This window comes from Lithobates pipiens, unplaced genomic scaffold, assembly GCF_037356315.1.
Source record: "Lithobates pipiens isolate NorthernLeopardFrog02 unplaced genomic scaffold, aLitPip1_a1.2 Scaffold_13, whole genome shotgun sequence".
Taxonomy (NCBI): domain Eukaryota; kingdom Metazoa; phylum Chordata; class Amphibia; order Anura; family Ranidae; genus Lithobates; species Lithobates pipiens.
The window spans coordinates 424,899,901-425,044,079 of NW_027507718.1; the positions used below are offsets into that span (position 1 = coordinate 424,899,901).

The 144,179-nt window shown below is 42.6% G+C and overlaps 1 protein-coding gene and 1 long non-coding RNA gene across 4 annotated transcripts; one reads left to right on the forward strand and one right to left on the reverse strand.

The window, feature by feature from the left end:
* Window positions 1–1,679: 1,679 nt before the first annotated feature.
* Window positions 1,680–120,397, reverse strand: PGCKA1 (PDCD10 and GCKIII kinases associated 1). Of its 3 annotated transcripts, none has more exons than XM_077477658.1 (5): window positions 120,232–120,397; window positions 12,898–12,946; window positions 12,489–12,541; window positions 7,694–8,523; window positions 1,680–2,293 (listed from the first exon to the last, which is right to left on the reverse strand). In XM_077477658.1, exons 3-4 carry the CDS (start codon window positions 12,518–12,520, stop codon window positions 7,725–7,727), a joined length of 831 nt encoding a protein of 276 aa, XP_077333784.1. In that variant the 5' UTR covers window positions 12,521–12,541; window positions 12,898–12,946; window positions 120,232–120,397; the 3' UTR covers window positions 1,680–2,293; window positions 7,694–7,724. The 3 variants fall into 3 exon arrangements, with proteins under 3 accessions (XP_077333784.1, XP_077333785.1, XP_077333783.1); XM_077477659.1 differs by lacking the exon at window positions 1,680–2,293 and adding an exon at window positions 31,406–31,478 and having other exon boundaries at window positions 7,201–8,523; window positions 120,232–120,396; XM_077477657.1 differs by lacking the exon at window positions 1,680–2,293 and having other exon boundaries at window positions 7,201–8,523; window positions 120,232–120,396.
* LOC143975339 (uncharacterized) lies at window positions 43,432–47,960 on the forward strand. Its single transcript, XR_013272351.1, has 2 exons — window positions 43,432–44,035; window positions 47,122–47,960. It is a non-coding gene; the product is annotated as an uncharacterized LOC143975339 (long non-coding RNA).
* Window positions 120,398–144,179: the final 23,782 nt, after the last annotated feature.

The following is a 144,179-nucleotide window of genomic DNA, read 5'->3' on the forward strand; positions in this document are numbered from 1 at the left end:
TTATTAATGTTAAGTTTCCCAAGTCTAATTCTAATTATGTCCTCTGTTAGCCATGAGGGTGCTTCCTATGATGTGTCATGAGGATAAACACTGCAGTTTTGGTTACTAAAGTACCCTGATTCCCTCGTGAAGACTGAGGAGAAGAATGAATTTAATACCTTTGCCATCTCCCCATCCTTTGTAACCAGATGTCCTTACTCATTCTTTATGGGGCCAATATGGTCTGTCCTCCCTTTTTTATTGTTTACATACTTAAAGAATTCCTTGGGATTTTTTTTGCTCTCTGCTATGTGTCTTTTGTGTTCTATCTTAGCCGCCCTAATTGCACACTTACATTTCTTTTTGCATTCTTTATAAAGTCTGAATGCTGATGATGATCCCTCAACCTTGTATTTTTTGAAGGCCTTCTCCTCTGCTTTATATGCATTTTTAAATTCTTAAAATGTTTTCCCATTGAAAACATCCGATTAGTGACTAAACGAATCTGGGAGGGTACACAGTGATGTCACCAGGCTGTTTGTTCAAGGAGGACAGGCTCTGTTCGTTTATGCCGGCCGGCAATATTGTTTACATGCGTTTTATGCTTTACGGAATTGTAAGTGCAACTTTTAACTAAATTTATTAGTTATTATCTAATGTACTATACTATGGCAGCCATTTTCTTCTTTTTGAGCGAATTGTAAGAATGTATGGATTCCGCATGGATCTAGTGTATGCTGTTTCCTGGTGTGGACATCTGCGAGTGTGAAGGCCCTAGGTTGGATTTAGCCAACCGCCCTGAATGCTTGCTATCTGGTGAGCATAACTTACATTTATGGTGATAGGACACTGTTTGGAGTTCATGCATGCACACTGTGGTGTCTGGAATTAGCGATCTCAGTAATCCTTTTCCCTATAAATATTCGAACAATGTTTCCTTCCTTGGGACTTGAAATTAAATTTGGACTTTATTTTAAGATTTGGATAAGCGCAGTTTGTTTTTATTTATTGTATTTTGGTGTCGTCGCACTATATACTGCTGCTGTTCTGTGCATGTTTATTTTAATATTTTTTACTTTAGCGCTGTTACATTCCCTTTTGCTCTACATATATTTTCATGGAACTATTCAAAAAGAGGGGGTATCATTCCAGAAGAGCATTCCCTCCTTCCAACAGGGAAGATGAATTAAGTTACATCATCCATTTGAGAGTTAAATTTAAGAGACAAAAAAACCTATGTTGAAACCAAGCAAACATGAATCGGATATGAAACCATATCACCAGAGTATGATCAAAATGTGTGTTTTCAGACCGAAGTTACAAAACCTTTAATTAAAGAAAAAAACTTGGGTGAATAACTCCATTGTTTCAAAGGATGAAAATGCCTCCTTAGTCAAACCCCAATGTTGACTCAAGCTTTCCCTCAGATAATGACTGAGACGCAAAGTTAATGTTAGACTAAATGACACACAGGCACAAATCTCTGAACAGTCAATAATCAATATGTGCCTAAATTGTCTGACAGAAGAAATGGTTTGGACATTTAAAACTTGTATACATGTAATATGATAAATTTATGTCATCATAAGTAACTCAAAATGCTATATTGGACTCTAGGTGACAGATACGACCATAATTTTAATATCCACTGACCCCATGAGTAATCTGCCATAAATTTTGAGATAGAACAAATGAAGAACTGTGTTTAGATACCATCATTGTTGTAAAGACATAGAAACTGTGACCGCATCTACATGAAAATATCCATATAACATGTGTTGTTCCAAGGCAAATAGGTTTTCATTGGATATGCAGAAGTCATGTATTTATCCATATAAACATCCATTTCGTGTGATATTAATTAACCAAATGTATACTAAGTTTAATGTATTTTGTAACAATTGCTGGGGTCCCTGAACAATATAGATACATATTAATAAGTCCAATATATGGATAGATGCCCATTATGTAAGAGAACATGTTTTCTTTTAATATATAATCCAGAACACATTTTCTGTCCTCAGACACACCTAGTGGCTGAAGAGAATTCATCAGGTAAATCATTAGAATTTCCAACCATTGGAGAATAAGCCAAACCTTCTGGGCTGAGCTTATGATCATTTTATGAGCTTATTGTCCCAGATGGTATAAAGAATGTGAGGGCCTTACAGAGAGGATCACAGACCAGCACGCCGGATACACTCCTAGAGGATCAAGAAGTCTGCAGATATTAGGCCACTCCCCATCTTGCTGGACCTTGTGACTGGAACCACTCAATGTACTTAGATATTGGTGGACATCTTTCCCTTTTAAACTGTTGGTGAGATACAGAACATACAAATATTAATTACCTTTTTCTCTCAAAATTCTAGGGATTATATTTTATAGTTTATGTATTGACATTATCATATGCTGTATGTAGGGTAATTTATCATTATCATCTGCCCATAATGATTGTCTATTTGGGGGAATTCAGACAAGCTTGTATTACATCAATTTAAATTTCTGTGGTCACAGGAAGAGTATTGCCCCATTCAAAAAAAAAAAAAAAAAAAGTCAGCAGCTACAAATACTGCAGCTGCTGACTTTTAATAATTGAATACTTACCTGTCCCAGGGTCCAGCGATGCAGGGGAACGAAGCCCCCCCTTGTTCCCCACTCCGCTCACGGCACCGTCATGCGTACTGTGCGAACCCGGCTGTGGCTTCACAGGCGGGCACCCACTGCGCATGCGCGAGCGGCGCAGGGCGCTGTGATATGCCGTGCAGTCACCTGGGATACGTGACGGGTCCCAGGTGAATGTGCGGCACGAGGGGAAGTGATGTCACCAGCCCGGGCAAGGAAGAAGACAACTACGAGGGACCCCCTAGCAACAGGTATTTAGAGGTGAGTAAAACATTTTTTTTTTTGCCAATAATTTTTTTTTTTTTTTAACAAATTTTAAGCAGCTTTTTATTTTTTGGTGGCAACACCACTTTAATACTTAGTTCAAATTGCAAATATTTTCAAATTGGCAATATTTTTCTGTTGACTCAGTGAGACATACTTTGGCTTCCTTCCGGCCGGAGAAATTCAGAGGACTGTTTCCCCAAGCGACAAGGGATATTGTGTTCTTGAAAAACTGTTGGTGAGATACAGAACATACAAATATTAATTACCTTTTTCTCTCAAAATTCTAGGGATTATATTTTATAGTTTATGTATTGACATTATCATATGCTGTATGTAGGGTAATTTATCATTATCATCTGCCCATAATGATTGTCTATTTGGGGGAATTCAGACAAGCTTGTATTACATCAATTTAAATTTCTGTGGTCACAGGAAGAGTATTGCCCCATTCAAAAAAAAAAAAAAAAAAAGTCAGCAGCTACAAATACTGCAGCTGCTGACTTTTAATAATTGAATACTTACCTGTCCCAGGGTCCAGCGATGCAGGGGAACGAAGCCCCCCCTTGTTCCCCACTCCGCTCACGGCACCGTCATGCGTACTGTGCGAACCCGGCTGTGGCTTCACAGGCGGGCACCCACTGCGCATGCGCGAGCGGCGCAGGGCGCTGTGATATGCCGTGCAGTCACCTGGGATACGTGACGGGTCCCAGGTGAATGTGCGGCACGAGGGGAAGTGATGTCACCAGCCCGGGCAAGGAAGAAGACAACTACGAGGGACCCCCTAGCAACAGGTATTTAGAGGTGAGTAAAACATTTTTTTTTTCGCCAATAATTTTTTTTTTTTTTTAACAAATTTTAAGCAGCTTTTTATTTTTTGGTGGCAACACCACTTTAATACTTAGTTCAAATTGCAAATATTTTCAAATTGGCAATATTTTTCTGTTGACTCAGTGAGACATACTTTGGCTTCCTTCCGGCCGGAGAAATTCAGAGGACTGTTTCCCCAAGCGACAAGGGATATTGTGTTCTTGAACATAAAGCGTGATTACCACACATATTTTTCTAACAGAACAATTTTGGACTCCCCTGAGTTATTTGTATATATTAAGAGATATTGTTTCATTGCCGTGTTGATGTTTTGATAATGTGTGTGTGACATATCAATCACCAGAAATTCCAGTTCTGTTTGAAATTGTATAACTATACTTTAATCAATAAAGTCAAAGTATTTACTTAATAATTTTGTTGGGAGATATTTATACATTGGTAAGAAATCCCCATAAATTACGAACTCAGGAAAGGATTGTGGTATTTACTGATTATCTGAACTAAGTTCTCAAATTTACCGTAAGGTTGGAGGTACTGAAAAACAAAACACTGAGATCTTAATTAAGATTCTGTACCACACTCACAACAGGATGCACTGGCTAATGCCTTTAAAGAGGGATTCCACCAAAAAAAAAAAATACTACAGCTGCTGACTTTTAATAAATGGACACTCACCTGTCCCGGGTTCCAGCGATGCCGGCAGCCGAGGCCGATCGATCGCTCGGCTCTCGGCTGCTGCAGTCACCATTCTAGGTGAGGGAATCAGGAAGTGAAGCGAATCGGCTTCACTTCCCGGTTCCCTACTGCGCATGCGCGAGCCGCGCCGCGCAATAGGAAATCTCCGCGCTGTCACTGGGACCCGTGTGTGTCCCAGCAGACAGCGCGGCAGGGCAGGAAATGGCGTAGACTCCCACGGGAGCCTATGCCCGGAAGTGGGTGAAAATACCTGTCTTTGACAGGTATCTCCACCCCCCTCCCCCCTGAAAGGTGTCAATTGTGACACCGGAGGGGGGGGGGATCCGATCAGCGGAGGTTCCACTTTAGGGTGGAATCCCGCTTTAATATGCTCTTAAAGCGAACCCATTTCTCCTCCGTGTTCTTTGTTCCTAAGATTTTATCCCAATTTATGCTTCTAGCAAGGTTCGTAGTTTAGGGAAATTGGCTCTTTTGAAATTCAGTGTCTTTGTATTCCCCTTATGTTTCCTATTTGTGTAATTTATACTGAAACCAATGGACCTATGATCACTGTTTCCTAAATTTCCCCATATTTCCACATCCATGATCAGGTCTGTATTGTTGGTAATCAGTAGATCTATTAACGCTTTATTTCTAGTTGGTGCTTCTACCATCTGAAATTGTTCTGCAAGACATTTAGGAACTGGCGAGCTGTGGTTCCCTCCGTCCAGTCTGGATAATTAAAATCCCCCATTATGATAGCACTTCCCATCCTTGCTGCTAATCCAAATTGTGACAGGAGGTCCGCCTCCCTCCCCTCCCTCAGGTTAGGGGACCTATAGCATACTCCCAGTATAATTTTCTCCTTAGCTTCATCCTTTGGAGCTCTACCCATAAGGATTCTACCTCCTACCTAGCTCCCTTAGTGATGTCATCTCTCACATTCACTTGTACATTATTCTTGATATATAGACATACCCCTCCCCTTTTTTACCCTCTCCAACCCTGCGATAAAGGGTATACTCTTGAATGGTTGCCAGCCAATCATGAGAGCTGTTGAACCAGGTCTCTGAAATTTCCACAAATTACAAATCCTCTTCGTACAACAGTATCTTTAGTTTACCCATCTTGTCAACCATGCTCCTGGCATTGGTGAACATGCCACATAGTTTAGACCGATTGCATACTATTCTCTTATTGGGTGTTCCGAGATTGCAACTAGGACTTGTTAGTATACTTGTTTTTTTTAAAACCCCTCTAACTTTTTGGCCATCTTTACTCCCAGCAGATCTGTACCCTTCTCATTTAGGTGCAGCCCACCCCTTCTATAGTACTGGTGACCGATTGAGAAGTCAGCCCAGTCCTCCAGGAACCCAAACCTCTCCTTACTACAACAACTCCTCAGCCACTTGTTCACTTCCCTAATCTCCCTCTGCCTTTCTGGTGTAGCTCGAGGTACCGGTAGTATTCCTGAGAATACTACCTTGGAGGTCCTTTTCCTCAATTTAGCTTCCAAGTTCCTAAAATTGTTCTTTAGGACACTATTTGCCTCTGACTTTTTCATTGGTGCCAACATGCACCCTGACAGCCGGGTCTTCCCCAGCCCCTCCCAATAATCTGTCCATCAGATCCGTGATGTGTCAAACCCAGAGTGCCTGGTAGACAGCATACGGTGCTTCAGATCTTTGTCACAGATTGCCCTCTCTGTCCTTCTAAGAATTGAGTCCCCTACCACCAGAATCTGTCTATCATTTCCCTTCGCTTCCCCCCCCTCACTGTAGGAGTTCTTCCCCTGGTAGCTAGGAGAGTCCCTCAGCTCCATCAGTGCTGGCCCCTGTCTGGTTTCATCAATGTCACTAAATGGAGTGTACTTATTGGGATGCTCCACCCCTGGATCAGCCTCCTTGACACTTCCCCCCCTATCCTTCCTGACTGCCACCCTACTACACTTTTCTAGTGCCTGCACCTCTTTGTCTCCACTTGCCTCTGTTCTGGCCCCTGCTGGCATCTGCCGGGTACGTTCCCGGCTCTCCTTTGGTATGGAGGATCTTCTCAGTGCTGACAGTTGCTTCCCTAAATTCAGAACCTGGGCTTCCAGGGGAACAATGTGCTTGCATTTTGCACAGCAGTATTTGCCTTCAATCAGATAATCAAGAAACACATACATGCTTCAAGATGTACACCGAGTCGCATCGCCACACCCGCAGGGGATCATACCTACCAATTTAATGAGGGTTGGGATTATACCCTGTCCAAATTACCTAACAACTAGCTTCCTGACACTAATACTCAACAATACACTACACAGGTACTCAACAAGACAATACATAGGTACTTGTAGACCATGCGCACTTGCAGACCTGCTTGCACTCGCAGACCCGCATGCACCCGCAGACCCACGTGTACTCGCAGACCCACGTGCACTTGTAGACCACGTGCACTCGCAGACCCACATGCACTCGCAGACCCACATGCATCTACAGACCATGTGCACTCGCAGACCCATGTGCACTCACAGACCCACATACACTCACAGACCATGTGCACTCACAGACCCCGTGCACTCGCAGACCACATGCACTCACTGCCCACATGCACTTACACTACACAGGCACTCACAATACACAGGTACACACAAGACACAAGTATACACAATACACAGGTGCTAACGATCCCCACCACTACTCAGACAACACTCAGGTACTCACAATACACAGACACTCCTGACACTCAGGTACACACAATACTCAGGTACGCCCAATACTCAGGTACACACAATACTCAGGAATTTATGCTTTCTAAAGGTAAAACTCCAAAATCCAGCCCTGGTTTCTACTAAGTGGTTATATTATTAGAGGTTTTACAAGGATATATTTAAAGGCATTTCAAAAAATGCAATAAAAGGAAATATATAGCCAATAACTATTAACATTTGACTGTCTTTCAGACCTAACACACTGTTACACAATAAAAATGGGCAAGTAAATGACATATTTAAAATCATTACATCAAATAATTACATCAGCTTTAAAAATTTAAATTAAATCAAAGGAGGACTGTGTCTACCAACCAGTGGTTTTCAATATTTCATATTAAGACATTGATAAGTTAAAATATTGAACAAGGCATCAATAGTGCTTCCAAAAATAAATTTACACTTTTTTCTTTCAATCAAACATTTTTCCGTTGTCTCTTTTTTTACTTCATTTAAAAAAATATTAGTATTTTTTGCAAAAAGACAACCAACATTCAATGTCTCCTGAGATACTGTACCATAAGTGGTTTAAGGCAATCTTCACAAAACTCTAAAAGTGCATACCCATATAAGAAGAGAATGTTCGATTTGCAATTTAAATGCCTTCAAATTCTTCACCAGCAATTGCAGCTGCCAAAGCTGCAAGTGCCTCAGCAACATCTGGATCCAAGTCGTCTTCTGTGTGGATCCCATTTACAATGATTGAATCTTTCTTTGAACCCCTGGCTGAACTTCTCTCTATCATTTGGGAAATCAAAAAAGGTTCATTTGACCTCATGGCATAAACTGTGTCCTTTGTGTCCTCTGTAGATGAACTGTAGTCATGGCTAACTTTATTAGGTGGATTTGTATCAGCACTTTGTACAAAGTTTTCACTTTCAGGAAGCTCATTCAGACCTGAACAGTTGCTTATGGAATTTGGACTATTTAATGTAAGCTTGCTCCTTTCTGATTCAAGTGTTACACTTTCTGTAAAGGAAATGGTTTCCTGAATTGACCCACAAAGTTCATGTTGCATACATTCTGGTTCATCTGAATTGTGGCTCAGGTCAACATTTTGCTCTAAGCTGTGTGTAGAAGTCTTGGTCTGCAAGTTATCATCAGACTGTGAATAATGGGCATCTTGTTCTTTGACTTCTCCAGCAAAGTTAATATTTAAAACCATGTATGAGGAAACTGTTACTGGGTTGCTGGAATCAACTTCATTTTTGGCATTGATCTTTTCTGACACACTGTACAGATCCTGCGAGCCAGTGAACCTGTCAATTACATTGTGCCCATCATTTATTAGCTCACTGATCTTTATGGTGGGTGACTTGGAGCGGTCGTGTTCATAATTGTGGGCTTCATTCACATAGCCATTTGTGTGTGGTTCTTGGGGCTTGAACATATAACTAAGAATAAAAAAAGGTATACATGAAGTTATTTTTTTTATATTTTCTTCACGTGGACAGCTAAAATAAATGACATTTGCTTTTGGACCTGGTAAACTTTGCAGACTTACTGTATACAATGGAAAGCTATAGAATTAAGGATATGTAGTGAAAAACACAAAAGTGCATTTAAACAGTAGAAAATACAGAGCAGTAGAAGTTGCCATTGCCATAGTGAACAAAATATAGGTAAAAACATAGAAACAGGTTGCCGCGCTTTACATGATTTACCGAAGATCGTGTGATATCTTCCAATTTCCAGTGGAGACTGGGAGATATCACAGGATCTTCGGTAAATGGCTTCTATATAGATCCTTCCTGGATGAAATCTACATGCCTATTTGACTCTGTAATAGGGTCCAAAGGTTCCGGTAAGAGTCCCATTAATTGGAGGTGATGATGCACCTGGGAATTACAAGTAGTGTAATCAGCACAGCATTTATATCAGCACAGTGGTGGATTTCTTTACACAATTGAGACTGATATATTTAATATTATATTTTATTTTAATATTTTTTCACTTTATTTTTATTTTTTCACTTTATTGTCATCTAAAGTTGTTATTGCACTTTTATGAGCTTCTAAGTGTCACGTAAAGCACGGCAACTTGTATCTATTTTTATATACAGTCTATCTAAAAGTTATTTTGCCAGCAGCTAATTTTAGATCTGCCAGTGTGATTCTTATTATGTTTAATAGGTAGAAACATGCAAACTATACACCGTGTACTTGTTTCAAAATAAAATAATAAAGTTATTTTGTCTTGGTATTCAAATATTTTGAGAATGATATTTCAGAATAATATTGGTTGTCTTACTGCTTGCATCTTATGTTTCATAATGCTTTAGATAAAAATGCACATTTCTGTACTTTACTAATACTTTCCAGTTCAGAAATAGTATATTTGCCAATTTACATACGCTCAATTAACTTTTCTGAATTCACTAATGATTGGTTAGGCAGTTATAGATCATTACTATGTGGAGATTTTCACAGACTTGTGTCTTTCTGCTTGAATTTGCAATATGTATTACTAATGTTGTGACATATATAATGAACATAGTATTTTTAGATGAGCTTAAAGGACATTTGGTGCATTATAATATTCTTCCACTCCGCCAGTTGGGTGAGGGATTTTTAAGAAAAGGAGCTTCTAAAAAGCATATATACCCTTAACAACCTAACCCCTTAAAAGTGAACCCTTAAATATATTTCTGAAACTAATCCTGACCTCAAGCCTTAACCTAATCCCTAAACTGAATCTTTAACATAAACCCAGTCTTAAACATAACCTATAACTGCTAAACTTAATCTATTAACCACTTCATTCCCAGAATGATTTACCCCCTTCCTGACCGAGTCATTTTTTGCGATATGGCACTGCGGTAGGTTAACTGACAAATGAGTGGTCATGCAACGTTCTATGCAAACAAAATTGATGTCTTTTTTTCCCCCACAAATAGAGTTTTCTTTTGGGGGTATTTGATCACCTCTGTGTTTTTTATTTTTTGTGCTATAAACAAAAAAGTTGCTACAATTTTGATAAAAAACACAATATTTTTTACTTTTTGCTATAATAAATATCCCAAATTAAAAAAAAAAAATAATAATGTGTTCCTCAGTTTAGGCCGATATGTATTCTTCTACATATTTTTTGGTAAAAAAAAAATTGCAATAAGCATATATTGATTGGTTTGCGCTATAGCGTTATAGTGCCTACAAAATAGATTATTGAGTAATGGCATTTTTTATTAGAATTTTTTTTTACTAGTAATGGCGGTGATCTGGGATTTTTATTGGGACTGCGACATTGCAGCGGACAGATTGGACACTTTTGACACTTTTTTGAAACCATTGACATTCATACAGAGATCAGAGCTAAAAATAGCCACTGATTACTGTATAAATGCCACTGCCAAGGGGCGAATAAGGAGTTAAATGTGTTCTAACTGTGGGGGGGATGAAACTGACTGGGGGTAGGAGACCGATCGGTGTTCCTATATATACTAGGAACACACAATCTGTCTCCTCTCTCCTGAAAGAACATGGATTTGTGTGTTTACACACAGAGTTCACCATTCCTGCTCTGTCAGGAGCGATTGTGGGTGCACGGCGAACATCGTGGTGGGCGGGCAGCATATGGTTAACGTAACCCTTAACCTGCAAACCTAACCTATTAACCCCAAAAGCTAACCCTGAATACCCCCCCCACACACACACACACAAAAAAGAACAGGTAGAGCAGGGGTCTCCAAACTGCGACCCGAGGGCTGGATTCGGCCCTTTCATAGTCTGTATCTGGCCCTATTCTTCACAATGATATGAGGCACTACTCCTTCTACTGACCACCAACCCTGAGGCCATGTTCCTCTCACTGATGCTGGGCCTAGGACATTTTCTACCCCTGACCCCATGAATGGCAGTAAACTGGCCCTTAGTTTGAAGCGTTTGGAGACCCCTGGGCTAGAGAAGAACTTTTTCTTTGCAGAAAGTCTGCTCTGCCACTAAATGGAGCTACTCTTTCAAGCTCAATTAAGGCCATCTTGATTCAGACCACTTCCTGTGGAACTGGGCTGCCTTAGACCAATCCCCTGGCGTATTATCATATCAATCTGAGCTCTCAGTACTAATGACATGTGATTACCACTCATGTAATACTGTCAGTAAGCACTGTCCCCTGCAAATTAAGGATGTCCAAAGACTGGCCAGTAAACTGATGGAAATAGGGAAGGTATGGGCCTCATGCACACTGGGTGTTTGCCCAGCTCCTCTGAATGCCTTTGCTCCTGTCAGGAAAAAGTCAGCTGAAAAAAAGTGCCTAAAGTCATGTTGTGCATGCACATTTATGTGCATTTAGGCATTCATTCATTCCACTGACCAGAATATTATTTTATTCTGGCCTTTGGAAGCGCAAAATACATCTAGCATTCAGGCATGTTTACATGTATTTTTTTCTGCTCAAACACTTCTCTACTGAATGTGCAAGTGATTTGTTTTTTCAGCCTCTATATGCTCTTCTTCTACTATGCCTGTACATGCCTATGTGTGCATGACCACATAGGGTAACAGAGGGACATTCAGAGGCTGAAAAAAAATTAAGTGATTGTAATAGCAACATTTTTTTACATCCTAAGGTGTTTTCATTTTAATTGGTTGTTGGGTGGGGGTTAGTGGAGCGAGCAAGTCTCAAACAAATTGAGATGGGCTTTAAACCTAAAAAGTAACTCTAAAATAATAGTAGTATTAAATCTAAAGCCAAAATGTTATTTATCTGGTGATCCAACCAGCAACACACTTCCCGTTTTGGGGTATCTCCACTCCACTGGAGAAGCAGTGGAGGCACATTTGGACAGCAGCATTGTCAGCCTGGGGAGAGGGTACTGCAATATGCACTAGCAGATTTAGACTTAGGACTATGGAACAAATTAAACTTTAATTTCTGGTAAGACTTTTTTAAGGAGTTACAGCAACTTTTTTTCCTTTTGGAATAAAGGTTTTGCATACAGTAAATGAATAAAAGCACCCCTGTCAGTGTTTAATGGTTTGTCCCGACCCGCTAACTACCAATTTTGCTGGACATTTTGGTCTGTTAAAGGAAGTAGACAAATAACAGACTTTGTGGCTGGATTGCCAGGTGAATATAAAGGCAAAAACCTGTAAAAAAACAAATAACAAATTCAGCCACCACATCTAAGAATTTGTAAGCTGCAATATTTGGTTTAATACCGCTTCCAACAATATCTAATTATCCTGAAAAAGTGCAATGCACCAAATCCTCTGTACCAAAATGTTTGGTGCCCTAAGTATTGTTAGCAAATGATTTTTCATTATGTGTGATATAGTCATCCTCCATATTATATTTCTGTGTATTGGTCAATGTTGGAGATCCGCTTAAAAGATAGATTTTATAACAAGTACAATCTTACCTGTTCAGCATTCTACAGCAATTGCACCCCATCTGGGCAAGGTGTCTCAGTACCTTAAGGAAACACAAACAATGTGCCAAGTTGCATTATTCTTTTACAAAGCTTTTGATTAAAATGTGAGCCCACAGTAAAGTACAGCTTAGCACATACATTACAACATATCTCAGTGTCCATTTGTAGGAAAAAGACAGAGGACAGCAATAAACGTTTCTAAGAAATTCAAGTGGCTAGATGCATTATTTTAACTAGTGATAAATAAGAAATGGGAAAAAGGGAAAAAAAGGTAAGATGAGAAAAGGAATGTAAAGCAAACGAAGAGAGAAGAAGAAGAAATGTTCCATCCATAATACTAAACAGACCTAAAGAAGTGTGAAAAGTATAAGCAGAAGATGACTAAATTGTAGCCTACCTGCCTTGTATCCCATTAAAGATTAACACATGGGAGCCACCTGTTATGCCTGGAAAGAGAAACATGTTTAACTATCAGAACATAGAATACAATGTCAGAGTATAACTAAAGGCAATACTTTATTTGGTTTTGAATAGAGTGGAGAAGAATTAGAAGACCTGTGAGGTTTTTCTTTTTCTGCTGTCTGTGTCCCCATTATGGAGATTCACCCTCTCTTTGTCATGCTAACAGTTATTATTGAAAGTGATTTTAAAAGGAAATCTTAGGTTGACCCCAGAACAGCAATAGAGGGTAAATCTGCTGATAGGGACACTGGTTCTGGTGACCCCCGTGACAACCAGGGGTTGCCTCACCTTGGAGGAATTTCCTGTCGCTTACAGTTCTAGTTCTGGTACAGGAAGTGAGGAGAAATGCTCCCCAGTTGGACAGAGATGCCTGAAAATAAAACTTGACAATGGTTTCTAATTCTCTGAAATATTCTAATGTTAATTCTACTTTAATGGAACTCTATAGTCATGCAACGGTGATAAAAATTAATCAAACCCATTGCTATCTCTCTCTACTGCAATGCAGCTGGTTATGGAAATTGCAGATTGCATAACCTGCAATATTATTCATTTTGGGGCCAAAAAAAAATATCATTAAAGCAATAAAACACACAAATGCATTTTATCACAGTACACCAATCTATGTGTCTGTAAAGGTTTAATGTATACAGGCATTAGTATAGCTAGTAGTAGTTAATCTTAGCATTTTTTAAATACTTGTAATATATTTTTTTTAAATCATATGTGTATTACATGATAGGGGGTGGCTTTACATCTTTCTACAATTGCACTTGATTTATTGTATTGTATAGTGTAGTTTAGGGGATCTTTTTGAATCACGATCTTGACTAGGATCGATCCCACTTGTTTACTATTTACATAGCACAAATGCACCCATCACCACCCCCTTATCTTTAAATAAGGACACCAAATCCCCATTAGAGTTAAATGTCCGGTAAATGCCTGGTTCGGCCTTTTATTAAACAAAAATCATAAATAACAGAAAACATAAAACAGTCATAAACAATCCAGATCAAAGAATGGTTGCAGATCCTTGACAACACTATCTCCCAGAACTTTGGAGTCTGACTCGAGGACTATCTCCTTCGAGCACTATCCTAACTGACCACATACCCCTACCACCGTACACTACACGGTCAGTCTAAACTGAACAAGACCAACCAGAGGACTCCACACCTGAGATGGGTCCCACCGTTTTATCACTAGACACCATGTTTACACCCTCCTCAAGGTCCCCGACCACCAATGTCCACCCTCATCAGCCAAAAAAAATGTCAAAACAACATCACCAGGGTGAGAGGGAGGGGTGTTCCTCCTACAATTTCCAATCTGCAAATGAAACCCCTTCACTTCTGCCCTCCACCCATTATCTCTTCTGCTCCTCACAATCACCCTGTCTGCTCGGCCAATAGGGTAAGAGTCCTGACTTTTCATACCCTAACCACTAATTTAACCCACTACTGGTTTTCCTTCCACCCTGTCATGTATGCCCTTCGCTTATTCACTTCATTCAAGCTTTGGGCATGTCTAGATACTTGATGTTTTATATATTTTTAAGATGTTCTGATAACGGATTGTTTTAACCTATCATGAGCTCACTTTTTTGCTTTAACTTGAGGAACATATTTATATGTTTGAGAAGGGCCTAATAATATCAGAGATTTTGCATAAATGGTCTTTAATAAGTTTATAGGTTAAGGTTTTCTTATACAATTTAATAGAGTTTGTATTTTTATTTGCGATTCAGTTCTTTATTTAGGATTGTGGTGCTTTAAAAAGAGTGATTTTCTTTGCCAGTTACATTTAAAGGCCCAGGGCTACCCCCTGCCTTGTAGCTCTTTGTCACTTTTCTCGTTAAAGCAGAAGTCATGCAGTTTGAGGTGAAGGCTGTTACTTTTTTCAGTAGCCTGTTACCACGTTCTGCTGATCTACTGTATTGTACAATACTGACTAGAAATACATCTATTATTTAGTGAATGCATGCTTGGACAAGAGTTTTTTGTTAAGTGTAAATATACATAAAACTTCACTAGCTACAAGTATAACTGCCAGAAAAAAACATTTTCAGAACCAATAATTACTGTTCAGTAAAAATTAGTTTGTCAGAAAACAGAAGGCTAGATTAGAGCTTTTGGGATTTAATAAGAAGCCTTAAATGTGTGGACTGACAGCAAAGGTTACATAGCTCTTTAAAGTGGTTGTATACCCCTTTAGCACATTTTTACCTACAAGTAAGCCAATAATAAGGCTTACTTGTAGGTTAAATGAATATCTCCTAAACCTGTACGGTTTAGGAGATACTCACCTTGCATGCAGCCCCTGACATCAGCTGTGCATGTGCTCTGAAGGTCCGGTGGATGCCACCAGAAAATCAGAGCTCCTTGCCGGAAATTAGACCCCATGCGTATGCGTGGGAGTAATGTCATTTCTGGAAGAAACACAGAGGCGAAAATGTCAGCTCCCTCGACGGTGACCGGGATGCGATGCCGACACTTAGTTCTAAGGTAAGTATATTAGGTCATTATGCCTTTGCCTTACAGTTCTTTTTTTTTTGTGGGTATACAACTGCTTTAATAACAGGCATGAAAACTAGAGAGGAAAAAGCTTAATTTTAGAGTGTGGATGTATGCAACATAAACAGTAACATGAATCAGTAATGATAAAAAAGTGCAGCGCTAAAAATTTTATATTGAATATAAACATATCAACGTAATATAGTGTACAGTGTGAATTTTGACTTCCATGGACAACCAAATGACCTAAACAAATGACCTAAACATCATCAACTGATTAGTGACAAAAGTAAAATAATGTACAGTGTGCAAAAAATATGAAACCAACATTAGTTGTATTAGCCCATTAGTGATTCAAACACCAATTTGTTCACATATGCTTGTAAAACGATACCCAGGGGTGTTGACTTAAGGAGTCACCACAATGTGTGCATCCACCACCCAGGAAAGAGAGAGATTAAATACAAGCGTGCTGATGAAAACATGCCGTGTTCACTCAGATGAAAACGTGCTTCACAAACATGTGGAACAATCCACCTTCAGTGCTCCACCAGTGCACCCCCCGTTTCCCCCAGCCTTTCACCTCAATGATAGACCCCGCAGGGTCAAATTCACATGTAGGGGAAATAGATGATATGGCTCCTTCTCAATAATTCCACCTCACAAAGTATTCCAATGCCAGTGATCATAAGGGAAGAAAGGGGACTCTCATGTGTAAAACCGCATCATTTATTAAAGATAACAAAAATATCCACTCACATATAATTTCGAATTCCGCGCTTGTAAACAAAGGAACTTCCAGTTTTGGCCGCGGCCGGAAGTGACGATCGTAACACCTGGCTCCTCCCTGACGCTTTGCGTCACAGACACGTGACTTTTTCAAAGGGTCCATGGAAGTCAAAATTTCTGGGGACTCTGATGTAAGGGGAGGCTCTCTGGGGACCCTAATGTAGGGGAAGGCTCTCTGGGGACCCTGATGTAAGTAGGGAGACTCTCTGGGGACTCTGATGTAGGGAGGGGGTCTCTGAGAACACTGATGTAAGGGGGGCTCTCTGGGGACCCTGATGTAAGGAGAGGCTTTCTGGGGACCCTGATGTAAGGGGAGGCTCTCTGGGGACCCTAATGTAGGGGGCAGCTCTCTGGGGGCCCCGATGTAAGGGGGGGGCTCTCTGGGGACCCTGATGTAAGTGTCAGGTGTGACTGTATGGCAATGCTTTACATAGCTCATGGCATCACAGGTCAGGTAGAGGGCCCCTTAGCAGAATTTTGCTTAGGGCCCCAGGGAGGTTCGGATCAGCACTGGTGTCCCATCAATCAATGTGTCTCCCTTCTCCAACCCCTGTGTCACAGTAAAGCATCTGAGGATGTGACAATGGTGCACAGCAGGGCACACAGGCATCTTACATAGGAAGTGTTAAAGTGGTTGTATAGTTACATTTTTAACTTTGACATACAGCTAAGCCTATAATAAGGCTTACCTGTAAGTAAAAAGAATATCTCCTAAACCATACATATTCCCCTCGGATTGAGCCGCTGACTTCAGTGGCGCATGCACACTGGGGATTCTCGGCTGAAAGTCCAGCAGACACCAGGCCCTGCCGGTTAAGAAAACTCCTGCGCACATGCTCAGGAGTGACGACATTGTGGCTCTGGCCACTAACAGTGTTATATTGCGATACCCGGAAGAAATGCCGAATAAACACGTCAGCTCCCTCGGCGTGGACTGAGTGAGATGCCGGCACCTCGTTCTAAGGTAAGTATTTCATAATGAGGTAGCTCATTATGCCTTTTCCCTTCCAGGTGTAAAATAAATTTTTTTTTTAAGTTAGCGGGTTTACTCTTTACGCTTTAAATGCAGAAGACACTGAAAGACACAGCAGTGCTGCAACAGAGGGGAGGTAAGAGACACCAGCCAATGGGAAGGTAAGCCGAAAAGCTCTTTCTTTTAAATATAGGCATCCTGTATAGCAGCACTTAGACAAGAGAACAATAATCAGTTCCAGTGAGGCTTTTCTAAAGCGCAAATGTGCTGACAGTGAACATGCTGACTGGCGGAGATAATAAATAGAAGACTAATCATTTTGCTGCTGTGCCATCCTTCTCCAATCAGCAGTGCTGCTGTTGCACGTTACACTTTTTTCTTTGCTTTATTGTAAAAAAAAGAAAATGCTGAAGCTTTCACCCACAATGACCATCACTGTAAAGTTCTACTTGGCAGAAGTGGCCCAAAGGAGATATACAGTCGGACAAACAGCATTACAGAATGCTTGATTCGGGTTCACATGTGCTGCATACCTCCCAACATTTTGACATGGGAATGAGGGACACCTACTAGAAAACATATGTTGGGAAAGGGCATGCCCCCTGACACACCCCCTTAAAGGAGAATTAACAAAAAAAAGGTTAATTTAATCCACAAGGGACTTATTTTAGCACTACTATTCCTTTATATTGACTTCTAACATTTACAAATGCAGCAATTTAGAATTTGGATTAAAGGTTTAGTACTGGGAAAGACTTTTTGAAAGATAAAAAGTGTATTTTAATATACAACTATATAGATCAGACCAAAATGAGGGACAAATGAGGGGGAAAGAGGGACAGAGGGACATTGCTCCAAATCAGGGACTGTCCCTCGAAATCAGGTGCTATGGTGCTGCAATGCGACTGGGTCTTTAAGCATATTAATGAACATACAGGATGTAAATTACTTAAAGCAGAACTACACTGCATCTGAACACCACAAACCAAAAATGCTATTCAATTTATTTTTATAGTCAAAGCAAATTCACCCATCCATCCCTGTCTCCATGCTTTATTTTGCTGATAAATGACTTTGAAAAACACTCCCTAGCATTTCTGGTCATGGTCTTCTTGGGTAAGGGCAGGTGATTCATGTAACATTTACAGTATCTCCTGGAATCCATCTGCCCCTAGCTCAAGCATGCAGACAGAAGAAAACCCCTCCTAAAGACTCATGGGATCCCTAGGAAACCAGAAAGTAACTGAAAAAAAAAGTTTGAACAAGTAAATAGGATATACTTTCCTATCTATTTACTAATACTAGCAGCATAAGGATTAAAAATAGTCAATGTTGATCGAGAAAGTGTTCTGTTTTAACCACATTTTAGTTCAGCTGTTCTAGTTAGACTTTGTTCTACTGTTCTACCCAAAGTTATTTAGTATGGCATTTACAGGTCAAGATGAACATTTTCTATTTTCTGAAAATTCTAATTCATGGTTGCCTTTATTTTCTTACCAGAGAAAAGAAAAAAGCAGACATTCACAAGGAACAATTTCATGTTCTTCTTACTGCCCAACACCTATTTCAATTTGCTAACTATAATTATTTATTTGGCATAAAAGCAGTGTGCTAAGCTTATCAGTTAGTTGATAGAGATCTACTTGCATGCTCACTTTCATTTCAAACAATGCTAAAACATGTCAAACGTGTTATGTATTAATACTATGTATCATATAAGAAGGCAAAGAAATGAGTACGGAAAGTAAAGAGGAGAAGAAAAGGCAGAGACAGTCATTGGTTTGACTGTCATTGAAGGCCCTGGTTCAAAATACAGTTTTGTAATTTAAGGGGTGCCAAATTACATACATCAACATTCGTTAAGATGCCATGTTAGCACACCTTAAGTATACTTTAAGGTGCTTTCAAATGTAGTTATAAGCAAAAAAAAACAAACAAAAAATACATGCATTCTACAATCTATTACTAGCATACACTCCTTTCTCGAGACCGGCTTTGGAACGGCGCATGCGCAGTTGACATGTCAGCCCACAGCCATGTTTTTTATGGATGCCTGTAACAGGCATTTATAGGCAGCCCTAAAATAGACAGAAGAAATTTATGGGCTACCCATAAATTTACAGGCGGTTGGAAAAACTGGGCCGACAGCCGGGTGGTCGCAGCTACAGCTCAACGCAGCCCCAGAGCAGGCGGCCTACTGGGAAATTTCCAGCTATCCTGGTAGGCCAATCCAGCCCTGCCCTCAGTCCTGGACCTTAGAAACAGCTGCTATCACTGTAGTAGTGGCAACCACTACAGTGATTTGCAGCCTACACAGGGATCATCAGGTATGAAATATACATACTTACATTGGCGCAAACTGTTTGTGCAACATACAGCTCATACATACCATACATACAGCCAAAAATAAATAAATAAAAAACAAATAATTCTTACTATAAAAAAAAATCTATACAATTAAAAAGAGGTGCAGTAAACCAATACATCAATACATATATATAAAAAAAATTAATAATGCATGACAAAAATGCCATGTAAATCAATAAAGATGCAGCAAATCAATACATCAATAATCCACCCAACGAGCGATGTGGTAAAAGAAAAAAAATTGAATTATGCAGAATCATTCCAACTGTATATAATAAATCAAGTCCATAAACCATGCAGTGTTTAAACAAACATCATCCACAAGGTGTGAAATGTGCTAGCAAATCTTCAGTGTGATAAAATGCCTTTGCTTCACACCCTTCACGATGAACACCAGTGGTATAACTCAATCACCAGATTTTATTGACCTCTTGATACAAAATGGTCAAACAGCACAGGGTAACATTGCTCAGCAATCAATCCCTTGGTTCCTACAATCCTTATAACACTCATGAAAAGAAGGTCCCATTCAAAAAAGTACAAAAAGAGTAAAAAGCTGATAGCATAAAACAATTTCTTTATAAGATCATATTAAAAACAAATGAGCGGTGCTCACAGAGTGCTTAGCTCAGCACTAAGGATCTGACTGCTAAAGCCTTGTACACACGGTCGGAATTTCCGACCACAAAATCCATCAGATTTCTTCTGATGGATTTTGTCCGAAACTTGTGCTGCATAAATGCGGTCGGACAAAGTTGTCGGAAAATCTGATAGTTCGGAACTACGTAGAGGCTAGTAGCCAATAGCTTTGGTCTCGTAATTTGATCTGAGCATGCTTGGCACTTTGTCTGTCAGAATTCTCTACAAACGATCAGAAAAAGTCAGATCGGATTTTTTTGTCGGAAAAGTCCGATAGAGCCCACACATGATTGGATTTGATGACAATATAATCCGACCGGACCTTTTCCGTGGGAATTTCCGACTGTTCGTACAGGGCATAACACTTGAATCGAGCACCACACCAGTGCACATTAAAGGTTTGCTATCTCATTTATCACCTTGTGGAAGATGTTATGTTTTTGTTATGGTCTGAATTATAAATTGTTTATATATTTATTTTTGAGCAGCGCTGTATGTTACAAATACACCTTTAAAATATCATCCATATATTTATACAGCAGCTTGGATTGAGGGGAATTTAGCTCAGAAATATTTGTATTTGTTTTCTGAACTGGTCCAAGCTGGACTACTGTAACTATACAATAAAGATCATACCTAAACTTCAGCTTTACAACTTCTTTCCAAAATAAAAAACAACTGTTGCTGTAAGTAAAAAAAAAAAAAAAATGCTAGCTGCAGTTAAGCCTAAGTTTAATATTTTTTTTTTTATAAAAAAAAAGCTCCTCTCCCCTGAAGATGCATTCTAACACGAAACATGTAGGGCAAAGCTTATTCATGATGTCATCATGTATGCAATAGTCAGGGCTGGATCGAGATTTGGCTCAGGTAAGTGTGTAAAGTAGAATTTCACCTTAATGCTAAAATCCTGCATCTACACACATCCACAATCTAACACTAACCTATCTAATCCTGTAAAGAAGAAATCCGTATGCATACCTGTTTTGAAGCCAATCCGACCAGATCCTATGCTGAGCTGTCAGCTGCGGCTTTACTGTGAAGGCAGGTGCAGAGGACACAACGGATGCCCCATAGTAACTCTATGGGTGACGTCACTTCCCATTCATTTCCCAGCCATTGTCAGCTGTATCCTCTGCAAAGCTTCTGCCGCTGGAGACTGGATCAGATCGGCTTCAAAAAAAGCATGTATACTGATTTCTTCTTTATAGGGCTAGGTTAGTATTAGATCCTGGGTGTCTGTAGATGCAGGGATTTTAGTGTTAGGGTGGACTTACGCTTTATGGAGGGGGCTGGGGGGTCAACTTTTGAAAGGTTTTTTACCTTAAAGTGGTTGTAAACCTCAGACATGAAATATGAACGAAGAATATCCCTCTAGTGTGTACTTGTCTGAATGAGGGGCACTAAGTGCCATTTTTGTCTGCTGCTTCATTCCTCTGCTATAAGCATGAATCACTTCTGACAAGATTTCCTGACACCAAGAGAAAAAAGGTGACAGGGGAGGGACCTCCAGTTGATGGACAACTTCAAATCTGTTCCTGCATGCTGTGTGAGGGGGTATGTATCCCTTTCCTCCAATCAACTCTCAGAGCTCTCCTCATTGAACTCTGCAAAGTGTAACTTCAGCTCTCTGCTCTGTTTTTCTGACAGCTCATACAAGATTTATAACTTCTGGACTTTAAACGGCTGTAGAGAAGACTGCTGATAACTGGGTACAACTTATATAGGTGGATTTGTTTCATCTTTGTGTATAACCTGAGATCAGCACTTCACTGGTTATATGTAAGGGTTTATAACCACTTTGATGCAAAGAATGAATTAAGGTTAAAAATTATTTTACCTTTATATCCACTTTATAAACACTTTTTAAAACACTTTACCATTTACCAGCAAATTAGTAAATATTTGATGTGCTATAATGGATATCTCTAACAATTTAAAGTCTAAAGTCTGATAAATATGCTTAAGTTGGTGTATCACTTGCAATAATTGGGTTGTTTATAGCCAGGGCTTTTTTTCTCAGAGAATAGGTGCAGGAGCTCCCCCTTTCCGAGTCCCCCCTTGTCTCCACCCCTACCCACCTCCGAGCCCTATTCCTTGGTTCCACCCGCTACCACCCTGTGGTGCTCAGTAATTTGTATGGAATTTGGTAATGATAGCAAGAAAAGCAGTAAAATGGATCCCCTGCAGCCAGAAAAAATAGGCCCCCACACCAGCAACAATAGATCCCCTTAACAATAATGGACCATATGCAACAATTTCCTCTCTACTAACAATAGACTATTGGCAGCAACAACAGATCTCCCCTCAGCCAACATCAATAGACTCTCCGTCAGCCAACAACATTAGATCCCTCCCTCAACAGTAGATCTCTCCCAGCAACATCTGCCCCCCCCCAGCAATTTAAGACCAACCCTCAGCAACAATAGGTCCCCCACCAGCAACATTAGACCTCCTCAGCAACAATAGACTCCCCTGCAAAAATAGACCCCCTCCAACCAGAATAGATCCCCCAATCAATAGACCCAGCAGCACACCCCAGTTTTTCTTTCCATTACATACAGTCAGTGCTGGAGGTGCCGGAACTGCGTTCCCCCGCGTTCCCGCTGAAAAAAAGCCCTGTTTATAGCCAACCCAAAAATGTTCATGGTTTTCCAGTGCCAAGGATATGAGCTATAAGGTTGCCATTAGTAAAAGTGAGCTGATCACTTCCTGTATAGTCCGTCTCTCCTGCACTGTTATCAGTTATTACAGTTCTCCTGTAAGCTACTAAGCACCTATGTTAGTCTCGGTTCACATATATGCGAATCAGATGAGTTTTGAACTGCATCACATGTGAACCTGACCGGCTTTCAATGGAGCCGGTTCACACATATGCGGGCTGATTGCGGTGCGAATTTTAAAAGGGTCCTGTGCATTTTTCAGTCTGATTCAGGTGTGATTTCAGTGTCAAATTTGCACCTGAATTGCACCTGAACCGATGAATGGAAAACGTATCGGACTTTGCAGAGAAACTGGTGCTGCATATATGTAAACTGAGCCTTATGGAGATAAGGAGAGGGAGAGGTGCACTGTTATCCTTATCCTTGCCATCTTCTAAAGGTGACCTCAAAAAATACAATACAATGAATGTGTGCTGTCACTGTAGAAAAGGAAGCATGTTACTGGCAGGATCACCAGGTGAAAATAAAGGAAAAAAGAAAACAAATGCAGCCACCACATCTAAGGACTGTTAAGCTGCAATATATAACATCTTTAATCTTGGGTTTAGATCCAAGAACTTTTTTTTCATAATTTTAGACAGAGTGGAGTAGGATGGGCACTCCTGTTGGGATTTTCCTCTATTTGAGCTCCACTAGACTAGAGAGACTTTCCTCTTCTTTCTGTTATGCTGACAATGATTTCACCAGACAATCAACAGGAACAAATACAGATATAATCATTTTACAAGGTTTCTAGCCTTAGCCTATTACACTGAAGACAAAGTATTCAATTTTTGTTTCTGGGTGTTGGAGAGTTCCTTTTGTAGAACTTTGTCAGCAGTTACAGGATGTGAGTAAATCTCTCAGAGACCCAACAGAGACCCAGATAGCGCGAAGAACCTGATAGGGGTTCTAATCCTTTCCAACACTATCCATAACTAAGAAAAGAAAGTTTTGATGAACACATAAATAATGTTTCAGTTCTACCACATACGAAGACGTAATTCCTTAATTCCTCCAATGTGCCTCTAGAAACCGTGCGATAATCCGGTGTAAAGCTGTAGGGCTTTGGACTACCTCACTAGGCATTCTAATTCTTTTCTGTACTTTGAACCACAGTAAGCTTCTGCATTAGATTGAACAATTTGGTCAGTAGAATGTATTCTACTAAAATGTATTCTATTTTTTCCGTGTATATATGTAGAAACTGCAAAGTGACCATGTCTACAAGGACCCTGGAAATAAGTGACATTACAAGCTCAGGGGACTACTAGGAGTTCTTTCAAAGGTATTAGAACTCAATGGGATTGATTTACTGAAGGCAAATAGAATGGGCACTTTGCAAGTGAAGCTGCGCTCTGCAAGAGAATTTTCTCCAGAGCTTAGAAAATGAGGGGAAGCTCTGCTGACTTCCATCATTCAATCATGTGCAAGCAAATATGCTGTGTTTTGTATTTTCCTTGCATGTAATTGGATACTCTTTTACTAAGCTCTGGAGCAAATTCCTTTGCAGAGTGCAACTGTACTTGCAAAGTGCACATTCTATTTGCCTTTAGTAAATTAACTCCAGTATCACCTCCAGATGGAAATTATATAAAAGAGCTGCCAAAGCGAAGACGCGTCATATGGGAGACGGGTCGAATGGCTCTTTTTTTTTTTTTTTTTCGGTCCGTCGGAGTGAGAGAAGAAGAAGATGAATGGACTTTGTGGGACAATTACATTTATTTATTTTTTAATAAAGTACTTGTCGTACTTGTCAAGTACAAGCCATGTCTTGTGTTTTTTTTACCATTTTCACACTTTTTTTCTGAAATGGTAGGGGTACCCCGTTACCATTTCACACAGGGGGAGGCCTGGGGGTCCCCTTGTTAAAGGGGGCTTCCAGATTCCGTTAAGCCCCCCGCCCCAGACCCCCACAACCTCTGGGCAAGGGTTGTGGGGATGAGACCCTTGTCCCCATCAACATGGGGACAAGGTGTTTTGGGGGGGTACCCCAAAGTACCCTCCCCATGTTGAGGGCATGTGGCCTGGTACAGTTCAGGAGGGGGAGTGCTCTCTCACCCACCCCTCTTTTCCTGCGGCCTGCCAGGTTGCGTGCTCAGATAAGAGTTTAGTATGGATTTTTGGGGGGACTCCCTCACCATTTTTTTTATTTTGCCGCGGGGTTCCCCTTAAAATCTATACCATAGAATTTTCCCCAGAGCTTAATAAATGTTGTGAGATTTTACTCTTCAAGGCTACACAATCACATGCATGGAAAATAAAAAGACAGCCTTTTTGCTTCCTCCTGATTGTATGTTGGATGTCATTAGAGAGTCAGCTCATTCAGCTCTTGAGAAAATTATCTTGCAAATTGAAAAGTGAAATCAAAAACTATGTGTTTCCATGGATTAATATTAGGTACTATGCATTTCCATGGATGCACTAGTGATGCTTTAATGTCAATCTTCTGTGCACGCTGTGTGTGTCTTATCCTCTGTCTATGTTTAAGTGATCTGCTGTAACTGCACAGTCAATATTCCACCCTGAGCACACATTACACCACAGATGCAAAGTGCAGACACGGGTGTCTTTCTGGGAGGAGGTCCTCTCTGCAGTCACAATGACAGCTTCTGTACTTTTAATGCAAATCATTTACTTTCTGGCTGAAAAATTTCCTGGCTACTGGTGTTAGAACACACCTCACACACCCTCCTTTGTTTCTATTTAACTAGCTGTAAAGTAAATGTCAAATCCCTGAGACATGAATATTCATATGTTTCTGTAGATGTAGTATATGTAGGAATGTGTGTTACAGTTTCCCCTTATTGAGTGGTGATATACACTCACTGGTCACTTTATTAGGTACACCTTGCTAGTACCATGTTGGACCCCCTTTTGCCTTAATTCTTCATAGCATAGATTCAACAAGGAGATTTTTGTCCATATGGACATCATAGCATGATGGGCTGTTTTAGTGGCGCTGCCGTGTGAAAGGCGTCTTAGGGTCAGATGTCAACATTAAAGCTGAACTCCAGGCAAAAAGCTAAATACACAGACAAAATACATAAATGAGAGCTGTATGAGGTGCAATTCTGTTGATCCAGTTGAATTTTACACAGCTCTGCTAAACAACACAGTTCTGTCTGGTAGGGAAGGTGACCTGATTTTGCTCTGCCGCAGTTCAGTAACACTTAGAGGTCTTGTCCCTCCCCCAGCATGCGAATGGAGATGCAGCGCACTGACTTTTTTTCATGTTTCTTGCACTGCAGCATAACTATTTTGCTTCTTGTGTGACTTCTCCCTTTTTCAGCCTGAGCCATGCCTTACGGTGGCTGATACCAATTGCAACTCAGATATTTACGCTACTTGTATTAAAAATAGAAATTTACACTGCATTAACACTATACCGTTTTGTTCAAAAATATGTGTCACGTTTGTAGTGCTATTAATTACGTGGCACTTATTGGCATCCAAAACACAGCAAGCAGACTTGTTTTTCCACACAGCAAAGCCCAAAAGGTGCATGGGCTACTTTTCTTTATTTGTCACTTGTAGGGCAGCCTATGAAAACAAACAAGATGCCATATGCGGGTAGCGCAGCAGTGCGCAAAAAGAAAGCACATATGCGTACTTTCTGCTGTCATGCATCATAGTGTGAATGGGCCTAAGAATGTATTATGATTGTAGAGTTATATTAGTTTTGCCTTTATGTCTACCTGAAGTTCTGCTTTAACCCTTTTAATACAAAACCAATTTTCTTTATTTTTTATACACATGCTGAAAATCATTTTTTAAAATTTTTCATAAATTTAGAACCCCTAAATATAGATATTCATAATGCAGAGAACCTAACTAATAAGATTGTGTGCTGGCGTGATATTTGCTACAAAATATTTTCATTTAAAAAAATACACTACATTTTTTTTTCACATGGACTTGTAAAACTGCAAATAAAATCAACAAATTATGGCTATGAAATTAGCAACATCCAAAATAAATGTACTGATTTTAAAGGCACTTTAATGTATATTTGGATTAAACCGTGTGTTCAAGTCACAGCCTTAGCTAAACAAGACATTGCAAAGATTCCATTGCCATGTTGGCAGTTCCAGGACCACATTCAGTGTATGTTTAAAATGTAAATGTATCATGATAGACAAAGAAAGTAATTCTATAAAAACATAATATGGCTGTGTCTTTTGTCGTTCATGTGCAGTAGGTGACGCACCTCCTACTAAAGAACAATAGTCTGTAGAGTCATTTCCAAATGTATACAGAATTCTTGTCCATTCAATGCTACAATCACAGAGCCTTTATGAATGTATTCTTAACATAGCAACACTTTTAAATTACCAAACAATGCTGAACGATCATGACTGCTTAGGTGCAATGAGCCCATGTACCATAAGGCTGGGTTCACACTGCTGCGGCTACGAGAACCGGATGTGATTCGCACCGCACTGCAGTGCAAATTACATCCGATCTCTGTGCGATGCAAGTTCAGCCATACAGATAGTATGGCTGAATTCGCATCGCACCCGCCCCAAACTCGCACAGGACCCTTTTTTTGGTCCGCAGCAGAATCGGATCGCATGGATGTTCACACCATGCGATCCGATTCCTGTCCGAGTTTGCAGATCACACTGCGATATGCGAACTAATCTGGGGGTGTCATTAACGTTTTACTGACACTCCCAGCAGTTCGCATAGGGCAGTGTGAACTGCTGCCGGGAGGCATGCGATGCGGGAACCCGCCGCGGATTTGCGGCGTTCCCGCATCGCTGCAGTGTGAACCCAACCTTAACTGTAACATATCTGTAAGGCCGACTTTTATCCCTTGCCACTTCATCCCATTAAATAACACACTTACAACTATTAAGTTGGAAAGGGCAAGGCCGCAGCTCTATTAAATCCAACACATAACATCTAAATACTTTCAAACAGTGCCGGTCATGTGAGAACATGATTCCAAAAAGGGGAAGGAGATAAAAAGGGGCCTGTCCTTACCATAAGTGCTGGAAAGGCCGTCTGCTTCTTATTTCCGTCAAGAGCATATCCCCGTTACAGCCATTTTATGCTGGCAAGTTCAAGAAAACCGCAGCAAGCTGTGACATACCAAAGAAAAATTAGGGCGGGAGGGTGGGCAGCTCTTCCAACCATGCATCCAGAAGGATCCAGAATCCCCTGGGGCGCCACTTTTACCGAGCTCAGTCCCAGCACGTCCCCCTTCACAACCAATCCTTAGTGAACCCTCGGTCACTTCGACCCGCCCTGGTCATGCCCCCATCAGTCAAGGCTCTCTTTCCCTAAAGGACTTAAGAGGCCTTCATTTTAATTCTTATGAAAGAGCAAATATTTTATAGGTGTCTGTGATTGTCAGTGCCCATACACGCTGATGCAAGAATCTGCTTCCCATAGCCCTCTGGCCACCAACTGGTGCAAGCTGCGGAAACATTTTATATGGTATATTTAAGCCAAAGCTTCTGTTAAATTGCATTCTGGCTTATTTTATCTGCTGTAGGCCCAGGAACAACATATGTCCAACAGAATCCTCAATTCCAACTAACATCCACTCTTTACTGAGGATTCTCCATGTAGCACCCTCTTAAGTGTTAGGCAAATTTTGCTCCCTTGTAATAAAAGGAGCAGTAATTGTCTGGCCTGTTCAGGGTTTCACAGGCTGGGAGTTTGATTCCTTCCCCCTCCTCTGGATGATGCTTCCAGAGCATAGGATAGGGGATTCAAATCACCCAGCCTGAATATTTATCAGGTTCCGGCCAATCCCTGGAGGAGGAAGTTTCTAGAAGGGGACCAGTGTGTAACTAAATAGTCTGAGACACTGGAGAGCAGGGTTCCCCCAGGCAGCCCATGGACTGTGCAGCTGTTCTTGAGGCCTTAGAGATATCAGGGTTGAGGGCCTTACTGGATCTTCCAAGAAGTTGATAGCACAACCTCACCATAAGGGATCTGGTCTGGAAGTCTCACACACTGGACTGTGTCCACAGGAAGCTAGAAGATGGCAGCTGTCTTTGGGACTTGTGAGTAAAGACCCTACATTGATCCCTGTGGCTGTGTAGTGTTTTGGAAATAACATTAGCTACCAGTAGTTGCACATAGGAGCAAGGTAACTAGATGCCAAAGGAACTTGCCTCAAAATCCCCAATTGTGAGGCCTGTTTATAAATTTACCTCCCAGTCTTCAGCTGTGGAGGATTTGTAACATTCACATGTACTTAAGAAGAACATTGTCCTCTAGATGCTAAGTGCTAATTGCTTTGAAGTATCCCATGCCCTAACCTGCCTCCTGTATAAGCTTCTTCAAGCAATAAGTTTTAAAAAGACACATTACTTAAGTAATTACTGGAGCCGGTGTGAATGTAATGGTGCTTGTGGGGATGGGCAACCTCTGTACTTTTAGGGAAGAACCAGATAATACCACTGGCCCCTGCAGGGGTAGCACTACATCCATAATGTAGAATACACAAAAAACTTTAAAAAGACAATAAGAAATTCAATCAACCTAAGCCCATATAAAAGTAAAAATATCTGTATAGTATGGCCTAAATAAATGCAATCCAGCAACTGCTGCAAGCCAGTAGGATCTCCTGATGATAAAAACAGCAGAATGAGGTCTATCGGGAGAGTGTATGACAGGTTTACAACAATTGGAAGACAGGGGTTGATTTACTAGAATTGGAGCGTGCAAAATCTGGTGCAGCAGTGCAGTGTAGCCAATCAGCTTCTAACGTCAGCTTGTCCAATTAAGCTTTGACAAAAAAAATGCAGAGCTACACCAGATTTTGCACTCTCCAGTTTTAGTAAATCAACCCCCCCCCCCCACCCCCAGGACAAAGCTTTGACATTCTATTACAGGACGTTCCTACAATAAGACCTTCATTGCAGGATCACCTGAAATTATTTTAGAGAAAACTGCAGATTTCAAAATAATGTGGATTACTTTTGAAATTACTTTAACATCATAAAGCTGACACGAGCCTTAAATGACACTAAGGCCTCTTTCACACTGGGGCGGTTTTCAGGCGTTGTAGTGCCTGTGTAGCACCTGAAAAAACCGGCCCCTTTCACACTGGAGTGGTGCGCTGGCAGGACGGTGAAAAAAGTCCTGCTAGCCGCATCTTTGGGGCGGTGAAGGAGCGGTGTATTCACCGCTCCTAAACCGCTCCTACCCATTGAAATCAATGGGACAGCGCGGCAATACCGTCGGATGCTCAGATCAAATTCCTACATCAAAGCTACTGGCTACTAGCCTGAATGTAGTCCCATCGTAACGAAATTACGTCATCACGTTCTGAAAGATCTGATTTTTCGACAACTTAGTCCAACCGTGTGTATGCAACAGTTTCGGACACAATCCATCAGACTAAATCTGACGGACAAAATCCAATGGATTTGGTTGGCAGAATCTCCGACCGTGTGTACAGGGGCTTAGAGGGTGGCTACGTTCCTTATCCATGGTCCTACTCTATGTAGGAAAACAGCCTCGCTCATTCTTCCTTCCAAGATGAATTATGGGATTGGTAGTGTCTATAAAGCAGTGTACATGACCATAACATATATGCACTGCTTGTTCCAAACAAGGGGAAGTGATGGGAGAAAGGGAGAGGTCTGGGAGGTAGAAAAACACAGTTAGCAACAACTTGGTGAAAAATATATTTTCCGTATAGTGTATGGCCAGCATAGGGATATTGTTTATTATCTTTAAGTGACTGGGTTTACATCTACTTTAATTCACTGAAAAATAAATGGTTAACGCCCCCCCCCCCCAAAATAATAATACTTTTTCTGAATTGCTGTATTTGTGCCTTACATGACAGTTCACTGCCATCTGGTATTCACACTTACAGCATGAAGCGGTCAGCTGTGCATCGTAAGCACATCCCTACCCCCTTGTAATATCTAGACAAGGCATTTACCAATATTTTCCTACAGCGAACTGCTCAGTAATTTCTATCTTATTTGATGATGGGAACTGCTTTGTTCTGTATTGTTGGGCAGAAAAGAAAAGGATATTCTTCTGTTGTTTCCGCACTGCTTTAGTTAATGTTTAGCCAGCTGCAGTGTTATTCTGTTGAGTTTAATAGTTCCTTTTTATTTTAACACACAACATGCTGCTGATTTGAAGGAACTCAGATCTACATTGGATCCAACGGGTTGTGAAACCCTATAATAGTGTACAATGGAAGATGTCATTCCTGGAAATGGGACAATCAAGTGGGATAATGACACCTGCAATGGTTGTAATACATAATAAACAAAGGACAGTGGTACTCTGTACAAAATATTAGGTTAAAGTGTATATAATGGCAACACATTCTTTAAAATATTAATAGAACAGTGATTGGTTAGAACAGCTGTTGTGTTTTTAATGCTGTTTGTGTCCCTGATAGAGAGTTTTTTGTCATTTGTTTGTCCTGGTGATTGGGACTAAAATGGAAAATACAAACTTTTGAGCTCTCACCAGAACCGGAATATAGGGGAAATCTTCCAATTGCATCACTTGTTCTGGTGACAGCTTCATATCGTCCAACTTTCTAGAATGATAAATAGGGACAACTTTTAGCACACAGTGGGGCTTATTCACTAAAGAAAAATCGACTTTGCACTAGAAAGTGCACAGAAAGTGCACTGAGAAGTGCAGTCGCTGTAGATCTGATGGGGGCAAGGAAAATAAAAACAGCATTTTAGCTTGCACATGATTGGATGGTTAAATCAGCAGAGCTTCCCCTCATTTTAGATCTTCCCTTTAGATCTACAGTGGCTGCACTTCCAAGTGCACTTGTAGTACATAGTGGATTTGCCTTTAGTAAATCAACCCCAGTATGTAGGCAGAGGAAGCCTCCCTGCCACAACCGCGGTTGTGTGGTCACAAAGATCTAATATGCAGAAAATAATTGGCTAAACCACACAAGTATATTGGCTTTGCAAAATAACAAAGGCGGGAATATAGTACATATATAGAATATAGTGGGATACTCCAAAACACTGAATAGTAATGAGAGTGCACTCTTCTTTTTGCAGCTGCTTCCTAGAACAATCCCTTCAGCAGTAGGACAGGGAATGAACATCATTGTCACACCATAAGCAATGTTCCAGGCCAAGCAGGCCTTAGTATTAGTGCACCAGGGGTTAACAGCAACAGCAGTCACTGGGCTTCTCCACTCAGGCCTGTACTCACAAGTAGGGATGAGCTTCGTGTTCGAGTCGAACGTACGTTCGACTCGAACATTGGCTGTTCGTGCGTTCGGCGAATTCCGAACGTTTTGGCCGTTCGCGTCAAAATTCGAGTGACGCGCGCGCGGACCACAATGCACTGCGTTGGCGCAGTGCATTGCTGCCCGATGATTGGCCAAGCATGCACTGTGACCCCGCATGCTTGGCCAATCGCAGCGCCGGCAGCGAGGAGAGCCATGATTGGCCACAGGCATCCTGCCTGTGGCCAATCATAGCTCAGGCTGTGTAGTGCACGCCCCACACTATATAAGGCCGCCTTTAAGGCGGCCTCCTGTAGTGTGTTACTTTGCATCTGAAGCAGTGGGTGTTCTGTGTACCTTCAACACAGTACACACCAATCGTTTTTGGCTGATTTCCTATCTTGCTGCTGTGTAGTGGTTGTTGTCTGTGCCCTGACTGCAGTATACACCACTATATTCACCTCACCTATATAGCTAGTGATCTAGCTTTAACCACTTAACAACTGCCCATTGCCGATTAACGGCTTCAGGGCGGTTGTTTAACTCAGAGAGGCCGTTAATTAACGGCCTCCCAGAATTCTGCTCTCGCGTGCCCCGAGGTGTGCGCACTCGAGAGCATCCGTGACCGCCGGGTCCATAGGACCCGGCGCATCACGGTAAACGGCCGCTCATAGCGGCCGTTTACCACGTGATTGCTCCGTCAAATGACGGAGTGATCACTTGGAAACAAACCGGCGTCATGTTATGACGCCTGTTCCTCCCTCCCCTTTCTGTACCGATCGGTACAGCGGAGGGGAAAGAGATCGGTGTCAGCAGCGATGTGGGCTGCATCTGCAGTGCCCACATCGCTGCTCACCGAATTTAACCCCTCAATTCCCTGCCAATACTCTGCAATACCAGTGCATACTCTGCAGTACCCTGCCATTACTCTGCAGTACCCCGCCATTACTCTGCAGTACCCCGCCATTACTCTGCAGTACCCCGCCATTACTCTGCAGTGCAGTACCCCGCCATTACTCTGCAGTGCAGTACCCTGCCATTACTCTGCAGTGCAGTACCCTGCCATTACTCTGCAGTACCCCGCCATTACTCTGCAGTACCCCGCCATTACTCTGCAGTGCAGTACCCCGCCATTACTCTGCAGTGCAGTACCCTGCCATTACTCTGCAGTACCCCCCATTACTCTGCAGTACCCCCCAATACTCTGCAGTACCCGCCATTACTCTGCAGTACCCCCAATACTCTGCAGTACCCTGCTATTACTCTGTAGTACCCCGCCAATACCCCGCCAATACTCTGTAATACCCTGCCATAAATTGCCATACCCAGCCATACTCAGAGATACCCAGCCATACTCGGTGATACCCTGAAATACCCAGCCATAGACGCCCCCCACCCCTCACCGCCCTCCGGTGCTTCTACCAACTCACCAGTACGATCAAAGCCAGAATCTTTTTTTTATTTTTTATTTCAGGCTTCCCAGCCTAGAGGTGAGATGTGGGGTCATATTGACCCCCAGATTTCACTGTAAAGAGGACCTGTCACCCCATATTCCTATTACAAGGGATGTTTACATTTCTTGTAATAGGAATAAAAGTGATCAAAAATATATTTTTGGGAAAAAAAATGTCAAACTAAAATAAATAAAGTAAAATGAACAATAAAAAAATAAAATAAAAATTAAAGCGCCCATGTCCCCATGTGCTCGCATGTGCCACACATGTGAGGTATCGCCGAGAATGTTAGAGCGAGAGCAATAATTCTAGTCCTAGACCTCCTCTGCAACTCAAAACATGTAACCAGTAAAAAAATATTTAAAGATATGACCGGAAGCGGAAGGAGGCGGACGCATATCCGAGGAGCTCCGCCGAGGCCTTCTGACGATCGTGGGCCATCCGAGCCCGGCGAGCTTCTCAGCGGTTCCCCACCGTCCATCGGGGTTGCCGCTAGTGTGGGGCACAGTCCGATGCCCGTATCGTCCTCGGCACCCACCGCAAACGCCGTCCTCCGGGCCGTTGCTGGCCGCCACCCGGGGACGCGGCGCCGCCATCTTGGGGCCTACTAAAATCCGGAAGCCTAACGCCGGCCCGCAGCGTTCCACGGGCCCCCCTGCTTCTCCCGAAGGTCAGTCGAGGACCCCCCTCACAGCGGTCCCCCGAGAGCCACGTATCCAGGAGCGGAGGATCCAACGAACGGGCCCAGAGAACACAGGACAGGTGAGGAACACGGCGGCCATATTGGTACACCTCAGGCCCACTCTACTCTAGGCCTGTGTGGACTCTCCCTCTCCCCTATCATTTGGATACAGCCAAGCTGCCCCTGTTATCCTCACCCTGACTAACTAACTTTTCTGCTAAGTAAACCTCAGCTGCTCTGAAGCTCCCAGGCCCGAGCTCTGTTTGATATTTACCTGGGGGCCATCTTGCTTCACCCTCCCCCAGTACTGTTACACCTTACTGCTCTTTAAACGACCAGTTTGTGCTGCCCCCACCTGAAGTGTGTTTTGAGTTCCGCACCTACTATACCCCTGCATCTGGGCTATTAAAGGAGTCGCAGTTTGGTGCAGCTACACCCTCTCCTCCCCTTCACAGTTTTGAAGAAGCTTGACACCCCCCTCAGATCTACACGCCTCCCCCCAATAGCAAGATATTATAGTCCCGGCCAGTCACACAAGGCTTACAGATGTGATGGACTATTAGAGACGGGACCTGGACCCCCTGTCCTCTCTCCGTGACTCCCATCTTACGCTTATGTGATCTTTACTGACAGGGTGTCTCCTTATTGACTCATTTCAATCGGCCACACACCCCATGGGCAAAATTGGGGATCAACGTCGCACCTATTCCTATGCTATTAAATCGCAGCCCCCTGTAGCGATGGACCGCTATCTGAACAAACCCCCACAAGCTACTCCAAGGGTTTCTGACAGCTCCCAGATCCCACCGGAACAGCCTGACATTTGCACCAACATGCTCTTCAATGATACCTCCACACTCTCATCCTCCCCATCTCCCCCCCTAACGGCGGAGCTACTGGACACTAAATTACACTCCCTACTACAAGCAATCACTCATACCATTGCACAAGAGGTAGGGAAAGTGGCCAAGGAATTGAGAGGGGAGATTGATCAGCTAGGTGAACGCACAGACTCTTTGGAATATAAATTTGATGAAATGGTGCAATATGTCCAGGTTCTCGAGGACGACAACGCCACTATGAAAAACACCGTGACCCAATTACAGGCCCAGCAGGAGGATTTGGAAAACAGGGAACGTAGACAAAACCTTCGATTCAGGGGTATTCCTGAAACGGTGGAAGACAAAGACCTGCGCACCTACCTCCTAAGCCTTTTCAACTTTGTAGCCCCAAATATCCCAGACATAGATTGGCGCCTGGACAGAGCACATCGGTCACTGGCTCCAAAACCCCCTCTAGGGGCCAATCCGAGAGATGTGATTGTGCGTTTTCACTATTATGACAGCAAGGAAGCCCTGACTCTTGCATCTCGTAATCAGTCCAGAGTTGAATTTAAAGGCTCTAAGCTACAAATCTTCAGTGACCTGTCACCTATTACCCTGACAAGGAGGAGAACCCTCCGTCCACTAACTTTGCACTTACAGTCTCACAAGGTGGCCTACCGGTGGGGTTTCCCTTTCCGCCTATCCGTTTCCAAGGACGGCACCCAATATTCCCTACGCGATCTGCAAGAAAGTGACACCTTCCTGCGCAACTTGGGTCTCCCACCTCTTCCAGAAGAAGATTCACAGCCTCTTCCAGCAACGCCCAAGCCTCCGCTGGCTCCAAGCCGCATCTGGACCCCGGTGCGACAGAAGACGTCCAGATCCCACTTTACACCCCAGAAAAGTCGTGCCTCCAGACTCCCGACCTGAACTGCTTTCTCCGGATTTCCTCTGGATGCCTTATTTACCTTGACACCCCGCTGATGTTATGGGTAGTCAACACCCCATAGTGGGTTTACTTACCCCCTGGCCCGGGGGGTGGGTGGTCGAACGTATCTGACGTTGCCTCCAGTTTAACCCCAAAAATGTTATTCTTATCCCCTTAACAGGTTGTGAACTATTCATTTTTTTTAAGTTTTTTTTTTTTTTTTTTTTTTCTCTGACAGAGGTTATAATGCTAAAGGTTATTTGCCTGTGTGTACGTGTCTGCGGATATGTACATAAGTCTACATAGCTCCCCCTTCCCCCCCCCCCTTTTTTTTTTTTTTTTTTTTTTTTTTTTTTTCACGACCGGGGTCTACTGTTTACCCTGGGGGCAACCTGCTCACTTTGGAGAGAGGCTGGGGATCCTCCCACTCCCCTCCGACTTTTATTTTTTCAAGTTTTTCAAATTTTTCTATTTTTGCATGTTTTGGAGATGTACAATTCTCCACTTCAGACCCATGGCTTAGACCTGGGTTCCCTGGTGGCGCTTAGCTATCCAGGTTTTTGTTGGGTGGTCGTTAAACCCCGACCCCTTATTCCACCCCCATCCCTCCCCTCTTTCCTTTTTCTTTTTTGGTACATTTTTACCATTGTGGATGAGTCACTGGGATTAATCCCGATTTTCCACCGAACCCGCTTGCTTTTGGTACAGATTTTGTTATACGATTATATTGTTATTTGTGTCATGCACATTGCTTTATTATGTAAGGTATATTTGTTTTGGGTCCACTGTTATATTCTGCTTGTTACATATGTGAGGTTTTCTGTCATGTTCTGGCCCCTATCTGACCTATCATGGCATTGAAACTCCTGACCTATAACGTTAAGGGGTTGAATTCCATTCAGAAGAGATGGCTTGCTCTGAAGGAGTTTAGGGCCTCCGGGGCGGACGTGATAATGGTCCAAGAGACCCACTTCCGTGCTGGAGGCTCTTTTAATTTTGCTAGCAAACAGTTCCCGACCTCCTTTCTAGCGTCTGACCCGTCGGGTAAGGCAGGGGTAGCTATATTGATTGGTCGGCATTGCCCGTTACGGGTCACTTCGTCCCATTTAGACCCTCATGGAAGATTTATTATTCTGAAATGTTCCCTATTTGCTAAATCTCTCACCTTAGTTAATATCTATGCTCCCAACTCGGGTCAGCTTACCTTTTTGTCCTCAGTCTTTGACGTTCTAGACCGCTTTGCTCAACCGTTTATGATTTTAGGAGGTGATTTTAATATGACAATGTCGTCAGACAAAGATAGACACACTCTCTTCCCCTCGGCTTCCCCACCCCGAGCCACTCAATTGTCTAAATCATTTCGCAAGCTGATCAGGTCTAGAGGCTTGCTAGACATCTGGAGGATAAAACACCCTACTCACAAACAGTACACTTTTTTTTCTCATCCTCACAAGCTTTATTCAAGGCTAGATCACTTCTTTATCTCCTCGCCCTTGTTAACATCAGCAGTCTCCTCTGAAATCAACCCTATGACGTGGTCCGACCACTCTTCAGTCCACTTAGACGTCCACCTTTCATCTTCGTTTCCTAAGACCTGTCACTGGAGACTGAATGAGACATTTCTTCACTCTCCAGAAACGAAAAGTCTTTTGACAGATGGACTCACAGAATACTTCCAACTTAACACGGGCTCGGTCACGGGTCCCTCCACCCTGTGGGAGGCCCACAAGGCTGTTTTTCGCGGTCGGTGCATAGCGCTGGGATCCCGTCTTAAAAAGGACGCGGCATCCCAGCGCTTTGCCATTATGACCGATTTGCGCTTAGCAGAGAGACTGCTGTTGGCCTCCCCCACGGTGGACAGACTCCGAAAAGTCATTTCCCTGCGTAATCGGCTCAAATCCCTAGCAATGAGCAAAATAGACAAATCTCTTTTGTGGTCCAAACAGAAGTTTTATGAATTCTCAAACAAACCTCATAAGCTGCTGGTAAATAGGTTGAAACCACGCCCTTTTCAACCCTCTCCCGACTTTTTACGACAACCTGATGGTACACCTACTTATTGCCCCCTGACTATGTCACGGGTCTTCGGAGACTTCTACCATAATTTATATAACTGTCTACAGAAAGACCCAAATTATGACTTTTCACAAGGGAGATTTGATCTCTTTTTTGAACACTTGAAATTGCCTAAACTCCTCCCCGACCATCTTGCAACCCTGAATTCGGCCATTTCACCCGACGAACTTGAAGCAGTAATTACACAACTCCCCAGCCAAAAAGCCCCGGGCCCCGACGGGTTACCCTATTCCTATTACAAAACTTTCCTACCTGTCCTGAGTCCCCACATGATCTCGCTCTATACTTCCCTACTTAAAGGTTCCACTCCACACGCCCAATTCCTACACGCTCATGTTTCGGTCATACCAAAACCTGGTAAAGATCCCTCCTTACCTGACAATTATAGGCCTATAGCGCTATTAAACTCAGACTATAAAATTTTTACAAAGATCCTGGCTAATAGGCTGACCCATATAATCCCTACACTCATCCATAGAGATCAAGTTGGCTTTGTACACACTCGTCACGCAGGTGATAATACCAGACGCACAATAGACCTGATTGATTTATTGAACAAAACCTCCCGTCCAGCCCTTATTCTTAGTCTAGATGCTCAGAAGGCCTTCGACAGGCTTAGCTGGCCGTATATGTTTGCCACTCTTGCAAGATATGGTTTCACAGGCCCTTTTGTTTCAGCTCTTGAAGCCCTCTACTCCTGCCCCTCTTCCCAGGTCAAATTGGCATCCTACCTATCGTCTTCATTCCCTTTGAGCAATGGCACGAGACAGGGTTGCCCCCTGTCGCCTCTTCTTTTTATCCTCTGCCTCGAACCCCTGGCGGAGGCCATCCGCGTTCACCCAGACATTAGAGGGATATGCCTACGCCACAGGGAATATAAAATGTCCCTATTTGCAGACGACATCCTCCTGACATTGACCAATCCCCATATCTCACTTCCGAACTTGTTGTCCTTGCTGAAAGATTTTAGCTCCATATCAGGGTACAAGATTAACACCAGTAAAACTGAAGCTTTACCTTTACACATTCACTCTTCTGCTCTCACAATACTGCAAGACAACTATTCCTTTCACTGGTGCACAGACTCCATTAAGTACCTGGGGATTAACATTACTCCCTCCTATTCGACCTTATACTCGGCTAACTACCCCCCACTTTTTCGTGACATTGCTAGGCTTTTGAAGCAATGGGATTCGCTTCCCCTCTCACTTTTGGGTCGTATCAATGTCCTAAAAATGTCAGTGATGCCTAGACTCCTCTACCTTTTTGATACTCTTCCAATCCCAATCCCTATGTCCCAACTTAAGGCTGTCCAAAGAGCTTTTCTTAACTTCATTTGGCATTATCGAGCGCATAGGGTTGCAGGTTCGGTGATGTTGGCTCCTAAATGGCGTGGAGGTCTGGGAGCCCCAGATCTGATCAAATATTACTATGCTACACACCTTAAACCAGTTATTACCTGGTCATCCCGGAAAGCCCCCACAGTATGGGCTGAAATTGAGATGAGCATCACCAGGCCTGCACACATCTGTGCCATGCTTTGGGCAGACCTTAAAACCTCCATGGGTCCACTTCGTAGCATCTGTCTGGCCCCGATGCTGTTCTCCTTGGAAATCTGGAGGAAATGCCTAAAGTTGTTTCCTCTGGCTTCCCAATGCCCTCCTTTGCTAAACATACTGTTTAATCCAGATATCCCAGACAGCCTAGCATATGATAGAGTGATTCCTTGGTCTGAAGCTGGTTTGTTTCAACTCCGCAATATAGTGCATCCGCTCACCAGGAGGCTTCTATCATTCGCGGACATGCAGAAACAGCACCAAATTCCCAAACAACTCTTCCACTCCTATCTGCAAATCAGACACTACTTTGCTTCTAAATCCCCCACTCTCTGTCTTGATAAGCCAACTCCATTTGAATTTTTATGTGCTCAGGGCCCATACCAGGCCCATTTAATCACTGACATTTATAGAATACTCCATGAATCGGTGCCCCTTACGGAATCTTCTCATTCATATATGCGTAAGTGGTCGCAAGTGTTAGAACATCCCATCCTACTCCCACAATGGCAGAGAATCTGGGAGGCCGTCTCTAAGACATCCCGCTGTGTGGAACAGAAGGAAACGGCTTACAAGATTCTGCTCTTTTGGTATAGAACGCCTGAAATTTTAAATAAATATGATCCCAAGACTCCTGCGATGTGCTGGAGATGTCGGGGAGATATAGGTTCCCATTTCCATATCTTCTGGGCATGCCCATTGATCCGTCCATTTTGGATTACAATACAATCCTTCGTCCAAGACTTGTTGGAGATTTCCCTCCCATTAGACCCTCTGTATTTCTTACTAGGGTTGCCGATTCCTGGACTCTCTAGACATGCTCAGAAGCTTGCCACCTTTATTTTGTTAGCAGCTAAGAGAGCTATCCCTACACGGTGGCTATCACGTTCCCCGCCCACTCTCCCCCAGGTCTTGCAGAACCTAGAACATATCGGCCGTATGGAAAAGCTTACAGCCATAGTCCATGACACTATGCCTAAGTTCTCAATGATTTGGGATCTGTGGTATCGCTCTAAACTATATACTGCTACTTAATATAGTTTTCTGAGTTTGGACCTCCTACGCTAAGTTTAAGGCTCAAATTGCACGTTCACACTGTTCTATGCCCTTCTAAAGGAATGAAGTTTCCACATTTCCTGCTCACTGTCCTATGCCTATTTGATTGTGACGATTGCTGTTTTGTACCACAAATAATTGTTAATTAATGTGAGGATATACAGAATGTGCTGAAATATCCTACCCCCCCCCCCTCCTCTTTCTTCCCTCCCCTCTCCTCCCTCCCCTCTCCTCCCCCCCCCCCCCCCTCGCTGTTTCTGATTTGTTTTATTTGATGGACTTACTGTTTACCTGTGCATTTATGCCAACACTTTGTTATTGTTATCTTTATATTTTCAATAAAAATACAATTTAAAAAAAAAAAAAAAAAAAAAAAAATATTTAAAGCGTCGCCTATGGGGATTTTTTAAGTAGCGACGTTTGGCGCCATTCCACGGGCATGTGCAATTTTGAAGAGTGACATGTTTGATATCTATTTACTCAGCATAACTTCATCTTTCACTTTATGCAAACATTGGGCTAACAAGTGGTTAATAATAGAGCTTGCAGTCAGTAGTGTTAGGAGATAGTGCGTGCTGTCTGCGTGCTCTGTACCCAGTACATACCGCTATAATATAGGGCAGGCCCCTACTTTCAAACATCCAACTTACAAACATCTCCTACTTGCAAACGCAAGGAGACAGCAGCAAGTGAGATGAAAAAAGATGGACGACAAAACAAATTATACAGGGGTGATAACCCTTCCCTATGTTTTCCAAAAAGCTTAAAGATAGTTTTTTTGACTGGAGCTACACTTTAAAAATGTACCGGTTGAAAATGACAAACAGATTCAACTTAACACAACAAACCTACACAGTCCCTGTCTTGTTTGCACCGCCTGTATACTGCTGTTCTGAGTATATAGGGCCTGGGGGCCACACGCATTTCCTTTTTTTAATATGGGTACGGGGTTCCCCTTAATATGCGTACAAGACCCAAATAGGCTGGTAATGGGCAGGGAGGGCTACCCATGCCATGTTTCTCAATGATTTTCAACCATATTGCAGGAACCAGATATAACATTAAAACCGCAAGCAGTTTTAAATGGTGTTATTTCCGTTTAATGTCATTTTGTGCAGGGACTGTTCTAAACACGGGAAACACGTGGCACTTCACAGGCATACTACAGACACCCCGCAGGCACCATATTTAAAGGAATATTTCACTTTTTTTTTTCACTTTAATCGTCATTAAAATCAGTGCTCCCGCCAAAACGGTAGTTTTTAAAACTTTTTTTTGCAGTGACCCATGTCCCCTGAGGCAGGAGGCAGGTCGCCAAACCCTTTTTAGGACACTATCTTGCATATTAGCCGTTAAAATGAGCACTTTCCAATTCGAACGTTCGAGTCCCATAGACTTCAATGGGGTTCTAACGTTCGTACCGAACGCGGGGGTCGTTCGCAAGTTCTGGTGCGAACCGAACCGGGGGGTGTTCGGCTCATCCCTACTCACAAGTCTATGGGTATTTGGATGCCTTCCTCCAGTGTCAGGCAGACATTTAGATGGCTTTCACACTGTGCCGCCCATAGCAGCGTTTTACCATCGGATTTGCATCGCATTTCTGCCACTAGCGGGGGGCGCTTTTATCCCCCCGCTAGCGGCCGAGAAAGGGTTAAAACTGCCCGCAATACACCACAATAGCGGCGTTTTGCCGGTGGTAATGCAGCGCCGCCCCATTGATTTCAATGGGGAGCAGCGGTGGAGGAGCGGTAAACACACCGCTCCTAAGAAGCTGTTGGCAGGACTTTTCCTGGCGTCCTGCCAGCGCACAGCTCCAGTGTGAATGAAGCAGCAGTTTGAAGGCGGATTGCAGGTGCTATTTCTAACGCTATAGCGCCTGCAAAATGCCCTCGGTGTGAAAGGGGTCTTACTAAAGGAAAAAAAGACTCTGCAAGTGCAGTTGCTCCAGAGCTTAGTAAATTAGCAGAAGCTCTGCTGATTGCCATCATCCAATCATGTGCAAGCAAAAATGCTGTTTTTTACATTTTCCTTGCATGTGATTGGGTATTCTTTACAAAGTGAAGCTTTACTTAATTTATTAAGCTCTGGAGCAACTGCACTTTGCAAAGTACACAGTCAACCCCAAGAGTGTCAGAATTACAAGGATATTTCTACATTTTTTTTGTTGATTTTATATCCACTTCTTTCATTTTATGTTTCAGCAGTTTGGATAGGAAGACACTACAGAATCAATATGAGTTTAAACATATTACAAAAGAAGTTCAAGTTTTAATTAAGGAAAACGCTGATGTGGGAAGGAGTAGGCAGCATATTCCTTATCAGATGTAAACAAGGATGTTCTCAAGCAAATTCTAACACCTTCCTTATCTTCATAGGACTCATGAGGTAATGCTAATGAGTCAGAGATAAGTTTAACTTTGTTTTTGGCTTGAAATGATTATGCCTGAAATTAAAATGGACACGTGTGGGGATTAGAATACTGGCATAGCATGCTGTGATATGGGGCAGCTAGAACAATGTTACAGTATGCTATGTTAGTGGTATAATTTTGGGTACTCACACATGGTACTGATGTATGAACGTGAGATATTTTTGGCAGAAAAAAACATGAGGATGAGCTGTACAGCACATGAACATATTTGCACGTATGCACACACACATGTAAAATCTCTAGGTTTTTTTAATCAAGGGATTGTATTGTATATGTGTATGTTAGAAGTTTTTGAGGTAATTAATATCTTAAAAGATAAAAGTTTCTGAAAATATATGTAAGTTATATGTTCGGTGGTTAAGTGATGGTTTCTGAAGGTCACACAACAGCAGATCATATAGGGAGGAGTGGATTTGCTGAGTAGGTATTTATATTTTGAGTTACTAGTCAGGACAATGGGTGGAGTTATGCTACTTATCTATAGACTGAACCATATTGGGTATATATGCAAATGTGGGTGTTATTAGGATATGCTGACATAACATCTTGAAACAGTATAAGAATGGACTAAGGGTTATAGAGAAGAGAGGATCGGTGGGTAGAGAAAGGATTCTACACGTTGGAGAATGTAGATCAGATGACCCTATCCTCCTTCTGAAGCCATCACCATGCCATATGTTACCAGATGTCAATCTTGTCTTTGCTTGTCTTTCTGAAAAATAAGCCAACTATTGAACGGACGAATGATTCTTCAATTTCTACTCCTGAAAGTACGTTTGAAATGCCTTGGATGAGAAATACATATCTACGCTATACACACCCTTATATGGAGAAGGGATACTGATTCACATATTACACAAAGACTTTGCTATTCATTAAGAAACGCCCCTGTAAGTGAGTATGTAGAGTTGCTTCTACACTACATTTGAATTTTACTTCTCTACAATCACATTTTACAGTGTATATGTGTGTATTTGTGTGTATACGCATGACCAGCAACACAGGCTTTTGTATTTTTTTTATATCTATGCACAGTGCAAGTGTGTACAGGCCCATTTAAAACAATGTACTGTATGTATTTAGATCAGTTAGAAAAACAAAACGCATGAATTCTTACAAAATTGGGCAGACTATTTATAAGCATTATTAGCATTAGCACATAAATCACAGATAATCCCATAGTGTTTATAATATGTACAATGTCATTGTTGCCTTTTGCAGGGCAAATGTAACATTCCCTAATATTCAATTCTAAGAGAACATAGGGGTTGATTTACTAAAACTGGAGCCCACAAAATCTGGTGCAGCTGTGCATAGAAAGCAATCAGCTTTCAGTTTTTTTTTTTGTCAAAACTTAAAGTGATTGTAAAGGCTGTTTTTTTCTTTCTATTAAAATAACAAACATGTTATATTTACCTACGCTGTGCAGTTGGTTTTGCACAGGGCAGCCCAGATCCTCCTCTTCTTCGGTCCCTGGCTGGATCTCCTGGCCCCTACCTTCTTTTGAGTGCCCCCACAGCAAGCAGCTTACTATGGGGGCAGCTGAGTCGAGCTGCAGCTCCCTGTGTTCATTCAGACATGGAGCTGCTGTTCAGCCCCGCCCCTCTCTCTCCCGATTGGCTAATTGAGTTTTATTGACAGCAGTGGGAGCTAATGGTGCCATTGTTGTGTCTCAGCCAATCAGGAAAGAGAGTCCAGACAGCTGAGGCATTCACGGACATCGCTGGACAGAGATGAGGCTCGGGTAAGTATTAAGGGGGCCGCTACACACAGAAGGCTTTTTATCCTAATGCATAGATTTCATTATAATAAAAAAGCCTTCTGACTTTACAACCACTTTAATTAAACAAGCTGAAGTTAGAAGCTGATTGGCAACCATGCACAACTGCACAAGATTTTGCACTCTCCAATTTTAGTAAATTAACCCAATAGTCTTAGGAATATTTGACCAGAAGAGTTAAAGAGGTAGTAAACTCTTTAGGAAAAATAAAATTTCCTCTGGCAAGGCAATGTTATAATTTGCTAGAATGCATCACATACTGGCACATTATGTGAAACTTACCTTAAAACGAAGCCTTCCAGTGCTGCGCTGTGACCGCTGACAGGGCTTTCATCTTCATTCGGTCTTCCTTCCGTGTTTGCAGGATCCGGTCCTTTGAATGGATGAGCCGAAATGAGCGGCTGTTCATGGCACAGAGCTCTGAAGGAACGGCACGGGTATGCCATTCTTTCAGAACACATGCACCGATGTCATCGGTGGCTTCACAAGTAAATATCTCCTTAATGGTGCATATTTAGGAGAATTATACTGTATCTATAAGTAGGCCTTATTATAGGCTTACCTATAGGCAAAATTCAGCCAACAGAGTTTACTCCCTCTTTAACCTCTCTGGTGGTATGATTATGTCAGATTTTGATGCTGAAAGCGGAACAATACTTTGCATGGAAATTGCAAACGGACCCCCAGTAAGCTGAGCTTGTGTATTCACCAACTAGAATGTTGTGTATTGACACCAAATATGTACAGGTTAAATTTACATCTTAGCATTGCCTTTGTGTCACAATGCTCAGGCTGTTTTCAGATGCTGTTTGATAACTTCAATAAAATGTTATTTGAAAAAAAAAATGTAAGCAGGGATCCTGAGGAAGCTAAATATGCGAACGAAACATGTTGATTCTTCAGACTGACATATTATAATGACTCCTATATGAAGAATGGAATATGGTGTAACTAGATTTGATGTTTATGTCTTTTAACAAACAGATTGTGGTTTTATCTAATTCATAACAATAAAAAATATGGATTGTTTTTAACCATTGTTGTCACTTGTGTTTTTTCCTTATTTTGGCACATTTTAAAGTCCCGTATTCTATTTGGGGACTCTCCCCACCTAGGGCTGGGTGTAGAAGCCCCTAAAAAAATATTCTGAATACTAGAAATAATTTAAATACAATGTGGAAACTAATATATCATTTTACATTTTGACCATAGATACGCTTTGGATCAATAGAGAAAATGGCCTAACACTATAGGCTAAAAACATTCGATCAGAAGAGGAAATAATATCTGCACTGTACACAGGGATTCCTCTCTAGGGATGAGCTGTAGGTTTGTCTATTGTTCAGGTTAGACAAATTAATGGATGTTCAGCAGCAGCAGGAGAAGCAGCGGGGAACTTCCATCTGTTCCAGGAAGTAAAACGTTTAGCAGCAGCATTACTATCATTGCTAAATGTGACAGCTTCCTCAACTCCGGGCTCCTGGTTGTTAGAGAGCTAGCATCTGCCAGCATCCTAACAATCAAGGACTCACCTCTGCTTGTCAAGTTCAGCTGTCAACCGGGCATTCCTGGCTGACATATGAATGTAAATAAAGGGATAAGGATCTGTAAAAAAAAATGCCGTGGGGTTCCCCTTAAATTTATACCAGGTTAATCAGGTCTGGAACTGATTTTAGGGGAAACCCCACAAAAAAAAACAAGTATGCAAAGTGTGTTTTCCCCCCAAAAGACATACCAGACCCTTTTAAAGCATGCAGTCTAGCAGGTCAGAAAAGTGGCAAACATGTTCTTATCATAATAGGACACATGCCCTCATCATGGGGGGACACCACCTGGCAAAGCCACTGGGCCTATTCCCCACATCCCTGACCCAGTAGTTGTGGGGGTATGATGTGGGCAGGGAATTTACCAGACTCTATAAACCCCCTGTAACAAAAAGGGGTCCCCCACATATCGTCCCACCCATGTGAATGAGTAAGGAATACATAGAACCCTTACTCATTCCTCAAAAAATAACAATTTAAGATGTTGTTCGCAAGTCCTTTAATTTAAAAAAAAAATTCCCAGATGTAGATCCACTGTTAATCAAGTTGCCCAGTGATGCAGATCCATGTTAACAACAGTTAATAATTCTGACACATCTGATCCAATTGTTTCAATTATGCTAAATTACATCTCCCGGTTGTGTTTTTGTAGGTGACTTCATTGACCAAATATGGACATGACCTGGAAGTTTCTGATGCAGAAAAGTTGCTAAATGTCATATTCCCTGCTTTTATATGCTTTTAATATGCCCCTTAGGCCCCTTTCACTGCATTGTATTCTAATAAGTGGGGCATCAGCTCGCAGATCCCCTGCTAATCAGAGCAGAGAGGGCCGATGACACATCCTTGTTCACTCAGTTTCTGCAGAGCAAACACGGACAAAGCCTGCTCTATGGACTCTGCTGTCCATTTCCACCCCACTACCCTCCGATCTGATCTGCCTGAATGGAAGAGGGCAGATCCCTTTCCGTTTTTTTAGTGGCCTGGATTGGACCCGGAGGTAGGTGGGTGCAAATGGACCTTTCCATTTATACCAGTCTGTCCATAGGGATGAATAGACCTTTTATATCAGGTCCACCTGGAAAACTGACATGTGGACCTGATCAGAACCACCGAGTGAAAGGGGCCTAAGTCTTCACTTTACAGATATATTTTATTAGTAATCCTGCTTCACCTAAGGAAGGGTAATGTAACACAATTGTTTATTTGATGTCATTAAATTGACATAACCATTGTTATATCAATAAACTAGGCATACATGAAATACCAAAGCACAGACTATATCATACACCTATTCACAGACAAACAGAGGTCTTAGAACTAACTGCACAATCCTCCAAGCCATGTCAGGTTATTGGAAGGGCTCTGGACATGCTTTGTGCTAGCACATGGACAGCTTACATTCTTACAAACATTCATTTGGATCTCACGAGATAATAGGAATGTCTGAGACATGGACACTATTGAATATAAAATAAATAATACAGCATTTGCATGTATAATTATATTGTATGTGTAGTTTTATGATGTTTCTTTATCATAGGCGTGTGCAACCCATTGTATTAGGGTGTGCTCCCCAGGGGTAAAACACACATGCGTGTGTATATATAAATATATATATATATATATATATATATATATATATATATATATATATATATATATATATATACACATTATATTGTCAAAAGTATTGGGACACACTTGAACTTTAATGGCATCCCAGTCTTAAGCCGCGTACACACGGTCGGAGAATCCGTCGGAATGCGTCTTATCGGACCGTGTCGTCAGATAATCTGACTGTGTGTGGTATACATCGGACTGCATCGGACTGTCGAAAAATCCGATCATTCAGAACGTGATGACGTAATTTCGTTACGATGGGACTACGTTCAGGCTAGTAGCCAATAGCTTTGATGTAGGAATTTGATCTGAGCATGCGTGGCACTTGGTCCGATCAAAATTCTCTACACATGATCGGAGTATGTCCGATCGAACCAGTTGGTCGGGAAATATTTCCAACATGTTGGAAAATTGGGTCCGACTGAATCAGTCCGATGCATACCACACACAGTCGGATTATCCGACGACACGGTCCGATAGGACACATTCCAACGAATTCTCCGACCGTGTGTACAAGGGCTAAGAGTTCCTAAGACATGTAGTATGAACTACATGAGAGGCACGCTTAAATTCTATCTAACCCCTCACAAAAAATGCTAATTGCCAATGATTGTATTGGTTTCCTTCCACAGTATTTTTTTTTCTGTAAGGGTCCTCTTTCTTTTGCGGATTTCTTAGTTTTTATTTTATACTGAGCAGCATTTATTTGCTACTGACCATTGTGCTCCTACACCACCTTAAACTATATCAACCACATTTACCCCCACCCCCATCCTCATAGCAACCTGCTTGCTATGGGGGCACTTGTGTGGGCTCTATACCAAGCCGGTCTCTGTGTGTCCATTGACACAGAGCGTAGCTTAGCCCCACCTCCCTCTCTCTGTTTACTGGCTGTGATTCACAGCAGCAGGAGCCAATGGCTCCCTCTGCTGCCTCTCTGTCCAGTGGGGAAAGAGCTTTGACAGCCTCTGCTCTCGTGCACATTGCTGGATTTAGATTGGGCTAGGGGGGTTTGTTTTTTTACCTTAACACAGAATACATTAAGGGAAAAAAAAACGTTCTGCCTTTAGAACCATTATAACTATGGCATTGTGTGTGTTCACCAACCCATTATCTGGCTTTCTATGCCTTTTGATTGGCAATAGCTTGCATATTATCCCCATAAATGGCCTGAATTGAATAACAAGATTCCTTAACCATAGTTTTCTAAAGAGTTTTAATTGCCATTTGTTTATGATACCCAGAGTTTTAGCAAACTAAATGCAGTTAAGCTAGGGTTTACATGTACTTTAAAAAGGATATGGTTGGGGTTTAAATGAGATGCAGCGTACATTAGAAACAAAACTGAAAAACATAGTTCGGTCCTTTGCAGTTCTGTAGAATATGAAAAATGTTTCCTTCGTGTTAAACCCAGACTGTGTATGTCCTAAACTAAAACTCTGTATTCTCATATTCATTATTCTGTCTAGCTCATTCATTTTAGCATTTTCCTGATAGACGGCTAGTTATTTTATGGTTCTAAAATTGCCTTTTAGTCACAAACACTGATATCTGTAAAATGAGCAAATGAAAGCACAATGCAATATTATCTTGCCCAGAATGGCCATTCTGTGTATTACTATTATAGTACAGAGAGATCCCCTTTAATCTTCTAATGAGTCACTACGGGGCTGTCACAATTTCCATATTGTCCGCTACAGTGATTTAACATACCTTTCATCAAATATTTCCCCATGAAAACATTTCTAATGCCATAACTGTGAAGCGACTTCAAAAACACATCCAGAGACATTTCGATTTCCATCTGACTTAGCACATCAAACAGGAAAGCGCTGCTGTAAATTACCTTTCCTCTAAGGTACCCATTCACTTCCAAATCATTTATCTGTGGACCTTGAAATTAGCATCTAATGTTTCATCATTATTATCAACAGTGTTTCTTTATATATTAGCACAAGGCGCAATAAAAAAACACATTCAAGGAAATGTATCACCTGAATTATAAAAACCAAATATCAGACAAAGTAAATTGATAAAATACTGGCCAGGATGCCAAATGAAAATGAAAGCACTGCAAAATCTGCATTATTTTCAGTACAATATTATTGATAGGGGATAGTCTTGGTCCATAAAGTGCTTAGTATGTAAGTCTGCTTGCCCATTCTGGGATGTAAGCTTCACAGTACAGAAAGCAGCTAATCTCATTTAAAGCAGAAGTGTAGGAAAATAACTAAATTACCATTTGAAACATGTATGCCCGATGAGTCTTGATTGCCAGAAAAAATTGTAATTCTTTTCATTCAGCTTTTAAATTCAGACACCAATATTACGTTTTATTTCCATAGAATTTTATTGAAGAATTTGTGAGCTTACATGTCCCAGAATTGGGCAAAGATGAATATAGCTTACCTTCAAAAGACAAAGCAACATAGTAATGATAACAATACTAATCAGAATGTACATGCTTATCAAACTCTACACGATAAAGCATATTATTAAGAACAAAGTAGAGACTCAACCTTTATGGTAGGTTAGGATTAGTTCTAGTAACCCAGGTGAGCTTGGGAGTCCAATTTTGGTCAATTTTTAGCTAGTTGTCCTTGGCTGGATGCAAACATGCGTTCATACAAACAGTGGGTGTGTACTAATTTAACTACCTCGGATCTAGAGGGGGTTTGAGATGTTCCCCAGTGGCGTACTATTACCAGCCTAGTGGCCATTAACACATGTGTGCAGAGTTATTGGATTTCCGATGGGATGTTGTCAATTATAATATTTAGGAAGGCTAACTCAGGTGCGAGATTTATGGGCAGTAGGTGAGAGATGTCATCCCGGAGCGATGCTATTAGGCTGCATGACCATAGGAGGTTGGGTAGGTGTCCATGTTCCCCACAGTTCCTGATGTGTTGTGATGTGGTAGGGTCAATTTTGTGCAAGATAAATGGGGTGATATACTAGGGCAGATTAATCTTGATGGTAAGTTCCCAGAGGTTGGTAGAGCATGTAGCTCTAAAAGGAGCCTGGATTGTAACTGGGAATTGGTAAAAGGGTGTCCTAGTTCTGCTTCCCATTTCTGAAACTGGGGGATTTTAAGAACTCTTGCAGGAGGTTGTAGTTCAATGTAATGCCTTTGGAGGAGACTGTGTCCCCAGAAAGGTTTTCCCAAGCTAGGTTATGTATAGATCTATGTAGCTGAGTATTGAGGAGAAGGCAGTGAGTCATCTGGGTGTATCTGAAGTACTCTAATGAGGGAAGATTATATGTGGCTTATAATGCTGAGAAAGGTTGATGCAGACTATGCGAGTATAAGTCTGAAATATGAGTGATTCCTTTTGCTAGCCATGTTTTCAAGGCAATATTTGGTATGAGATGTTGGAAAATTGTGATAGTTTGACGGATATGGTAGTTTGACCAGATATTATCCCAAAGGAGCTTTTTGTAAAAGACAGGTAAAGGTTAGTACTGAAGCTCTCACCGTAGGGGAGGTACAATTGTTCTTTATTTCCGCATAGCTTGCATAAAGCAGCCATTTATAGAGGTTATGTCCTGGGATTTGAGTAGCTTCTATGTCTTTCCAAAGGCACAGCATGTCTGGGGAGTACCAGGGTTTAAGTTGTGCCAAAATATATGCATTATAGTAATCTTTGAAGTCAACAAAACTTGAGCCCCCTACCGATTTATGTTTTATTAGTTGGTTATGAGAGTATCTAGCTTGTTTGCCCTGCCAAACAAAATTACTTTTTGATCTATTTTTTTCTCAACTTCAATTGAAGCAATAAAGCTTAGTTGGTCAAGGATTACCCTGGTCTGTGATTGGACAGTGAAGGATCAGAAACACACCAATGAAGACAGTTCTCTGCTCTTTCCTCTTATCAGTCATCTCCCTGTGTACTTTGAATGGTACTAAAGCTTTACTGGCTTGCAGGAATACTCCTTCCTATCACAGTCGGAATCCTGCCATGCAGGAAAATGCAGATGGCAAGTATAAAGAGGTATGCTTCGGAATTCATTTGAAGGCCTCCACATATTGACTTAGAAAAAAAAAGGACAGCCCTGTAAACCCTATAAAAGAAGTCCATCTATACTTACATTTCAGAGGCCTGTGTCTTGAAATCCCACTGTATTCCAGCTGCTGCAAGTGTTCCACACTCCCGGGTGTGTAAATACCTGGTCCTCCTAGAGAAAGCAGTGGTTCCTCCTGCCAGCTCATATGTCACTGAAGGATGTATAAACCAGTAAAAGAAACCACTGTGTGTGGTGGGGGAGCAGGTATTTGAATCACCCTACAAGGTTAATCAAATACCCTATATTGTCAGGAGTCAGTCATTATAGCTGCATTTTTTTTTTGGTTACATTTTGGAGTTTTTTTGTTATGGTGGATGCTTGTTAGGCCCATACACACTATCAGATTTTCTGCTGATTTTTTTCTTCAGATTTACCAAACCATATAATATTAGGTCAAGCCTTAGGAGTTTCAATTTGTATGCAATCAGGCAGGCCCTTGTACTACATGGTTTTGGTAAACTGAAGACTAAAATCAGCAGAAAATCTTATAGTGTGTGTGGGGCTTTATTGTGCACCATTTTGAAGTATGACTAGTTCCAAAAATGTAATTTACATTATTATAGTCATGTAAAGCTTGAGGAATCCCAAGGTACAACTACCCCAAAGCACTTGTAAAATTAATTGGAGCTGGGATGTTTCCTCTCACATCTAGGCAAGTGGTTAAAGCTGCATTTCTTCTCCCTCTTAATGGTAACTAAAGCTATGTTTTCATCTCTCAACTAAAGTAAGTGTTATAGTTAAATGTTGCTGTCCTTACAAGTGCTCATCACATTCTAATATCAAATAAGTGTTGCAATTGTTCATACAATGTAAACTTTTTCTATGTGACCACCTAAAACCATTTTATACAAATATTTTTCAGAAACTTTGCCTATAAATCACTCTGTAAAGGTTCAGTTTGAAAAAAAACTGATTGAAAAGCAAAGAATAAATAATGATATATTTGTGGTTTCAGAAGAAGCATATAGTGCTACTGTATTTTAAAGCAGTCATAAAACACATAAACGTCCAGGATAGACAGAATGTGTAAGTCATGAGAGACTGACTGTGAGAACTGTTTGTATATATCAGTCACTGATGGTGTGCAAATGTTTGTTTAGGTCTTTGGAACAAGGAACCAAAAAATAAAAATGTAATAACAAGGAAAGGGACGATGGAATAATACATATTGAACATACAGAAACAGTTTGGTGAAATCACAAAGTTACATAGTTACATAGTTAGTCAGGTTGAAAGGAGAGACACAAGTCCATCTAGTTCAACCAATAAAAAAAAAAAAAAAAAAAAATATACACACACATATATATATATAATACAATCCCATATACACAATCCTTCACCCACAGTTGTTTCAAAGGAAGGCGAAAGCCAAAGCATGATCCAATTTGCTACAGCATGGAAAAAAATTCCTTCCTGATCCCCCCAGAATTAATCAGATTTTTCCTGGATCAACTTTACCTATAAATGTCAGTATCCAGATATATTATGTACATTAGGGAAATAATCCAGGCCTTTTTAATAGCAATCTACTGAGCTGGCCATAACCAGCTCTTGAGGGAGTCTGTTCCGTGTTTTCACAGCTCTTACTGTGAAGAAACCTTACCGTATTTGCAGATGAAATCTTTTTTGCTCTAGAAGTAAAAAGTGCCCCCTTATCCTCTGTGATGACCTTAAAATGAATAACTCAACACCAAGTTCACTATATGGACCACTTATGTATTTGTACATGTTGATCATATCCCCCCTTAATCTCCTCTTCTCAAGAGAGAATAAATTCAGTTCCTCTAAACTTTCCTCATAGCTGAGCTCCTACATTCCACTGATCAGTTTGGTTGCCCTTCTCTACACTTTCTCCAGTTCCCCGATATCCTTTTTGAGATCTGGTGCCCAAAACTGAACTGCATATTCTAGATGAGGTCCTACTAATGATTTTTACAGGGACAAAATTATATCTCTCTCTGCAGTCCATACCTCTCTTAAACGCGTCCCGACCATCTCACACAGATATACTGCAGCAGAAGGGCACGTACAGGCAGATTAATATACCTGTACGTGGCTCTTTAAGAGGTGGCTTGCGGGTGTGACCGTGATTGTGGGTTACCATGACCTTGATCATGGGTTCCGCGGACTCAATGTATCGTCTCACGGTGAGGTAGAACGGGGAGATTCTAATGTAAACAACCATCTCCCCGTTCTTCCTAAAGACACTGTCACTGATCACAGCTCCCTGTAATCAGGAGCGGTGATCAGTGTAGTGTCACACACATCACCCCCCCCCCCCACACAGTTAGAATCACTCCCTAGGACACGCTTAACGCCTACAGCGCCACCTAGTGGTTAACACCTTCACTGCCAGTAAAGATATTAAAAATATATATAAAGATATTACAATGTATAAACTATAGTTCCACTGTGGATTCAAACTATCAAGAAAGATATATAAGGCAGAGCTTTTTCTCAGGTGAAACATGGTAGCACATCGTTCTGCCACTTCCGGCATTACCTTGTGCATTCCAAACGCTACTGTTACTTCTAAATACAGATGCTCGACTTCTGTATTTAGAAGTGACAGTGCTCCTGTCCTGGCCTCTGCAACAAATCCTGTCCTGGCACAGCTGATGGTATGTACATGGGGGCACCAATGGTATCACTAATGCTGTGCATCCAGCCGTTGCCCCGCACGAATGTGCTTTTTTCATTGAAAGTGATATTAAAACTTCAGGTTTTAAAATAAATAAATAACATGTCATCATTCTTACCTGTTCTGTACAGTGGTTTAGCACAGAGCAGTCCCAATCCTCTTCTTCTCAAGTCCCCCTCCGGTGCTCTTGGCTCCTCTCCCAAGACCATTGTCTCCAATAGCAAGCCACTTGCTATAGGGACATGGGTGCGTGCTCACTCATGAGTCCCGCTCTATGTGTGCATAAGACACACAGAGCTGCGGCTCGGCCCCTCCCCCTGCTCTCTCCTCATTGGCTCACTGGCTGTGATTGACAGCAGTAGGAGCCAAAGGCTCCCATTGCTGTGTCAGTCAATGAAGAGACAGAGACCCTGGACAGCCAAGGCTCTCATGCACATCGCTGGATTGATAGGGGTCTCAGGTAAGTATTGGGGGGGAGGCTGTGGTGGGAACAACACACAGTAGGTTTTTAAAAAAACCTTCAGCCTTCTCTTTTTCTTAATTATTATACATTTGTAGTTATAATTCACTATGTGCCATATAACAGCGTGCAGAATCATTATAATAGAGTATGTAAACCCGAAAGCTATTTTTGTTTGGCATATCTCATCTTGTGAAATTGCTGCAAAGTTTCTTACTTGAGATCCAGCCATTAACAACACTTTGTGGTGCAGGCTGACAACGCTAAGCCCCCTGTTGTCAGCCTGTGTTGTGCACTCCTTCATATGGCCATTGTGCTGCCTATCAGGTCTATCAGATACGTAGCCCAACAGACAACTGAAGGAGTTCACATGGTAGAAGGACAATGCTGCTGCTAATTGTGAGGCAGTGGCTTAGTGCTCTCAACCTGCAACAGGAACTGCTATTTCTGTCAGGATCTCCAGGTATATCATACGTATCTACATACATATATACATATAATACATATGTGCAATGAGTTTTTCAGCATAAGTTGCAGTTTCTATTAAGCAGAAAACGGAAACTATTTTAATAAAGACCAGGGCTTTTTTTAAGCAGGAACGCGGGGGATTGCAGTTCCAGCACCTCCAGCAGAGATTGTATGCAGTTATTGTGGGAGGTCTGTTGTTGCTCGGGAGGTTTATTGTTGCTGGTGGAGGATCTACTGCTGCTGGTGGGGGGGGGGGTGGTCAATTTTTTGGGGGAAAAGATCTACTATCGAGAGAGGGTCCTATTGATGCTGGCAGCTGGGAGATCTAATGTTGCTAGTGGGGGTCTATTGTTGCTGGGGTGGGAGTAGTTGTTTGTAGTGGCTCGATTGGTGCTGGGTGGATCTTTTGTTGCTGGGGGGTCTATTGTTGTTGGCTACAGAGGATATATTTTATTGCTTTCTTGTTATCAGTGTCAAATTCCATACACATTCCTTGGTTCTGTATTCTTTAAAAGGGGTGGTACTGGGAGGTGGGTATGGGGTGGAACCAAGGCACCGTCCTTGACTGTGGGTAGGAGGCAGAAATAAGGGGTGATTCAGAAGGGGGGGGTACCTGCACTTATTTCCTGAGAAAAAAAGCTCTGATAAAGAGTAACCATTAGTAACCCCTAGTAGTGGTATAGTGTGTCCCATTCTTTTTAACCATGTTTACTGTCACTTTTTCTGAACAGCCTGACAAAAGTCTGCATGTAAATAGTTCATAAAATATAAATTAGATTGTGTAAAATAAAAATACAAAGCATTATCAGTACATGATATATTTTGTGATAGTAGTCCTTTAAATTCAGAAATGTTCACTGTAACAATAAAGAAAATATTATATTTTCTCTGAGCAAGTGCTTTACTTAGTGTGAAATATGTCAGGATAACACTTGTTCCTGCTTGCTAATTATTGAAGAATATTATTTTGCATTTGCATCCTTATCTAGTTGTTTACATGAAATACATCATCTGTATGGATCAAGTTGCATGTCACGGTGCCAAGCAATCTTTCCACTGTCTATTGCAGGCAATGTTTGTTTGCTGTAGGCAAAAAAGGGCTCTTCAACCTTGGACAAGCTGGGTACAAACAGGGGCTGATCCAAGGGGGGACAATGGGGCAAATGCTCCCCCCGAGAAATTTATATTGGGGCGGCGGGGGAGCAGGCAGGCCAGTCAGCGGGTGAGTGAGCGGGCAGGTTAACGAGCGGGGGATTGATGAGGGGCGGGCCAGTCAGCGGGTGAGTGAGCGGGCCATAACCAGCTCTTGAGGGAGTCTGTTCCGTGTTTTCACAGCTCTTACTGTGAAGAAACCTTACCGTATTTGCAGATGAAATCTTTTTTGCTCTAGAAGTAAAAAGTGCCCCCTTATCCTCTGTGATGACCTTAAAATGAATAACTCAACACCAAGTTCACTATATGGACCACTTATGTATTTGTACATGTTGATCATATCCCCCCTTAATCTCCTCTTCTCAAGAGAGAATAAATTCAGTTCCTCTAAACTTTCCTCATAGCTGAGCTCCTACATTCCACTGATCAGTTTGGTTGCCCTTCTCTACACTTTCTCCAGTTCCCCGATATCCTTTTTGAGATCTGGTGCCCAAAACTGAACTGCATATTCTAGATGAGGTCCTACTAATGATTTTTACAGGGACAAAATTATATCTCTCTCTGCAGTCCATACCTCTCTTAAACGCGTCCCGACCATCTCACACAGATATACTGCAGCAGAAGGGCACGTACAGGCAGATTAATATACCTGTACGTGGCTCTTTAAGAGGTGGCTTGCGGGTGTGACCGTGATTGTGGGTTACCATGACCTTGATCATGGGTTCCGCGGACTCAATGTATCGTCTCACGGTGAGGTAGAACGGGGAGATTCTAATGTAAACAACCATCTCCCCGTTCTTCCTAAAGACACTGTCACTGATCACAGCTCCCTGTAATCAGGAGCGGTGATCAGTGTAGTGTCACACACATCACCCCCCCCCCCCCCACACAGTTAGAATCACTCCCTAGGACACGCTTAACGCCTACAGCGCCACCTAGTGGTTAACACCTTCACTGCCAGTAAAGATATTAAAAATATATATAAAGATATTACAATGTATAAACTATAGTTCCACTGTGGATTCAAACTATCAAGAAAGATATATAAGGCAGAGCTTTTTCTCAGGTGAAACATGGTAGCACATCGTTCTGCCACTTCCGGCATTACCTTGTGCATTCCAAACGCTACTGTTACTTCTAAATACAGATGCTCGACTTCTGTATTTAGAAGTGACAGTGCTCCTGTCCTGGCCTCTGCAACAAATCCTGTCCTGGCACAGCTGATGGTATGTACATGGGGGCACCAATGGTATCACTAATGCTGTGCATCCAGCCGTTGCCCCGCACGAATGTGCTTTTTTCATTGAAAGTGATATTAAAACTTCAGGTTTTAAAATAAATAAATAACATGTCATCATTCTTACCTGTTCTGTACAGTGGTTTAGCACAGAGCAGTCCCAATCCTCTTCTTCTCAAGTCCCCCTCCGGTGCTCTTGGCTCCTCTCCCAAGACCATTGTCTCCAATAGCAAGCCACTTGCTATAGGGACATGGGTGCGTGCTCACTCATGAGTCCCGCTCTATGTGTGCATAAGACACACAGAGCTGCGGCTCGGCCCCTCCCCCTGCTCTCTCCTCATTGGCTCACTGGCTGTGATTGACAGCAGTAGGAGCCAAAGGCTCCCATTGCTGTGTCAGTCAATGAAGAGACAGAGACCCTGGACAGCCAAGGCTCTCATGCACATCGCTGGATTGATAGGGGTCTCAGGTAAGTATTGGGGGGGAGGCTGTGGTGGGAACAACACACAGTAGGTTTTTAAAAAAACCTTCAGCCTTCTCTTTTTCTTAATTATTATACATTTGTAGTTATAATTCACTATGTGCCATATAACAGCGTGCAGAATCATTATAATAGAGTATGTAAACCCGAAAGCTATTTTTGTTTGGCATATCTCATCTTGTGAAATTGCTGCAAAGTTTCTTACTTGAGATCCAGCCATTAACAACACTTTGTGGTGCAGGCTGACAACGCTAAGCCCCCTGTTGTCAGCCTGTGTTGTGCACTCCTTCATATGGCCATTGTGCTGCCTATCAGGTCTATCAGATACGTAGCCCAACAGACAACTGAAGGAGTTCACATGGTAGAAGGACAATGCTGCTGCTAATTGTGAGGCAGTGGCTTAGTGCTCTCAACCTGCAACAGGAACTGCTATTTCTGTCAGGATCTCCAGGTATATCATACGTATCTACATACATATATACATATAATACATATGTGCAATGAGTTTTTCAGCATAAGTTGCAGTTTCTATTAAGCAGAAAACGGAAACTATTTTAATAAAGACCAGGGCTTTTTTTAAGCAGGAACGCGGGGGATTGCAGTTCCAGCACCTCCAGCAGAGATTGTATGCAGTTATTGTGGGAGGTCTGTTGTTGCTCGGGAGGTTTATTGTTGCTGGTGGAGGATCTACTGCTGCTGGTGGGGGGGGGGGGGGTGGTCAATTTTTTGGGGGAAAAGATCTACTATCGAGAGAGGGTCCTATTGATGCTGGCAGCTGGGAGATCTAATGTTGCTAGTGGGGGTCTATTGTTGCTGGGGTGGGAGTAGTTGTTTGTAGTGGCTCGATTGGTGCTGGGTGGATCTTTTGTTGCTGGGGGGGTCTATTGTTGTTGGCTACAGAGGATATATTTTATTGCTTTCTTGTTATCAGTGTCAAATTCCATACACATTCCTTGGTTCTGTATTCTTTAAAAGGGGTGGTACTGGGAGGTGGGTATGGGGTGGAACCAAGGCACCGTCCTTGACTGTGGGTAGGAGGCAGAAATAAGGGGTGATTCAGAAGGGGGGAGTACCTGCACTTATTTCCTGAGAAAAAAAGCTCTGATAAAGAGTAACCATTAGTAACCCCTAGTAGTGGTATAGTGTGTCCCATTCTTTTTAACCATGTTTACTGTCACTTTTTCTGAACAGCCTGACAAAAGTCTGCATGTAAATAGTTCATAAAATATAAATTAGATTGTGTAAAATAAAAATACAAAGCATTATCAGTACATGATATATTTTGTGATAGTAGTCCTTTAAATTCAGAAATGTTCACTGTAACAATAAAGAAAATATTATATTTTCTCTGAGCAAGTGCTTTACTTAGTGTGAAATATGTCAGGATAACACTTGTTCCTGCTTGCTAATTATTGAAGAATATTATTTTGCATTTGCATCCTTATCTAGTTGTTTACATGAAATACATCATCTGTATGGATCAAGTTGCATGTCACGGTGCCAAGCAATCTTTCCACTGTCTATTGCAGGCAATGTTTGTTTGCTGTAGGCAAAAAAGGGCTCTTCAACCTTGGACAAGCTGGGTACAAACAGGGGCTGATCCAAGGGGGGACAATGGGGCAAATGCTCCCCCCGAGAAATTTATATTGGGGCGGCGGGGGAGCAGGCAGGCCAGTCAGCGGGTGAGTGAGCGGGCAGGTTAACGAGCGGGGGATTGATGAGGGGCGGGCCAGTCAGCGGGTGAGTGAGCGGGCAGGGTAATGAGCGAGGGGTTAACGAGGGGGTGGGCCAGTCATCGGGTGAGTGTGCGGGTGAGTTAACAAGCCGGCAGGCCAGTCAGCGGGGAGGTCGGCAGGTGAGCAGAGGTGCTGGCCAGTCAGCGAGCCAGTGGGTGGGTGAGCAGAGAGATGACATCATCTCTCACTGCCTGCCCTGCATCACTGCAGTTCCACCCTCACTGTGCAGCCACAGGTAGCAGAGAGATTACATCATCTCATTGCTGCCTGTCTTCACTCTGGCAAGTGACAGACAATCTGCACCTTAGCAGGCAAGTGACAATCAGCAACGTGTGGCAGGTGATGTGACAAGTGACAATCCGCAACGTGTGACAGGTGATGTGGCAAGTGACAATCAGCAACGTGTAGCTAGTGACAATCCGCATCTGGTGGCAGGGGACGTGGCAAGTGACAATTCACAACTTGTGGCAAGTGACAATCCGCAACATGTGGCAGGTGACGTGGCAATTGAAAATAAGCAACGTGTGGCATGTAACGTGGCAAGTGACAATCCGCAACATGTGGCAAGTGATGTGGCAAGTGACAATCAGCCACGTGTGGCAAGTGACAAGCCGCATCTGGTGGCAGGTGACACGCCAAGTGACAATCTGCATCTGGTGGCAGGCAACTGACAATCCACAACTTGTGACAAGGACATGGCAAGTGACAATCCGCATCTGAAGGCAGGTTCATGTGGAAAATGACGCACTCAGGGCTAGCACTGATTCTGCATTATGGTGAATTGAACCATTTCATTTTATATTACGATGTAGTAATAGAAACAACACGCTTCAATCATCCATGTTGCAGTGATGATGAAAGCACTAACACCAGCCGTTAACTCGATAAATTGCTGGTAAAATTTTCTGGCAGTGCCCCTCCCAAGACTAGACTCTGGATCCGCCCCTGGGTACAAGTATGTGATTTTCCAGCTAAAACAATAAAAAAGTAGGTTACTTTCACTGGGAAGATTGTCACCTACTCTGAAGATTTTCACCTACTTTCTGCCTTATTGCCACAGTATACTTGAACAGGATACCCAGTGTGGACCCGGACAGTAATGCAAACCTACCAACACTTCCAAACCTTGCCCACTCAACTGAAAAACATTTTGATTGCTGTCTGTGTCCTCCTCAAGAGATATTCTCTTTCTTCCTGTGGCACCGGTTACCAAGGTAGGAGAGGGGAAACCGGACAACTATACAAATCTGACATAGACTTAAACCATTATCCTCTCTATCCAAAAAGGTTTAATCAAGAGTCTCAGGTAAAATATTTTATAATAATGAAAGGAGGCCTGCTATTTAATGTAATTTATCTTTTTCATTCAGTGGCTTTGTAGGCACTACTTCAAAAACGTTTTCTCTAGCTGTAAAAAAGTGTAGGGAAGGTAATACCAGGTCTCCGAGTAATAGATAAGAGTCCATGGAGTCATGAATTTATCATATACAGATCATTTAGTAGGCAAAGTAAATGTTTTCCTATGCAGAGTCAGTACAATGTGGATAAACTACAAAACCATTCCAGGCCCTCAGATAACAATATAACTCCCATACAATGTTAGCAGTCCTGTGGCTGCCGCTGATTGTGATAACAACTTCATACAACACACAATTTGACAAATCACTGACCCATGGAGTGTAAAATTGCTCTCTGTCTATAGGATCCCAGTGGGATGCATTATACAACTTTCAATTATGACAAGCAAGAAGTGAAAGTAGAAAGGCAGACCATGGCTGAGCGAAAAACCGCAAGCGTCTTGCCTTTAAATACATGGTTGGATCTTTAGGACTGAGCTTTACAAAGCCATAAATCTCCAGGTCCACAACCTGCATTCTGTTCACTCCACTCATACGTGATAGCAAAAGGTCAAAGCTTTTAACAGGATAAAAAGAAAAAAAGCCAGCCTAAGCACAATAAGAACAGAAGTATGCAATGAAAATGTATGTTCCAGCAAGATCTATAAATAAAAATAGAAGGATTAAAAAGACATGATATTTCCAACCATGAGCTTATATGGAGGTTCACTTTAAAAATGTAATTTCAGAAGAACAGCAGCCCTTTCTGTTACAATTTCTAGCATTTATTTAGACCACAGTCTTCCACTAAGAGCTCTTTGAAATTGTGAAAAGTATAAAATATACTATTTTTAAGGTTATGGATCTGGTGGCAATAGATGTGACCATCACAAAGGTCTTCTATATTACAGCATTACGAGTGTGTCTGTGTTTTTCTCTCTGCATGAGGCAGCTACTGAAAAATTGTCTATTTTATATTTTTCTAAATTTCAGAGCTCTTAGTTGCAGATTATGGTCTAAATAAATACTAGAAACTGTAACAGAAAGGGCTGCTGTTCTTCTGAAATTACATTGAGGTTATAGTATTCAGTAAACTTAGATGGAACAAGTACTAATATATATTTTTTCAAATATACCTATTTAAAGAAAATATTTACCTACCTCATTTTTTGCCGGTGACATTTTTATGTGTAACATTTGCTTTCTCCACTATATCTAGTTCTTTGGTTCCAGTCTCACTTCTTTACTTTCCCATGCCCATGTGGCCCTCCCACTTTTCTATATTTTTCTGATCTGACATCTAGACCCGATGCCTCACTTGAAAATGTTTATTTGCCCAAACAAATGCTATTATTCAAATATTGTAAAAGGTAGAGGTAACATGTAAAGGTGTCATTGTCTTCTAGTAGAAAGACCATTAAGTCATGGTAGACTCAGTAGTAACCCTCACACAGTGGGGTTGATTTGCTAAAGGCAAATAAGCTGTGCACTTTGCAATGTGCGGTTGCACCCTGCAAGGGCAGTTGCTCCAAAGCTTAATAAATTAAGTAAATCTTCACTTTGCAAAGAATACCCAATCACGTGCAAGGGTAATTTAAAAAAAAACTGCTTTTTTTGCTTGCACATGATTGGATGTTGGAAGTCAGCAGAGCTTCTGATCATTTACTAAGCTCTGGAGCAATTGCTCTTGCAAAGTGCACAGTCTACTTGCCTTAAGTAAATCAACCCCAGAGTGAAGTGTAGCGAGAATGTGAAAACTTTAAAATTCTTCATGGTAGTTGCAAGATAGGATTTTTTTTCCTGCATATCGTAGGAGTTGTGATTAAAATAGTGAATCAAGTACAGGGTCAACTTTAAGGGATTTTTAGGGTGCCAACAATCAGAGAAACCAACATTTTATAAAAAGAATCAAGTTTATTAACATTTGTTAAAAAAGACAGAAATTGAATCAGTAAAATTCATGAAAAATGTATACATATCACGCTACAGGTAGTGAGTGTCCATAAAAGCGATGGTCAGAGCAAGATGTTATGATCCCAACATGTTTTTTGACAAACTTGGCTTCTTCAGGGCATATCCCAGACCATAATTTTTCACAAAACTTCTATCCAGGACCCTCCAAAAGCTTTCCCACAGGATTACCAAAGAAAAAACCCAAGTGATTCCACACTAGTCTTGGGAGAGAAGCTCTGTGTGACCACAGGGGACACAAGCAGACCGAGTAGTGTGATTAATATGTATAGCAAACACAAGACAGGGGCACCAAAACCTGGTGTAGTAGTCAAAGACTAATCTTGGCAAAGAAAGGCCACTCAAGCCAAACCCAGCTCTGCAAAGGTTGCCCCTGTGCTCCAGTTGATTTCTCTATGATTGTTGGCAACCTAAAAATCCCATTAAGGTCCTTGTAGGTTTTATGTTAAATTCATGGGGATGAGGTGCGGAATAATAGATTGTCACCCAAATGCCATATCAGTTAACTTTAAGGGGTTTTCCACAAAAATGCTAGGATTCCTTCCCATAGTAGAGAAGATAAGGTCTAATTTCCTGCAGCCTTTTTCTAAGCAACAGCAGGCCTCAAGTGCTTCAAACAATAATGTCCACCATATGCAACACAGAAGAAATATCATTTGATGAAAATCTATCAATTTTCATTGTAGAACACATAAAAAAACAAGGAACACCCAGAAAATTATGTTTTGGAGCTAACCTATCATAAAAATAACAAGGAGTTACAAAGTACAATGGGGAAGATGAGAAGAAACTGGCTGATGATAATGTGGAAGACACTTTTACATTGTGTAGTTTATATTAGGAATGCACACAAATATTCAATCTCAGGCTTCAAACAGTCACATTTTGTTAAAAATGTATTGTTGTTCACACAGACATATACTGTTGCTAAGAATGAAAACAACCATGTGAAATAGAACCGATCCTGCTAGTTTACACTCTTCTGGCGATGATAATCCAACAATCTGATCAGCTGCACATTTTAGATTATCTTAAACTGTAACCTTATTATAATGCATATGAACCCCTTAACTGCCAATCATGCACACTGCAGTTCACAGCAGCCTCAGGTGAACCATTTTTTTATGTTGCGCCTCATCCACACACCACTAATATCTAATAATCACAGATATATAACTGTAGAAAAAATATTACTTAAAAGAGCTGATTTTTAATTCCGGTATATACTTAATAAGACCACCTTTGATTTTATACCTATTTGGGGTGATCTTCTTGTTCATCAGCATGGGAAAAGTACAAGTGATGGCTAATGAGCCTACTAATTTTAAATAGAGGGTGTCACAAATGGTCACCTATGGCTTCTTCCCTTTTTAATAACTAATTTATTTAATAATGTTTAAAGTGGTTGTAAACCCTCTGGGACCACTTTTACCTACTTACTTACTTTTTTAAGCCTTAATCTAGGCTTACCTGTAGATGCAACAAATATCTCCTAAACCTACATTGGCAAACGACTGGCACGGATTTCTACGGCGCATGCGCCGTAGACAGCGGCATGCAGGCGCACTGAGCATGCCGCTGCTAACAGCGATCATGCCGTTAGTGGCGGCTCCACGTCATCGTGGCTCCGGCCAGTCACAGCGCCAGAGCCGTGATAACTGGAAGTCACTCCAGGATAGATGGCGGAGATGGAGGAGAAGAACGAGGGTCACTTCTGGGGCTTCCATCTCAGGTAAGTTATTCATAATGAGCTAGTATGCTATACCAGCATACTAGCTAATTATGCCTTTGCCTTACAGGGTGTGTTTTTTTCCCCCTGCCTTTACATCCTCTTTAATATATAACACAGTATATGACTAAGGCCCTATTCACATCTGGGCGTATCAGAAACACGCGCATAAACTTGCATTTCTACCCATGGTGCATTAAAACGCATGCTATTATTTCTTAATATTTTCTCAAAAGTGAATAGTAAACACGCATTTTGCGGTGCAGTTTCCTCATGAAAAACACCCAAAAATACCTTTTGCAAAGCGCACTTGGCTCAGTACCAAAATTTGATACATGAGTTTCTTTAGTGCATTTTTGGGGCAAAGGGAAGCCTATTCAAATCGATAGTGCCGCTCCAAAAATTAGCTATAACAAATGTGCTTAATACATAAAGTAGCAGCATTGCTCAGGTGTGAACAGGGCCCTAAGAAAGAAAGAAGTTTCTGCTTATTTGGAAGATTAAGCACAATACCACTAAAATGCATTTGTTCATACTTAATAATAGAATTTTTTTTAGCAGGTCTAAAAAGAGACAGATTGACAAAATGAGCATGAACAAATGCTGAATCTAAAATGTTTTTCCATTTATCTTTAAATTCTTTTCCATAAGTCAGTTTCAAAGAGTGGGATTCTACCAATTTAGTATAACATTTTAAATCAAAGACAATGTTAATACACTAAAAGACATTAGAACCAAAGATGTACATATGTACTCAAGTGACTTTTGCATTCATTAACGGATTTACCTAAATTATTGTACATTTTCTTTATAGATCTCTACTAGTCACATAGGCCGCTTTAGTATAGTATTTTGCTTCTGGTCATCAGAGAATACTGCCCAGTTAAGTCCTTTTTGAGAGGTTTCTTTCTTTTATTAATATGATAAAATGATACCACTTACATATAAGATATACTGTATTTTTCAGTATTTCCAAACAAAGCTTAGTAGAATAGACATGTTTACATCAATTCCAATACAAATCCAAAAGGCATTTATGCCTCATTTCAATAAAGTGGGTGGTTTAGTGCAAATTATTATTTTTTGCTCCTGTTCCTAACAGCCAGAACCAGTAGGGTATAGTCATACAAGAGTTTTAGGCTTTTGACACTCAACAAAGTATAGTCATGACTGGGGCTTGGGGAGACAATTATGATGGTGTGCAGGACTGTTGTTAGAAATCATGGGGCCCGGCACAGCCTTCCTGATGGGGCCCCCAACCCTGCCTATTCATCCCCATGGGGTGCAGCGAAACAGCAGCACTGACTTTTTTCCCCCTATGCCCCAAAAATGAAAAAAAGGGCCAACTCCTGGGCCCGTTTTGTTGACCTGATGGTGCCCAGAAAATGTAATTTAAGCCCTGGTAAGCAAGTAGGAGCTGGGGTGTGGTCTAGTAAAATCCATTTATTAATTTAGGAAGAAATAAACAATAATGTTTTCCTGGGCATCCCTGTTTATCTGGTGAGGCCTGGGCCCAGTACAACAGGGCCAGTTGTACTGCCTTATCAGCAGCCCTGATGGTGTGTACATTTTGTAGGAAAGCTAGAAAGAACCAATATGCTCTTCCTCTAATACACTGCAAAAAGGAACCGGTTGAAATTGTGATGAGATGACCGAGAGCAATCATTCTAGCACCAAACCTCCTGTGTATCTCTCAACTCTTAAGGCTTTTAAAGCATTGCATAAGCATCGCAGATTTAAAAGACGCACAAATAATGTAATTCTGTAGTCATTAATACAACATTAAATTATTTTTGAACCAAGTGCTGTAAACACCTGATTTAACCTGGTATCAGCCCCTTGCAGTCCCTGTACAGCAGACCTTAGAGTGTAAGAGGAAGAATCAAAATAACAAGCCAATCAGTTAATTTACTGACAAGATGCATGCTCATAGGAAGAGAAAGCGGAGTGACATTGAGATGAGCTCATCACTGTGCTGGGGCGGGGGAAGGGTCCTGGGACAACCTAGGCTCAGAGGAGGTGGGTTGAATGATGCTGGCTATCAGACTGATAACACCTGGCTGCTGGCTGCAGAAAAAAGTACTGTGGGGGAAATGACTGAACTGAAGTTGAATATTGTAGCTAATCAAAATATGGTATATTTAATGATGTAACAAATTAAAATACAGAGCTGCATTCATTTATGCGTTTAATATATTTCTCTGAAGTTCAGGTTTAAGGAAGCTGGAAATGAAGACAGTAGTGGTAAAGTATAGAAACCAATCAGCTTCCAGTTTTTTTGTTTTTTTTTGCCAAAGCTTAATTAAACAAGCTGAAGTCAAAAGCTGATTGGCTACCATTCACAGCTGCACCAAATTTTGCACTATTCAGTTTTAGTGAATTAACCCCTTAGCTAAATAAAGCAAAGCTGTGTTCATTTGGAATATCCATTCATGTGCAAAAGAAACAAAATGGACAAACACAGTTCTAACTATGTAATGGAAAAATTTCTGCGCTGGACTGAGAATTCACCTACTATAGCAGCAACACCACGTGAGATATACACCATTAACCATAAAAATCCAAAAAGGTTGCGCTTATACAAAATAATAAAATTTATTAAATTTAAAATAATTAAATTTAACCTAAATAAATAAATCTTAAATCCTGTGAAAAAAATATAAATAACAATTCATAAAGATATAAATAATAAGTGAATATCCTAAAAAATGTATTTACGTGAATAATCGTGAACTTCATATAGATATGTTCGTAAACATCTCAAGAAACTCCAAAAGCAAAAAAATTCCTATAAGAAAATTCTGATAAAAAACACAAATCCAGATACAAAAAAGGAAACATATATAGAAATCAGTCCACAGTCCGTGAAAAGTTTTGAATGACGACTGGTATATTGTCCTCAAAAAAAGTGACTTGTGCTGAAGCTATTTTTTCACAATAAGGTGATTTGTGCTGAAAAACAGTTCTAACTATGTAAATGAAGGAATTGGGACTTTTAAGGTGCAATACACACAGAAATATATCAAAAATAATTTTGTTTTGTAAAAGTTAAAATCAACCAAATATAATCGATCTAGATAATAAAAGACTGTTTCAAAATGTGCATAATGACAAAATTATCTACAGGTTTCACCACTGATTAGTAGCTTCCTCAGGAGATTTACATTTGTCAAGCACTGTCTACTATATGAAGATGGATTGATAACAAACTGTATTTGTAAACATGAGCCAAGAGGTCAGGAGGAAACCCATAAGAAAGGATCATATGGTGTCAAGGCTGGGCTTTTTTCTAATAAGAAAGACCAGCAGACTTTGCTCATCTATTAGTTTTGTGAAGGCTGAGGCTGGTTTCACACCTGTTTGTTCCAATGTGTTATGCTAACGTTTAGTAAAAGAAAGGCATTCAATAATGCTAACCAACATTTTGCAAAGTATCTTTTTAAATGTATTGACATCAGTCCCATGACTAGTGCTTGTTTCTCTTCTTGTTTTCACAGAAAGGACTGTTGGCAGAGACCAGCTTCAGTGCTTTATTCTTTCCTGTGCAATATGTGATTTTTATTTTTTTACATTACGGTATAATGCCTCTAAAACTAAGACCACTAGAGCTCTAACTGCTAGTCAAATTTATTATACTGATAGGGGAAATGGTGGCCATATAGTGCAGCAATGAAAGAAAACTACCCAGATATGAATTTTGCTGTTGCTGAAGAAAATCAGGGTGTTGCAGAGAATGAGCTTAGACATTTCAATAGGTACGAATGCAGTTTATTGGCACAACCACCTGTAGAACGATGACCACACCTGTGGTACACTGGAACCAACTGTGTGAGTGAGTGTTGTCACAATGCTAAAGGAAGTCCCATAGATGCAGCAGCAACTGGTCAGATCATATATGTTTTATTATATATGCATTAAAGAGTAAAAAATTAAATTCATAAAAGAATATGATACGTCACATTGATGCATTTTTAATTCTTGGATTTACCTAAACTTCAATGCACTACCATCTTTTCTAGCAGAGGAGGAAGAGAGATGTTTGTCCCTACTCTGCATACAAATATTTCATACACAACACAAGCAAAGCTCTATGCAAGGTCAGACAAACTGTCATGTTTTCCTGATTAAAAAGACATTTTAAATAAATAATTAATAAGGAATGTAAATAAAAACAGACAACTTAAAGTGTAATTCCATGTAAAAATAACAAAATACCCTTGATTTATATGGATAATATTAAAAACTTTTATATTATGCATTATTAGAATTGCTAAATATCTGATTAGAAACAAGAGTCTAATCTAAACATTTAGCAATTCTCCTGTGCTTCACTGACAACATGTGTCTGTGCAGCCCAATGTGGCTGTTAACAGGCACTTCTTGGAACCGCAAAGTACTACCCCATCTGACCCCGCCCACATCCCACCAGGTCCCACCCACTTCTTGCTCAGGCCCTGGCCAGCCCAGCCCCGACCCCATCCTGCCCAGCTTCTCAGTGATTACTCCTACCACCAGCAGAGGAGCGGGCACATGCAGAGACACGTCCACTGGCCGACCTTCCACTTCGAAATGAGTGGCATTACAGTCACCCGACAGCAGTGCATAATAATAATGATAATGAAAAAAAGGTAACAAGACATTTAAAAATGTTTGACATACAGGTAATATTCCACTAAAAAAGTGTATTTAGGAAAAACAACTAGAAGACCTGTTTTGCCTGTGTATTACAATGTTTCATTTATGTGTACTGCATTGTGCGTTAATTGATTTATATTGAACTCCAAACATTTTGTTTTTTGGTGGCCACATACTATACCCAGCTATTCATGTCTATTCTTCCTACCGCGAGCCACAAATATTCAAAATGTAGTCATTGTTTACATATGATAGCATATGCTATTTCTACCCTTGTGTGTTGCAATGTACTTCCATTGTTACTTGTTTCAAAATTGCAATGGACCTGTTTACAAAGCATCCAACTCATTTTCCCACACGTTATTATAAAAATAAAGATCATTAATTTATTACAGTAGACAAGCAAACTACAAGGGTTTGAGTTATCAAAGCTGGGATTTTCACTTTAGTTCACAGAACAGTATGTATTACTTCTGTAGTGATTAGGCTCATAGTTTCTTTTTCAAATAAAAGATGGTTGATTCTTGGCATTTGTAGCCACTTGGATCCATTCCCAGTTACTTGCATTCAACCACAGCCTTTGCTAAATTAGAAAATTGGTGGGAGAATGTTGCAGAGGGTAAATTCAAATAAATCAGACAAACATTCAGTGAATCTTCATCAAATAGGTGGCAAATATGAAAATAATCATGGCAGTTTAGAAATGACACACTATACAAACTGTTGGCTCTATATAAATCCTGCAACATAATACTAATACTAATAATAATAATAATAATAATAAATACAATATTTTAAGCTAATGGACGTGTAAGGAAGTATGGTGTTAATGTTTAGTTGCCTATCTACCTTGCTGATGCTTTTAATTCAATACTTTCTGAATCACAGCAAGTATTTCAGAGTTACAGCCACTCTTTCAATCATGCTGAAATAGACACTTTGGGGAGTGTCAAAACATTGAGCCTTCCCTTGCTTTGCCACCTCTTAAAGCACATAGGCTGTACGGGGAATGCATCCAGCAGCATTTACATGGATTGTACAAAAACGCTGAATGTGTTAGTTATTTTTTATCCCCTCATTGGGTGCCTGCTCCTGTACCGCTATTTTGAAAATGTATATCCTCCATCGCATACATGAGATGCAGTGCAGAGAATGTGAACTGGGTACCCCAGAAAAAGTTTGGGACAAGGCAGCCATGCTGTTCGGAATTCACAGTAACCTTCCTTTTTCAGGACATGAATACATTAGGACTTCATCTCATACAATTAAAAACTTTAGCCGCATTCTAGAACATCCTCATCAGTCCATTGAGTGGACACCACGGACCCTCTCAACCCTATTAACTAACATTAAAGCAGGGCAACCAGGTAACCTTTTGATTTAGCCCATTTACATCCTATTAACAGGGCAATCCACATCCTAGTCTCACTCCAAAAGCAGTCATAAAACTCTCAAGTCCAGGTTCAAGTAGTTGCTAATCTTAAGCAGCTAACTGCACTGGATAACCTTCCGTTTTACATAGTTTAGCTTAAGTAATTAGAGAATATACATTTCTGTCTATCTAGTCCTGGGGAATCAAACCTTCAGTGTATAACTCCCGAGATAATAAAAGTACCGCTAGAATAAGGACATATTTACCTGTATCAATTAATTTACAGCATTTTAAGCCCAAACGGTACTATATTAGAAGGTACCGGAGGCACACTGGACACATTACATCTCCTAGGTGAAATAGATAGCCAATACCCATCATATTTGTATTCATTAAAATGGTAATTCTATGTTGGAAAAATAATATACAAGTTATCAGAATGCAACCTGTAAATATTTGAAGATAATAATACCATAATAATACCAGTATAGAAAATATATATTAGGGATTGCGGCTGCATGGTCATAAACATTGTGACATCCCATCGACCAATCCTCAGACCTTCCGATTGGCCATATTGTTTCTGTCCACACCATCCTCAAAGACCAGAAAAAAGGGCTGCATCAGCAGTCTAGAGCTTTCCTTTTAGCATCAAAAAAGGAACATCAGCCAAGATCTATGAGAACCACTGAAATATCTTTTTGACACACACAAAGTTCTCATTTGGTTGAACCACACACCTGGACATTGCAACACAATTTTTATATTTAAACCTAAAAATTGATTTCTCTAATTTGCTCCTTTTTGGTCTGTAAAGATATTACTAAAAGTGTTTTGTGATTTTTTTTTACTGCGCTTTCTTGCTGTGCTGCTCTAAAATCTCAAGCAGTATTATCAGTCCCACCAAGTCCACCTTTGTGAATTAAAGAACACCTCCCCCTATATTACAAATGTAGTGCTCTCCTCGACCTCTAAGGGACTGATGGTGACCCCCAGAGTCAGGGAGGACTAACATGCTTCCTCAGGGTGCAGGTTACTAGGCATGGCGGGTGTAATGCATGATGGAAAGATGGGCACCAGTCACTTTTAAAAATTAACAAAGAGAGGTTTTATTTCTCTTAACGGGAACAGGGGAGAGAGGGTTAGGGCACAGGACACCCTTAGGCAAATGCTGTAGCAACTTGGCAGACTCCGCAGACAAAAATAGAACTAGGCAGACAGCAATACAGAAAAGGGCATTTAAGCTGAGTGCAGCAATCTGTATATTGTAGCAACTGCTGTCTCCTATAGCAACAACTTCTCTCACGGTATCCCACTGTAGAGCTTCTCAAGCTTCAATCACAGCTACCCCTATATTCTTCAAACTCAGTTGCAGTATCCTATTGGACTTCTTGGACTCTCAGCTACCTCCTGGATCCCTCAAGCTCAACTCACAGCTTTTGCATTATATGCAACTGTCAAGTATCTAGAGGTTGCAAATTACCTAAAATAAGATCAGCACCATATCTATCCTTCCTTTTTTTCACTCAACTCACAGCTACCCGCTGTATTCTTCAAGCTTCACCCACACTACCTGCTGGGTATATGGACTCACAGCTACCCCCTGAATCCCTCAGGCTTGACTCACAGCTACCCGCTGTACTCACAGCTGCCCACCGTACTTCTCTTCAAGCTTTACTTACAGCTACCCACCATACTCCTTCAAGCTATGCTCACAGCTACCCACTGTACTTCTGGATGAGTCTATACTGAAGCTTTCCCACCTACTTCACCATCCTCAGCAAGTGAAGCATTTGCTTTGGTACTCCTTCAGAACTACATCCCTTCTACACTTTCCTTCTGCATCAGGACTGGTTGTCACTCTGGTAACTACTTCTCCTTTACCTCCGGCAATGACCAGGCTCCCCTCAGGCTGAGCTTACAAGTGGCTAGGCCTCAGGCTTCAGGCCTATACCTCTGCTGCTGCTCCACACACATCCACCCAGGCTGAAGGAACCCGGATCACATGACTTCTTCCAAATAAATAGCTTATTCCAGCATGCAAATTGGTCAAAGGAAACCCCTGCTAATTTCTGAATACAACATATTTACTCTTAACCTGAATTCACTGTATGCTATCATCCTAATGCCAAAGGCAACAGTGCCACCTATTGACAGAAGAGAGAGAGAGACTACAAATTAAACTTAAGCTTGGGAAAGAAACCAGAGGAACAAAGACTACAAATTAGCCAGGCTGGTTACCACCTAGCACAACTAAATTTACTAGCAGCCCTGTTTGGGACAAGTCTGCTACATGAAGATGAGGCGAGGGGGAGGTTTTCTGTAGTCCAAAAAAAGGACAAACAGCCTTGAGTGAAAATTCTATTCCATTATATATATGTAGTAAATTGAGAACTGCCACCTTAGGGAATTAAATGTGTTACTGGCATCACCAGGTAAAAAGATCCCATCAATGGGCTTCTAAGTTGCAATTCATAATGCAGTTATTGGGTTTAGATTACACTTTAAATCAGTTTTATTGCCGGGAAATATTGCATAATATATGGACACTTTAGGGTCCCATTGACTATAACTTTGCATACATTTTTTACTTTTGATTAAAGTACACTGGTTAATTACTGGCTCATTTTGTCTCTGTTATGATTGTACACAATTAAATATCCTGATAAAAAATGCATCAGTGTGTACAAGAGCTAAGTGTGTGAGTATGCATAATCCACCTATAAACAGTAATATGTCCAGAAAATAGTAAGCCTATTCTGTGTCACATGACTACCTCTGAAAGATGCAAACTGTGGAATTCACAACCTTACAGCGCTAAGTATACATGAATACAGTCTTTGTTTTAATGCAATATATGTATGTGGTATACTGTATAAAAAGATGAGCATTCGTATAAATGTAAATATTCATTTGAAAAAAAAGAAAAATTATTTCGAAGTGCTGTTTAGCTGGATAAATCATTTATTTTTGTTGACTACAGTCTTGAAGGAGTTTTATGACTTCCGATTTCATACAATTTATTCTGCTGTATCAACATTCCGTCAGTTTTATCTACTTGTTAGAAAATTAAAGTAGTACTAAGTTCAATTCACTTCAATTTCTTATAAGCTTTAACATATTAAAATGATTACAAAAACTAAGCTTCAGAAACAAAAAAGTAATATACCTCTATAGCCACAAAGGATATACATCTACTTTGTGTGCACCAATTGCTTTTGCAAACCCAGATATTACCATATAGCTATGAAAACAAAGTAGCAGTAACATACTGTGCTGTATTTAGCCTGTGGAAGAGGCCCAGAAGGATTGCCCACTGCAGGCTGTCTGCACAAAACTACAGGAGAGGCGGTTACAAGACCAATTACCCTGCACAAGAAGCGAGAGTGCAGTGACTGGTCCTTATTACAGGAAGCTCCTGCACAGAGGCAAAGTATCACACTGGATAACTGAACAGATCTGGTGGAAATACACAGAGCACAGCAAGATCCATGCAAGAATACATGTCTTTTGTACAGCCTTAAAATATTTATTGGCGATCAGGTATTAAAACCCCTTTTTTGAGTCTGCCTCGCCTTGTCATATGTTGTCCTGGGGGGAGACTACAGCTAGCCATGCTAGCACACATCATGCAGCATTAGCCAACTTTGTCTCTACTAGAAAGCCAATCCAAAGCGCAAACGATAAAAAATGGCTGAAAAAGTCTGGAGGAGATCGGCAGTGCTGAGAAACAATATATGAACAAAAAGTGATATCAGTATTTTATTTATAATAAAAAAAGTAAAGAAAAAACAGCAGTTGTATATGATACACAGTGCTTTAACAAATGAAATGTCATCCAGCTAGGATTATTAACTACAAGTTAACCTACTTCACGAAGCAGTTTGGTTTATATCAGGGGTGTCCAACCTTTGGCCCATGGGCCACATGTGGTGCAAGATGGCCACAAGTGTGGCCCAACACGAAATTGTAAACTTACTTAAAAATGTGTTTACACTTTAGCCCTGTACACATGGTCGGATTTTCTGATGGAAAACGTGTGATCAGATCACGTTGTCGAAAAATCCAACCATGTGTGGGCTCCATCTGGCTTTTACTGTCGGATTTTCCGACGCACAAAATTTGAGAGCAGGATCTAAAATTTTCCGACAGCAAAATACGATCGCATAAATTCCGAACGTGTGTAGATAATTCCGACAGACAAAGTGCCACACATGCTCAGAATAAACTAAGAGACAAAAGCTATTGGCAACTGGCTCATTTATAGTCCCAACATACGTGTCAGAACGATCGGATTTTCGGACAACTTTGTGCGACTGTGTGTCTGTAACACAAGTTTCAGGCAAAAACCGTCTGAAAAAATCTGGTGGATTTTGTGGTCGGAATGTCCGACCGTGTGTACAGGGCATTAGCAAACATCTGCAGCCAATTTTATTTTATTTTTTTTACAGTGCCTCTTTACTGGACTTTTATAAGTTTTATCTTTACCAAAGAAAAGTATCCCATTCCTTACAATCACGCCTTATTCATGTCATTAGTTTTTGGCAGCACCTATATTTGTGAGCAACTATATGTTGCTGATGATGTCCTCTGTGGTGAAACATGTCGGGTGGGGCCAGAGAGAGTAATGTGATCACACCAGCTGGGACCCAGAAGTGGATGCATAGCAGGAGGAAAGAACCTGGATGCTTGTATACTGCTGTATATTATGCCACTCCTTTTATATATATCGTACTTTTAACCTTTTATATTGAATTGGTTTGGTTAAATACTACACCATGAGAGTTTCTCTTCTATCTTTTCTGACCATTTTGGACACTTTTGAGTGACTAGAAGGAGAGTGTTTTCCCTGGAGGTCTGATGATTCCTGTGTCCCATGGAGTGTATACAAAGTCTGTTTGGCCATCCGTTACAAGTGGCCAAGCTTTCTGGTAAGGTGTATTTATTCATCAGAGCATGTTTTATGGTGGAGGCTTTTTAGCATTATTACTACGCTTGTTTGGAAGGAATCTGTCCTAGAACACTTCACTGCTCACCTGTTTGGAATCTTCTTTCAAGATTTCAACTGTGTGTGGATTCATCATATATATGAACGTACATCTGTTATAATTTCACAGTTTGTGGAGGTTTCATTTCCTTTCTGGATGGACACAGTTTTACGTTATCACAAATCACAAATCAAATTTATGTGATTTTATTCATATGAATTTGTATATATTCAATTGAGTGCTGCTTTTTTTTATGAATACTAGCAACTATATAAGTACCTGTCATAAATAATAAATAAATAAACTATTTTCAAGGATGAAGTACACAAAGGGCAAAAATAGAACCAAAATATCTGATGATCACCTTGAGAATTCATTGAGAATCATTATTACCTGCATTAAACTAGATATTGATGCGTTGTCAAATATCGCACTAGTTTTATGTTGCCCTCTTTTACTTCTATAATAAAAAATATTACAAAAAAAATAAAGTTTTATTACTCAGATAGGTGTATTATCTATAATAGTGATCGTTAACTTTGTGATCTGCCTTTTTCTGCTCATCAGCTCTCCTTATTGGTAGTGTATTTTATGTGTGGCCCAAGACAATTCTTCAACGTAGCCCAGGAAGCTCAGTAGGTTGAACCCCCCTGCTTTATATGATGGTGCTTGCAGCAGGAAGAATAAGGCCTCATTCACATGTCCTAAATGGCCATAGTGCAGCAAGTATTCCTGTGGCCAGGATCCCAGGTCTTCCAGTCTCTACAACTGAATGATAGACTGAAATAAGCTGGGGCTGTCCACGGATGAAAGCATGTATCTGCATATCCAGCGGTTACCTGCAGTTAGGGACAGATGTTGGCTCCTGGGAGCAGATAAATTGTGTCCTCGCTCAAATCTTCACTATGTGGCTTTTTTTGGTGCTGCATAATTTTTGTAGAAAAAACAACTGGTCCTATTGGGCATGTTCAACTCGTCCCATTTATTGCTATGGCTCAGCACATATTCCTTTGGGTGGCTGGAGGCCACCATGAGTACAGACCAGCTATAAGAATAAATGGGCCAAGCAGTATACATGGGAAGTAAAAGCTGGACAATGCCTGGAGTTCATGCTGAAAAGTCTGTGTGGAACAGGTTGGGGCTGCACAGTGAAGATCTGAGACGTTTGGAAGAGTTTTATTAGGTAGCTGATACTCAAGGAGTTAGCCTAGGTTCACACTGACAGAGGGAATGAAATCGTATTCATTCTGGCATGTCAGTCCAGACTTCGGGGGCGATTTTCAGAGACATCTGTGTGGGTTTCTGCACAGATGTCTATTGAAATTGCACCCCAAAGTCACCAAAAGTAGTACAGAAACGACTTTTGGGAATCAGTGCCTCGCCACAAATACAGCGTTGCACCAATTTGGACAGTGCCATTGCTGGCAATAGCTGCCGATTTGGCATGCAATTTGACATGCCAAATTGCTGCAATTTGAACCAGGGCTTAAGGTCAAATATTAAAGAACAACAGGGAAAACAGTATTTTATGACAAAAATGGCAGTTGTATATGATATACAGTGCTTTAGCAAACTAAATATCATCCAGTAAGAGTTATCATCTATGGGTTAAATTACTTAAGAATTCGTCTCGTTTATATTATAGTGTGTGCAGCATTATCTGCACATATAACAATTGCATGCAGTTAGGGGCAGATGTCCACCCCTGGGAGTAGATAGATTAAGTCCTCTCTAAAAATGTTTATTGTGTGGCCTTGTCTGCTGCTGCAAAGTCTTTCAGGAAAAAACTCCTGGCCATGTCAAGTTCCTACTATGAATGCGTGCAACTTGCCCTATTTATTCCTAAGTCTCAGTACATATTCCTTTAGTTGGCTGGGGACCACCACAAGTATGGGCAAGCCATGGGATTAAATAGGTAAAGCAGTGTACATGAGAAGTAAGTGCTGGACCTGGCTGCTGCAAAGTCTGTGTGGTGCAGGTTGAGGCCACACAGGGAAGATCTCAGGAGTTTGGATGGTGATAAGTATTTTATTAAAGTGGAGGTCCACCCTAAAGTGGACCTTCCGCTCATTGGAGCCCTCCCCCCTCCGGCGCCACAATTGGCACCTTTCAGGGGGGAGGGGGGTGCAGGTACCTGTACAGTACAGGTATCTGCACCCACTTCCGGCGTAGATTCTGCAGAAGGTACGCCCCTTTCCGCAGAATCTACGCCCCTTTCCGAAGGTCCCCCGCTGCCTGCTGGGAGACACATGGATCCCAGAGACAGCGGGGACCATCCTTATTGCGCAGCGCGACTCACGCATGCGCAGTAGGGAACCGGGAAATGAAGCCGAAAGGCTCCACTTCCTGATTCCCATACCCAAGATGGCGACGGCAGCACCCAAGAGACGATTGAGAGATCGGCTTCGGGTGCCAACATCGCGGGCGCGCTGGGCGAGTAAGTGTCATTATTTTAAAAGTCAGCAGCTGCAGTATTTGTAGCTGCTGGCTTTTAAAAAAAAAACGGCGGACTCCCACTTTAAGAAGTTGAGGTTAAAAAATAAAGGACAACAGTGAAAACAGTATTTTATATATTTAAAAAATGTCAGTTGTATATGATACACAGTACTTTAGCAAACTAAATGTCATCCAGTTATGATTACCATCTATGGGTCAACCTACTTAAGAAGTAGGTTTTTATATTAAGGTTTGTACAGCAGGAAGAATAGGCCTTGTTCACATGGTGCAGCAAGTATACCTGCGGTCAGGATCCCAGGTGTTCCAATCAGTGGCGGCTACTCAGCTTGTACAAGCAAATGAAAATCACAGGGGGTTGAGGTTAAATGTTAAAGGACAGTTTCACTAAAAAGTAAAGTTGTCAATTAATCATGATGGGAAGCCAAGTCGTTCTTTGAGCCCAGAATTCCAATGATAAATTCTACAAATGTCATTGAGTAAGCCGAAAAGACTCTCAATGCTTCTAAGGTAAACAACATGATCTAGGCAGATGTATTAATAAACAGCACATAGCATGGAAAGCAGAACATTGATTTTTCCATCTTTGCAGTCCTATATTGTGACTCAAGAACATAGAGTGAGAGAGAATGAGAGCTGGAGACAAATAGTACATAACATATAATGAGGGGGTGTATACAGGTCCATATTTACTGCATAAAGAGTCCCAGGATAAAAGACATGCTAGATATAACATATAAAAGAGAACGTAGGTTAACAGGAGCTATTATGTATTTATGTTCCATTGTTCCTCTTATCCTAAACTGTACATATTATTATGAGTTCACAGAACAAACACTAGAAACCTGTTAGACCGCTGCCTGTTGCGGGGCCACTCTGCTTCCATGTTTGTATGCATTATATAGATATTCCTACACTAATATCCCTGCCTATTAACAATCTATAGAACAAAGGTACACATGTAAAAGGAACTACAATAAGAACATAATAATAACATATTCTTCATCTTCATCTTCATCATCTTCAAGAATTGAATATTGTATTTGAGGTCAGGTCATAGTATTGTGGAACACAGTATAGAATGCTTAGAGATCAATTCACAAAAACTTTACTGCTACTACTACTTTACTAAAACTTTGTCTTATCTGTATTATTTTTTATCATCTATGTAAAAATATTGCATTGGATAATTCTCAGATAAGATTAGTATGTGTTATCAATGGAAATACCACATGCAGTATTTCTTACAGTATAAGTCCTCATGCATGTGGGCGTAAAAAACATATTTGAAAGTGTTTTTTATGGATGTGATTGCAAGTGTGTTTTAAAAAAAAGGAAAAGTGCACACCAGTGCGTAGACATGCATGGTCTGCATTCAGACCTGTAACCAAAAATTGAAGAGTTTGCACGTTTTTAAAAAAGCAGGAGGCAGAGATATACCTGGTATATTATATCCAAACCTATCTTTTTCCCTTGGGCTGTGGGATAAATTGGTGAGAAGTCATAGATTTAAGTCCCCTCACACACCAATGGCCCCTTTAATTTTTCCTCCGGGTCTCAGTCCCCAAACTTTTGAGTGGTGGACAAATAAAGGTTTTCTTTAGCCCCATACACACTATCAGATTTTCTGCTGAGTTTTCCCTTCAGATTTAGCAAAACCATATAATATGAGGTCAAACCTTAAGAGTTTCAATGTGAATGCAATCAGGCAGGCCCTTCTACTACATGGTTTTGGTAAATCTGAAGGAAAAACTCAGCAGAAAATCTGATAGTGTGTATGGGGCTTTAGTCTCGCAGGCCTATGTAACCATAGATGTATGTTATTGAAAGGCGCATTACAGAAGGACCAACTCTCTAACAGGCAGCTATTTAGATATTCCCAAATCATGTATCTCCTGAACACCCTCAAGCACATTAACCCCCCTGACGGTATTCCCGAGTCTGACTCGGGGTGGATTTTTTATACCAAGAGCGGTATCCCCGAGTCAGACTCGGGACTGCATCGCTGGATCCAGGAGGAGGTTTACTTACCTTCTCCCTCGGATCCAGCGTTGTCTCCCCGCTGTACGAGCGAGCCGTGTCTCGCTCGATGCATTACATCGCCGATCTCCGTGCCCTGCGAGCGTTGTGACGCACGGGCACGGAGATCGGCGCCAAATTCAAAAAGTGAAACAAACAGTAAACATACAGTATAATGTAATCTTACAGATTACATTGCTGTATGTAAATATTTCACATCCCCGTTGTCCCTAGTGGTCTGCCCAGTGTCCTGCATGCAGTTTTATATAATAAAAACTGTTCTTTATGCCTGGAAACTGGAGATTGCCCATAGCAACCAAAACTGTCACTGTACATCAAAAATGATTTTAGACCAGCTAGAAAACAGCGATAATAAATTAGAATCACTCGCAGAATTGAGCGATAGCGATTTGTGGGGAGATCCGTCATCAAATACTGAAAAGTAATGACAGTGACAATTCTGCAACTGAGCAAATTTCAGTGTTTTTGATTTGATTACATTATTGAATAATTTTTATTATTGTTATATTATTATTTGGTACAATTATTTATAATTATTTATTATATTATAATTTATGATTTCATTTTTCAAACTTTATCATACCCGGGATGTCTGCTAGACTCTGGTCTGGACAGATTTAAGAGAGTTATTCCTAAGAATTGCAGGACTACAATATAAAACGCCAAATTTTCATGCAAAATAATGGTACCGCTTTTAGCACCTAAAATCCGAAATAATCGTACCGCCAGGGAGGTTAATGACCTGACTTCCTCGACCCCTATGGCGCATCTGTGTAGGCCTGTAGATAAGCATACCCTACACATATCTAAGATACTGTATACAGAATACTACATGAAGGTCCTAATAAATTGCCTTATATGGTAAAACGGGAACAGGACTTGCAGGAAGAGTTGGAAGTGGCGGAATAGGGGAAATTAACCCAGTTCAATTCAAAACCCATCTCTAAGGGAGGCAAATTATAAAGTTTTCCTGCGGTGGTATTTAGTACCAGCTTGTTTGGTGTCCTCTGTCCTGGGTGGCCTCCTATGTTTATCTTTGTGGCTGCGGTCAGGAGGTAACAGTCCTCCATACCTGGACATGTAGCAAACTGAGGCGGTTTTGGATATAATTTAATCCATTCCCTCACTCAAGCGAATTTACCCAAGACCCCACAGCAGGTCCTTCTGGGGAAGCTGGTGGAGGGCTTATTCGGACACGTGAGAGGCCTGGTTGCGTTTATATTTGTCGCAGCTAGTTTCTATTGCACAATTATGAAGACCCCTACACTCCCCAACTTGATGCGGCCCATGATCAATGAACAAATTGTGGCTATTCTCCAGGATACGCTGGCCTACTTTGAGAAAACATGGGATGCCTGGATTGAATACCTTCCTCGGACCTCCTGATCTGGACTGAGGAATATCTGTACAACACATAGCAGGTGCACGTGTCAGGAAAGGCTGGCTGGGGACAGTGGTCCGTCGCCTGTCTGTGCGCGCCTGCGGGTGCCTTGTGCGCTCGTGGTCGCGCGGGTGCGCGCGGTCGCGCGGGTGCGCACGGTTACCGGCGCCAGGCGGGCTATTTAAACCCAGTTCTCCCTTCTGATCTTGCTGCTTGATCTACAGCGTTCCTGAGACTATTACCTGAATCTGATCTGTTTGTGTATTGACCCGGCCTGACCTGCGACCTTCCCTGCCTTCTGCCTGCCTCTGACCTCCGGCTTGTCTACGACTCTGCACCTGTCTCATCCTCTGGTCCATCCGTGCTCATCCGTTATCGACCCGGCTTGTTCCACGTTCCTGCCTCTGCCTGCTGCATCTGTTCCTGTACTGACTGTCTGGTTTGACCCGGCTTGCCTGACTCTTCTGTGTGCCTGCCCCTGAGTGATCCACCTGTTCCTCTTGGTCTCCTGCTGTCTACTGGTTCCTGTCTGCTGTCACTGGGGCCTGCTTGTCCAGCTACAGTTCCTGAAGTCAGCCAGATCCATCCACCGGCTGTTGATCCTGCCAGGCACTCATGCTACCTTTGACTCCCGAGCCTCCTGTCACCATCATCAGGGGCCGTGAGTCGGGGATGCAAGAGAGGTCTCCTTCTGCATTCCGGGCTCACCACTAGGTACGTGACAGTATCAAGCAGCCATGACCGAGCCCGCGCAGGGAGCCTCTCCTTTGGATGAACTGTGTTTGCATCTGGCGGGTTTGACCCAGGCAGTTAAAGGCCTTCAAGAAAACTATTCCCGTTTGGAGGAACGTGTTCAAGCCCTCTCCCTGCCAGCTACTACCCAGGGGTCACCATCCGCCTCTGCCAGCATGCCTGCTCCACCAGCAGTGGTGATGTTACCCCCTGAACCTCGAGTGCCCACGCCTGAAAGATTTTCTGGTGAACGCAGCAAATTCAGGGCCTTTCGCAACTCCTGCGAGTTATACTTTGCTCTTCAGCCACGGACTTTTTCTTTGGAAGCCACCAAAGTAGGCTTTGTGATCTCCCTGCTCCAGAACGAACCCCAGACATGGGCACATCGCCTTCTTGAACAAAAGGCTGACGAACTTGCCAACCTGACCACCTTTTTTGACGCGATGGCCCGAATTTATGAGGACCCTCAGCTCTCAGCAACAGCCGAAGCCGCTCTCCATGCATTACAGCAGGGTCGCAGGGCCGCAGAGGACTACGTTGCAGAATTCAGGCGTTGGAGTGCAGACACCAATTGGAACGATGCTGCTCTCCGCTACCAGTTCCGGTTGGGTCTGTCTGATCCCCTGAAAGATGAACTCGCCCGTGTAGGGGTTCCTCAGACTCTAGATGAATTAATCAATCTATCCATACAGATTGACAGGCGCCTACGTGAACGCAGGTCAGAGAGAGCCGCAGGTCCGTCACGTCCCACCTGGATGTTGCCAAGAGTGCCCAGTTACTCAAGTACTATGCCACCAGCTCAGTCTACACCTACTACTGATGTGTCGGAGCCTATGCAGCTGGGTTTGCTACGACCAACGCTCACACCTGAAGAACGTCAGCGTCGCCGCATGAATGATCTGTGCATGTATTGTGGGGAGCCTGGGCATTACGTGAGGTCCTGTCCAACCAAGATCCGTAAGTGGCTTCCTCCTTCTGCTGATCAAGTCCTTGCAATCACCAATGCTTCCCCTCATCTTGCTCTTTCCGTTTTGTTGCAGCTCCCCGGAAAGAACATCCAGGTTCCCGCTATCGTTGACTCGGGAGCATGCAGCTGTTTTATGGACTCTGTTTTTGCAGCAAAACATCACATACCACTACGCTCCAAGACCCAAGGACTAATGATACATCTTGCTGATGGATCCGCCATCCGGTCTGGTCCTGTCACCCAGGAAACCGTCCCCATCTCTGCCAGCATATCCAATCTTCACCATGAACTTTTATGCCTTGACATCATCACCTCACCCTTGTTTCCTGTTATCCTGGGAATGCCCTGGCTCCAGGCCCACAACCCTCGCATTGACTGGACTACCAGAGATGTTACCTTCCCTTCACCCTATTGCTTCCAACATTGTCTACCAAGGACTTCCGACCAGCCCACAGCTCTGATGTGCCTGGATACGGAAGCTCGCCAATTAGTTCCAGAGGCATACCACGATTTCATGGATGTCTTCAGTAAGAAAGGTGCAGAGACTCTTCCCCCTCACCGGGTCTATGACTGTCCTATCGAGCTCCTCCCTGGGGCTGAAGTACCATTTGGAAGAATTTTTCCTTTAACTGAACTGGAACTGGCAGCACTCAAGGACTATATTGATGAAAATCTTAAGAAAGGATTCATCCGCTCTTCCACATCCCCTGCAGGAGCTGGCATTTTCTTTGTGGAAAAAAAGGACCATACCCTTCGGCCATGTGTCGATTATCGGGAACTAAACAAAGTGACCATTAAAAACCGATACCCTCTTCCGTTGGTGCCAGAACTTTTCCAGAGACTGGGGGCAGCAGTCATTTTTACTAAATTAGACCTACGGGGGGCCTATAATCTGGTCCGCATAAGAGAAGGTGACGAATGGAAGACAGCTTTTCGCACCCGATTCGGACATTTCGAATATTTAGTTATGCCGTTTGGGCTCTGCAACCCCCCCGCCACCTTCCAGCATTTTATAAATGACATCTTTAGAGACTTCCTGGACCTATTCGTCATCATCTACCTGGATGACATTTTGATCTTTTCTGCCTCCATCAGTAGCCATCGTCAACATGTCAAGTGTGTGTTAGAGCGTCTCCATCAGCATGGCCTTTATGCAAAACCTGAGAAGTGTGAATTTGAACAACAGAGTATACAGTTTCTGGGACTAATCATTTCTGTTGAGGGCATTAAAATGGACCCTCAAAAAATTTCCGCTATCCTTGAGGGGCCTGCTCCTGTGGATAAAAAGGGTGTTCAGCGGTTTGTGGGCTTTTCGAACTTCTATCGGAAATTTATTAAAGGATTCTCAGCCATCATCTCACCTATTACCCAGCTGACTAAGCAGGGAGTTTGATTTCATTGGACTTTTGAAGCTCAAACTGCTTTTGACACCCTTAAGAGACTTTTTACCTCCGCTTCCATACTGAAACACCCTGACCCGGCTCTTCCGTTTGTTCTGGAGGTTGATGCATCCGAAGTCGCCGTTGGGGCAGTACTCTCACAACGACAAGGCCCCAAGTCTCTTCTGTTCCCTGTTGGCTTCTTTTCACGCAAGCTTTCTGCTCCTGAAAGAAATTATGATGTGGGAGACAGAGAACTATTAGCAATAAAAGCGGCTTTGGAGGAGTGGCGGTACCTTCTGGAAGGAGCAGCTCACCCGATCTTGATCTATACGGATCACAAAAACCTTGAGTACCTGAAATCTGCTAGAAGGTTGAAGCCACGTCAAGCCAGGTGGGCGCTGTTCTTTTCCAGGTTTACCTTCCATGTCACCTACAGACCAGGTTCAAAAAATACCAAACCGGACGCATTGTCCCGCATGTTCAATGATCCCAAAGTACCTACCTCTCCGGATACTATTCTGTCGGTGGAAAACTTTCTCCTTCTTCAGGAAGATCTGTTAAGCCGGATTAAGCAAGCTTCCAGTGAAGACCCCCCTCCTGCAGGAGCAAGGCTGCTTGCGAAAGACGGTCTGTTCTGGCTTGAGGACAAAATCTTCATTCCAGAAAATCTTCGGGCCACCATACTCGGGCTCTGCCATGACCATGTACTAGCCGGCCACTTCGGTGTCTCCAAGACGTCTGACCTCGTGCAACGAACATTCTGGTGGCCGCAAGTTGCAAAGGACTGCAAAAGATATGTGGAGTCTTGTTCCATCTGTAATCGCAGCAAGGGTAATAAGGCCAGGGCTTGGGGCCTGCTCAAACCTCTACCTGCTCCAGAGAGACCCTGGAAGTTAATCTCCATGGACTTTATTGTTGAACTTCCCCCTTCAGAAGGCCATACGGCCATCTTTGTGGTAGTGGATCGGCTGTCCAAGATGGCACACTTCATCCCCTTGAAGGGAACACCATCAGCACCGGAAACTGCACAAGTCTTTATCAGGGAAGTCATCAGGCTTCATGGAGTTCCAGCCAACATCATATCAGATAGGGGGGTGCAGTTTACCTCTCGTTTCTGGAGAGCACTATGCAGTTCCCTTGGCATCGAGCTATCTTTTTCTTCTGCATACCACCCTCAGAAAAATGGGCAGACAGAGAGAACTAACCAGACTCTTGAGCAGTATCTACGCTGCTTTTCCTCCTTTTCCCAGGACGACTGGTTCTCTCTGTTGCCACTGGCCGAGTTCGCTTATAATAATTCCATCCATTCTACCATCAAGCAGACCCCGTTTTTTGCCAATTATGGTTTCCACCCATCATTTCTACCTAACTCTGTTCCTGAATGTTCTGTGCCAGCCGTTCTCAAGACTGTGGATTTTTTCAGTATCAACAATAAACTGTTGCAGGAAACCATGACCAGAGCACAAGCACTAAACAAAGAGACTTTTGATAAAAACAGACGGGGGGAACTGATTCTGAAACCTGGAGACCAAGTTTGGCTGTCTACAGTTAATCTCCGACTCGCTTGCCCTTCAAAGAAATTGGGTCCTACGTTTCTGGGTCCCTTCACAGTCAAGAGGAGAATCAATGAGGTGGCCTACGAACTGGAACTGCCAGAAACACTTCGGGTACACCCCGTTTTTCATGTTTCTCTCCTGAAACCCGCCATCTCTAACCCTTTCCCAGGACGAGCCACAGATCCCCCTCCTCCTATCATGGTCAATGGTGAAGAGGAGTTCGAAGTGGAGGCAATAATGGATTGCAGGAAGAGGAATAACTGTGTCCAATTTCTCATTAAATGGAAGGGGTACGGTTCCGAGGAAAACTCATGGGAGCCTGAAAGCAACATACATGCCAAGCATCTGATACAGGCCTTCAAGAGATCCCATCCTGAGAAAATGGCCCGGTTGGGCATCCGGAGGCTGCCCCTTGGGAGGGGGCAATGTCAGGAAAGGCTGGCTGGGGACAGTGGTCCGTCGCCTGTCTGTGTGCGCGCCTGCGGGTGCCTTGTGCGCGCGTTCGCACGGCTGTGCGCGTTCGCGGTCGCGCGGGTGCGCGCGTTCGCGGTCGCGCGGGTGCGCGCACGGTTACCGGCGCCAGGCGGGCTATTTAAACCCAGTTCTCCCTTCTGATCTTGCTGCTTGATCTACAGCGTTTCTGAGACTATTACCTGAATCTGATCTGTTTGTGTATTGACCCGGCCTGACCTGCGACCTTCCCTGCCTTCTGCCTGCCTCTGACCTCCGGCTTGTCTACGACTCTGCACCTGTCTCATCCTCTGGTCCATCCGTGCTCATCCGTTATCGACCCGGCTTGTTCCACGTTCCTGCCTCTGCCTGCTGCATCTGTTCCTGTACTGACTGTCTGGTTTGACCCGGCTTGCCTGACTCTTCTGTGTGCCTGCCCCTGAGTGATCCACCTGTTCCTCTTGGTCTCCTGCTGTCTACTGGTTCCTGTCTGCTGTCACTGGGGCCTGCTTGTCCAGCTACAGTTCCTGAAGTCAGCCAGATCCATCCACCGGCTGTTGATCCTGCCAGGCACTCGTGCTACCTTTGACTCCCGAGCCTCCTGTCACCATCATCAGGGGCCGTGAGTCGGGGACGCAAGAGAGGTCTCCTTCTGCATTCCGGGCTCACCACTAGGTACGTGACAGCACGTCTTGTCCTTTTCTCCTTTTCTTTTGCTTTGTTCTTTCTCCCTCTCCACTAGATTTTTCCTCTTCCTCTATCCTTTTTACTTTCTATTCTTCCTATTTCAGATGCTGGTAAAACTTCAAAACTATTGTTGGTCCGGTGTGACTTCACCAGATAATTTGGTCAAATAGGTTGCTGTTAATTACCTGATAATACTTACATGGACATGATTTTGTCCTTATTTGATTCTTTCTTTTCTTTGGAGAATGTGCTCAGGCTATTCACACCCTGTTTAGGACTCATGTAACTTACGGCTCAGCTACCTGTCCACATAATAGGTTACTTATAGGTTTACTGCTATTGACTGACAAAGTTTCTTTTTTTGTAACCAGTATTGTATGTTGAGATGGACCAAAGAAAGATTGTTGTACTGTTTTGTACTTTCATGTTCTTTTTTGATAACTTATTATAAAATTATTAGAGGAAAAAAAGCAGGAGTATAAAGATGACAATAGTTTTGTGCATTTAAAAAATATATCTTAGGGCAAGCATTTTACTGATCACCCATGCAGGAACTGATGTTCCAGAAAAACCTTGTCTATATGATCAGTACAATTCTTATGGTTGTGTGCATGTAGCCTAAAGGTCACTTATAATATGTAGACATAATAATTTACTGATATTTACATCCAGAATGCTCCTGTGCAAAAAGCACAAGCTCCCTAATAATCTCGCATATACAGGCGTAAAATTCTTCTTTATCCTCCTCTAGCTGTCAACAGTGCAATTTATGCATATGCACTCATATTTACTTTTTACTATTTTGGTTTTACAGCCCTGAATGAATCGCTGTATTACAGATCTTTACACAGCTGTGTGCATTGTCCTATCAACAATGCACTTGTGTTTAGATCTATAAATTAAAAAAAAGGTACATGGCTACAAACGTGGCATTTGTTTCTCCTGTGTCCAAAGAGACCTTTTATCACTTAAAGTGTAAGTTCATCTTTACGGAAAAATCTGTAAGGTAAACTTAAACAGGACCCCGTCCTCGTCATCACCCCCCCCCCCACCCCCCCCTGGTCCCGCTGACCTGGACCACGGCAATCTCCCGTTCTAAGCACTGGTATGTCCATGTCAGGAGTCCAGGGCTAAGAAATCCCCTCAGCTGAATGTCCAAAACGTACCACGTCAGGAGTGACGTTTTGGGGCATTCTATTTGGCATAGCTCATCCTGTCAGATGGAAAGAAGACTTGTGGATGCCGAGGGGATTTCTAAGCCCCGGACTCCTGATGCAGATATACCAGGGCTAAGAATGGAATGGGAGATTCCAGCTGTCAGTGGGCCCAGGGGGGGGGGGGGTTGTTGGGGGCGAGGAGCTGTTCCTGTGTAAGGTGACCTTACGATTTTTCTGTAAAGGTGAACTTACCCTTTAATGTCATAACAATCAAGGTAAAAGTCAGTTCACAAAGAATATCACATGGGCCATCAGTACTATAGGGGTCTAATTGTTTTCACACAAGAGCCACCCGACTTTTATTCACTTTCGGGGCCAGTTCATACCAGAACGTGGTGCGAGGAACAAGAGGTAAGAGGGAATCTTGAGGTTTCCTCTTTTTGGGACAATTGTTTAAGCAGGGAATTATCCTCAAGTTAGGGGATTTCCTCTAACTTCCTGTTGTTTCTCTGGGACAGGAAGTGAATGGAAATTTCCCCAACAGTACACTCCTGATAGGGGTTTTATCCTCAAGTTAGGGGATTTCCTTTAACTTCCTGTTGTTTCTCTGGGACAGGAAGTGAATGTAAATTTCCCCAACAGTACACTGCTGATAGGGGTTTTAACCCTTTCCTACTCTGTCTAAAACAAAAAAGGACTATGGATACACTTAAAAATGTATACAGTAAGAGATAAACAACAAGAATTCCCAATATATTTTTCTCTGTTAGCTATGAAAGATCTGTAAATCACAAAATAAATATGGCTTGCAATTTCTTTTTTTATGATAGTCTCAAAGTAAACAAAGGTACAAAACTATAAATACAAGATGAAGGAGCAGTGAGTTGTCGCAGTAAAGTGTTACATGTCATTTCCATCATGTTGAGATGTGAACAGAAGAGTTATGAGATCACATTTTAGAATCATATAAAAAAGTAACACAATACTCAGACACTGTCTTGAAAAAAATATTGCTAAGGCACAATCTGTTAAGGGAGCTGTGAAAAGGGAAATTTGAAATTGGCAGTTGGCAAAAGGTGATTTGTTAAAGAGAGCCTGCCTGCTTAGTTCCACTTTAAGCTTCCCACCCTGGTTGCTAGTTATTGGTCTACCAAATGTATGCTGCCATGTTAGCAAAACTGGAAAATTGTATCAAATACTTACCATAGTTTTTATTATCTGGCGGTGTGTAGTAGACATGTGCAATTAATTTTGGTCCGAATAAAAATTCAGACAAATTAGTGGTTATTCGGAGACTCAGATGTATCTTCTAAAAATGTCAAAATTCACTAGAAAATATATATTTGAAACTTAATTTAACAAAGATGAAACAAAATGTAATGAATTCCAAAACTACACTAAAAGAATTCCGAAATTATGCACATGTCTAGTATGTAGATATTTGGTTTAAAAACACTTGGAACAGCTCAGAAGCATCCTGATGATACTGAGTGTTTCTCATTATAATGAAGTACCATTAGAAAAGGCAATTGAGCAAGTGATCACTTATGCTGTTAGGGGGCACGTACGTGAGCCCCTGGCACACCACTTCTGCTGTGATTTGTCACAGCAGAAGCTGATCAGCAGGTGCCAGCGACTGGATTTCCACTGGCACCCGCTGATCGTCGGGCAGACACACAGCACAGAGCTCTGCCTATGTAAATAAGGCAGAGCTCTGTTCTGACAAGGGGAAGTGATGGATTTTCTTTCCCTGCAAAGCAGGGAAAGAAAATCCATTACTTCCCTTAGTAAAAGCACCTCACACAGTACACAAAAACACTGGACAGGCACACATTTAACCCTTTGATCGCCCTAGAGGTTCAACCCCTTCCCAGCCAGTGTCATTAGTACAGTAGCAGTGCATATTTTTTGCATTGATCACTGTATTAGTGTCTCTGGTCCCCACAAAGTTTCAGTTAGTGTCCGACTGTCGGCCGCAATATAGCAGTCTCACTATAAGTCGCTGATCTCCGCCATTACTAGTATGACATTTTTTTAAATAAAAATTCCAGTATATATACCATAGTTTGTAGATGCTATAACTTTTGTGCAAACTAATCAATAAATGCTTATTGGGATTATTTTCTACCAAAGAAATTTAGCAGAATACATATTAGCTCAAGGTTATGAAGAAATTCGATCTTTTTAATCGTATATGTTTTATAAAAATACTTTTTTTTCAAAATTGTCAGTCTTTTTTGTTTATAGCACAAAAAATAAAAAACGCAGAGGTGATCAAATACCACCAAAAGAAATTATTTGTGGGAAAAAAATTACATCAATTTTATTTGGGTACATGACCGTGCAATTGTCAGTTAAAATAACGCAGTGCCATATCGCAAAAAAATGACCTGGTCATGAGGGTAAATCTTCAAGAGATCAAGTGGTTAACCACTTCAGCCCTGGAAGGTATTACCCCCTTAATACAAGGCCATTTTTTGCATTACGGCACTGCATTACTTTAACTGTCAATTGCGCGGTTTCTTTTGGTGATATTTGATCACCTCTGCGGTGTTTAAAAAAGAACAACAAATTTGAAAAAAAATATATATATTTTTAACTTTTTGCTATAAAACATACCCAGAAAATTTCCCTCCACGAAAATTATTTTCTGTAGCAATATATTGTAAAATTGAAGGCTTTATTGGTCAAATTACAAAATCAATAGTGGCAACATCAGATCACAAAATTTCAGATTTTTAAAAGAAAACTCGTTTGGAATTTGATCTGTGCATGGCCTGCATTAGGGCCGGTTCACACTGCAGGCGCGGCGAGGCGTCTCCGACTTGCCTCGCCGCGACCTGCGGCGAGCTCAGCGGCGACTTGCAGAGGACTTCTGTATAGAAGTCAATGCAAGTCGCCCCCGAAGTCGCCCAGAAGTAGTACAGGAACCTTTTTTCTGAGTCGGAGTGACTCGAGTCGCTCCTCTCAGAACGGTTCCATTGTACAGAACGGGGGCGACTTGCGGGAGCGAGGCGAGGCGAGTCGTGTCGCCTCGCATCGCCCGCTGTGTGAACCGGCCCTTACACTGTGTATCTTTTACCAAGATTTGGATTATTCTGCCTTTGTAGGTTTCTCGCAGGAAGGATCATTAACCTCACCTAGGTGCCACAGGCAGAAGCTAAGGGTAGAGTATATATATATATATATATATATATATATATATATATATATATATATATATATATATATTGCATTTACATTTTATTTACTTTCATGCTGCTATTTATTATTGGAAAGGGGACCCAGATATATAAAGTAGACCTTGCTTTTTAACTGCAAGCTCTGCTGTATCATTTTGACATGCTGTAATTTACAACAAAGCTTCTGCTAAACAGACCACAGATCTAATTTATATGGAAAATGAAAGCAGATGTAAAAATTCTATAGGTTGCTAAGTAGTGTTATGACCAGCTTGACTCAGTAATGTACTCAAAACCGGGTAATGAACCTACTGGAGAGTTCAAAGACAACCACCTCTTTACTTAAAGGACAGTCATATAGAGTTTATTAAACCACAAACAAAGCTCAACTGCGTATTTCCATCAGAACACAAATGTAGACTCCTCCCATACTCCTATAACAATCAGGGTGTTTTTTTCCCTATTAGCATAATATACAAGGATGCAGTTGAAGGATTATTGTTTTTTTCTCCATCTCCATGGTCAACAATTTGCATCCAATGCAAAAAATGTTTCCCCCGCTAATGTAAATAAGGAGTGAAACAAGAATAGCGATGAAGCTATAAAGGGAAAGAATGTGTATTCTTTCAAACATCCAAAGTAGCTACATTGGTGACACTGATCCATCTAAAGCCTAGTACACACAATCAGAATATTGTACAAAAAATACAGCTTTCAAAGCGATCATACAATAATATGATTGTTAGTACACAGTTTTCGTCTGAAATTATCCGAAGGGACACACACAAAAATGTTTCTTGTACGATACCAGATCAGTTCATTTAGATTTTCGTTTAATCAGTACAGTTTTCGTCCGAAAATACAATTCAAATACAGTATAATACGTCACATCACTTCTGAATTTTTATTCTGTCTTACGAGAATTTTCATACTTTGGTAACCTCTTAATTTTCAATATGAGACTAACATTTAAAAAAAGACGATTATTCGCCTGATAATAATATCATTGTGTGTATGAGGCTTTAGTCTTTCTCCACAAACTTTCAGGAAATCTATATACTAACTTCAACCTTTCCAGGGTATGGAAATCAGGACTGTCTGAGTAAGCTAGGAATAGTTGGAAACAGTGGCGGTTGGCGCTCCTTTTTTTGGGGGGGGAGCGGCAACCAAACCGCTCGCCACCGTGCTCACCATTTTTGAAGCCAATTAGAGCCTCAGGTTCTAATATTGTGCTTAAACCCCCCCCCCTCCTCAAAAAAAACCCATTGAAATCCATGCATCTGGCACTTAGATTAGGGGGATGGCGCCCCTTATGTGCAGGTTGCCACTGGTCAGAAGGCATGGGGATAATGTAGTTGTTGAAACAAAACTAAGAAAAATGGAGGTAGACTATAAAATCTAAAAAGCTAGTTTATACAGGTATGTATGTATAGAAAGTGTTTTTTGACCTTTTGTGTGGACACAAGAGAATCTGTCCTCACAATATTTACCGATCAGAGAAGACCCTGATGGAAGCAGATTCTCCAAAGGTTGCATACTAGTAGTAAGCAAGGGGGTATATATTTCTTATATATTTCTGTATATATATATATATATATATATATATATATATATATATAAAGAAGCTGGTCCAACATAGCAGCCCTGTAACATGAGTACTGATGAAACTGCAAATACTAGTCCCTCTAACATGGACAACCAACATATATTGTGTTTGAGGCAAAAGCGTAACTGGAACCTTGAGGGCCCTGGTGCAAGAAACCATGAAGGGCCCCCTGGCCCCTGACCGGGGCCCTTCCCACTAATCCCAGGGCCCTTTGTTATGGTCCTGCAGTGGGCCACCTTCCTGCTGTCTGGGGGTACCCCTACCAGGGCGGAACACCAGAGTCCAGTCACAGTGATCAGTACTATTCATCAAGACGAGGAAGGGAACGGTTAATTACACATTAACTGGCCCCTTCCCCACTCTCCATCCTGACAGATCCCCCTGCAGCAGCCGGCAGGAGATGGGAGGGGGAAACCCAGTAGCGCTGTGGGGGAGGTGAGGGGGAGCCAGGGAAGCACACGGGGGCCCAGGGCAGTAGGACAGGGATAGGAAGGCGGGGGAATGGCATGTAGTGGAAATGCCTTCCATTTCCCTCCTGTAGCCACTGAATGTCTGCAGGAGGAGGAGAAGCAGGAATTCAATGGCTACATGGACGGATCTGTTCCTCTACATGCCACCACCCCACTGCCCTCCAATCCAAGTGTACAGGGGGGCCACGCAGCCCCCCTGGAGCATGGGGGGGTGCGGCCACTGTGACCCCTGTATGTATGCTCCTGATTTGAGCTTACCTCCAGGCAAACAGCTAAAAATACACCTGAAATATATTATATGGAGTTGATTTATTAAAACTGGAGAGAGCTAAATCTGGTGCAGCTATGCATGGTAGCCAATCAGCTTCTAACTTCAGCTTGTTCAATTAAGTTTTGACAAAAAACCTGGAAGCTGATTGTTTTCAGAGCTGCACCAGTTTGTGCACTTTCCAGCTTTAGTAAATTAACCCCTATGTCTGTAAATTTTCAAGACGTCAAGGGCAGTAGTTTTAGTCCAAAATCTGGAGCACCCTGCAGTCTTCTCCTACAAATGGTCACAACAAGTAAAGAAGCCAGAATAGCTATATCTTGTGAACTCATGGCCCCATTGACCAAATAGGAGGGGTGGGGTTGGCATGCAGCTTGTACTGAAGGTGACTTTTTTTTTATCATATGCACATGTAAAATTGCTCAGGTTTCCAAACACTTTTCTTTAAATGTCCTGCTGCTGATGAATAATCACACATCACAGATATCAATAGCGTGAGCGGAAGTGGTCTTACTTGATAAGGCAATTCACAGAAATCAGATTTCAGGTTACTCCTTGCAAAATCAGTAAAATATTATTTTGCATTGGTTTGGTTTGCAGCATTTAGTGCGCATTGTGCTTTCTCTTCTTGAATAAGCCTGTATCTGTGCCACTCCCTGGGCCCAGACTGGGGAGTGTGTCTAATTCCTAAGCTTATAGAGTAACTTCCTTTGGAATTTTCACATGATCCTTCCGACAGGGCTTATGCAAATGAAATGTAGGCTGAGTAAATATGTGAGGACAAAGTCATTAGTGGGAGATTGCTGAATGAACTATCTAAGAAGCTGGATGTATGTTTATAGTGCTTTCATAGAAATTAAAACTTGAGATAATAATGTTTGTTGCCTGCCAACCTTCAGCATTATTCCTGTCAGGGTCATAAAAAAGAATTTGTGAAATGGCCCCATGGCCATATTTAAGGGATAAACTGTCTGATTCTTGATGGGCAGATCTTGGATCTGTTGTTTAGAGCAGTGTTTCTCAACTCCAGTCCTCAAGGCGCACCAACAGATCATGTTTTCAGGTTTTCCATTATTTTGCACAGGTGATTTGATCAGTTTCACTGCCTTAGCAATTACAACAGCCGTTTCATCTGAGGGAAATCCTGAAAAAATGACCTGTTGGGGCACCTTGAGGACTGGAGTTGAGAAACACTGGTTTAGAGCAGTGGCCATCAACCCTGTCCTCGGGGCCCACTGACAGGCCAGATTTGCAAGATAACTGAAATACATCACAGGTGATATCACTTGCTGCTCAGTGATTGCAGTATTCTAGTCTGTATCTAACCCAAAGGTAATAAATAAAACATGGCCTGTTAGTGGGCCCTGAGGACAGGGTTGATGACCACTGGTTTAGAAGATTGGAAAAAGGTAATCTTGCTGAGATATTGTCCTTTAACGATTGGATAACCTCCTCTTTTATATATCCTTCTCAGTGGACACTCTTCAACATGTTACCTGATATTTTTACAGAGTAGACCCTTGCTGGGGTAGTATTACCCACTATGTAGGTGGACAGTCTCTTCAATTCAGTAATGTTGGTACAATCAAATTTACTTTAGAACACGATGAATGTTTAATCGTTAACAGGTGATTTTGTGGTAATAACGTTTTAAAGTTAAAACTCTACCTCTGAAATCAAGTAAATGGCTGCGGCCATATATTTTTCACATGCCATTGTCATATGTTTTCTTTAACCACTTGCTTACTGGGCACTTAAACCCCCCTCAGTCCCAGACCAATTTTCAGCTTTCAGCGCTGATGCACTTTGAATGACAATTGCGCGGGCATACAACACTGTACCCAAATGAAATTTTTATCATTTTTTTCCCACAAATAGAGCTTTCTTTTGGTGGTATTTAGTTACAGCTCGGAGTTTTATTTTTTGCTAAACAAACAAAAAAAGATGCAAAAAAAAAAAAAAAAAAAATCATGTTTTAATAGTTTGTTATAAAATTTTGCAAACGGGTCATTTTTCTCCTTCATTGAAGTGCGCTGATTAGGCGGCACTGATAGGCTGCATTGGTGGGCACTGATGGGCTGCATTGGTGGGCACTGATGGGCTGCATTGGTGGGCACTGATAGGCTGCACTGGTGGGCACTGATAGGCATAGTTAAGGCGGCACTAATAGGCACAGATAAGGCGGCACCGATGGGCACAGATAAGGCGGCACTGATGGGCAAAGATGGGCACAGATAAGATGGCACGGATGGGTGGCACGGATAAGTGGCACGGATGGGTGGCACGGATGGGCACTGATAGGTACCACAGATAGATGGGACTGATGGGCACTGATAGGTGGCACTGATAGGTGGCTCTGATAGGTGGCACTGCTGGGCACTGATGGGCGGCACTGCTGGGCACTGATGGGCGGCACTGGGGTGCAGCACCTTTGAGGCAGATTTTGGGTGGCACTGTGGGTGGCACTGCTGGGTGGCACTGTGGGTGGCACTGTGGGCACTATGGGCACTGCTGGGTGGCACTGACAGGGGGCACTTACTTTATTTCAGGATGGCACTGCGGGTGGCAGGTGGGCACTGGCAGGGGGCAGGTGTCCATTTAAATTGCTGGCCGTGATCGGGACTGATGTCCCGAACACGGCCGCCGGCGATCGGCTTTTTTTTTTTCTCCTCGCGCTGTCAGCGCGAGGAGGAATACTAGCCGATTACCGGCTCCGTTTTATCACATGATCAGCTGTCATTGGCTGACAGCTGATCACGTGATAAGGGGTCGGGATCGACCCCTTACACGGATCGGTGATCAGGCGAGTCTCACGGACTCGCCGATCACAGAGCGCGCCGCGCGCGCCCCTCAGGGGGCGCGCAGGCCGCTCGTAACCGGGACTACGTCAATAGACGTAGTCCCGAAAATGTGGGTCCGCGCTATTGCCGTCATTTTGCAATAGCGCGGTACCCAAGTGGTTAATGTTTTATTATTATGATGCTTTTATTATGTTGCTCATTTGTTTATGAGCACACAATCCCATGTTCTGGTTCATTTTCCATATAGACAAACCAAATCTTGATTTGCTGTACCCAAAAAAACTTCACTTATGTTTGGAATTTTAATATTTACCCAGGGAACACATGAACATTCATGGTGTCCCAAACACAGAACACACCTCCAACTACACCAATAATAAGCAATTTCTGCTTTTTGGATCACATGAATTTGTGTACCTTATGTCGTTTTTTTTTTTTTTTTTTTACCTTGCTTTGATTGAATATAATTGCTACTGTAGCTGAAACAGAGGCTAATTATACGAATGTGAATTCCAATCTGCCAAGATTTGTAGCAAATCAGATGATTCACAGGTAACAGATATCTATGGGATGACTCTTGATCCTCTGCATGTAGATGCTGTTTTGTTTTATTAGTTAAAAAAAAAAAGAACTAAGCAAATATTATAGTCTCTCTTATCTTTAAACAAAATGGCTTTGAAAATGTGAACTAATATACTGTTCCAGATCCTTTGCAATTTAAAACCCTGTAGCAGCCACCAGTTAAAGAGATTTTAAACCTCCATTTTCAAGTTGTACTTATAGGTAAGCCTATAATAATACTTACCTATAGATACTGTAAACATCTCTCAAACGTGCATCGTTTAGGAGATATTTACCATGTACTGCACCGATGATGTCATCAGCGCATGGACTGTGAAGAAATGGTCCTCCGTGCCCCTTCTTCACTAGCAGGTGTTGTGACTGGAGGCTCCCACTTGCATGCATGGGAGTGAGATCACACGACTTTGACCAGTTACAGAGCCGGAGTCCGCGACCCTGGAAGGAAGAGGGGCAAACATGGATACAGCCTCCAGCGGGGACAGCGTGGGCTTCTTTTGCAGGTAATTGTCAGATAATTTTCTAGTAAGCGATGCATACCAGCACATTATGCTTTTACTTTGCAGGGAACAAAAAAAGGAAGTAAAACACATCAGGATTTACTTCCTCTTTAAACTCTACTGTTCTAGTCTTACTCAGATTCTGACACGGGCCCCCTACTACCTTGTTCTAGGTCCTGCTTCTCATAGCATCTGACATGCCCCCTGCTATACTGTGCTAAATCCTATTCTGTTCAGATTCTGGTATGTACCTCCCACCATAATCTTCTATGTCACATTACCTTCAGAATCCAAAATGTACACCCTGTTAGACTGCACTAGGTCCTACTCTTTTCAGAATCTGGTATGTATCATCTACTTTACTGTTCTATCTCATGATCTCTTCAGAATCTAGAATGTTCACCCTGCTATACTGTTCTGGGTCCTATTACTTCCACAATGCTGTATGTGCCTACTGCAACACAATCAACTACTGTAACTCCCTCCTCATTGGCTTACCTTTAACCTCCCTGGCGGTAATCCCGAGTCTGGCTCGGGCTGGAATTTTAGTACCACGAGTGGTAACCCCGAACCAGACTCGGGATCGCATCGCTGGATACATGGAGACTTACCTACCTTGTTCCCTGTATCCAGCGATGTCGCCCCGCTGTGTGTGCGAGCCGTCCTCCGCTCGATTCACACAGTGTTGCTGAGCTCCGTTTCCTGCGACGTTACGCCGCACAGGAGCGGAGATCGGCGGCAAATTCAAAAAAGTAAAAATACACAATACACATACAGTAATGTAATCTTATAGATTACAGTACTGTATAAAAAAATAGACATCCCCTTTGTCCCTAGTGGTCTGTCCAGTGCCTTGCATGCACTTTTATATTATAAATACTGTTTTTTTCTGCCTGGAATTTGGAGATTGTCCATAGCAACCAAAAAGTGTCCCTTTAAATCAAAAGTGTTTTTAGACCAGCTAGAAAACAGCGATAATAAATTAGAATCACTTGCACAATTGAGCGATAGCGATTTGTGGGGAGATCCGTCATCAAACACTAAATCTAATGACAGCGACAATTCTGCAAATTACCAAATTTCAGTGTTTTGGGATTTGATTACATTATTGAATCATTTTAATTATTATTTGTTATCATTATTTATAGTTATTTATTATATTATAAACTTTATCGTACCCGGATGTCTACTAGACTCTTGTTTGAACAGATTTAAGAGAGTTATTCCTAAGAATTGCAGGCCTACAATATAAAACGCCAAATTTCCCTGCAAAATAATTGTACCGCTTTCAGCACCTAAAATCAAAAATAATCATACCGCCAGGGAGGTTAAATAGGCTATCCCCCATTCAGTCCAGCATGAATATTGCTGCCAGGCCCATCCACCTTACAAACCGCTCAGCGTCTGCTACCCCTCTCTGCCAATCCCTCCACTGGTTTCCGCTCACCCAACAAATTAAATTCAAGATACTAACAATAACTTACAAAGCCATCCACAACTTGGCCCTCAGCTACATCCCTAACCTTGTCTCAAAATAGCAACCAAATTGTTCTATTCACTTCTCCCAACACCTCCTGCTCTCTAGCTCCCTTGTCACCTCATCCCATGCTCACCTCCAGGACTTCACTAGAGCAGGGATATGCAATTAAAGGACCTCCAGCTGTTGCAAAACTACAAGTCCCATTGGAACACTTTACCCTAATCTGTCCAACTATCTCCTACTCTGTCCACTTTCAGGCAAACCCTGAAAACTCATCTATTTAGAGAAGCCTATTCGGCCTCCACCTAACAACTGTATATATTTTTTTTCCATCAGCCCTTCCCCCAAAGTTAATACTTGTATCTCTTGACCCTCTCTCTTAGAGTGTAAGCTCCAACGAGCAGGGCTCTCTGATTCCTAATGTATTAAATTATATTGTAATTGTACTGTCTGCCCTTATGTTGTAAAGTGCTGCTTAAACTGTCTCCACTATATAAATCCTGTATAATAATAATAATGTGCCCACTGCCATACTATTCTAGGTTATATGCCCTTCAGAATATGGAATGCACCCCCCTCTATACTGTTCTAGATTTTATTCCCTTCATAATCTGGTATTGGCCCTTCACGTCGACATTCTTTTGTAATTAGGTGTAAAAGTGGGAAAATCATTATTATTATTGTTATTTACAGGACTTATATAGTGCTATAAACTATAGTATATAGTTTGCATGGCACTTTACAACATGAGGGCAGACAGTACAGTTATGATGCAAATCAATATAGGAGGAATCAGAGGGCCCTGCTTGTTAGCTTACAATCATGCAAAATGAAGCAGAATTAAAGCTGAACACCAGGTATGAGCTTAATTGCATACTTACATTGGTCAAGCTTGGATCAATGTAAGTATGCATACTGTATTTAATATCTGAGGGACAACTGTTGAGGCTGATAATCACTGTGAAAATTGTCGCTACTACAGTGATCAACCTGATCTTCCACGTCCTGTACGAGCAGCTACTCCACGGGACACTGTCCAGGGTGAGGGTATTGCTTGCTTGGCCCCGCTGCCATTCATTGAAAACCTTGTATCTTCTTCAATGAATACAAGGTGTTTTCTGATTGGGCAAGGTGGAGATCTACTGTCATCACCCCTCTTCTCCGCCTCATCCAATTAGAGAACACCTTTTATTTAGAAAAACCCCCCAAAAAACAAGGTTTTCTGTGAATGTCAGCGGTGCCAAGCAAACTTGACCCCATGGTCAGCATGTCTTGGGGTAGTCCCTCAGTACAGGACCCAGAAGATTGTGGCAATCACTGTAATAGTTCTGACTACTACAGTGATTGTCAACTTCCGCAGCAGTCCCTCAGGTATGAGATATGCATACTTGTATTAGTCCAACTTGGATTAATGTAAATAGGGAGTTAAGATCATACCCAGAATTCAGCTTTAAATCAAGGGACGTGTATAATTAGGCACATATAGTAGCTATTATTGAGTTACTGACCCAGAACAAGGATGCAGATTAGGAGTTCTGACATCACTCTGAATTCTCCTGCTGCACGTATGTTCCATGTCAGTGACTCACTAAGCTTGATTTACTAAAGGAGCAGAGACTGTTCACTTAGCAAACTGAGCGTTCACTTAGTTTAGTAAGTAAGTTGTGTTAAAGTGGTTATAAAGCTTCATGTTTTTTTTTTATAAAAAAATAACAAACATACCTATACTTACCTTAGCAGCCCCGATCTACTTCTGGGGTCCCCCGCCAGCACCCAGGCCCCTCCTCTTCGGCGGGTGCCCCCAGGAAAATTGGCTTTCCTGTGTGTGCTTGCTCCTGAGTCCCACTGCTGCATCCATTGACTCAGACTCGGCCCCGCCACCCGCTCTCGTGTCACTGGATTTTATTGACAGCAGTGGGAGCCAATCGCTATCAATTTGTCCAATGAGAAGTGAGACAGAGGAGGGAGCCGCCTGGCTTTTTCACATTGCTGGATCAGATTGGGCTCAGTTAAGGAAAGGGGGAGGGGGGGGGGTCTGAGAGGCATCTGCAGCGCAAAGGTTTTTCACCTCAATGCTTGCAAATGCTTGAATTTTTTTTGCTTGCAAATGCTTGAATTTTCTAAGTGAAAACAGGTTCACCTTATCAGCCTATTTACTAAGCTAAGCTATTTACTAAGCTAAGTGAATATTCACTTTGCAAAGTGAATGGCTCAACAGCTTTAGTAAATTAACCCTAGAAAAGTTGGAGGACTAGCATGGCTACCGGGCAGTGTTTTAAGAAGGAAGGAGCACATGACAGGTTGCGCTGATCCATGAATATAAAGAAAATTAGAGCCATCAGTCAACTCCACAACTCTTGCAGCTTAATATAGTATTCCAGGAATTACATACTACTTAAAAGCACAAACATTCTGGGTTGTCCAGATATCTTAAAGCCCAACTCCAGGAAAATGGAAAAAGGTCCCCCAGCAGGTTTATAAAACAAACAAGCAACCCGGACCAAAATACTCACCTCCTTTCCTGTGCTGTCCCTTGCAGTCTGGAAGACTTAGGACATCCTGTGAATGCAGGGCATCATTGACCTGGGTTGCCCCCTGGGCAGTATTTTGCTTACCTGGATGGTCACAATTAGATTTATTTGAATATTTAATAAACATAAAAAATACAATAAGGTCAATATGTTTCCAGAAATAGTGGCAACTTCAGTTACTATAGGGGTGGGAAGGGAAGCATCGGGGTAGCCATGGGTATTCTGGAGTTGGGCATTCATTTATTTAAAAAATATAATAATATAATATACAACTCTATGCACTCACAGAAAATATCCGTGCAGGCAGGCTTATATAACTTATAGAACTATATGCTCTGGCCACAACTGATGACTACAAACATTTTCGCTTCTCTACAGATGCCAGCTTGTGGGCAGGCTGGTTGTAGTCAGAGCATATAGGTCTGATAAGCCTGTTATCCAAGCAATCCAGTGCTCCTTTGTGTTGCAGTTTGCTTTTTCAGAAGAATATACTATAGCCTCTTTCTCTCAGCACAGGTTTACTATAAATGGATTACAGAAAAGTTTATATTCACATCTATCTTTTCTTCAGTCAGCATAATAAACACATGTAATTTTTGGACAAAGCTAAAGTGTGTAACCTCCAACTGCAGTGGAACCTAAGGCAGAGGTCATGCTTTTGCTGCATTGTTGACTTGTATTATGATGAATGTCCACAGTACAACCAGTTTTACCCACATTCCAAAAATCATTTTGTAACTATTTGTCATAATATTGGCACACCTTCTACAGGTGTTCTCCAGCTTCACTAATTTACTGTCCTTATAACTGCTGCTCTAAGCCAGTTTTTCCACCTCCTAAAATCATAATATGGCTCTTAAAATGGGTCAAACGCATCTTTAAGCGAAAATAAGTACTAGTCAAAGAGGATAGGTCATCTACGTGAAAAACTTTATTACACTTATAAATAATTAGTCATACATTATTGTATGTGTTATGCATCCCATCACTGCTCTGTAGGTACTATAAATAAAAATATATAACCATAAATGTATTAGAATAAAATGTGCTTTTTTCTGCACGTGCAAGGTTAGGGGCATGACAAACAATGTTAAGGAAGTGTCTGAGGAGTGAGAGGTTATGATGATGGCCAGTATGTGCAGAAGAGGAGTGCAGAGGTTATGACGATAGGCTAATATCTGTAGGAGAGGATTGCGGAAGGGGTGATAATGGGTAAGTATGTGCAGGAGTATAGTGCAGATGGTATGACTGTTATATCAACTGTAGGGTCCATGTTTGTACATCCAGGAACTTCCTTTGTCCTGCCCATGTGAAGCATGTTACAAACTCATATGTCAGCTTGTTTCTCTGACACGGAACATGCACACAGGCCAAAGAGAGTATTTAGTCTCCTTCCCTTATGCTGGCCAATGATGTGACTTCTCTTCAGCTACCTTGCTCCTGAGACTGTCGTTTCCTTACGTGCTTTTGACTTGGACTGTCTGACTCTGCCTGTATCTCCTGCCCTTGTTACCGACTCTACTTTCTCCTATTTTGCTCTCAACTGCTGGTTGCTTTGACCCCTACCTGGGTCCTGGCTACTCTTGCCTGCCACATGTCTTAACCTATGTTTGAGCATCAACTGCTCCTACCCTGTACTTGTCCGGATTTAGTGTCACTAACAAGTCTCCATTTTGTAGCTGTGTTCCTGTGATCCCCTTGGTGGGGTGGTTCTGAGGGCCATAACCTGGTGACAACTTGTAGCAAAGCAACCTTAGAGTCACTGGCCCATCATTTCTTATAAGGTGATCTGATGAAGGCCAAGGTGTCATTTATCCACCAATGAACCAATGTCACCTTCCAGATGAAAACCTGCAACAATGACTGTGGGCAGCTTGTAAGCATGTGGGAACTGCATACTGATAATTTACATAGTTATTTTGCCAAGAGTTAGCATGGCGATATTGCTTTCTCGCATGGGTTAACATCCCTCATGACCAAAGGCCACCAAACTAGAAGGATAATGTATTTTAACTTGCTAGTGACATCTGGTCTGGCACTAACTACAGAGACATATTGAGAGATACAGCGATGAGCCCTGAGCGTGTCCACCAGTTCTCTTACACATGTTACACAGTATACTTTACTTGGTTCAGTCCAAAGGCAAAGAGGGAAACTTCTGTATAGTTTGTGAGGCCCGGTAAGAAGGAGGTTTCCACTATGCAGCAGGCCCTAGAATAGGAACCCTGCTGTTTAGAAGGGCAAACTATACAACCACCAGTTCACACCTCTGGCAGAACCTCCGACATTGGCCCCCAGTGCCTCCTCTCCCAAGCTGGCTGCCTTTCCATTCTCTTTACTTTACTCTTCATTACCTAGAATATAGGTCTCCAAACTGTTGCCCTTTGCTTGCCTTTATCTGACCCTCAGGGCACAATTCAATAGGGTAGTATTCCTCCCACTGACACCAGAGATGAGGAACCAATTCCTCATACTGACACCAATGATGTAATTTCTTCTGACACCAATGATGTACTCCCACTGACCACCAAGTCTATGGTATAATTTACTCCCACCGATGTCAGGGCATTTTCAACTCCCACTGGCCATAGACCAGCCCTCCTAAAGTTTGGAGAGCAGTAAACTGGCCCTATGTTTCAAAAGTTTGGAGACCCCTGACCTAGAAGGTTAACAAGAAGGTTTACACTCCATTCCCAGCTTCCATTCACACGCTTCTTTAGTAAATCAGACTAGACATTATTGCTAACTCTGAACCTCTTTTACTTGAAATAAAAAATGCATTGAAACAGCAGTTCCACATCACAGTTTTTCAACATGTCAGTAAACATGGCGAGGCTTCTTTAAAAGCACTTTACTGTTACTGTACTGAACTTGGGAAATGCTCTGGTGTTCATACTTTTAGTTTGTGTTAGTTCTCAACCAATTACAATATGTTTCCAACTTGTTTTCTGTCCCGTTCAGGGTCCCACCATGGGGTAACTCCACTCTGGGTGCAACTCCACTCTAGGTGCAACACTACATTCCCACATGTATGGCCTTTCCAGCTCCCATGATAGGAAAATGAGGTAGATGGTTTAAATTCCCCCTTTTCCTCATGGGACAGTGGCAGGAGCAAGCAGTTTCAAGTCTAGTCAGGCTCAGTTGCCTCAGAAGACAGAGCTGTGGTGTCCCTCCCCCACCCCCCCGTTCCCCTTATGTTGCTGCTGTTGTTATGTGGTGGTGTCACCTTTGCCAGAAAAAAAAGGCAAAGAGGGACACATATATATTTTTTGAAAGTAAGTAATAAAGTGGTTTGGTTAGTTATCGAACGGAATATTATTGGTGAAGTTTTGTATTTATAGTATGGGAAGTTATTCATTCTGGAATATGTTTTATGCAGCCTGAGTTATAGTGGCTAGCTGTGCTAAAGTTTATGTATTTGAGTTATATGGTGATGAATTAATTTTTTGTTATAAAACTAATAATAAACGGGCGCGGCCTTATTTATTCCAACACTTGTCTGCTTTTTATTCTTTGGGTTAAGTTTTTGTTATTTAAAGTGGTGTTCCACACACCAAAAATAAATAAAAAAATGCTTAAAATTCCTAAAAAAAAGGAAAAAATGTGGATTTTTTTAACTCACTTCTAAGTGCCTGTTGCTACGGGGTCCCTCGTAGTCTGCCTCCTTCAGTGCCTGGGCTCCTGATGTCACTTCCCCTCAGCGCAGGAAGGGCTCAGCTCTGCCCCCTCCCTCCTGTCAGTCATCTGGGAAACGTGACAGGTCCCAGATGACTGCGCGGCCAATCATGGCACGCGGCTCCGCTCGCGCAGGCGCAGTGAGTGCCCGGCTATGAAGCCACAGCCCGGTGCCCACAGTTGCAATGCCAGCACCGCCGAGAGGAGGGGGGGATGAGCAGGGCTTTGTTCCCCCACATCGCTGGACCCTGAGACAGGTAAGTGTCCGATTATTAAAAGTCAGCAGCTGCAGTATTTGTAGCTGCTGACTTTTAATTTTTTTTTTTCAGGGAAACTCCTCTTTAAGGGTTCCCTGACTGCTGTCCCATGATCAACAACCCTAGGCCCAACACCCTATTGCTAAATATATCCACCACAGAAAACACCACAGACCAAAAAGTGCCACTACATCCCAGCATATAATTATCTGGCATAAACCCCATTAATACATCTAAAAAAATGGTACTAGAAGTATGTGCAAGGGAGGAGTGCAAAGAGTATGATCGTGGACGTTATTTGCATGAGAGAAATGCGGAGGGTAGGACTGAGGGCTATATGTGCAAGAGAGGAGTTCAAAATTATAATGATGAGCATGTACACAAAAGAAGTATGACAGTGAACAATTTGTGCAGGATAGGAGTGCAGAGGGAATGATGTTTGGCAGTACATACAGGAGAGGAGTGCAGAGGGAATGATGTTTGGCAGTACATACAGGAGAGGAGTGCAGAGGATAAGAGAGTGGGCAGTATATGCAGGAAAGGAGTATAGAGGTTATGACAGTGGGCAGTATGTGCATGAAAGAAATGCAAAGGATATGGTGGTGGGCAGTATGTGCAGGAGAGAAATGTGGATTAGTACTAAGGGCAGTATATATATATATATATATATATATATATATATATATATATATATATATATATGTATTATATGTATATATATATATATATATATATATATATATATATATATATATATACAGTGGTGTGAAAAAGTGTTTGCCCCCTTCCTCATTTCCTGTTCCTTTGCATGTTTGTCACACTTAAGTGTTTCGGAACATCAAACCAATTTAAACAATAGTCAAGGACAACACAAGTAAACACAAAATGCAATTTGTAAATGAAGGTGTTTATTATTAAAGGTGAAAAAAAATCCAAACCATCATGGCCCTGTGTGAAAAAGTGATTGCCCCCTAAACCTAATAACTGGTTGGGCCACCCTTAGCAGCAACAACTGCAACCAAGCGTTTGCGATAACGTGCAATGAGGCTTTTACAGCGTCCTGGAGGAATTTTGGCCCACTCATCTTTGCAGAATTGTCCTAATTCAGTTACATTAGAGGGTTTTCGAGCATGAACGGCCTTTTTAAGGTCATACCACAACATCTCAATAGGATTCAGGTCAGGACTTTGGCTAGGCCACTCCAAAGTCTTCATTTTGTTTTTCTTCAGCCATTCGGTGGTGGACTTGCTGGTGTGTTTAGGATCATTGTCCTGCTGCAGAACCCAAGTTCGTTTCAGCTTGAGTACACGAACAGATGGTCGGACATTCTCCTTCAGGATCTCTTGGTAGACAGCAGAATTCATAGTTCCTTTTATCACGGGAAGTCTTCCAGGTCCTGAAGCAGCAAAACAGCCCCAGACCATCACACTACCACCACCATATTTTACTGTTGGTATAATGTTCTTTTTATGAAATGCAGTGTTCCTTCTACGCCAGATATACTTGGACACACACCTTCCAAAGAGTTCCACTTTTGTCTCATCGGTCCACAGAATGTTGTCCCAAAAGTCTTGGGGATCATCAAGATGTGTTGTGGAGAAATTGAGACGAGCTTTGATGTTCTTTTTGCTTAGCAGTGGTTTTCTCCTTGGAACTCTGCCATGCAGGCCATTTTTGCCCAGTCTTTTCCTGATGGTGGAGGCATGAACGCTGACCTTAACTGAGGCAAGTGAGGCCTGCAGTTCCTTGGACGTTGTTGTGGGGTCTTTTGTGACCTCTTGGATGAGTCGTCGCTGCGCTCTTGGGGTAATTTTGGGCGGCCGGCCACTCCTGGGAAGGTTCACCACTGTTCCATGTCTTCGCCATTTGTGGATAATGGCTCTCACTGTGGTTCGCTGGATTCCCAAAGCTTTGGAAATGGCTTTATAACCCTTTCCAGACTGATAGATCTCAATTACTTTCTTTCTCAATTGTTCCTGAATTTCTTTGGGTCTCGGCATGATGAGTAGCTTTTAAGGATCTTCTGGTGGACCTTACTGTGTCAAGCAGCTCCTATATAAGTGATGCCTTGATTGTGAACAGGTGTGGCAATAATCAGGCCTGGGTGTGGCTAGAGAAATTGAACTCAGGTGTGGACAACCACAGTTATAGTATGTTTTAACAAGGGGGGCAATCACTTTTTCACACAGGGCCATGATGGTTTGGATTTTTTTTCACCTTTAGTAATAAACACCTTCATTTACAAATTGCATTTTGTGTTTACTTGTGTTGTCCTTGACTATTGTTTAAATTGGTTTGATGTTCCGAAACACTTAAGTGTGACAAACATGCAAAGGAACAGGAAATGAGGAAGGGGGCAAACACTTTTTCACACCACTGTATATATGTATTATATATATATATATATATATATTACTGTACAAAAGTTTTGAGCAAGTTGTGAAAAAAATGCTGTCAATTAAGAATACCTTCATAAATAGAAGTGTTAATAGTTTATTTTTATTGATTAAATAAATGGACAAAAGAGAAATCCAAATCAAATCAATATGTGGTGTGACCACCCTTCGAATTCAAAATAGCATCAATTCTCCGATAAGTATGATTATACTTTTGAAAAAAGACAATCCAGGAAGAATAAATAATGTAGGAACGCACACTTCAGATGCTAATAAATCAATGTTTCAGGGTACTTGTAAGAATAATGAAATGGGCAATAAAAAGTCAGGCAATACATTTGTTTTACAACATTAAAGAATAACCAGTAGACGTCATTATCCTTCATTGCACAGAACAGTCCGGTCCCTTCCTTTACAGCTCTGTATTTGACAGGGAATCTTGACAGGACCAGAGGTGATAACTGTCACATCAGTTTCCTACTTCAAACCTACTCAGCGGTGACAAGTTAAGGCAAAATAAAGTGTGAACTTGTTTTCACCACAAAAAGCTGTTTTTGGGACACAGCATTGAAGTTACATTATATATCCATTTTAGAGGCAAATCGTATTTGATGGATCTGAAATGAACTCCAGGCAAAAAAAAAAAAAAAATGCAGTTTTATCATTTAAAAAAAAAAAAAAGTGATTTTGTTTTAGTGAAGAGGGACAGGCTTCGGCTGCCCCCCATGCTGGGTCTGTCTAGGACCTCAGTGAAGGGATTTGCCCTCCAGCGTTGGAATGACAGGCTGTATACTTGTTTGACAGCAGAACTACTTGTGTCAAAAGCCCCAAGAGGCAATCTGGAGCAGAGTTTCTGTGTCCTCAGCTCTAAAGTATCATGTATGCAAAGTAGATAAAACGCAGAAAGAGAAATCACTTGTGTGTAAATCACATGGTGTTACCAGCGCTGTCAGAAGTAGGCTCGTGCAGATCAGTTGAAATGTTTTCTAATTTTGTCAACACAATTACAACATTAGCTGAAGAAAGACTGTAAAACACTGCCGCCAACTAAAGAATACTACTTTAATTCCTATTTAAGAGAACCTAACATCAAATTATTTCATGTCATTTATCCCAACATTTTTTAGGATGACAATCGCATGCATATAGGCCCCCTAATTACCTTTTGATAGGCCAGCAGTAGCAGTATTCCTCTTCCTCCCTAAAGCCCCATACACACGGGACGAATGGCAGGCGACATCGGCCAGTTCAAAAAAAAAACAGCCGGCAATCGGCCCCTGTGTATGGCTGCCTGTGCGACGGAAGCTGGCCGCTTGGCTGGCTTCTGTTGGATGTGCATGGTGGAAAACCCATACCTCCCAACTTTTTGAGATGAGAATGAGGGACACCTATCGGCAAAAGTATGCAGGCATAGGACACACCCCTTGCCATGCCCCCTTAAAGGAGAAAAACAAGATTGGTTAAACTCACAAGTGCCTTTTTTACCACTAATAATCCTTTATATTGGCTTTTGGAATGTGCAAAAGCAGCAATTTATAAATCAGATAAAAGGTTTAGGGCTGGAAAACACTTTTTGATAGAAAAAAAGTGCGTTTTATATACATCTATATAGATCAGACCAAAATGAGGGAATGGAGAGGAATGAGGGACAGAAGGACATTGCTCCAAATCAGGGACAGTCCCTAAAAATCAGGGACAGTTGGGAGCTATGGGAAAACCAGCAGCCAACTCTCTCCCGATCAGCGCTCTCTTCCAATGGCAGAGAGCCCTGATGGGGGTGTTCTGGCTGGGGGGGGGGGGCGTTTCCCTGTCCGAACACAACAGCTCAACAGGGGGGGAGGTTGCTGTACTAATGCCAGATCATTAGTACAGCAGCTCCAACCGTGACTCGGTTAAACAAAAAAAAAACTCATAGTGTGTACCAGGGTTTAGACATAAACCCATATGTACCACGCAGACAAAAAAAAACAAGTTTATGGAAAGGCATGCATGCATTTCAATGACACTTTAGCCTGAGGGTGGTGACATCGTGCCTCACAAAAAGTGTAGAGAACAGATGTAGGAACTGTCATGGTTTGCTTTCAAATAAAAGTGTTCTTCTGCCTTCCCCAATCCTTGAAGTCATGCATAGTACACAAAGTATGAAATACATACATTGGCTTAAAAAAGCACTGCATGGCTCAGAATATAGTCACATGATCTCAGCAGTAGGGAAAGATCAGCAATCAGACTGGCTGATTCTGCTTCCTGTTTCTGCCTGGGCTTGGTCATGTGCAAAGCTCCCAACTGTCCCTGATTTCGAGAGACTGTCCGTGATTGGGAACAAAGTCCCCGTGTCCCTCTTTTCTCTTCATTTATCCTTTATTTCTCTTCATGTATTCCTCATTTTGGTCTGATCTATTTAGTTGTATATAAAATGTACTATTTATCTTTTAAAAAGTATATCCCAGTGCTAAACCTTTCATCCAATTTCTAAATTGCTGAACCTTATTAAATTTTTTTAATCAAGTACTTTCTATTTAGCACTATATTCCACTATATTCCATTTAGCAATTAAACCTTAACAAATTATGTGTACCATTATCTCATACCTGGAATCTATTCCTCCAACTTTCAATAAAACTCATCAGTAGGCTCAGCTGCATTTTAAAAATTCAAAAGCCAGTATAAAGGAATAGTAGTGGCAAAAATAAGCATTTTTCTGTATAATACTCCTTTAAGGGCGTGACAGGGGGTGTGTCCTATGCCTACATACTTATGCTAATACCGTAGGTGTCCCTCATTCCCATCTCAAAAAATTGGGAGGTGTGCATGTGTCTTCCTACCATTGGATCTTAAAGTCAAGGAACGTATTCCATGCCTTTTGCTAAAGTTTAGGCTTCATGCAAAATGTGGATTTCAATAAAAACGCTTTTTTTTTGGCAGAAGAAAAGCAGCTTCAAAAACGTGCCTAAGCCGCATGTCTGCAAATGCGTTTGGGTGCGTTTAAGCACTTAGGCTGGGTTCACACTGATTCTGGATCTCGCAGCAGGGGTCCGGTGCGTTCCTGTCCTCCATTTCAGGGGCGAAACAGGGAATTTTTGCCTGAATTTGGCCCTGAAACGGAGCCAAAGATGCATAGGACCTCTGTCCTTCCTGTCATGCAAATTGGATGCAGAGAGACCCACATCCAATTCGCACTAGTGTGAACCCAGCCAGAACTGTTGATCCTGCCAGAAATCTTGCAAGCTGATAACATCTCCTGCAACCTGTACTGCTTTTTCACTCTCCAGTTTTAGTAAATCAATCCCATAGTGACAACACTACTTCTCTTTAGCTACAGCTCTGTGAGTGTTGTCACCCTAGGATGGGAAGTGTGTTATTGGCAGAATCACCAGGTGAAAATAAGAATGAAAAAATAAATAAAAAAAAGAATGCAACCACCTCATCTGAAGACTGCAATATATTACAATTGTGTTCTTGGGTTGAGATATGCTTTTACCTTAACCACTTAAAGACCAGTCGCTGCAGTTGTACTGCAGTAGGTTGGCTCTCCTGGGCGAATTGCTGTCATTGTACGTCAGCCACTTTAAGACCACTAAGGGGGCGCGACACCATGTGTGTGGCTACAATGTCCGCCAGCCACCCGTGGTCACTCCTGAGAGAGACAGAATGGGGGGTGTGTCAATGTAAACAGACAGATCCCCATTCTGTCAGGGGAGGATAGACAGATCGCATGTTTCTAGTGTAGTGGGTGCCGTGGATTTGCCCTCCTGTTTACTATCTTCGCCGAGACACAGACAGGGACAGAGCCCACTTTCTTCTTCCCTGCCTCCTGACAGCTCAGAGGGCAGGGAGACTCCTCAGGGGACCAGAGCAGCTGTGCCGCCCAGCAGGAGACCGGACTAGCTTCCAGACAGAGCAGCAAGGGGAGAAGCTAGTGTAGACTGTCAGTACATGTGCCCCGCTGCCCTCCTTCTTCTGTAAAACAGTTTGCGCGGGAAGAGGACAGAGCGTTGCTCACAGGGATCACCACCCACTCTGTTTCTCCTACCCCCTCCATTGGCTGCAGTGGGGGACCAATCAGCAAACAGGACGGGAGCATCATGGGACATGAAGTCCCAGAGTCAATGCAGCCCATAGGATTTAATGGGGCATAAACTACAACCCCCAGCATGCCCCAAAGCAGAGAGAAGGATATCTGGAGCCTGGGAAAAAGATAGTGGAAGGAGTGTGTGAAGGAAAGGAACTGAGGTGCCAGCATCTGAGGAGAAAGACACACGCTGACATGGATAATGGGGCATGCTTCCTTCCACTGACTGTCTTACCCAACAGAGGGAGAGAAAGCCACGCTTCTCTTGAGACCACAGGGAGAGTTTCGGTGAGGAGAGGGGATAGAGGACAGGAGTGTGAGGTGACGGGACTGTGTGGTGGAACTCCACCTAACAGAGAGCCACACTGTCTATCAGCATCTGAGAGAGAGAGACACACTTTTCCCGAGACTGCTGCCAGGAGACTGAGGAGAGAGGATAGCAGAGAGGAGCCAGGAACAGTGACACCCACACGGATCGCCACTGTTCAGCCCCAGGGATCCTGCTCAGCAATCCAGTGCCACGCAGCAGAGATGTGACACACACCTCTTCAAGGATCGCAATACCCTTCCAGGTGTCCAGTTGGCCGTTGTCCAGTCCACCTTGCCAGTTTAGCTACCGGCCATCCTGATCGGCCGACAGGAGGTGATCCAGTGCCTTATACCATTGTTAGGAGCCTGAACCAGCATTTGCAATCTCTATCGTGCCACTGAGGATTGGTGAGTGGGTAAAAACCCAAACATCCTTCTTAACACAGTACAGACACTACCTGCAGACACCTATTCCCCTTTCTAGTGTCAGAGAATGCTTGTTTGGAGCTGCCACTTTTAACCATTCTGTTTTTACAAACCACTACCTAACGGGATTTCCTAGAGGATTACTGTTTCACTTTGCTTTAAACCTACTTTCTTTACAAAGGGCCCCAACGTTTACTAGCAGAAGATACTAGTACTCTTCAACCCAGGACCCCTTTACAGAATTGTGCGTACTGTACCCGTTAATCCATTTTTTTTCTGTTGTTACTTTAAATGGTGCTTGTGGCCCAGAAGGAGCTGAGAAGTTGACAAATCTTCTCTCCTCCCTCTCAGTGCATGTGTTATGGGTGTATAGATTACTGCCCTTTTCTAAACTTACGGTTGCTAAATATTGAAGGTTGCCTTTTCTAATGTATTCATTTTTGCAGCAAGGTTTAACAGTGTTGAAAGCTTCCATATGTTTTAAACTGTGATAATATATTCAATTTGTTTATCACTATCAGGTGTGTGTCTGTTTTTTTGGTGATAATCCACAGCCAGGATAACAGTATTTTCCACAGGTGTTCTCAAATGTGTTTGCAGTCATTTTATTCAACCAGGTGCACCAGAGGGGCTGAGGTCATTCTTGAAGTTGAGGCGGAGATCAGAGAATCCAAATTCACTAAGCGACTCCTTCAGGGGTGGCGCTACGCTAGTGATTAGGAACAGCGATCTGTCTCCTCCCCCAGTCACTACACTGCTCCCACGGTTAGAAACACCTCCCTTGGGAACACTTAACCCCTTGATCGCTCCCTAGTGTTAACCCCTTCCCAACCAGTGACATTTAAACATTAATCAGTGCATTTTTATATCACTGATCACTGTATACATTGTCAATGGTCCCAAAAATGTTTCAAAAGTGTCCAATCTGTCCGCCGCAATGTCGCAGTCCCCCTAAAAATGCCATAAATCTATCCCAAATTTTGTAGATGCTATAACTTTTGCGCAAACCAATCAACATTCGCTTATTGCGATTTTGTTTACCAAAAATATGTAGAATAATACACATTGGCCTAAACTAATGAAGGCTTTTTTTATTTTGGGATATTTATTATAGCAAAAACTAAAAAATATATTTTTTTTCAAAATTGTCGCTCTTTTTTTTGTTTATAGCGCAAAAAATAAATACCGCAGAGGTGATCAAATACCACCAAAAGAAAGCTATATTTGTGGGAAAAAAGAGGACCTAAATTTCGTCTTTTGTTTTGTTTTTGTTTTTTTGGGTTCAGTGTCGCATGACTGTGCATTTGTCAGTTAAAGCGACACAGTGCCGTATCGCAAAAAAATGGCCTGGATGTTAAGGGGGCAAACCTTTCTGGTCCTTAAGTGGTTAAAGTTGTTTTGCATATTTACATGGATGCTATAAAATATTTCCATGATTGTATTTAACCCCTTCCCTCCCAGCCCCAGTTTTCCTATATGTGGGGAGTGGGGGTGAGATGGATTGATTGGCTGTCACAGTGGGCACACTATCCTGTAATCTCCTGATCATTAGTAAGGAGCGGGAGCTATCGTTGACAGCTTGGTCACTGTGCTTGGAGCGTGCATTGAGTGTGTTGTCAGAGGAGAAAGCTCTGCCACTCATGGATAGTAATGTTGGCTTGTGGGCATTAAAGCCCACCCTCTTTGCTACTGCTCAATTGCATTACAACAGCTAAAGATGAATATACAGAATCTAGAGGCTTAACACCACTGAAATCACTCAAGGTTCATGTACAACAAATGCACAAATAAAATTTCAGCCGTTTAGAGCATGCATTACATGCATTATTAGTCAGTCAGCTCTCACTGGTAGACTTATGCCCTGTACACACGGTCGGACATTCTGATGCCAAAATCCATCGGATTTTGGCCCAAACTTATCTTGAATACACACAGTCACAAAGAGTTGACGGAAAATCTGATCGTTCAGAGCGCGGTGACATGGAAGAAAGGGCAGTAGCCAATAGCTTTTGTCTCGTAATTTATTCTGAGCATGCGTGGCACTTTGTCTGTCGGAATTGTCTACACACGATCAAAATTTAAACGATCGGATTTTGTTGTCGGAAAATTTTAGATCCTGCTCTAAAAGTTTGTATGTCGGAAATTCCGACGGAAAAAGTCAGATAGAGCCCACACACGATCGGATTTTCCGACAAGATCCGATCGCACATTTTCCGTCGGAAAGTCCGACCTTACACCAAGAGAAAGGATAACATTGTGCATGAAATTCTAAGCGGAACACACAGCCTGCATATGTACTAAGCAAATATTGCTGCATACAATATCATTACCTGCTATAAATAGACACAAGGTGTTTTAAAGCGTTTACATACATTGATAACATTGTTTATCATGTTAATCATATTCACATCTATATCTATAGCTGGAAAAAACATTGAGAAGACTAGTTTTCCATTACAAAGACAAAGCTGTGTCGTGTAGTGTTTGTTATAAAGATCGGTGTACTTCCTTTCACCTTAAAACCCAACTCTAGCCAAAATGTTTTATTCTGTTTTAGATACAGCAAGAAAAGGTTTGGGTCCTCATTTTTTTTCTTTTATTTTGCTGTTTTTGTTTCTGCTGGGTAGATTTCTACCTGTTCTTGGGTAACAGGATAGAAAGGATTTGCAAAATTCTCAAACAGGAACACCAGACCTAAAACCCATTTTAAGTAGACCTGGTAAGGGATGTCATATCTGGGTTCTTTCCTTTCTAAAGCCAGCTATACATAGATCGAAATTCTGCCAGTTCAGCATGGACCGGCCAAGATTCGATCTATGTATGAGCAGGCTGATTGTACAAAAGTTGATCCATCGATTGACTTGGGTAGAACCGGCCTATCGTATTTTTTACATACAATTATTATATTATATTACATTTATTATACATTGGCTCCCGCTGCTCTCTCAGCCAATCAGGGAGCTCTTGTGCAACATCGCTGGATTGAGATGGGGCTCAGGAACGTATAAGGGTTTTTTTTTTAATCTTCATGCATAGAATGCATGAAAATAAAAAAAAACCCGCCTTTAGAACCAATTTAAGCCTTCCTGTTCCAGTGACAACTGCACCCCCGACAGGGCTGTACATATGCCGTGGCCAGGATGCTTTGCTTTGTGGCTGTGGCATTTTTGACTCAGGCTGCAAAGTTTGACAGTCAGCACCGCCTGTCATACTTGCCCACTGAGATCAATAGGGCCGCACCACAACTGTGAGCAGAATCCTTGGCTTGCAGTTGAGGTTCAGTCCTTCAATGTACAACTGCCACTGGCAATTTAAAAGTAGGGGAAAAAAGCTAAGAAAAAAAAAAAAACAGGCCTCGAGAGGCAGCAGTAATGACTCCTGAATGCCTGTCAGCTGCTTCTATTCATTCTGTACTGGAAAGTTATCCATTGCAGATCGCTTTTTAAAAGGGCAGTAAGCTTACTGCCTGTCTGAAAGAATATTAAAGTTTTTCTCTATTTTCCAAGTCATGGTATAGTCTGGCAGTATTTAGTCACATTCAGATGGACTTGTTCTATATTTTATATATTCGCTTATAGGGAGTCAACATGTTTTTTTTTCTCCTCTGTGACAAAACTGACCAACCTAGGGGGTGCCTTCCCCAGAGCCAGAACTGTAGATGACGTAAGGTTGGACATGAATTTTTTTTTGACCATATAAACTTTTTGTAAAAAGGCAAAACCGCCATGCATGGTTAACGCTTGAACTGTCACTGACCAGCATGTTATCACAGTAAAGTCTTCTTTTACAGTGGTATCAATGGCATATGCATGGTTACATTGGAGGTTCAGACAGATCTAGTACAATCTGAATCTAAAACGTATTTTTGCATATAACACATTGCATACAAATACATAAAACCTCATTATTAAGTAACAATCATCTCACTCCAGCATAGGTCTCACTCCATTATTTACAATCGTTACAATTACTTTGCAAACAGAATCTACAGAAAACGGTGAAATACACCAGAATGAGGTTGGGCATACACGGGCAAATGCTTTGTGAATAATAACAGCTAATTCCTTGATAACTGTCCCTAATAGTTCCTGGCAATTTCCCATTTCTAGACAATCTTCCAGCAATCTGCAATGCCACACTCTCTTCATTCTAATGAATGAATGAATGAATGAAATACTTATGTAGCGCACAATGCGAACTGAATCACCTCTAGGCGCAAGCTCAGCCAATGAAACGTATCCACCATACCGGAAGAGGTTATTAAGGAAAAGTCCAGATGGCCGCACTAAAACACTAAAATCCACTTTTTTAATCTTGAATGAAAGCATAGAAACACCATACAGAACCACAGAAGGGGGAAAGAAAGGCTTACATGTTTCGTGCTAACCTAAGCCCTTAATGGCTGAGGTTAGTGCGAAACGTGTTAACCTTTCTTCTCCCACTGTGCTTCTGTATGGTGCTTCTATGCTGTTTCATTCAAGATTAATAATATTGATTTTAGTGTTTTAGATCGGCCATCTGGACTTTTCCTTGATCATTGCACAGGTGTGGGAACTGGGCCTGCACACATGTTGGAGGTGTGTGGGTTGTTTGATTTTCATGTGCCTACCTAGAGCAGCACTGCGTCTCTCACAATACTGGAAGATGTATGTAGAAATGTTGCATTTTACTTCCATTGTTGCGTCCAAACACTTTCAGGGCCAAATGTAGCAAAACCGATAAAAAAAAACATTCAAGAAGAACTTCCAAGTTGCACCTCCACCTGACACACAGTCTGCATCGTTCCCTACAAACTGCTTCAAAGCTGTCTTCTAGCTCTTGGGGGCTTCAATGGTAGGAAATTCCACCGGAATTCCAAGTTTTAACCAATTGTTATTGTAAATCCATATGATGATGCTGTGCTCCTTTGATGAATTCTCCATGATGTACTATAAGCAATGCGTTATCAATCCAGTAATTAGAGAGTGGTTTCCTCATTATGCCTTGCAAGAGGGACTGGAGGTATAAACTATTGCTTTGCAATCCTACCACCAATGCTTCTGATATCAACAAAGTGAATTAGCTCTCCCGTGGGTGTGCTAAACTTAAATATCATTTTTGAATAAATAGGAAAAAAGATGCCTCAGTGCTGATTTGGTGTGCTTTCACTGCAGCACAGCTAGGAAACCAATACTTTCAGTGGTTTTCTGAGTGGCATTGCACCTAAAACCTAAAAAACAGCCAATCAGCTAGAGCTTTAAGTAAGAAAGCCCTGCTGGGTTGTATGGATGAGCACAAAATTAAAGGGTAACTCCACTTGCGTGTGAAAACATTTGCAAATAAAAAAATATATATATAGTATATACCAGTGATGGCGAACCTCGGCACCCCAGATGTTTTGGAACTACATTTCCCATGATGTTTAACTACACTGCAGAGTGCATGAGCATCATGGGAAATGTAGTTCCAAAACATCTGGGGTGCCAAGGTTCGCCATCACTGGTATATACACTTGCCACACAAGTCATATTTGTAATTAAATGTTATTAAATACTACCTTTCCTTTTTAATCTGTGACTCTGTCATTTTCTGTAAAATGTAATGCAGTATGGCCCCCCCCCACCCCCAGAAATGTAATTTCTTGCTTGTGTGATTGGCTTACTGATTTTCCCAGATGTTTACACTAAGATACATATCAGATTTTGAGCATCCCTGCAACAAAAATGTAATTTTTGGTGAGATACTCCCAAAGAGAAATCACGTCTAAAGCGATGCAGACCCTGCCACGTTCCTCATTAGAGCCCTGCAGGTGAAGCAGCTGATTGATAATTATAGAATCGCTCATATACAGATTCACATGTACACAGACAAACAAACAGCTACTTTCCAGAATAACAAAAAAAAGTTAAGAACCTGCAACAATGTTTGTTAAAATCCCTGCAATGTACAAAGATCACTCAGAGGGTAATGTTTTTTTTTTTTCCTCAACAAAAGTAGAGTTACTCTTTAAATCCCTCAAAAATTCACTACAAAGATGGCAATTAAATGTTATTCTTTTCTCACTGTTGGCTGTCTAGAGTCTGTAATGTTGTATATACAATCTGCATCAACCACCAAAGCAGCATAAGGACCTATTCACGCCTATGCATGCGCATTACAGGACACATGATAAGGCACACATATAGGGGCGAATGGGCCAATATAATTTTCTCTTAACACACCGTAATTGTAAGCCATAGACGTGAACCAGATATATAGGAAAAATAGGATTTCTGTTTGAAAAGCAGAAATTTGAACACGTTTTAAAGCGTGCAAGTGTAAATGAGCACTTCAAGTAGTTTCGTTAAAAAAAATACAGTAGCAAGCCACCCGTATACTACCCATAATTCCCTCTGGGCTCAACTGTGCTTTGTTCCTCGCCTGAACAGGTGTGTCAGACAGGTACACCATGTATGTGGCAACAGGACAGGTAAAGCAAACACTACAATACGGATCAGACAGACAAAAAAAGAAAGTTGAAGGGGTCTTACTTGGATTCTCCAGCCTGCTGGGACAGTAAGCTCCTTCCCCGAGCAGCTCCCATGTCTTGTCAGCCCGTCATCTGGATTTGAATGTGAAATGAGTATGAGTGAGTGCAGCAGCTCGCAGTTTGCACGACCTCTTAATGAGAGACGGGAGCTGGTGACACTGAGAATTAAGTGATCACGTGACCGCCCATGAAAATACATTCTTTCATACTTCCTAGATGTACTGTGTTTGTAGTAACTCTTTACCTGCAGGCTGAGCCAGATCCAGCCAGATAATGCCTTACACACATGAAGCTCTAAAGCTCTGTACACAACAACAGAAAATCATACAAAATATACCGCTTTCAAAGCGATCGTGCAATAATCTGATCGTTAGTGCACAGCATTCCTCCAAAAGTATCCAAAGGCACGAAAACTTTTCTCGTATGATACCAGATCGTACGATTTTCGTTTAATCAGCACAGTTGTCGTCTGAAAATAAAATATGAATACAATACATGACATCACTTCTGAATTTTTATTCTGTTGTACATGTTTTTTCCTGCTTTAGCTACCTCTTAAAGTGGTTGTAAACCCTTACAAACCACTTTGACCTACAGGTAAACCTAGATTAAGGCTTACCTGTAGGTCCAAGAAATATCTCCTAAACCTATATGGTTTAGGAGATTTTTACAAAAAGACACCGGCGTACAGGCGCACTGAGCAGGCCGCAGATCACTGTGATATGCCGCTCGTGTCGGCTCCTGTGCGCATGCGTGGGAGTGACGTCATCGCGGCTCCGGCGAATCACAGCGCCGGAGCAGCGAGACCCAGAAGTCACTCCGGGATACATGGCAGCGGCGAAGATGAAGATGGAGGACCGCATTGGGGGCTACGTTCTCAGGTAAGTTATTCATAATGAGCTAGTATGCTATGCATACTAGCTCATTATGCCTTTGCCTTGCAGGTTGCATTTTTATTTTTATTTTTTATTGCCTTTACTTCCTCTTTAACCCCCCCTGACGGTATTCCCAAGTGTGGCTCAAGGTGAGATTTTTGTACCATTAGCGGTAACCCCAAGCCACCCTCGGGATTGCATCGCTGGCTAAAGAAAGAGATAACTTACCTTGTCTCCGGGATCCCGCGATGTATCCCCGCTGTGTACGGCAGCCCGACCTTCCGCCCGATGCACTGTGTGCCCTGGCTTCCGTTCCCTGCGAGCGTAGCGACGCAGGGAGGTGGAACCAGCGCCAAATTTAAAATGTATAAAGCACAAACACACTGATACATTGTAATCCTATTGGATTACATTACTAAATAAAATAAAACTGACCTTAGCTTGCCCCCATTGCTTTATCCAGTGCCCCTGCCTGCAGTTTTACTGTACTTTGTGTCTGGAAACTGCAGAGCGACCATGGCATCAAAAAAGCGCGCCTCTACCTCAAAAGCGACATATGACCTGTTTGAAAACAGCGATCGCGATACAGAATCGCTTGCAGAAGTGAGTGATAGCGATTCGTGGGGAAGTTCGTCATCAGGCACGGAAAGCAATTTTAGCGATGATCCTGCGACTTTGCCCAGTGATGTGCAGACTTGGTGCTCGATTGATTGCGGTACAGAGCACGCAGCGCCCCCAAGATTTCCATTCACTGGAACACCTGGTCTCAAAGTGGATATGGATGACAACCCATTGGCATACCTCCAACTCTTTTTGACCAATGAGGTTATAGAAAAAATTGTTATGGAGACAAATCGGTACCATGAACAACAAGCTGCTATGCATCAGAGGTTTGCAAGGAGCGGAAAGTGGGAACCAGTAACCAAAGAGGACATCTGGAAGTTTCTGGGCCTCATAATTCTTCAGGGAGTGGTTGGGAAACCCCTGCAGAAGTGGTACTGGACCACCAACAAATTGCTAGCAACTCCTTTTTTTGGCACCGTCATGTCGGAGTACAAATTTTCCCTTATTATGAAGTATTTGCACTTTGAGAATAATGAGGAATTCGACGAGACTTCTCATCCAGCACCAAAACTAAAAAAGATTTGGGGGCTTTACCAAATGATTCAGCAAAATTTCCAGAAGACCTATGTACCCGACAGAGACATCAGTACCGACGAAATTCTGATGGCCTACAAAGGAAGACTCAGCTGGATACAGTTTGTTGCGTCCAAGAGGGCACGTTTTGGAATAAAATCATTCATGCTCTATGAATCCAGCACTGGGTACATATGGAATTCCATACTTTACACCGGGAAAGGAACCAAGTTCAATGAAAGATTCGGTAACTATGGACTGGCAACCGCTTCCGTTCTTACTCTGATTGAACCGCTGCTGAATCAGGGCTACTGTGTAACCACAGACAATTTTTACAGTTCTCCAGAACTCTATGAGTTCCTTTTGCCGCATAAAACAGATGCATATGGGACCGTTAAAGCTAACCGGCGTGACTTGCCACCAACCTTTGTCGATAAAAAGCTCAAGGCAGGAGAAATAGTTGCCTGGCAAAAAGGCAAAATAATGAAACTGAGATGGCGTGACAAAAAAGATGTGTGCCTAATGAGTACCATTCACAACACCTCTACTGTCATGGTACAAACAAAAGGTGGAAAAGACATCATGATGTCCCAAGTCGTGATGGACTACAACCATACTATGGGAGGTGTTGACCGAGCTGACCAGGCCATGACTTTTTACCCAGCCATGAGGAAGCAACAGAAAAAATATTATAAAAAAATCAGGCACCTACTGGAGCAGTGCCTGTGGAATGCTTTCATTCTTCTAAAAAAAAAAAGAGTGACAAGCCTGTTGTTCATGCGGACTTTGTTTGGAAAGTTGCCGAACTTATTTTCCTCAGGCACCAAACACCAACGTCTGTAAACAGATCTGGCCGTCGTGCTGCTGGCGTTGTGAACCCGGAACGCCTGACTGGTCGGCACTTTATGGACCACATTCCACCAACGGAAAAGAAGGCAGCAGCCACAAGGATGTGTGTGGTTTGCTGCTCTAAGATTGACACTGGAAGTAAAATTAGAAAAGAAACAAGGTTCTACTGTCCTGACTGTGATGTTGGACTTTGTGCTGTACCATGTTTTAAAATTTTCCATACCAGAGACATTTACTGAAGCAATATGACTACCAATATTGCACCCTTTTTTGGCCAAAAAAAAGTCAGTGTTTTTGATTATATTATTTACTAAAATGTATTGAATAAAAAGTATGATTATATTAATATTTGTTATTATTTACAGTTATTTATTATATTATAATTTATGATTTTGTGTTTCAAACGTTATCCTACCCGTGATGTCTACTAGACTTTGGTTTGAACAGATTTCAGTGAGTTATTCCTAAGAATTGCAGGCTTACAATATTAAACGCCAAATTTCCATGCAAAATAATGGTACCGCTTTCAACACCTAAAATCTGAAATAATCATACCGCCAGAGAGGTTAAGCCCCATACACACTTTCAGATTTTCTGCTGATTTTTTTCCTTCAGATTCACCAAAACCATATAATATGAGGTCAAACCTTAGGAGTTTCAATTTGTATGCAATCAGGCAGGCCCTTGCACTACATGGTTTTAGTAAATCTGAAGGAAAAAATCAACAGAAAATCTGATAGTGTGTATGGGGCTTTAGTTATTGATATGGAGACTAGCATGCAAAAAAAAACCAAAAAACAACAGACGATCATTCATCCGATAATCTCACTGTATGTACTAGGTTTAAAGCGGTGTTCCGGCTAAAATTTTACTTTTGAGATAAAAATACCCCCATAATACTCATGACTAGGGTAGTTCAGATATACCCGCTCACTACTTATCACTACTAAAAACCCAACACCACCCACCTTTCTTCAATAATGACACCAAAAACTGTTTTGGGGTTAAATGGCAGGTTCGACCTTTCATCAAATCAAAAAACCACAATTAAACATAAACATTAATAAACACTCCAGATCAGGGGTCAATTCCTGGGAAAAAAAGTGTGGGAACTCCCCCAAGATTCCTACCCCCCCACCTAAAAAAAAAAAAAATGTGTGTGTGTATATATACACACACACACACACACAATGTCCTCAGGCCACCTGTGTTGATTGAGCAATGTGGGGACCAGGCTTCTCACTCAGTGCCCATCAAATTCAGCCTTACCAGTGCCACCTCACCAGTGCCCAGCAATACAGCCTTACCAGTGCCCATCAATGTAGCCTCACCAGTGCCCAGCTACACAGCCTAATCAATGTCCCCAGCAATGCAGTCTGATTAGTGTCCACAGCAATGCAGCCTGATCAGTTTCCCCAGCAATGCAGCCTGATCAGTGTCCCCAGCAATGCAGCCTGGTCAGTGTCCCCAGCAATGCAGCCTGGTCAGTGTCCCCAGCAATGCAGCCTGGTCAGTGTCCACAGCAATGCAGCCTGATCAGTGTCCATCACTGCAACCTCACCAGTGCCCAGCAATACAGCCTTACAGGACCTGTACTATGTAATCATCATGATGATAAGTGAGATACGTGCTGTAGCTGTGTATCATCCATGGCTGCAGAGTCAGTGTTTGCACTTGTAGAGGTATATACTTGCGGGGCGTGTGTTATCCCTGCACGCTAGAGCGCCATCCTATACATCTGAGGCTAATTTCCCATAGAGTTGCAGCCCATCTCTGCACTCTCCCACCAGCTCAGCTGTGCACTTTTTGAGCCTTAAATAATCACATGTGTGAGCAACCCCTTAGTGGACACTTTCACCAGTTCTATTATTAATTTTACCATTAAATAGGTGAGGCGGTTGGTGATTTGATTAGGTCAGGTGTAGACCCTGTTTTACATTTATGCTGTCTTCTTACGGCAAGCGGTCTTTCTGGCAAACAGTGGTTGCATAATTCCCCTGACGAAGCAATCTGCGAAACATGTTGGGAATAAGTGCTGTCAGCCTGTCAACCTGTATCTTTGGGATTTCATCCGCTGAGTAACATTGTGTACTTTGTTTTTAATAATCTCACACATCGTATGTGTTGTTGTCATGTTTTTTAATGTATATCAATAAATATTTTTCTATGAATTCTTAGTACATTGTAATCAGATCTGCTGTCATACCTAGCACCGCATAAAAATCCCCCGTTTTCCCTCTTCCCTGCCCTTTGTGTGTATTAAATAATTTTTTGGGGGATGAGGTGCCTATCATTGTAGGTGTCACTAGGCAGTTTGGACCATACTGCTATCATACTCTACAAGTGTAAACACTCTGCAGCCATGGATGATAGTCTTCCTACCGTGCCATGCAAACAGCCAGGTGTGGTCATGCCCCAAGTGGCTCAAGGAGGTATTGAACCCATGACTTTCTGTGTACTGCTCCTGCTGTATTGTCTCTGAGCCACACCTTGGCTCAATATTGAGCCTGGTTTCCAGCTATGCCTTGTTCTTCATGCAGCAGTCAGGGCTATACTCTGGATCTTGCTTTGCAATTAGCACCTGTCACTCCTGGTTCAGCTGAGGCAGTTTCTCAAATCAGCTGGATATAAAACACTAATTCACCCTGAGGGCAGGTGTCAGTTCATTGTCTCTTTTATTGCCAAAGGTTCCTGGTTTCCTGTGTTCTTATTTTCAAGTTGCAGGGTTCCAAGACTGACCCTGGCTTCTGGCCCTGGCTCTGTTTATCAATAACTCTGACTTCTGGATTCCCTGACTACGGCTTCACCTCCACATTTCTTTGGGAAATTTCCTGCCAAGCCCCCTTGCTCAGATTCACAGCCCAGGTAGCTTTTTACCTTGTTACCGTGGGCTGTGTGTGTATTTGCAAGGGCTCCTGCACTGTGTATGAAAAATAAAAAAGGAAAGTTCTATCCAACTGGGTGCTGCAAACACTTTATGAGTTAGCTCTCATATAAATGCAAAATAAGTAAGGAATTGATGGGTGTTGTGCTCCCAAAATTACAGGGAAGCAAAAAAACTACTAAATACGAAACTTATACCCTACAAACGGATTTCATTAATATAATAGTGTAAATGAAAAGCTAATAACAAAAAATAGGTCAAAGTGCACACGTGCATAGCATACCTATCTAAGGTTAAGATCAAACATAAATAAATAGATAAATAAATAAAACAAAAGGAGTAATTAATGTGTCAACAGCAAAGTAAACAATCGTGCTGTGATAGAACAGTGATCCACAGGAATAAAGTGCTAGTGTGCATATAACGGATCCACTTCAGAGAACAATCAGGTTATTCAGGGTGACCAATAAATAGTCCAAACGTGGATAATGCGGTGAAATGTCACAACAAATAATGAGATTAAACAGTGCAGTTGTGTGTTCACACTGCCAAGCCAACACTCTCCATTTAGGTGATCTCCACGTGTATGAATAGACACACCAGGTAATTACCTGGTGTGCCTATTCATACACGTGGAGATCACCTAAATGGATATATATATATATATATATATATAAAGTTTCGTATTTAGTAGTTTTTTTGCTTCCCTGTAATTTTGGGAGCGCAACACCAATTCTTCACTTATTTGCAAGAGTGAGCATACATCTCTGCACTATGGACTCCAACCAAGGTAAGCCAGTACACTTTCATGGGGTATACCTGGGTAGGGGAACCCTTACAAATAAATATGCTTGAGTGCAATCTCAGTCAGTCGGTCAGCACTGCCTGCTGCTGCCGCTGTCCAGATGATGATAGCTATGCAAAGTGTGCCCTGTTGCCACAATCCCACACACACCTCTGAATGAAGCCCCATCCTCTGCCCTCAGGTATAACTGAGGGAGTGAGGCAGCCAAGCATCCCCGTATATCCCATTTCAAAGATGCAGCGCCGGCTGCCTAAAAGATTATATTTAACAGACAGTTCCTGCTCTCTAGGCCCCCTTGTAAAATGTATGGGGGCCAGGCCCCCTAAAACAGGACCAGTAAGCAGGGTCCTTTTCAGTGGTCTTTTTACCTGTGCTAACGGGGGTCAGTCTGCCCCAGGTGTAACACATTGGGGAATGGGGGGGGGGTGTCATCCCAGCGTGTCCATCTTCCCCTCCCTCGGTCCTTGTCCTCCTCCTCCAGTGGCCCTGTAACAAGGTCCCACCTCCTAGAGACCAGTGATGGCGTGTTCCACCTATCAGTGGACTCTAGGAGGCGGGACCTTGCCGCGGCCACTAAGGAGGAAGTGAAAAAAGCTGTAATAAAGTAGGTGATCCCACCAAAAAATGTAAAATGCCAATTCGTTTTAAGAGTACACATTAGTGCTAGATGGTGAGAAGTATAAAAAAAAACAGATTCCTCCATTTATGCTGTAGTGCCCTGCTCCTGATGGGCAGACGCTATTATTTTTTTTCAAACTTAGTTGTCTGAAGCTGTAGTTTGGCTCAGACTAATTCCATCTAAAAGTTCTGGTTTCTGTACCAGTCCAGCTGGGTTGCGCTGGTTTCCATTTTGGGGACTATGACATCGTAAGGGGGCGGGGTCACCATGTGACACCAACCCATGTGACATAAAGCCATGTGACACCGCCCCTTGTCCCTATATAAGTGGCCGCGCAGTGCGTCCCTGGCATTCCGGCCGGAGAGATCGTCGAGGCAAAATCTCCTGGAGAAGAAGAAGAAGAAGAAGAAGAAGAACGGAAGGCGGCAGCGGCAACAGAAGACCGGGCCACCGCCTGTAAAAGAGCTATAAGAAGGCGCGGTGGCCCGGCAGAAGAACCGAAGAGGGGGACAAGACCCCCGAAGTCGGGAGAAGAGGCCGGCGGCGAGGAAAAAAGCCGGACTCCTCCGCTAGCCAAAGAGCTACAAGAAGATAGCGGAGGAGTCCGGCGAGAAGACCCCCGAAGACGGAAGACCCCCGGAGCTGTGCAATAAAGTATTTTATCTCGTGTGTTGTGTTTTTTTTGTACTTTTATTTTACAGGTGAATGGGTATGGGTACATTGTACCCCATACTCATTCACATAGGGTGGAGGGCCGGTATCCGGGGGCCCCCTTATTAAATGGGGGGCTCCCGGATTCCGATAAGCCCCCCGCCCGCAGACCCCGACAACCAACGGCCAGGGTTGTCGGGAAGAGGCCCTTGTCCTCATCAACATGGGGACAAGGTGCTTTGGGGTGGGGGGGCCGTGCGGCCCACCCTTCCCCAAGGCCCCCCCATGTTGAGGGCACGCGGCCTGGTACGGCTCAGGAGGGGGGCGCTCGCTCGCCCCCCTTTCCTGGTCGGCCGGGTAGCGTGCTCGGACAAGGGCCTGTTGTGGACTTGGGGGGGACCCCCACGCCGATTTTTTTCGGCGTTGGGGTTCCCCTTTAAGTCCATACCAGGCGGTGGGGCCAGCGACGTTTCCTTCGCGGGCCCCACCTACCTGGAGACGCGCTCGAAATGAGCGGACTTTCCTCCGCGTGTGTGGGCGAGTCCGTTCATTTCAAAAGTAGGGCGGATAGTACGGCGGACTTAGTACGCCGTATTAGTCCGCTCAAAAAGTGCCGTGTGTGGGCAAGTAGCGCATTCGGAAATTGCGATGGACAGTCTGGCGTACTTTTCCGCCAGACTAAGTACGTCATACAGTCCGCCCGTGTGTACGCGGCATAAGTGTTGGATTTATCATCATTTGGGCTACTGAGACAAAGAGGCGAGCAGGTGAGGTAACGGTAAGCCCAAATAAAACCAGCAGCTCCTTCAGGGGTTAGTGCTACAATGCTATACAATGAGGATGGATGAATCTGCAGTACCATCTTTTGTATTCTGACGGCAGCTGTTAGAATTCTCAAACAGTGGCAGGCAGCATGTGATACAGGGTTTTTTCTTATGCCTTTTATTATGGTATTTGGTGTGTGTATTCTGTGCCAATGTACAAAGAAAACTAGGACTGCACCATATGCATTGACCCAGTGTATGTTCACCTGGTTAGGTTCATGAAATGCAACTGAACCTGTGAATAAATGTTTGCACAATTATCAAGGCTGTCAGGTTATTTGTCCCACAGTGGTTTATCCCTGATCAAGGGAGGCCCGGAGTAAAGGAGAGAAGAGACATGGTCAGAGGGCCGGTAGGACAGGGGTTAAAGGGGTTTGGGTAAAGTAGAGGTTTCAGCCTAGTCTTACAGGAAAACAAAAGTGGTGTGACTCATTAATTGGTGTCTAGGAAAGGAACAGGAGGAGCTACAGGGAGTATTTCGGACCAGAGGGAAAGTTACCAATGTTGTCATGTTGCTGCCTGAGTAACTTTCCACAGATGGGGGATGGGGCAGTAAGCTGCTAGGTATCAGTGGCTTCCACGGATAGGGATGGCCGAACTGTTCGCCTGGCGGTCGGTTCGCGGCGAATTTCGGCTGTTCGCGGTCCGAAAGATCGTCAGACTATTGCCGCTGTTCGCCCCGGCGGACTTACGTGTTTACTGTGTAAAAGAACTTTGACCTATGATGACACATCCATCATGGGGTACAGGACAGCCAATTGAGACATTACAGCACATGGACACTTGGACATTCCCCCTAACTTATAAATAGACCCGATCCGGCGGCCATTTTACATGCTTTCTACTGTCACTATAGGGAGATGTTGCTGTGTGGAGCAGGGAGAGACTGCAGTGACCCAAATCGCTAGCTATTAGGTCCACAAAAGTTCTTTTAAGGACTGATATGGTATAGGTGTAGTTCAGGATATAGGTTTGAGGCACTGCTATTCAAGTCATTGTTGCAGCAGATTGTCTTTTGTCAGTGCTGAGAGAGGGACAGATAGGACGCTATGTGTTGCAGAGAGGGACAGTCAGTTTAATCATTAGCTGTTACTATTAGGTCCACAAAAGTCCTTTTCACGACTGGTATGGTGTAGTAGTACAGGATATAGTTTTGAGTGCTATTCAAGTTATTGTTGCAGCAGCCTGTGTTTTGTCAGTTTAAATAGGGACAGACAGGAAGCTGTGTGTGGCAGTGAGGGGCAGTCAGCTTAATCAGTAGCTGTTACTATTAGGTCCAACAAAGGTCATTTTCAGGACTGGTATGGTAATAGGGTTGTACACGTATAATATTCTTTCTTCCAAATATAGAAGAATATTATACTTGACTGCTGCCCTTCTGCTGCAGTAGTCCTTTATGAGTATAGGGACTGAGGTACAGTCTGCTAATCACAACCTACTAGTTCCACAAAGGTCCTTCTAAGGACTGGTAAGGTATAGCGTACTAGAGTATATAGGGTTCAGTGAGGTACAGTCTGCTAATCCTTAAGGACTGGTATAGGTCCACAATATATAGGGTTAAGGTGCACTACTGCTGACTGCTGCCCTATTCTGCAGCAGTCATTTATCAGTATAGGGACTGAGGTACAGTCTGCTAATCACAACCTACTAGTTCCACAAAGGTCCTTATAAGGACTGGTAAGGTATAGTGTACTACAGTATATAGGGTTGAGTGAGGTACAGTCTGCTAATCACAACCTACTAGTTGCACAAAGGTCCTTCTAAGGACTGTTAAGGTATAGCGTACTAGAGTATATAGGGTTGAGTGAGGTACAGTCTGCTAATCCTTAAGGACTGGTATAGGTCCACAATATATAGGGTTGAGGTGCGCTACTGCTGACTGCTGCCCTTCTGCTGCAGTAGTCCTTTATGAATATAGGGACTGAGGTACAGTCTCCAAATCCCAACCTACTAGTTGCACAAAGGTCCTTCTAAGGACTGGTAAGGTATAGCGTACTACAGTATATAAGGTTGAGTGAGGTACAGTCTGCTAATCACAACCTACTAGTTCCACAAAGGTCCTTATAAGGACTGGTAAGGTATAGTGTACTACAGTATATAGGGTTGAGTGAGGTACAGTCTGCTAATCACAACCTACTAGTTGCACAAAGGTGCTTCTAAGGACTGGTAAGGTATAGCGTACTACAGTATATAGGGTTGAGTGAGGTACAGTCTTCTAATCCTTAAGGACTGGTATAGGTCCACAATATATAGGTTTGAGGTGCACTACTGCTGACTGCTGCCCTATTCTGCAGCAGTCCTTTATCAGTATAGGGACTGAGGTACAGTCTGCTAATCACAACCTACTAGTTCCACAAAGGTCCTTCTAAGGACTGGTAAGGTATAGTGTACTACAGTACATAGGGTTGAGTGAGGTACAGTCTGCTAATCACAACCTACTAGTTGCACAAAGGTCCTTCTAAGGACTGGTAAGGTATAGCGTACTACAGTATATAGGGTTGAGTGAGGTACAGTCTGCTAATCCTTAAGGACTGGTATAGGTCCACAATATATAGGTTTGAGGTGCACTACTGCTGACTGCTGCCCTATTCTGCAGCAGTCCTTTATCAGTATAGGGACTGAGGTACAGTCTGCTAATCACAACCTACTAGTTCCACAAAGGTCCTTATAAGGACTGGTAAGGTATAGTGTACTACAGTATATAGGGTTGAGTGAGGTACAGTCTTCTAATCACAACCTACTAGTTGCACAAAGTTCCTTCTAAGGACTGGTAAGGTATAGCGTACTAGAGTATATAGGGTTGAGTGAGGTACAGTCTGCTAATCCTTAAGGACTGGTATAAGTCCACAATATATAGGGTTGAGGTGCACTACTGCTGACTGCTGCCCTATTCTGCAGCAGTCCTTTATCAGTATAGGGACTGAGGTACAGTCTGCTAATCACAACCTACTAGTTCCACAAAGGTCCTTATAAGGACTGGTAAGGTATAGTGTACTACAGTATATAGGGTTGAGTGAGGTACAGTCTGCTAATCACAACCTACTAGTTGCACAAAGGTCCTTCTAAGGACTGGTAAGGTATAGCGTACTAGAGCATATAGGGTTGAGTGAGGTACAGTCTGCTAGTCCTTAAGGACTGGTATAGGTCCACAATATATAGGTTTGAGGTGCACTACTGCTGACTGCTGCCCTTCTGCTGCAGTAGTCCTTTATGAGTATAGGGACTGAGGTACAGTCTGCTAATCACCACCGACTAGTTCCACAAAGGTCCTTCTAAGGACTGGTAAGGTATAGCGTACTACAGTATTTAGGGTTGAGTGAGGTACAGTCTGCTAATCACAACCTACTAGTTGCACAAAGTTCCTTCTAAGGACTGGTAAGGTATAGCGTACTACAGTATATAGGGTTGAGTGAGGTACAGTCTGCTAATCCTTAAGGACTGGTATAGGTCCACAATATATAGGTTTGAGGTGCACTACTGCTGACTGCTGCCCTATTCTGCAGCAGTCCTTTATCAGTATAGGGACTGAGGTACAGTCTGCTAATCACAACCTACTAGTTCCACAAAGGTCCTTATAAGGACTGGTAAGGTATAGTGTACTACAGTATATAGGGTTGAGTGAGGTACAGTCTTCTAATCACAACCTACTAGTTGCACAAAGTTCCTTCTAAGGACTGGTAAGGTATAGCGTACTAGAGTATATAGGGTTGAGTGAGGTACAGTCTGCTAATCCTTAAGGACTGGTATAAGTCCACAATATATAGGGTTGAGGTGCACTACTGCTGACTGCTGCCCTATTCTGCAGCAGTCCTTTATCAGTATAGGGACTGAGGTACAGTCTGCTAATCACAACCGACTAGTTCCACAAAGGTCCTTATAAGGACTGGTAAGGTATAGTGTACTACAGTATATAGGGTTGAGTGAGGTACAGTCTGCTAATCACAACCTACTAGTTGCACAAAGGTCCTTCTAAGGACTGGTAAGGTATAGCGTACTAGAGCATATAGGGTTGAGTGAGGTACAGTCTGCTAATCCTTAAGGACTGGTATAGGTCCACAATATATAGGGTTGAGGTGCACTACTGCTGACTGCTGCCCTTCTGCTGCAGTAGTCCTTTATGAGTATAGGGACTGAGGTACAGTCTGCTAATCACCACCGACTAGTTCCACAAAGGTCCTTCTAAGGACTGGTAAGGTATAGCGTACTACAGTATTTAGGGTTGAGTGAGGTACAGTCTGCTAATCACAACCTACTAGTTGCACAAAGTTCCTTCTAAGGACTGGTAAGGTATAGCGTACTACAGTATATAGGGTTGAGTGAGGTACAGTCTGCTAATCCTTAAGGACTGGTATAGGTCCACAATATATAGGGTTGAGGTGCACTACTGCTGACTGCTGCCCTTCTACTGCAGTAGTCATTTATCAGTATAGGGACTGAGGTACAGTCTGCTAATCACAACCTACTAGTTCCACAAAGGTCCTTATAAGGACTGGTAAGGTATAGTGTACTACAGTATATAGGGTTGAGTGAGGTACAGTCTTCTAATCACAACCTACTAGTTGCACAAAGTTCCTTCTAAGGACTGGTAAGGTATAGCATACTAGAGTATATAGGGTTGAGTGAGGTACAGTCTGCTAATCCTTAAGGACTGGTATAAGTCCACAATATATAGGGTTGAGGTGCACTACTGCTGACTGCTGCCCTATTCTGCAGCAGTCCTTTATCAGTATAGGGACTGAGGTACAGTCTGCTAATCACAACCGACTAGTTCCACAAAGGTCCTTATAAGGACTGGTAAGGTATAGTGTACTACAGTATATAGGGTTGAGTGAGGTACAGTCTGCTAATCACAACCTACTAGTTGCACAAAGGTCCTTCTAAGGACTGGTAAGGTATAGCGTACTAGAGCATATAGGGTTGAGTGAGGTACAGTCTGCTAATCCTTAAGGACTGGTATAGGTCCACAATATATAGGGTTGAGGTGCACTACTGCTGACTGCTGCCCTTCTGCTGCAGTAGTCCTTTATGAGTATAGGGACTGAGGTACAGTCTGCTAATCACCACCGACTAGTTCCACAAAGGTCCTTCTAAGGACTGGTAAGGTATAGCGTACTACAGTATTTAGGGTTGAGTGAGGTACAGTCTGCTAATCACAACCTACTAGTTGCACAAAGTTCCTTCTAAGGACTGGTAAGGTATAGCGTACTACAGTATATAGGGTTGAGTGAGGTACAGTCTGCTAATCCTTAAGGACTGGTATAGGTCCACAATATATAGGGTTGAGGTGCACTACTGCTGACTGCTGCCCTTCTACTGCAGTAGTCATTTATCAGTATAGGGACTGAGGTAAAGTCTCCTAATCACAAGCTACTAGTTCCACAAAAGTCCTTCTAGGGACTGGTAAGGTATAGAGTACTAGAGTATATAGGGTTGAGTGAGGTACAGTCTGCTAATCCTTAAGGACGGGTATAGGTCCACAATATATAGGGTTGAGGTGCACTACTGCTGACTGCTGCCCTTCTGCTGCAGTAGTCCTTTATGAGTATAGGGACTGAGGTACAGTCTCCTAATCACAACCTACTAGTTCCACAAAGGTCCTTCTAAGGACTGGTAAGGTATAGCTTACTACAGTATATAGGGTTGAGTGAGGTACAGTCTGCTAATCACAACCTACTAGTTCCACAAAGGTCCTTATAAGGACTGGTAAAGTATAGTGTACTACAGTATATAGGGTTGAGTGAGGTACAGTCTGCTAATCACAACCTACTAGTTGCACAAAGGTCCTTCTAAGGACTGGTAAGGTATAGCGTACTACAGTATATAGGGTTGAGTGAGGTACAGTCTGCTAATCCTTAAGGACTGGTATAGGTCCACAATATATAGGGTTGAGGTGCACTACTGCTGACTGATGCCCTATTCTGCAGCAGTCCTTTATCAGTATAGGGACTGAGGTACAGTCTGCTAATCACAACCTACTAGTTCCACAAAGGTTTTTCTAAGGACTAGTAAGGTATAGTGTACCTACAGTACATAGGGTTGAGTGAGGTACAGTCTGCTAATCACAAACTACTAGTTCCACAAAGGTCCTTCTAAGGACCGGTAAGGTATAGCGTACTACAGTATATAGGGTTGAGTGAGGTACAGTCTGCTAATCCTTAAGGACTGGTATATCACGGTGCTGGTGTCAGTGCTTTATGTCACACTGCTGATGTCAGTGCTCTCTATCACGGTGCTGGTGTCAGATCACTCTATCACGGTGCAGGTGTCAGTGCTCTATATCACGGTGCTGGTGATGATCATCATCTCCTGCACCCTCTTCTTTGCCTGCCCTGACCTTCCCTGGCCTCCATTGTCTCCAGAGTCCTGAATTGTCAGAATTTCACATATAAAAAAAGAATGCTTGTAGTTGTCGATCCCAGATTCACCTCATACATGTGTTATGTCATTGGCCATGTGGTGGGACTATGTGTGCACAGCTAGTAATTATTTTGTGGCTGCAAATATGACCTGTGTGTTTGTAAAGTTCACCATCCCTGTGCTGTGCTGACTTCCTCCTGGGGCTGCTTATTATGAGGAACTCCCACCATCCCTGTGCTTTGCTCATTATGAGGGGCTCCCACCATCCCTGTGCTGTCCTGACTTCCTCCTGGGGCTGCTTATTATGAGGGGCTCCCACCATCCCTGTGCTGTGCTGACTTCCTCCTGGGGCTGTACCTCTGCTGTGCATATTATGAGGGGCTCCCACCATCCCTGTGCCATGCTTATTATGAGGGGCTCCCACCATCCCTGTGCTGTGCTGACTTCCTCCTGGGGCTGCTTATTATTAGAGGGTCCCACCATCCCTGTGCTGTGCTTACTTCCTCCTGGGGCTGCTTATTATGAGGGTCTCCCACCATCCCTGTGCTGTGCTGACTTCCTCCTGCGGCTGCTTATTATGAGGGGCTCCCACCATCCCTGTGCTGTGCTGACTTCCTCCTGGGGCTGTACCTCTGCTGTGCATATTATGAGGGGCTCCCACCATCCCTGTGCTGTGCTGACTTCCTCCTGGGGCTGCTTATTATGAGAGGCTCCCACCATCCCTGTGCTGTGCTGACTTCCTCCTGGGGCTGTACCTCTGCTGTGCATATTATGAGGGGCTCCCACCATCCCTGTGCTATGCTCATTATGAGGGGCTCCCACCATCCCTGTTCTATGCTGACTTCCTCCTGGGGCTGCTTATTATGATGGTCTCCTATCATCCCTGTGCTGTGCTGACTTCCTCCTGGGGCTGCTTATTATGAGGGGCTCCCACCATCCCTGTGCTGTGCTGACTTCCTCCTAGGGATGTACCTCTGCTGTGCATATTATGAGGGGCTCCCACCATCCCTGTGCTGTGCTGACTTCCTCCTGGGGCTGCTTATTATGAGGGGCTCCCACCATGCCTGTGCTATGCTGACTTATTCCTGGGGCTGTACCTCTGCTGTGCATATTATGAGGGGCTCCCACCATCCCTGTGCTATGCTCATTATGAGGGGATCCCACCATCCCTGTGCTATGCTGACTTCCTCCTGGGGCTGCTTACGGTGCAGGTGTCAGTGCTGTATATCACGGTGCTGGTGTTAGTGCTGTATGTCACGCTGCTGATGTCAGTGCTCTCTATCACGGTGCTGGTGTCAGATCACTCTATCACGGTGCAAGTGTCATTGCTGTATGTCACGCTGCAGATGTCAGTGCTCTCTATCACGGTGCTGGTGTCAGATCACTCTATCACAGTGCAGGTGTGATTGCTGTATGTCATGGTGCTGGTGATCATCTCCTGCACCCTCTTCTTTGCCTACCCTGACCTTCCCTCTCCTCCATTGCCTTTATGCGCTCCACAGTCCTGAATTGTCACAATTTCACATATAAAAAAAGAATGCTTGTAGTTGTCGATCCCAGATTCACCTCATACATGTGTTATGTGATTGGCCATGTGGTGGGACTATGTGTGCACCGCTAGTAATTATTTTGTGGCTGCAAATTTGACCTGTAGGTTTGTAAAGTTCGCCTCCCATTGAAGTTAATGGGGCCCATCGCGAACGTTACGGTTCGCGAGCTATCGGCCGTGTTCGTGTTTCGCGTTCGCGAAACGTCCCGTCGGAAGTTCGTCCATCACTATCCATGGATATATGCTGGATTGTCCGCAGGCGATGGCTATCTTGGTTTGCTTTAGTAGGGAGCATGCTATGGAGCAAATTTTATGTTCTATTTCTTTAGCTAGGTTGGAGAGGCTCATCGTGACTGTGGAGGACTGGATGGTGGTTCTTTGCTGAAGAGTCCACTGTCATAAGCGGTCCGTCTTGCTATGTTTGGATCACATAAACGTATTCTTTTGGGGACTTATATGTGGGCTAATTGTGCGTTTTCGGTCGAAGGCCAGGTTCCAATGCGCCAGGATGGGGGGGTATTGATGGCTGTGTAATGGGAGAATATGCTTGTTTGGATCAATGGGTCAATTTAAGCAGGATTGTTCGGACTGTGGTAGTTCCCACTCTTTTGTTTTGTGTGTTAGTAGATCTGAGGAATGATCTGTGGTTTGAGGTTGGTTTCATTGCATCCCACAATGTGGCTGGGGTAAACTGGCTTTAAGGTGCATGGTGCTCCATTTTTTTTCCTACCTCCTTGGATTTCCTTCCTTGGATATTTTGATGTTTCTCCTTTGGGGGTAATTCCATAAGGGTTACCTTACACCTTCTGTCTAACACACCACGTGTCTAGTCCCAGGGGTGGTTTGTTCAAACTACACCTTGTCAGAATGTAGCAGGTGTCATATACGTTCTTCGATACAGCAGTGCGTTGAGTCCTGCATTGTGCTCAGGGAGTCATGTTGGCGAAAGCACAGATATTGACTCTGATTTGGTTGCTGCCTGTGCACACTGACTGTCTCTTTTTGATTTGGAGGATGATGGCTGGGTTCACTTCTTGCCCAGGGGGGGTTTCTTTTTTCTTGTACATGGTTTGCAATGTTTTGTTTCCTGCTCGGGGGGTGGGGGGGTGGGGGGGTGGGGGGGGGTCTGGTATCAGTTTCACAAGACACTACTTGGCTGATTTCTTGTGTACAGGCCCTGTTGCTTCTAATGTTTGCAGGGTGCTGTTGGATAGTTCCTGATAGGATGGGGGGGGGGGGGGCTCTCTCAGATGCTTAGTAGCTTCTTGGGGATCTTGGCTGATACTTTGGCACTGTGGGGTAAGGTCACACTGGTAATTCAACTTGGGGGATGGTGGTGGCTCGGCTGCTTGGAAAATTATGTTGCAGGGTGCCTATAGACAGAGTTTTTCAATCGTGGTTTTCAGTGGCTATCGATGACGCTCGTGCATCTGGTCATTGCATTCTGCTTTCCTGGAATAGTTAGGCGTCTTTAGGGCTGGGGAATCCTTTCTCACGCCCTGCAATAGTAGGTTGGTGTGGCCGGCAGCCACCATGTTTAGTTTTGGGCTTCATGATGCCACAGGATCAGCGGATTGTCTGGATAGCGCTGCCTATTGGCTGTCGGCATAGTGGGTAGTTGGGTTGACTGGACATTTGTTTTTGTTTAGTTTCAAATGGTTCTCTGTTGAACTGTGTGTTTTTTTTGGTTTGTTATTTAGCAATAAATGGTTGGTGTTCACTGTGCCAATTTGGGGGAGGGTATGGCAATAAACGGCGGGTCCGTGGCATCGCACATCATTTAGACTTGGTACGCTTTTGTTGGCATTTGAATGCTTTTGTTTATGTGGTCCTTGTGCCTGGTTGTCTTTATTTCTGGTTGTTTTCTCTCGGCCTTCGGGGGACAGGTTTTGCCCCCGCGGGCTCCGTGCTTGGTAAATGGGAGTTACTTGCTGGTATTGGCTGTATGAGGTAGCAATTCCCCTGACTTTTTCCTGGGTTTGTTCATCTTCTTGGGATGGTAGTGTCATGATGGCCTTTGTGTTGGCCTGCCTTTGAGCTTGGAATATTAGAGAGCTGGTTATTCTTCGTGATGGAGAGCGGATGTTTTTTAAGCGATATATGTTCAGAGTCATCTTGGTCTGTGTGTTTTGGTTAAACGTTCCAAGGCGAACCAGGTGGGTTGTAGGGTGTGAGTGTAGTACTCGGTGTGAGTGGTTCTTTTGTCCATCCAGTTTGAGCTGTTGACTGATCGTGGTAGAAGGGTATGGCCCCTCTTCGTATGCATTGACTCGGTTTGCTACTGTCTTGATATCACCTGTTTCAGTCTTTGGATGGCTGGTCAACTTTGAGTTGTGCACCTGATTTGGTGCCCATTTCTGTTGCTTGAGAGGTGGTACTATGGGGTTTTTGAGTGAGGGGGGTGTCTCGGGCATCGGCAGCTGGGTGCCCAGGGTTCTCACCGTGTGTTCATCCTCACTTGTCTCTGCCACATTTTGACTCGTATGTTTTTTGTTCTTTGCTGTTTTCCTCCTTTTGTGCATCCCTAGGGTTATTAGTCAGGGTTCCTTATTCCTGCTCATAGTTGAGATGCAGAGTTCAGTTGCTTGGACTAAGGGACAGGCAACTGGGCATTCCAGGTAGTAGGATATAAAGTGCTGGATTGGGCGCGGCCTCAGGTGTAGTAGGGTGGCGTCCAAGGTCTATTGTTATGCTTGACTGATTGGGCCTCTTATGTGTGGTTGGTACACACTGGAGGATAATAATGTGATTTTAGATCTCTGCCAAAATTTTTCAGTACATAAGCTTTATTTTTACACCTTTGTGTTTTTTATCCAGAGTTGGCGTTTGTTGGTCTGTTATGGGGGTTGGTACATACTGGCATGTGGGTGGTCAACGACAAGCCTGATCAAGGCTTGGGTTCCGGTCTATGGGCAGGTGCCTGGTCAGTAGTCACAACTGGGAGTTTTTGGGTGGTGCAGCATAGGGAGCTGCATATTGAATGGTGGGGAATACTGATGTGGTGACGATTTTTTACTTGCATGCTGTGGATAATTTGTGCTTTGATGTTAAATGTGCAGGCCAGTCATAGGAGGGTGCTGTGGGTGTGTTGGACCGCAAAAACATAAAGAGTCATTTTTGAGCGGTGGTGGCGGGGTATAATGTCCTGGTAGATTGGTATGGGGCAAACATATACTTGATACAGACCCGTCTGAAGTACGGCTCCCAGTATTTGGTATGTTGGTATCTGCGACTGGTTGTCTCCGAGTCGGTCCTGTGGCAGCTGGAGGCCTAATTAAATTGTTCACAGGTATTTTCTCCTTTAATGCCTACCAGGACCTTACGGCTCCAGTAAAACTGTGTTTTGAAGTGCTTTTTACCTGTTATGTATACAGTTTGTTAATAAAAGGCTGCTATGGCCATTTAACTCCAGACTGTGGTCATGCTTGGTATTTATAAGAGATGAAGGGAGTTATGGTCTGAGCAGAATTGAGACAAATCATCTTTAATGCCCTAGTCAATGGAGGCCCAGAGTAAAGGAGGGAAAAGACATGGACAGAAGGAATGGCATGACAGGGATTAAAGGGGTTTGGGTAAAGTAGGGGTTTTAGCCAAGTCTGACAGGAAAACATAAGTGGTGTCACTTAATTGGTGTCTAGGACAGGAACAGGAGGAGCTACAGGGAGTAGCCAAGGTCTTTAGTCAGAGATAAACCACGTTGGAGAAAATTTCCCATCCTCCCTCCCCTTTTTTATCTTTTTATAGTTTTGGGGTCCTCCCCACCTCCTTTTTTGAGGGAGTTTTATTGTTTTATTTGCCATAGCAGCGAGTGGGGTGCAAGGTACTGGTATGTATGTGTATATATATATATATATATATATATATATATATATATATATATATATATATATATTTATATATTTATATATTGTCTCTGAGCCGGTGCTGTAGCGGCTGGAGGCCTAATTAAGCTGGACGCTGGTATTTTTTCGTTTGATGCCTACCAGAAGTGGCAGGGTACCCACTCCTGGTAGGTTAGTACGGGGCGAACCTATGCTTGATAGGGACCTGTCTGAGGTACGGCTCCCAGAATTTGGTCTATTGGTATCTGCGAGTAGTTGTCTCTGAGTTGGTGCTGTGGCGGCTGGAGGCCTTAATTAAGTTGGACGCAGGTATTTTCTTCTGTGATGCCTACTAGGAGTGGCGGGGTATAAGGACCTGGTAGGTTAGTATGGGGCAAACATATACTTGGCACAGACCCGTCTGAGATACGGTTCCCAGTATTTGGTATGTTGGTATCTGCGACTGGTTGTCTCTGACTAGGTGCTGTGGTAGCTGGAGGCCTAATTAAGTTGGACACAGGTCTTTTCTCCTTTGATGCCTACCAGGACCTTGAGACTCCAGTAAAACTGTGTTTTAACGTGTTATTTACTGGTTAAGTATACAGTTTGTTAGTAAAAGGCTGCTATGGCCATTTAACTCCAGATTTGGTCATGTGGTTATTTATAAGGGATAAAGGGAGTTGTGGTCTGAGCAGAATTGAGACAAATCATCTTTCAGTTGCATTCAATTACCAAATAACTTGATTGTAGAATCAGACTGTAGTGTGTGTGTGAGCACTTTAACTGATGTCATGAGAAACATCAAAACTGCCATTATGGTCCTTTTATTCTGAAAATGCTAGTTACCTGGCTGTCATGGTGGCCCTCTGATTTAAAACTGAAAACGACAACAGAACAAATATACAGAAAAACACTCCTGACTTCTGCCAGGCTTTCCTAATCTGCACATTTGTTCCAGGGTTTGTGTGTCAAATTCAGTGGATCAGCGTGCAGTCAGCCAACTAGCATTTTCAGAATGGTGTTTCTGGCATTTCTGTCCAGATTCAGCATGTTTCCATGTATTTTCAAGTTTTTTTTTGCCAGGTTTTTCAAAAGGACTCATTTGTCATCAATAGAAGAACATAGGTCAATTTAACCAAATTGCAGCATGCAGGATATTAGTACACCCAAAGGCGGCTCTAGGATTTGTGTGAGGCTTTAGGCAAAACTAAGACATGAGGCCCCACTCATGGCCGTAATGTGAAAAATAATGAAAGTGATTGATACAAATAAACTGTATTAGTAGGTTACAGTATAGGGGGGATTGTAGGTGGACAGTACAGGGGGCATGAGGATACAGTACAGGGGGAGCAGGAAGGCACAGTGCAGGGTGTAGGTAAGTGGGCACAGTACAGGGGGTAGGTAAGTGCACACAGTACAGGAGCAATAATGAATGTTACAGATATGGTCTCCTCAAGCACAGCTGCGCAGGGAAGCTGCTCTCACAGATCCCACCTATTCTGGCCGGCTGTCAGTGGGCTAAATCTACACTGGAATGACAACTCCCCCTCTACCTTCCCCTCCAGAGTTTTTTGCTTTCTTGTGGCACTTTACAAGGGTTAATGAAGGACCCTGAGGTGGAACATCTTATTGCTGCTGCTGCTGCTTGTGTGGGTGGGATGTGTACTGCGACAATCACATGGGATGAATAGGAGAGGAGGGTCAGCAGGGATTGGTGCAGCACACATCCCACCCACACAAGCAGCAGCAATAGTAAGACGCTCTGCCTCATGGGTTCTCTCTTAGCCCCTGAAAAAATGGGAGTGGGGGATGGGTCTGGGAACCATGGGGTAGGGAAGTAGGAGAAGGGTTGAAAAAGGGGGGAGTGGATAGGAGATGGGGATTGGGTAAAGGAGAACTGGTGGTGGTCAGGGGAGAAAGAAAGATGGAAGGAAGGAAAGAAAGAAAAAAATAAAATGAAATGAAAGAGAGAGGAGGATGAAGAGAGAAAGAAAGAAACAAATATGAAGGGATGAAGAAAGATAGAAAGATTAAGGGAGAAAGAAAGAGAGAAGGAAAGAAAGAAGGAAAGAAGGGAGAAAGGGGGAAAAAAGAGAGAAATAAAGAAAGGATGAAGGGTGAAAGAAACATAGCTAGATAAAGGGAGAAAGGAAAAAAGATAGATGGATAAAGGGAGAGAGATAGATATATATCGATAAAGGGAGAGAGAAAGAAAGATAGATAGATAATAGAAAGAAATACAGATAGATAAAGATAGATAGATAGAGGGAGAGAAAGCAAGATAGATAGATAGATAGATAGATAGATAGATAGATAGATAGATACCGTATTTGCCGGTGTATAAGGCGACCCGGCATATAAGACGACCCCCCTAAACCTACAGGACAAAAACGCTTTTAAAACTGTACTTACCGTATAAGACGACCCGGCTTTCGAGGTTTCCGAGGCTTCATATTTCTTCCTTCTTCCTGCATTTGCTGGAGCCAATCACGGCGAGCGATGTATTCTATTAATGAATACAAAGCCTGCTTGGATTGGCAGAGGCTGTAACATCATCAGCCCGCGCCGCTCTGACTCTCCAAGCCAATCAGAGCAGGCTACAGAGTAGCCTGCTCGGATTGGCAGAGGTCGTTACTCCAATCCGAGCAGGCTTTGTATTCATTTGAATACATCGCTCACCAGGATTGGCTCAGCGGTATATACTGTATGTAGCCGAAGCTACATACAGTATTACCGAACACCCAGCCGGCATCCGAGGGGCTGACCCGGCATATAAGACGACCCCTGCTTTTTGGCCAATTTTTTTACATGCAAAAGGTCATCTTATACGCCGGAAAATACGGTAGATAGAGAAAGATATAGGGAGAGAAAGAACAATAGATAGATAAAGGGAGAGAGAAAGGTAGATAGATAAAGGGAGAGATAGATAGAATGAAAGATAGATAGAAAGACAGATATATAGAGGAAGAAAGAAAGAAAGAAAGAAAAATGGGAGAGAGAAAAAAGGGTAGAGAGAGAGAGAGAGAGAGAGAGAGAAGGGAAGGAAGGGCACCCCTACATCAGTGTACAGTGTACTCACTCGGAGGCAGAAAGGACTGGATGAATAGATGGATGGCTCAGACTCCATCTTTCCTTTGCGTTTGCTGGGCTTGAATCTTCCCGCCCACATCCCTTAGGCAGTAGAATAGTGTCTGTTGGGGAGAGTGGATGGGGCATACACAGGAGGAGAGGACGGGAGGAGTAGAAGCAGCTACTCTCCTCTGTCTGGCTGTGTGGGCAGCAGGGGGAGGGGAGAAGTGTCAGAGCTGGCTGTGATACGCCCAGCTCATCTCCATCTGGAGTTCTCAGTGAACTCCGATCTCCCTGCTCATCTGTCCTGCTCACGGACAGTTTTCTCTGTGTCACTGGGAGGACTGGTGGCGGGGATCTCTGCTACTAGAAGAGGCGACTCTGCTATAAGGTAAACAAGGTGGCCGCGAGGCCCCCCTGATTGCAGGGCCAAAGGTGACCGCCTAATAGCCTAATTAGAGAGCCGCCTCTGAGCACACCACAACACATACCACACTGTAACATTGGGT

Excerpts from the sequence above, each read along its gene's own strand:
- PGCKA1 (XM_077477658.1), bottom strand. The coding sequence starts at position 12,520 with ATGGGGTGCAATTGCTGTAGAATGCTGAACAG. Across the intron at positions 8,524-12,488 it reads TGCTGTAGAATGCTGAACAG|TTATATGTTCAAGCCCCAAG; the intron begins GTAAGATTGTAC and ends TTTTATTCTTAG.